This window comes from Mercenaria mercenaria, chromosome 14 (genome assembly GCF_021730395.1).
Source record: "Mercenaria mercenaria strain notata chromosome 14, MADL_Memer_1, whole genome shotgun sequence".
Lineage (NCBI taxonomy): Eukaryota > Metazoa > Mollusca > Bivalvia > Venerida > Veneridae > Mercenaria > Mercenaria mercenaria.
This window is the reverse complement of record NC_069374.1, coordinates 50,275,188-50,419,366: the sequence shown is the minus strand read 5'-3', so window position 1 is coordinate 50,419,366 and position 144,179 is coordinate 50,275,188. Positions and strand designations below refer to the sequence as shown.

The 144,179-nt window shown below is 32.7% G+C and overlaps 2 protein-coding genes across 3 annotated transcripts; both read left to right on the top strand.

Moving 5' to 3' along the window:
• The first annotated feature begins 50,312 nt into the window (after positions 1–50,312).
• Positions 50,313–56,231, top strand: LOC123526887 (probable ATP-dependent DNA helicase RecS). Its single transcript, XM_045306137.2, has 3 exons — positions 50,313–50,758; positions 51,550–51,666; positions 56,195–56,231. The coding sequence occupies exons 1-3, from the start codon at positions 50,313–50,315 to the stop codon at positions 56,229–56,231; spliced, it is 600 nt and encodes a 199-aa protein (XP_045162072.2).
• A 12,087-nt stretch (positions 56,232–68,318) lies between these two features.
• LOC123527609 (E3 ubiquitin-protein ligase DZIP3-like) lies at positions 68,319–121,174 on the top strand. 2 transcript variants are annotated; one of them, XM_053523460.1, is made up of 6 exons: positions 68,319–68,754; positions 69,098–69,245; positions 117,949–118,388; positions 118,617–118,688; positions 119,956–120,613; positions 120,948–121,174. In XM_053523460.1, the coding sequence occupies exons 3-6, from the start codon at positions 117,999–118,001 to the stop codon at positions 121,058–121,060; spliced, it is 1,233 nt and encodes a 410-aa protein (XP_053379435.1). In that variant the 5' UTR covers positions 68,319–68,754; positions 69,098–69,245; positions 117,949–117,998; the 3' UTR covers positions 121,061–121,174. The 2 variants fall into 2 exon arrangements, with proteins under 2 accessions (XP_053379435.1, XP_053379434.1); XM_053523459.1 differs by lacking the exon at positions 68,319–68,754 and having other exon boundaries at positions 68,953–69,245.
• The last annotated feature ends 23,005 nt before the right edge of the window (positions 121,175–144,179 follow it).

Below are 144,179 nucleotides of genomic sequence, written 5' to 3'. Positions count from 1 at the left end.
ATATTACACCTTTTACTTAAAAAAAGTAAAGCACACTTGAATTATTGGGTCAAAACGTGCATAGCCTAATTACATTAAATCTGGGACAACTGATACGTATTAGACCTTTCTGATTAAATACACTAAATATATCCGCAGATGGAACTACTTTTTATTTATAAAGTATTTGGAATAAAATTCTGCTCTTCTAATTAGTTAAAATAGAATTGCTTCACAAATGAGATTAAAATGCAAAAGACATATCAAATTTACAAAATACTATCTTATAATTATAAGTACGTGTCGAATAGCCAAAAATAGTGTCCTATAAATATATGAACTAATTATAGTAACCAGTTTTTGGAATAACCTACTAGCGCTTAGTCATCACTAAATCAGTGTGTGTGAGGCAATGTTATGTGTAAAGTGGGTCACAGCTCGTTGGATCTGAAGCCATGCTGTTTTAATAATCTTTGAGCGAGGGAGACGTGATCTTTTCTCTGCATGTCTCATTGCCGAATTCCCGTTATTTATGTCAATTATACCATAAGTTGAAATGCACATATCTAAATTATCTTGACATCAGTTGTAAATCATTTGAACTTACTTGGGTTCCCCCATAGATGACAAGACAGAAAGGCTGTTATCTTGCTTCAACCTTTAATGTACATTGTTGGCTGTAATATTTTCACTATTGGAAGCATAACTGTTCTCTGTAGAATATTTCCTCATGTTGTACATAATTATGTACCTGAGAGGAAATAAAGAATTTGTCTGTCTGTCTGTCTGATTATGTCGATTTGAATTTCAATTCAAAAGCTTCTACAAATAAAACACAACGTGCGCGTAAACTATAACAACTATTTATAATTTATGAAGCCTATGCATACCTTGCAAATTATTATCGAATGTATATTTAAATTGTTTCGAATCCTGTTCACTTTTGATTTGCCGATCGCCATTTCATTAGAGTTACTGCCTTTGTGTTTTTGAACTAAACGTTCCGATTGTCACAAAATCAAGCAAATGAACCATTTTTAAAACAAAGTCAAATTACGTTCTCAGTGTCCATGCCAGGTAAGAGAGGCTTTCGTATATTATTTATATTTGTTGTAACTTACACGCACGTGGTATTGTTTTATTTGAAAGAAAGTTTTTGTATATCTGTTTAGTCGTGATATTCGCACTGCCAAGATCGTTTCTGACGCCAAAGTATATCAATATCTCGGAAAATAATCAATGACATGTAAATGATCTACCCGGAAACTGAAAGGTATATTTAATGTGTGATGTTGATATGCAGATACATCGTCATTCTATCGATTAAAAAAAGGCGAAAGGGCAATTTGATCTGCAAAAAGTAGAAAAACGACAGGCGTCATGAAATGCCGAATTGAACAGCTTTATTTAATCAATATGTAGGTACTGGATTTATTTTTTTCGGTCCGGGGCTGTCTATTGATGCTTTTTATCATAGAAAACATAATTATTGACCAAACACATGTGCCGAATACCTATGACATCAACTAATATCCTAATTGCATGCTTGCTCTTGATGTATTAAATAAAATGATAAAATAAATATAGTATGTGAAGAAAATGAAAATGTGAATAGATGCAAGGGCCATTACACAACTCTAATCACCTGACAACTCGTTCGGTAGATTTTCATTAACACCTGTTCCTAAACTTAGCTCAATATACACATGTATGGAGACAAAATATGCAGACAGGTTTTGAGTTGGGCAGATATAATGTCTCATTTTCACATGAAGCATACACGAATTGCGTTGAAATAATATCAAATCAAAGTAAAGTAATTTATCATGGGAACTGAGCAAAGGATACCGGATTTGTATTAGATTAATTTGTTAAATACTTATGAAAAGGAAAATGAATACAAAATGCAATTCTTCTCAGATGACATTATATAAATATCATATATTATCAACACGAGGGCAGAATGTCACCAGTGGTGAAAGCCGAATGGTTACATTCTGTTTCGAGGGTTGACACACGTTGCAATATGATAATTATTTTATTATACCGAAGAAAATTAGATCCATAGAAATGTTAAAAATATGTTTTAATTTTTTTGTTTTTCTTTCTTACAGTTACTGTTGTCTGACTTGCCTGTGTACACATTGAATAGTGACGTCACCACTTTAGTATACAAGGGAGGCAATTATTTCATGATTTGGCTGAAACATTGAAGCAGTTATTTGCCTTTATATAACATTCAAAATATCAGCGCGGTCATATGACCTGACAGTCACTTCCGCTTGGTCACGTGTCAAAAACGTTGAAAATGTTTTGGATAGTCAAAATATTTCTGACTCGGATAATGGGATTTTATCGTTGTAGTCATAAGTGAGGTATAATAATCTTTATTTTGCTGACAAAACGAAGCACTGACATTGTGTACATCTGCAAAGTTTACAGAATATGCAATTTAAAAAAGCTGATGCAGAAACTTATCTGATGTGTCATATTTTGAATTTGATGACATGACCTCTGACGTGGAGACAACAAAATGGGATTACGAAGGTTCTAAGCAATCATATTTAGTATAAACAATCTAAACGTAATAACAATACAATTGTGTATTCATGTAGATCGATAAAGATTTAACATCTTCTTTTATAGCAAGGCATTTTTGAACTTTGCGTTTACGGATGCTACATGATTGACTCTTGCAGAACTTATATTTTAAATTTCACGTGAATACATTGTTTTATTAAATGGTTAAATCTTATCAAAATCATGTCCTGCAAACGATAAGATTTCATTAAGGGAACATCTAAAAGCTTTTGTAGTGATGACAATCTTATGACTTATATGAAATTAGGTGCTACCTAAAAGGCAGAACTCCCTTGAAATATCACCAGTGCCCCTTAAAGAATGAAGGAATGGTGTTATTGCAGTGGCTGCGAATATCTGGAATTATGGATCCGTTTTGGGAAGTATATGTTTTATTATATCTGTTACAATTATTTGTATTAATGATAATTCATGATTTCTGAATGCATGTCTTAGATTGCATTAAAATTAAATCTCGACATATGAAAACTCGACAAATATTTCAAAAGAAAGTTCGGTATAGATTTACGTCTGCACCAAGATGAAGAGAAAAAAATATTTGAAAAATTTCTGCTATTCATATTAAAACGTACTACATCAACAATTTTACGTAAATTATATTCATACCGGAAACCAGTCACAAATGATAATTGCTTCAAATTGAAAAGCTTGGACTGTGAAATTTTTAAACCTAACAGAATCTCATTAGGCCAATAGCCTAAGAAATTTTGCCTCTTTTCGTGCGAATGTTTGGAAATGAGGACTTAATATAAATAGTTCATGTTCCAATTCCAAAGTTTATAGAGCTCAGAATTTACGTTATCCTGGACAATGACTATTGTAATTCTTTTTAATGTCATTATTGTCAAATTACAGTTCTTTTTGGAAGGAAGAAATAGTCCAACTTTCAGACAAAAATACTGCTATGATATGTCTGGTATGGGTGAATGACAAACAATCGTTTACATGTACAAAGCGTGTTTTTATTAAAAAGACAAGCCATTTTCAAAAGTAAATGATCAGAATTTTACTCAGAGAAAAACAGTTTGCCGAAATTGCCGAAAACCCATGTTTAATTTACTGAACTACTAAGTTAACAGTCTATGGCTTTTTTAAGGTTAATCTTTTATCACCATAGGATAGGGATGGTAGTAGGAACCTCTTTGTTGTTTATTGATAATTTATAGCCAATAGTTTTTTCTTAGCGTTAAACTCTTGTCAGTGAGTTTTAAGATAGCGATAGTGGATGAAATATTTGTAAACGGGGAGAAGAGCATTATGTGCTTTTCAGAGTTTAATGCTTGAAAATTTTGACCCCAAAACATTTTAAAAAAAGTTATATCTACTGTACAGGCAATGCCTAAGAACCTGACGTCAAAACAAAACGCCTGTTCAGTTTTCACATGAATGACTTTAGTTACACTATTTTCAAATTCATAATAAATACAATAAATAAACTAGTGAAAAAAAAAGAAATTAAAAAAAAATCTGGTTCTGGTGGGGATCGTACTCCCGACCTCTGGATTGCTAAGCGGACACGCAAACAGCTAGACGACAGTGTCACTATGTCACACATTACAAACATAAGTACATGTATATCTAATAAATTTCAGTTATGGCAGCGTAACGAAAATCGTTTCACATTGAAAATATTGTATTTTGTTTTTTGTTGTTTATTTCGCAGAAAATGTATTTAACAATATTTTTTTTATCAGACGCTCCTTTACATTGTTATTCAATGTTCAAAACAGTAAGCGAGAGGCTTTTGTCATCCGTAAACAGCAAGCGTCTACTGACGTCTTACTGATCAATTACTATGCGCATAGTGTACTGGAAGAAACCCTAACAAAACCGATTCCAAAATTTTCAACTCGATAGTATACATAATATTCATTTTCTTTTTCACACGTCTAACCGAAATGCGACGCTGTCGGCGCTGCCTCGCGGCGCCGGTTTCTCTGCTTATAATTATTTTTACATGGTTATATCATTTGTTAGCCTTTAATTACATTTAACGTTAATCTGAGGGTTTAAAACTGTTCTTGACCCTATGTAAAAATGGTTTCATATGTCCATACTGTCAAATGAAACGATACTCACGCAAGTTTAAACTAGTGTGACATAACGGTGCGGAAGGTACGAATCTGATAAATGTGACATTGGTACAGAGACGGACAGACAGACGAATTGAAATATTGAAAGAAAGGGAAAAGATAGCTGAACAAATCTATTCAAAAACCAAAAGGAGAATGTATTATCGAAAGTATAATCCAACGATTTTTATATAAATTCAAGGGCCGTAACTCTCATTTATGCATTTTTTCATTTCCTAGAATTTAGACTGATCAATTACTTCCTCTGACATAATTTCGTATGTTATTGTGGGACATATGTATTACATAAATAAGTATATGGTAGGTTTTTTATATCAACACCTTTTATAAATGATTTCAAGGGACATAACTATGACCATTATGATTTGCATAAAGATGGTGGATATAGTTGGGTTCTACATCTACGCTGTGCACAGTTCGAGCCTATTTTCTGTCTAATAACCTCCAATTCATAATACTAGCAAGTGCAAGTACTTAAATTAAGAAATAATTTATAGCAAAAGGGTGTTTAACGAGTGTTTTGGCGGTTATACGTCGGGCGTAATAATTTCAAAATTGAAATTATCTGTACGACGTTTACCTCCCGAGCGTATAAACAGTGTTAAAACACTTTTTTGCTATAAATTATTTCGATTCTAATATGCCCTGAATCTAAAACAGTAGATGAAATAAAGTAGCGTTCTTTCCTGGTCGCAACAAAAACATTGACGTCACCGCACGTTAACGTTACGTCATTTTAGCGGAGCAGTGTTTTAAAAAAGAAAAGCATATTAGAATTACATTTCTGTGTCGAAATTCCATCAAAGCAAAGCTATATCTCTTAAATAAGACTAAGGACTTTAATTCATGTCGACATTAATTTGCAAGTAAGTGGCAATGTTTAAAGGTTTATGAATGACAAGTATTAATATTAATCTAGAATCTTAAATTGTAAGTTTAAAAATTTTACACATGTCAACAACTGTTTTATTTAGCTGTTGAATTATGCAGAAAAAAAAATAACAAAAAGTATTCAAAGAGTCAGATACAATTCAATTCATTTCAACACTTTATTGGATAACGCATGTAAATAAAATATCAATAGCTTACATTTAATACGGAGATGAGTACACTGAGTGTACATGAATATTTTCAGAAGAGACAATATACTTGTTATCATACCATACCATACTAACAGCTAATTAATGTTTATTTGCTACTTTCAGTAGAAGTAAACCTTGGTACCAAATCTTCTTTAAGATTAGATACATGCACGTTGTCATATTGATCGATGCAATTCCTTCGTAAACGCATACAGTTTTCTTATAAATGGTTGTTGCTCTGTTTTGAATTTGCGAAAAATATTGTATTGTTTTGGAGAAGTAATACATTCCTTCACGCCAGGTTGGTGCTGGCCTGGCCTAATACGGTGGGAGTAGTAAGTAGTACGGTGTCTAGTTGGTGGAATAGTTCAACTCTTTATTTATTGTAGTTATGATCGTGTTTACTGGAAAGAGTCGCAAAGCTTGTTGCTATGGCAGTTACTCCGTTACTGGAATCAAGGGTCGCAATGCTTGTTGCTATGGCACAAGGAAGTGGCAACTTTTTTGCATGCAAGTTGACTCCTTTTGGCGACATCCGACACTGTTGTCTTTGAATCTGTAAACACAGACGCCGCAATAATAGAAGACAAAATCCTTAGAAATAAGATGCCGACTCCTAAAAGTAATCCGAATACATACTTGTTACAACTAGAACCATCGCCGCATGAATCATGACCATTACACACAAGATCTTGAGCTATACATCGTGAGTTAGAGCATATGTATGCAGAGTTTGGACACAAATCTGAAAATTATAAGAATTTAGATTGCCGACAAAATGATAAAGCTGCATAGATCTACTAAATTGTTTGTATTCTTAGGAAATAAAGTTTGCATACAGGCGTAAAATCATACAATGTCAAAGGCGCAACTGAATAAAATATCTGTCTGCACATTGTTTTTGTGGGAAATTCGATCAATTTCTGAAATATCAGTAATATACTTTTGTCCAAAATTTTCAGATGCATATAATGCTATTCAGTATAAACGTAAAAAGTCAAACAAGAGATCTAACTACTTGTATATTGCAAAGGAGGTGTAAACACTGTTTGCCAATATATCAAATATAGTTGTATAGTACACTTATCCCAGGATCAGGAAACATCAAGGAAGTAGTATACCTTAAAATGTTAATGTGCGCATGTCCAACCGGAAGCGAAGTGTGGGTATTTACGACAGCATTTTGGGCAAACTAAATGTGTTTGTATATACACTTTTGGACAATTAAATAAAGCTGTTTCCGATTTGATGATATAATAGTGCGTGAAAAAATAAGTAAATAACCACAGACATGGTACTAAACATTGTTGCGTTGAAATGACGTCAAAGACGCCGTGACGTTACGTATCAGTAACCGCGAAAAGTAAATAGCTTTTATCTTGAAAGTACATTGGTCATTGTAAATAGAGGCTGGTTAATTTAGCACTGCTTGATCATTCATAATTCAGCTCCAATTTTCATGGCTTGAAGTAATCTGTGTAGCGCATGAATATCTTTCTGATGCAATAAAAAAGATTGTTAAAGGTGCACTGATTCTTAGATTTTTTGTAAAGAATAAACCTTCCCAAAAAAAGATCTGGAAGTTCTTTAACAGTCCACTGTCACCAAATGACATTTAAGTTTGAATGTATCATTATATACACAATAAACGTACATTTGATAAAGGTAATACTTGTGATGAGGAGTTTATACTTTTGACATAAATATTTAAAGATTAAGTATTTTAGTAAAAGATGTCCATTTGGTTTCTTTAAATATATATGTGTCACTACGTATCTATAAATAATCTATTCGTGAAATAATGTTTATTTTCATTTTTCTCAACTGTATTATTTTATTTTTTGGAAAAGCAATATGCAAAACCATTCAACTGATGATATATTTTAAAATTTGAAGGAAAAAGTGTTTCTAGATTAAACCATGCTAATAGCCTAATAACATCTAGAAAAATAAAATTTAGTTTGTAATTTGAAACTAAACTAGGATATGTCAATGAAGATACAAAGAAGTACTTACCTTCGGTATTATACATTGTTATGATAATAGAAAATACATCACTGATTGGCTGTTTTCTTTTAGCGATGTATTTTATAAGGAAATATCTTGAGTCCACTGCAAATACACCCTTTGGTTTATCATCTCCACAAATATCTCGCTCCAAACCTGAAATAGCATCAAGAATTGCTACTAATGCACTATCATATTTAGACGCCGAAAACGTCTACGAAAGCAATATAATTTATACATGATCGAAATATAAGCCGTCATGTTATGAAATCAAGATTAAAGGTAAAACATACAAAAGAAGAATTATAATTTTTAGAAATATTTAGAAATTACGTTGTATTTAAATGTAAAAATAGCATAGATTTAAATTATTGATATATATCCTTGTGTTCTTTTAAAAATGCTTATCTAAAAATGGAGGCAAAGCACCTGGCAAAATGATATGGATTCAAATTTTTGTAATCATTGAGCATTGGTTTAATGTTTCGTATCAACAAAGAGGATGGATAACGTCAGATTAAGCATTTTAGTCATCATTAATGAAATAGCAAAATTATTGGCATATTGGTATTTTTACATATAAAGCGCCTTCCTTCAACAAGAAAGTTATCTGGCTTACCCGATACTCTTGTGTCATCGGACAGGCCAATATAAAATTCAAGATGGCCTGCATCGCAGTCAAGGTTTAGAGCTTCGAAGTAGAACATGAGTTTAGTGTAGCTTGTACCCCAGGCTGCAACAGTGGTCGGACAGTATCCCGGGTGTATCCAAAAATGACTGTGAATGTTGTTGGCATTAAATCCAAGATTGTTCTGGGTGTCTTGCAAATAAATTTGGCGATAGCAGAAATTCTCCATGCTGTCTGAAGGAAATTCAAATAATATATATATATTATTTGAATTTCCTTCAGACAGCATGGAGAATTTCTGCTATCGCCAAATTTATTTGCAAGACACCCAGAACAATCTTGGATTTATATATATATATATATATATATATATATATATATATATATATATATATATATATATATATATATATAAAGAAAAATACTTTATTGACTGTTTTAAACCGAAATTAAACATGCGGAACATTTCACATGATACGGATTGATAAATAACATTATAACGTCATTAACTCCCCTGTTTGACGTCGAAATTACGTCCCTTGTTTCATTGACTTCAACGTCGAAACTATTGAATTAATTCCCTTTCTCTTATTGTTATATTATTTAGACATACTGATTAGCCATTCACGGCGAAACTAGTCATTTTATAATTTTACGATATATATATATATATGTTGGACATGTTCACATTTAGAATCAACAGAATAAAAGAAAAGAAAAAAAAAACAGGTACTATTTGATTGTTACCATACCATATAAATATATATTTTTTGTTCAAACATTTCAGTTTATACAAACTTGTATTACCTCGATTGTGATGGAGGCTTTAAGCTTATTATAGCCAGTACTGGTGTCATATGAGAAGTCATGGTCGTGACCCCAGAGGGGCTCGAACCCGCGACCCCTGGATTAAGCCACCTTATCCACTAGTCCACCGCTCCTCTTTTGATGATCAGAAGGAAAATACTCCTTCCTTTTCTGTAACCTTGACTCAATGGCATCTAAATTGTTCTTTTTCATTATAAAAAAGAAAGAGTCAGGCAGGGATTTGAACTGCTAACCATCAGTTCAACAATACAACAGATACAACTGCCCAACACAACACTTTAGCCCAACGCGCCACGATGTAGATTAATTCAGTTATCTCATTTCTAGAGGAATCCGTTTTTCTATTTTAAGTATCATAGTCCATGACATTGAACTTGACAATAATGACCTCGACTACATTCCTAACTTTTGTTTTTTACAAAAACTATCTACATACTTAGTTTGCTGACACTTAGTTTACTGTAAATAGGTTTGCCCTATCTAAAGATGTTTAGCGGAAACTATTTTATTTTGTATTTTTAGTAACAGTGATCCCAAATACAACCCAAAAGCCAGTTCTTCATGTAAACTTGCTATACACCAATTTTGGTGACAATAGTCAATCCAAGCTACAATTATAAGCCGGAAACCACCTTTTAAACAAAATTTTTCAGTAACCTTGACCCTATGGCATTTACAAAAAAGAAAGCCTCGGACCGGGGTTTGAACAGCTACCCGTCCGTTCACCATTAGAAAAAGTACAGTAGTCCAACGCTTTAGCCCATTGTACCTCTCTGGGATTTTTAAGTATGCAAATAAATTAATCAATGCTGACCTTGAACCTGACCCACAGTCTCAATATACAATCCTAATCTTAATATTTCTATATGCCTTTCGGCTAAATTAAATTTCAATCGAGCGTTAACCGTTTTGTTGTTTATTTTCTTTTTGTTTTATTATTTGTTTTTATTTTTAATACTGTCACATTAATCTTGATTCTGATGACCACATATGCAATTTAAACTCCGTTACTTATATATTAAATTTCATAGCAATAGGTTATTTCTAACTCAAGTTATTCAGCGGAAACCAAATATGGAAGCCGCCTTACGACATTCGCCAATCTGAAATAAATGCAGTGTATTGTGGAAATCTATATCAGATAACACAATGATTTTAAAGTAACATTCCAGTCACACAGAATCAATAAAACATTTAAGCATTCACTACTAGAATTGTGTCAATTGGACACGGATGCCCAAGCATACTGTGCCATCCTCTAAGTAGCAAAGATTTTAGTACAGACCATATTCAGGTGGATGTTCGACTAAAAATTTAAAGCAAATTGTATTCAGATAAGGTTGCGCATCTGCGCAACACTGAATCCATTCCTTCAAAATGTGTATGAGGAGTTGAACACACCAAGTGTCTTCACTATGATCTATTTTGTGAAATCAAGAAAGGGCCATAATTCTAGAACAAATAGCCACAGAAAAAAAGTCCATTATTTATAGTCATCTTTACATTGAGGTCTTCATCTGTGCAACTTTCAAGCATATCCTTTCAACAGTGGTTGAGGAGTTGGACACACAAGAATTTTCTCTATATTCTATATAGCAAAATTATCAAAGGGCCATATCTGCGGTAAAAATAGTCACAGAATAAAATCCTTCCTTTGTGGTCATCTGCGCATTAAGTTTGTTCATCTGTGAAAGTTTGAAGAAAATCAGGCTAATATTGTGGGAGGAGTTGGACACACAAGATTTCTGGACATACGGACGGACGTATTTACGGACGGACGGACGGACGTACGTATGGACAGCAGCAACGCCATTTGCCCCACATAAATGTATGTTGAGACATGAAAAATGATACTGCTCTCATTGTTATCCAAAACAAAAAACGAACTTTATAGAGAGCGATTTTAAAATCGGTTAATAAGCGAGAGGGCAGAGGTATTAGCTGTAGCTATTTTTGCATACTTGACCGTTACATCACTGACTCTCTTTAACGATTGGTTCGTATGGGAAAACGACAAAAACAAGACACGAAGAAAAAAAACATTGTTCACTAACGCAGTCGATTTTATTCATCTGACAATAAACACACTTACACCAATTAAACGCAAATTTATGTATATTACTGATTTGATGAGTTAATTATCTGACTTATTCGCCGAATTTAACTATACCCCGCTTTCGAAAAATTGCGAAGCGCTCACTTGTAATACCTGGTGATGAATTATAATAAGAACACTAGTTTAATAATTATTTAAGAAATAATATATCTCATTTTGTGATTTGTTGCTGAACAAAATCATTGTTTGTAGTTCAGATGCGAGGGAATTATATCACGAGGGTGCCATGTATTCATCGAGAAATAGCGCTTTCAAATTTGATCAATACCTTAAAACATGTTTAAAACGAAATGTCACATAGCACAACTGTCTTAATATACACAAACACTGGGTTCTTAATATACACAAACACTGGGTTGGTTATTTGCTGTGCAAAATAATTCGACATCATTTGCGCTTCAATTTAACTATTCCGCAAGAAGTATTACCATTTCCTGTCCAGGCTTGTATACACAAAGGAGCGTAGGTGACATACTTGCGAGAAGAAACAGTTCTATCATATTTGATCTAAATTTTGCAATAAAAGACATATTAGAATCGAAATAATTTATAGCAAAACCGCTCTCGTGAAATTATTACGCCCGATGTTAAGTAAATTATGGGGGCAAGGGACAGCAGATTTGAAAATTCCACAAATCTGCGCTGATACCAGTGCGAAAAAAATCACAAAAATATCCAATTTTGATAAATTCTAGGCGAATATTGAGCGGATGTGTTGCATATACTTAGCACTTCATTATGTGATATTTTCAGCCTGCCGATTCTGTTGCTTCTGTGATAAAAACGAGTAAAACGCCGGTTTCAGGACACTAAATTTTGACGCAAAAATGGCCCAAAATGCACACCTTGCTCGACCTGTACCGTATTATCTGCAAATGACTGACCTAAAACACATGTATGTTTTAAAGCATGTGACCGGACAAAAATAATGGTGGGAAGAAAAGTGTCTCATAACCGTTTACTTTTTCCGCAAATTTTAGCTGAATCTGGATGGATTGATGGATGACCGTTTCCATTTCGTCTGACTTCCGTTACCTCAGGTAAGATTTTAGTCCCGGCCGTCTACACGGAGTTAGGAAAATCGATTCAAGCACATATTTACTTTACACAATAATCACTCGTACGGAGGAATCCTTAGTTCTATAAACATTATAAATAACCAGTTGAATATATATGCCTGTAAAGTACATCTGTCTATTTTATTTAAAAAACGTACCCGGGCCAAATGCGTAATTTGCCCCTGCCACTTAAAATCCACCGTTAAAGGTCAAATGTTGTTATTGAAAACCGACTTTGGATTGGTTGAAAAAGTGTAGAGAATACCGTAAGATTCAATGAGACATCAGCTGATTGGTTAAAAATGTATTGCCTTGAATCATGAAAATATCTTTGAAATCTTGAAATGTAATGTTTTCTGTGCAATTTGAAGAATTTTATAGCTGCCATGCTATACATTTTATTCTGAAATGTGCAATTTAGTAAAGTAAGTACTAGTTGGAATTTCATCACTAAATTCCATGCACAATTGAGTAGTTGTCTTTGAACGGAAATAGAAAAAATATGTATCGGTTATGCCAATATATGGTATTTTCATGTGTCTGAGAGGTTCTCTGACAGGGGATATGACACCTCATTGGTAAACAAAAGATTTGAGGGGTCCTACAAAGTCATTTCTTACAATGAACACCTAAGGAAAAATCAATAGCAGACTTCCATAACGCTTTAAATTCTATGTTTAACTGTTCAAATAGATGTTATACATAGTTACATGTTAAGAAAAGCACTACTTTTATTACAGCACATGAACCTAAACACATAGAGACAGAAAAGGAGGGAAGCAACATTTCTGCTATGAGAATCACTATTTCGTCACCTCAGTGCAAAAAGTGGATAACTGCATTGATTTAAAGAAGGACTTATTGACTTTTTGCACCAAGGTGACGATTTAAACATTTAAACACTTGAAAAATATATTAAGAGAATGAAATAATAAAAAAAAGCAAGAAAAAAAAACCAACAACAAGAAATCAAGAAGAAATTAATATATGTTCACAACAAAACATATGGAAGTGACATTATAAATAAAGGCATTATCAGTCTTTAACAAATGCGAAATTTCACCCGCTTATGTTTCAAGCAAAACGTCTGACTGATACCAATGTGAAATATTTCCAAAAATATCACTTTGAAACTATGTTAAAATTTGAGAATGATTTAAATCAAGAAGTAAGGCATTATTGATTCAATTTTGAAACAAAAATGAAATACTAAGAATATTATTTTTTGAAAGTAAAATAAGAGCATCATTCGCTACGGCACACATTGACAAGTCCGTCCTGTACTAACATTTTTTGCCTGGACATTATACTTGCAAGTGTGTAGGTCGGCAGCCCTTATAAAAAAGTGCTCTTTAGCCATTGTAATCATGAATAATGCAACATCAAGCTGTATTGTAATGAATGAACATTCACGCAGAAAAATGCTATTCCAAATTACTAGTAAATGTAACCACGATGTTATCGTGTCCGTTTGTTAAAATTGAGTATGGATAATTATTTGAATGTTGAACACAACACTCATGTACGTGTACGAAAGATCATTACAGTCCGACATTCAGAAGGAGTTCCCACTCGCATTATCAGATAGATTCCCTTACCAAAAATTAATTACAAATTTACAAGATTTTTAAAGTTGATTCTATATCCTTGAACATATTTAAAGATGTATCATGGTTGAACCAAAATTTGTCCTAAATGATCTTAAAAGTGTTAGAACAGGGGAGTGAAGCAGGGATGCATATTGTCACCTGTACTCTTCTCCCTGGCAATCGATTGGATCATGAGGAACGTTACACAGGAAAGAAGACAGGGTCTACAATGGACACTGACCTCAGTCCTGGAGGACCTGGACTATGCAGATGACCTTGGACTATTAGCTAATAGACATCCAGACATCCAGCAGAAGACAGAGTGCCTCAGTGCTACAGCAAGCAAGATAGGACTGAAGGTAAATGCCAAAAAGACACAGGTCTTAAGGATAAACTCAAACAATAACAATCCAGTCACGATCAACGGAAGACCTTTAGAGGATGTTGAAGAGTTCAGTTACTTGGGTAGCAAAGTAACCACATCTGGGGACTGCGACAAAAAGTCAACACCAGGATCAGCAAAGCAAACCAAGCATTTGCAATGCTGAGGCCAGTTTGGAGATCCACAGGATTAAACATCCAAACCAAGATCAGGATTTTCAACAGCAACGTCCTCAGTGTCCTCCTGTATGGATCATAGTGCTGGAAGACCTCTTTTGCCATTGAACATAAACTCGAAGTCTTCCAAAACAAGTCTCTACGGCGTATTCTGAAGATCTTTTGGCCCAACACCATCTCAAACGAAGAACTGCGCAACAGAACAGAGATGCACACAGTTCTAGAGACCATCCAAACAAGACGCTGGCGATGGCTTGGACACGTCTATCGCATGCCTCCCAACTCGCTGCCCAGAGTAGCCCTTCGGTGGACACCTCAGGGTAGAAGGAATAGAGGCCGACCAAAAGAGACCTGGAGGCGAACCATCCAGAAAGACCTAAAAAATCGAGATCTGACAATGGAGACGGCGCCTCGAGTTGCTGCAGACAGAACCAGATGGAGGTCCCTTGCAGTCGCCTCAAGCACCAGACGGCGCTGAAGAGGATTGAGTGAGTGAGTGAGTGAGTGAGTGAGAGTTTTATTTTAGAGGTAGAAATTTTAAGACAGAGATACTTATGTATTTAAAGGTATCGATTTAAAAAAAAAACGCTAGTAGTGTACGTAAAAATATATAAGGAAACCGCATAGACAGCCTAGTGGTAGATCGTCCGCTTCGATTGCGGGAGGTCGTGGGTTCGATCCCGGGCCGCGACATACAAACGACGTGAAAAATGGTACCAATAGCTCCAGCATCAAAAAGGGGAACTAGCCTCTTCTCTCATACCATCGTGGCGATGGATTCCATGAGAAACGAGGTGTCGAGAATGATTAATAGAAGTTGTAGAACTTGTTTCACAATCGACCTTAAATAAATTAATATAAACTAAAACATATACGGAACGCTGAGTATTTAAGGTGCAATGGTAGCAATGACGTAACACGCACCTAGAATTTAAGATAAATTCTAATATGCTTTTCTCTGTTAAAACACTCTTACGCTAGAATGATGTCACGTTAACGTGCGGTGACGTCAATGTTTTTGTTGCGACCAAGAAAGAGCGCTACTTTATTTTATCTACTGTTTTAGAATCGAAATAATTTATAGCAAAACCGTATTTTAACACTATTTATACACTCGGGTGGTAATACGTCGTATAAATAATTTCACTCGGGCTGCGCCCCCGTGAAATTATTACGCCCGACGTATAACCGCCCATCGTGCATAAATAGTGTTAAAGCACTCTTTAGCTATAAATTATTTCTTTATTTGACAACCTACAGCCACATTCAATTTCCGATAATATGATAATACATGTGCATGTTTTAAAAACACTAAAACAACTAAATCTGAAATTAGATACCGTTATGACTGAGAAGATGATGCTTAGATTAATAATATTTGTCAATTAATCCCCGGTTAAATCTTGTCGACGGTTTTCCTGTAAATAATTAATACATGTAAATAAAATGATAATAAAAATGACAATGATAAAAAATAATAAAAAATAATCAAATAGAACTATCTTACATTCATAACATGCTCCATTAAAAGGGGACATCAATATTCCAATCATAATGAAGTGTGCCTTATTCCTCATTGGTTTAGTTCAGTATAAAGTATTACATATGATCAGTATTAAGTATTCCCGAAGACTTGTTTGTGAGATTAATAAAACTGGTAAGAAAGTCTATTGAAAGCAAAAAATGCAATCAAATCGCTTTCTACATTGCATTGGGTATTTTCTCTCTTAGGAACGCTGATCTGTTGCTTAATCAATATTAAAATTAACATATTGCAAAAGGGAAATAAAAGTGGCGCCAACCTCTGAGAGAACAAATTAGCATTTTCTAAACAGAATGCGTAATCTACTCTGAACTGCTTTGAAAACAAACACTTTTTGATGTTTGGCCAAAAATTCTTGTGAACATGTTACAAGTAATTTCTGAAATTTTGAAATAATTCATACGTGAAAATGGAAAAAGTAATTTGGGGCTTATATCAAGAGTTCAGGTCTGCGATTAATTGAATGTGTTACATGATATCATTAATTCTAAAATTAAAACATGTAGATCTACACATAGAAATGTCAATTTCACACAACGAGTAGTTTTACGACATAAATAGAATTTCGCAGAAGGACATTCTAAAAGGTTGATTTGAATGCATGTTCTAAAGTTTAGCGCGAGATTTTATTTCAGTTAGGCATTTGAATATATTAGAAACGCTAGGGTCAGTTTCGAAACCGATAATGAAACAGACTGCAGGGAGGCTCTTTGGTTTACACCTGAAATTCAATGTTAGTAAGATTGAGAAAAGGCTTTTGTGATCGTGGCAATGATTTTTTTAAAAAAAATAAACAATAATATCCGAAAAGTGACTTTTTTTGTCTTGATATTGAACATTGTTGTATTTTACTTTTAAATATATACTTAATTACTTCTTTCGGGAGGAAGCCCCAAAGGGGTCAAAGTACAAAGTATTAAAGTAACAAACCCAATGTGTTCCAGGACCAAAGGTCGTCCAAATTTATAATTCCACATTAAACCCTTTTTTCTTTAACTTTAATAAATTATTTCTACTAAACACACCCCTAAAGTTTTTAATTTTTAATTTGTTTTTAAAACCCATTTTTTCGATTTCAAGTTAGAAATTGGTTTGTTTATAAATTTTTTTTTTTTTTTTTACTAAATTTTATTTTTTTTTTACTATAGGAATTCGTCTGTAAGGTCTCCGTTGTGAATCAATCCGTAGTCCCTTACCACTAACAAAGATGTAATCAAAGGTATTCCTAGACTAGCAGCCAACATACCTAAAAAGCCCACCGTCTTGTTTTTGTTTTGTGTTAATCTAATCACTCCAGATCCTACAGTTCTTTCTTTGATTAGGTGTAAGATATGGTGAAAATCATATTTCTCTTATCATTACACTAAAAATCATACCATTTCCAAGTATTTTCAAACACCAGTAACTGGCCATCCAGAAGGGCCCAATGCCAAAAGGGGGCTAATATTTTTGGAGCTATTTTTGCTGCCTTTGGAAGAATTGTTTTTCCTAACAAACCAGCCAAAGCTCCCTAAAAATCCACCATTTTGACCTTGACTGGACATTTGGCTTTTTGAAATTGTAATTTCTAACCCCTTATTATTGCAACAGCTTTTTAATTTATTAATTTGTGTTTTTTTGTTAAAAGTAAAGAAATTTTCCACGTAATTGTTCATGTTTTAATCTAAAAGTATGTGGAATTTTGTTTTGTAGGCTCGGGCTAAATTTTTCTTTGTCCATCTGTAAGGTTAACTTTTATTCAATATAATTTGATGACATTATATATAATTTTATTTTTTTATTTAATTTATATTTATTTTTTTAAACAATGACAAGTTCATTTAAACAATAAAAAGTTCTTTCCAATATTTTTATTTCAACGGTTTCCCCCATATAATACAATTGCGTAAATACGAATATTAGCTGCTGGTGGAATATTAATTTAGCTTTTTAATGTAATATGCTTAGGTTTCTTCTGTAGTTACTTCCTTTTTATATTCCAAGTTAAAAGAATAAATCCAAACAATTTTTAAAATTAAATCTATTTAAGAGACTTCCAGTAGTTTTGTTATTTTGTTTATAATAATAATTAATTACATCGTCATAAAATTCTTGATATACTTGTGTATTCTGTTTCTGGATAAAAAACACCATTACCAACTTCAAGACGACAAGAAACTCAAAATGCAATTTTCATTTGCTGCATTAATTTTAAATGTATCTAACAAATGTGGATTATGTTCTTGTGAATACTTTTATCAGGTCGTTGTAAATAAACAAATACATGTTGTGGTTTTGTTACACCAGCGTTATTCTAAAGGTTATATTAGTTTGTTGTGTATCAGTTGATTGCGTTATCATTTCCCGAAGGTATGACCATCTTGTTTTTTTAAATCTTTCAGTAGTAAATTAGATCAAACCCAAATTCATTGAAAAATTAAACGGGGAACCCATAGAATTAATTTTGTTACAATTACCCTACCTGGATCAGCACATTACTCTAAAAATTAATTCACATCATCTGTCAGCTGTAGTGGGTTTTTTTGAATTGACTTGGAGGTATAATATTAGTTTCTAACCCTGAAAAAATGAATAATTTTTTAATGGTTTTTTAAAGCATTTACCTCTTTAACCACCTTCGATTAAATCCTTTCAAACACAGCAAACCCCAAATTTATATCCAGCTTGATCCTCTGCTCTCAGCATTATCATTTATATCTAAAAAATAAACCATTTGTTCCAGTGATTTTGCATAATCTTCAGATATTCAACTAAATCCTTTACATTTTACTACCTTATATAAATTATTACAATCATAAACAATTTTCCATTTTGTTTAACCACTAACTGATCAATTAATGAAGCTGCATTATTAATTAGAGCAATTTGATTAGCATCTCCATGGTCACCATAATTATTACCGTTACAAGCTTATTACTTTAAAACTTACTTCCCAAAATAACCTTTAAAAACCCAATCAAAATATGAACTTCTTCATTAATTGTAAAGTGATATCCGTTTTTTTTTGTTGCTTAACTATTTCCTAGACAGTTTTAAATGCTGTATCTAATTGAATAGAGTTAAATTCCAACTTTCACAATATTGTTTTTTTCTCAACATTTAATAATTATATTTTTTTTATTTTTTATTAAAGTTAAAACTTTATTTTTATAAATTAATCGTTAATACGTTTTTGTCGAGCTGAAGTTCCAGACCTGACAAATTCTATTTATTCTCATATCAATATCCGCCTCTTTATCATTATTATTTTTATTTTTTTACTTGGGTATTCTTTTCCTTGTAATTCCTTAGCAATTAAATTACCAAACTGCCGGAGCGGGTTTCTTTTTAAAATTTTTTTCAACAATTTTATCAGCAGCTAAATTTCCAACTTCTGTTCCAACCTTTTTTTTTCCACTTTCAAGTGCTCTTTCCGCTGTTTCCAAAGCTTTTTTCCAGCTGTGCTAATTAAGATGCGGCTGAACTTGAAAGCAATTCGTAAAGTGTCAAAGATACCTTTTCCATGTATGATTTCTTTTCCTGTGTGAGCATCAACAAAAATAAATATTCCTTTTTTTTTTGTCATAAACTTGTTTGTACATTATATAAACTAAAATTTATAATTTCATATTTCTTTAAAATTAGTGTAAAATTTGTTTCAACCTCATTAAAATTAATTATTCTCCCAAAATACATCTTAATATATATTCTAATTAAAATTTATAATATATTTATCAATTTCAGAATATCCAACTCTTTGTGGTTCTTTTGTAAATGGATAAGCCTTGTTAAATCTGCAGTACTTAAAGCATAGATAATTTCACTGAAATTACCATCAACAAGTAAATTTATCAATAAGATCACAATGAATGTAAATTGTATCCACAATTTTATTTTATATTTGGTGTTGTAGTTCCCCATTCGTATTTCTCAATGCTTTTTTCTCAATCCAAGCAATGTATGAAAATTTGACATTCTTAAACCCAAACATAAAATTATCTGTAATTGAAACAAAATCTTAAAACACTTAAAAAAAATTTCCCAAAACTTTTTGGGAGCAATTTCTGATTTATTAAATTCAAAATCATCATTACTTATTAATGTTTCCCTAATAAAATTTAAATTAATTCTGTGTAACGTAAGAACCATTTGTAAATATGATATCTTTCCATTCTTTACCATTATGATAACAAATTCTTTATTGTCATATTCATCACTAATATTATGCCAAGAGTAGGTCATAGTGTTAATACTATCCAAACCAACAACATAAGTTTTATTTTTATCTAAAATTAAAGAACGACTAAATCTGATTGTAAAATCACTCGGTTTATTTTATTATCTTTAACTGTTTCAGAACTTAATACTATTTTTTGTTCCATTTATATATAACTAAATTTAAATTCAAAAAAAAATAATTTTTAATAACATTCAGTTGTTTCTGGTAAAAGTGAATTCATTTTAATAGTTCATAAATTTAAATTCTAATACCTTCATTTTTTAGTTTTTCATTATTATTTCCAGCATCAATTGAACCACAAATAACTCCAATCTTTAAAACCAATTTTTTTGGATTACATGGCCCAAACGTCAAAACCCTTTGTCCTCTAATTACTTTTTTAAATTTCATAGATCTTTATTAATAGTAATCCTGACTTTCTGTAATTCTTTAAATATTTTTCTTGAATGAATTGAATGTTTTTTATTATTGTTATATCTTTTATTAATCAAATCAATCAAACATTATCTACTTATGTTAATGACTTCTTTCCAGTTATTCTATCCTTACAATTAATTGTTTTGACCATAAAGTTTATTTAAGTTAATAATTAAATTACCTTTTGGGTCCATTTGGTAAAACTTTATATGGTTATGATATCTTATTCCTTTTCCCGTATATTTTTTTTTTTTTTAGAATATCATTAATTACGTCCTCTATTTTTTTTATAATTTTCCGACTTAGCTATAATTGCTTCCTGTTGCTTCAGATCATGATCTGTTTTGTTTGTCTTTCTAGTTATTGCACCAGATTTGTTACCCAATTTTTTTATTTCATCCGATGCATGTTTTATAATACCCTCTACTTCTTCCCTAGTCATTTTTTCATCTGGATTTTTAGATTTGCTGTAAAAAAAATCAAACACTTCTTGTGGTGTGTTATATTTTTCTGTATCTAAAATTTAAATCAATATCTTATTAAAAATTTAAAACTGTAAATTCTTTTGGTCTTGCTCCCAATTCTTCTTCTGATTCTTCAGGAAATTTTTTAGTGTCTTCAAACTCATCACTTCATCACCAAACCCATATATCTTTCGCGTATTAATCGCATTGGTTCTTTGAATAGCTGGGGTAATGGTTGTAATAAGGGTTTTGTTGTAGTTCCGGAGGGCGTTCTTCCAAAAAACTCGCCAATTTTTGTTTTTGCATTTTATCAAAAAAACTTTTTGGAAGTAACGCTAATTGCTCCTTAATTCCAGGTAATGCTTTTAACTGACTTGATAATTGTTCTTTTTGACTTTCTATTTTTTCAGTAATTGGTTTATAAATTTCAGTGTACATATCCCATTTGTAGCTTTCTTAATTTTCTCTCTCATTATTTCTTCTCTAAACTCTCATCTTTGCCCGACTAATTTTTTTTCTTATTCATATTTCATTAATTTGGATTGCATTTATAAATAAGTAAGATAATGAAGATATTGTAAAATAATGTAAAATAATGTAAAATAATGTAATATTATATAAAGGAAATTCCAAAATTATGATACAAAAAGTGATAAATCCAATAACTTACACAATTTTATCCTTTATGCCAGATTCATGTTTTAGAATGTTAATATGTGGATCGTCGGGATCTGGAAAAACAAATACATTAATGCATATACTTCGAAAACCTCTTATAATTATGATAAATTATACTTGTAATCTAAAAACTTAGAATAAATCTAATATCAAGATTTAATTAAAAAACTTAATTCCAAATTGAAAAAAAAATTAAAGTAGATCCAAATGAAATACTTGAATTTCAGCTGATCCCAACCAAATTGGGAACCTTTGTGAAATCTGAATCAGAAAACAAAAAGTAGTAATATTTGGATTTTGTATGTGAAGATAAAAAAGTTCAAAATGAAATAAAAAATACTTTATTAAAGGACGTCACAAAAACTGTTGTGTTATTTTTTTTAAGTCAGTCTTAAACTATAAAACACCAAAAGATATTCGAATTAACGTTCACATTATATTTTATTTGAAAGTCCAGGTAAAATGGAAATGATGGGATTTGTAATGAACAAAATGTAGATCGTGATTCTTTTGCTAATGCAACAAAACAGAAGTATGATTTCTTATATATTGACAAACCAAGGAAGTTTTTAAGAAAAAATTTTACGGTAATATATAATGGGAGTTTTAATGATATAGAACAAATAAGTGAACCTGAAAGTATAAGTAAAGTTAAATTGATATTTATTTAAGTGATTTGCTACAAAAAACAATATAAAAGATTAGAAAGGACATGGAATCATATCTTCACAGAAATAAGGAACTTGATAACACAATGAACAAGCATTAGATATGGGGGGTAAAAAAATAAACAACCTAGGAAATCCAATAAATCCACCGATGTAGTTTCAGACGATTATTTAAAAAAGTTCAAAGTGTAATAGATAACTATAAACTGAAGATGTCAAAAGTATAAAACAAACACTAGAAGCAGAAGTAAAGAATATTGAAGATTAACAAAAGATTTTAAAAAGAATTCATTATTGATATTTTAATTACAAGGGAAAATTGAAGAAGAAATGAAAGCTCTGGTTGATTCCCATTAAAGAACTTGAAAAAAATCTGATTTGACAGTGACAATATAAAAAAGTATTTAGAACTAATTTGCAAAGTTATACACTCAAGTTCAAGAATTAAAAGATAGTATGATTAAACATGAAGAAATAAAGACAAGATTTTTGAAGCTGAAAAAAAATTACAAAATATGTTCATTAGAAATTGAAAAAGAAAAAAAATAAACTAAATACTGAAACTGAAAAAAAGCATAAAGATTTTATGAATTAATTTCAAATAAACTTTCAGAATATAAATCTGAATGGAAAAGGCAGCTTCACAAAGAGGTGATGATCATGATACGCATTAAGGGCTTTTAAAGAAGAAAATTAATTCTAAAATGATGATTTAAAAAACAAATTCGAAATTGGATTAGTATTGTTGACAACCGTCATAATTTAAAGTAAAGCAGACTTAAGTAATATTACAAAAAAATTACAAGCAGATATGACGCAGCTTAATGCTAAAGTTGAAGAACATAAAATGAACTGGACTCTGTAGTTTTAAAAATCAGTTTTAAAAAAGAGATTAATTACTGCTAATACTGAAGCAATTACTGCTAATACTGAAGCAATTAAAACAGTTTAAAAATCACTAGAAAAATTTTAAAAAAACAACTTGTAGATCTGATTAATAAGTTGATGCACGTCACAATATAAAGTACGAAGAGTTAAGTAAACTTAAAGGTTTATTACAAAAAGATATTAAAAGAATTTAATGATAAATTTTAAAAATAAAATTAAAAAAAAATAAATATTTGGACTCTGTAGTTTGAAATATCAGCTAAACAAGGAAATCAATCACTGCTAATACCCAAATAATTACTGCTAATACTAAAGCAATAACCGCTAATTCGAAGAAATTGCTACTAATGAAAAAAATTCTAATAATTGGAAAAAATTATAGAAGTAAAAGATGCTTTCTTAAAACAAGAAACACAATTAGCTAGAACAAAGAATACTGTTGACAATCTATCTGCTTCTTTAAGTTGCCACCCCAACAAAACGACTTGATGATTTAGCTAAATAATTCTTAAACTTAAAAAAAAAGACAAAAAAAAAAGAAAAAAGGCAGAGGAAGTGGACATGAAGTGTTTCTTTTGAATATAACAGTTTTTATACATATGTAAAAATGAAAAAGTATTTTTAACCGTCTTGGTGCTTGATACATTCAACATATAAGGTATGGATGATCTGAACTATTTAAATGGAAAGATTTTAAAATTTGGGAAATTTTTGTAATTATAAAATTTTAAACCATAAACCAACAATATAATGTAGCTGTACCAAATGTGGTTTTGAATGGTGTGTTTGGGGGCCAAAAAACTGGAATGTATATAATAGATATTAAATTTTTATTAACGGGGGGCCCGCCCCCTAGGTGAACCGGGTAAAAACCCATTAAAAGCCCAATACGCAGTTTATATTTAGGCGGTGGGATGATGATGAAAGACTAATTCTTGGTATATTTGGCAGTAATATAATAAATATAGTAGCTGGGCTTTGACACTGAAACGGGTTTAAAATCTATTTATAAGAAAAGAATAAGTTTATCTAACACAAGGGAAAAATGTTTGATATTCATCCTTATAACGATTCAGAATCTACAAATAAACATTTTTCGCTTTTGCCGGGTATTACATCAGATTATACAATCGGATGAACCTGCATCGAATACTGTATCGAACCTATACCGGATGAATCTGTAAACGGATGAATCTATACTGATGAACATGTATAACCTGTATCGAATGAACATGCATATTGAAAATAAGATCAAATATGTTTTTATAAACAACTGAAATCATTCGACGATGCATGTTTAACAAAATATGAAAGTGACATGCGTTTACATTGTAAACGTACTAAAAAATAGAAGTATAGACAAAAAAGAAATTCCACTAATGTTAAAAATAAACTTGAACGGGAATGACATGCGTTTACATTGTAAACGTTACTAAAAATAAAAACAAAAATTTTGCACGGTATTTCAAAAATAAAGATAAGCGTTTACATTGTAAACGTTACAAAAAAGGCGTTTACAATGTAAACGTTACTAAAAATAAATGTTACAAAAATAAGTTTACATTGTAAACGTTACTAAAAATAGGCGTTTACATTGTAAACGTTACTAAAATAATTTACTTTATTTTACTATAGTTTTAACAATAATTTGTTAAAATCTTTTTTTTTCTTTTTTTTAATTGTCTGGCATTGACCAGTCCTGAACAAGGGTCAAAAGGTCAAATGAGGTTAAACCAAAGGTTTTCATTCGGTTTAACTAAAGATTTAAAAAATTTTTAGGGTAGTAACAGTACCAAATTAGTATTCTAAGTTTAGGGCAAGGTTAAAGTGCACTTATAGAATAGGGACAAGGGGTCAGGGGGATCATATGAGGTCAAAACGCCAAAAACGCTATATTTAATACTACTCAAGTCTATTTGCAGTTTCAAGAATGTTTAATTTTACAAATTCGAGCGATTGAAATTGACTATGGACAAGTGGATTTTCAAGTGTCCGTGGACAAGTGAAAATATCACATTTAGAATTATCATAAATCTAACCAATTTTAAACAATAACAAATTTCCCCTTACCCCAAATCTCTTTCACTATAAGATATACAAATTTTAAAAAAAACGCAAATTCCTTCTGAAACATGTGAGAAAGAAGAGATGGAGGGAGAGAGGGTTGGGTTTTCGAACTTCGAACATCGGGGGTATTCAAATAATTTCTTATATAAGATATAAAATTTTTTACTTTTTTTATAAATATTTTCGAGGGGTTTATCCAATTTTTACAACATTTCTATTGTATAATATGAAAATTAGAAAAAAAATATTTGACTGTAGTGGGCATACATATAACATCTTGTAAAATTAATGATAAAGTTTGAAGACAATACTGCTTATAACGTAAATTAATGTGTACAATAATCAAACCATGTAAAGTCAGCTCATTCATTTCTATAGAATACTAGTCAGTTAGGTGTTTATCCTTCCTGCGAATTCGTGTCAGTTAGGTTTTTATCCATTCCTCATGTAAGCTGAGTTTGGTTTTTATCAACTCGAAGTTAGACTTTTATCCCTTTTCTCGCTGTCACTACATTTGAACATGTATTGTGTCAACAAGTAGTGTTTAAACAACATAGTGTAAACGAGCATATAAAACATTATATTTTTGCTTTCAAACAACAAAATAGTAGAGGCATCAAAAGCATATAAGTATTTTTTAAAGATATTTTGTAAAATGTTTCATTGAAAAGTTTTTCTTGTTCGTTGGTATTCCACCTGAAAACGCAAGGGTTGATATATTTAACATGATACATTTTGAAATAAATGAACACTTGATCAATGTTATTAATATACCCCTGAGATATTTCGAAATGAAGTACACACCTAAGCCATATCCTAAGAATGGTAACTTTACAACGATTAAAAAAAAATGTTCAAAATATAACTTCAAAAATAGTGTTAAAATGCAAACGTATCTGATCATTTGTGCCTGAAATAATGCTTTGAGGTGGGGTCTTCATTCATCATGAAAGCTGAAAAGTCGCCATATTACATGAAATTGTGTCGGTGTTACGTTAAACCTAATACAAGAGGGTCATGTTGACCCTGGATCGTTCACCTGAGTAATATGAGCTACATGTTTCAAATGTCATACTGATGCTAAATCATAAAGATAGTACAACTATGAAGGTTGTTATCTTGTTCTGGATCGTACATCTAGGGTAATTATTTTCCATTACTCAGAACAAAATATCTTATACCTTGTATATACATCCTTCATCAGCAAAGTGCCTGGTCAGTGTTGCATAGCGTCACATGACAATTGGTGATCACGTGACACTAGGAGAGTGTTGTAAACTGGAGGTAACTCCAGTCCCTCGTCCCGGTTAAGTGACCCCATGGTCATAATTTGAACAATCTAGGTACGGGGCAACCAGGCAATGCAACATACCAAATCTCAAAAGCCTAGGCCTTGCAGTTTCAGGCAAGAAGTTTTGTCCTATATAACTCTGTGTAAAACTTTGGGACCTCATTTCACCCAATGTAATAATTTTAACAAACTTGGTAGAGGACTACAAGGCAATGTTAAATACCAAATACCAAAGGCCTAGGTCTTGTGGTTTCAAACAAGAAGATTTTTAAAGTTTTTCTTTCTATATAAGTCTATGTAAAACTTGGGACCCCCGGGGCGGGGCCTCTTTTCCACCACGGACATAATTTGAACAATCTTCATAGAGGACTATAAGATGATGTGACATCCCAAATATCGAGGCTCTACGCTTTACGGTTTTAGACAAGAAGATTTTTTCCCTTTCGGTTGCTGTGGCAACCAGAGTTCAGTATGGGATTCAATTCGTTGAACAATTTTCAAAAACCATCCCTGTGAAGTTTTGTCAAAACTGGCTTAGTGGTATAGGAGGAGATGTTGTTTAAAGGAAAGTACGGACGGACGGACGGACGGACGCCGGACGGTGAGCGATCACAATAGCTCGCCTCGAACACTTTTGTGCTCAGATGAGCTAAAATCCAGCTAAAAACCTGACTAATTTTTCCCTCGAAATCGATATCTTGTATTCTTCGGCTGTATGATTGATTATGTAAGCATTATCACATTTAATCATAATGAAACGTTATGTCATCTAAATCAATGAAAACAAGAAATGTCTTAAAAAAGATAAACGGCGTATAGAGGTAATAATGTTTGGCGCATGAAAAATTCAGAATTAAACTGAATGTACAGTCAGAAAATATTTGGATATGCATATACGAAAACATTATTCATTTACAAATATTCCAACTAAGCAGCAAATTTAGATGATCAAGAGGTATCCTTTCAGTGATAGAAGGTCAAAATGATTTGACGTCCTGGGCTGATTGTGAAATAATTTCGTGTTGGGTCAGAATCCCCCATAAGTAACCCACTAGCACAATATGCCGACCAGCGTACCATGACGGGTTGCATGGATGTGCAGGCTGATCATGATCTACACAGGTCGCAAAAGCAGAAACCGTTGTGTGACGCTTGATAAGGTTACACGTTTTCAAAGATTTTTATCTACATCTTTGATGACGTTTACCAAATATTTCCTAGTTTGTCTTTTTTTCCTGGTGCGTTTTACGACGTTTGATATTCTGACGTAATAATTGTCACGTGCTAACGGCGCATAAAACACACAGTAAAAGTGAGGTATAAGGTTTTCTGGGGTTTTTAGTTGTTGTTGTTGTTGTTTTCTGTTGTTGTTTAAACAGAGATTTAAAACGGGTCGTGTTAGAACATTAATCTAAAGTTTCATTTCAGACATATTTTGATATAATTATTTATGGCAATTAATAAAAAAAAATACATGCATGAATTCTGCAGTGGAAATTTGGGTAACTTTGTGTGCCGCGGAAAAGAGATGATTTGTGCAATACAAAATCTAATTATTGTTTTATTAAATGCACTTATTACCTTAACAATTATTATATAAATGGAACAAACTTATTCTTTAGCCGAAGTAAAACTGACGCCGACACGTAACTGGCATGTATTTATATCGAATTATATGGCGGGAAGTCCACAATAAAATTATACATTTCTTGCAACCCCCGATTTTGCTGTATCTTAGCAGATTTATTGTCCGAAGAAGTAAGGACAATAACTGAGAAAACATACCCATAAGTAAACAGAAAAAAAATGCATGTTTTGTTCTTTCCTATGACAACTATTGAAAAAAACTTCATAAATTTGACATAAGGACGTTATATCATCTTACCGAGCTTACGCATCTCCCTACCGCGATGCACGATGGTACGATGACGAAAACGCGATGGCGCGATGGCACGATGATGAAACAACGATAGTACGATTGTGAAAACGCGATGGCACGATGATGAAATCGCGATGGTACGTACGATTTTGAAATATCGATGGAACACCGAAATCTCACTTATGCAAATCCGATTTTTTATCTTTTTATTTATTTGTCCATTTTATTTTTTGGTGCATATACCTGCATTTTGAAAATTATTCAGTAGCATTATGCATTCCCCAAATAAAATGACGTCATACGAAGAAAAGGAACTTACGTAAAATTATGAAAATATTTTAATGCGCAATACGTACTTGTGTGGTCGTGCTTTTACAGATTTTCGAGCAAATTAAATGAAAATCATCCTGATTTAACGAAAATGGAATCGAACTGATTAGTTTGGGAATTCCGCATTTATCTTACCGTAACACTATTCAAAGAAACAAAATATAAAATGATTGAATCGCAACAGATCGAATTCTAGAGAAATTACTTGTCACTAAATTTATAGTCATTGCACATGTCATGAACCAGGTTATACAGTGAAAAAGGATCCGATAATTATTAGACGAGATCTCATCTGGTTGTCAAGAGAATTTGGGAGATTTCATTCTTTTTCTCCCAATGACTTCAGAACTGTTTTATTTTACGTATCTTCGCACTATCATATGTTACTCGGAGTCTGTACTTGTGAGCACTGAAAACATTATCATATCATATCATATCATATCATATCATATCATATTATATTATATTATATAATTATAACTTTAACACATAATATAGACGAGATGAGATTATGCAGTTTCCAAGTCGAAAAGGGAGTTAACATAGCAGATTTTAGTATTACTTATTTTTCTTGAACTAGTGAACTAGTGAAGAAAAATTGAATTGCTAACAGGAAATAACCAGATGAAAAGAGATTGTCTTTTATTCTTCCAAATAAGTTACTTACTTCTGTTGCTTAAACTGGTATAATTTTATTCGAAGTTAACGAGGACTATCAAATCTATTCTTTTAGAACTAACCTGAAAGAAGTGGCATAAACAGAGCTTTAACTTACAAAGAATACTGACCATTTAGTTATCACACATATGAGCCTCGTCATGTGAAAACCAATATAGTGCATATGCGACCAGACCAGCCTGCTCACCTGCGCAGTCTGGTCAGGATCAATGCTGTTCGCTAACGGTTTCTCTTTTTGCAATAAGCTTTGAAAGCAAACAGCATGGATCCTGACCAGACTGCACGGGTTGGTCTGGATCCATGCTGGTCGCACATGCATTATGTTATTTTCTCATTGCGAGGCTCAATTATGTACATTGCATATGGTAATTGAATTTTCAATATACTAACAAAAGGTTGTGACCGCGTCAATTTAGTAAAGAACTACTAGTATTCATCGGAAGCCTATGAAACGAATGTGTAATTCCATTGAACCCACAACGTACCCTCAAGCAATGATAACCTACCAATACATATAGCAAAAATACCTTGACAGAGAATTAGGAAAATTGTCAAAGATTCAGAGAAGGATGTGATGTATATTCCCTTAGTTCAATCATCAAGAAGTATGACGTCATGAGTTCTACGACTGGGAGCGATTTATTAAAAAAATATAATGTTCTCCATAACGGAAGTAAAATGTTTTGATGCAAATATTATTCCTTACAGTTTACATATGATATTATCCTAATTAAAGTGGCATTTTCTTGGCTCTGTCATTTATAAGATTGAGTTACCGTCTTTACCTCCTCGTTTTTTTACAGGCGGTGAAAATACTCAGCGTAGTTATGAGTAGGAATATGTCCTCTTTTTCCTCGTTGAAGAGGCGCCGGTAGGTTGGTGGCTTTTTAAACACGAAAGTAACATTTATGCAATGCCGTTCCAGTTGTTTAAATCATAAGTAGCCACCGACATTCGACTTTTCATGTCTATTGAAAGCGAATTACGGTATCAAGGAACATGAATACTGATAAAGTTTACTTTTGAAAGAAAAAGGTTAACTAAAATCGTTTAAACACCATAAAATCTTTAGAAGAAAATATTGATAAACAGGAGTACGTTTGCATGTCGGTCTTTAAACATAATAAAATCTTTCGAAGACAATATTGATAAACTGTGTGTTACAGAAGTATGTTTGTATGTTGGTCTTACTTGAATTAATTGTATTTTGCCTTATTTATGTCTCTTCCTTTGTTCACAGTTGGCGTAATTAAAATTACAACATTAAAGTGAGGGACCTCTTTTGACAGTATGCAATTTCTGTTTGATGTCGTTTTCTCTGAAAACAATTTCGGCTTTAATGAGGCATACAGAGATAGTACGAAATCGAAAGGAAAATACCATTTTTAATTTGTTCCGTCACCTTTAGGCAATTCACCCGTAATGACAGTTGACAATTTCCATGCAACTACGTAACTTGCCTATATGATGGCACAAGATCACAGTTATTTGCCCTTGGTTGACAATACGGAATTAGCTACGCGGAAAATATTTCCTCTGTTTGAAGGTAAATATTGGTGAATTTTTGAGTGAGAGACCTGCAATAAATGGCATACATCAGAAGAGGAGATATGAAATAGAAGGTACATGTACAATTTGACAGAATGAGAATGTTATAATATGCATAACATGACTTTTTGATAGGGCCTGTTTTGCGGCCATGTAGAGAGTATTCTTCAAAATCATTTTGAGTATGAAGAATACTCTCTACATGGCCGCAAACAGGGTGGAAAAAAGTGCCGGTCAACCCCATATTTACTGTGGCTGGAATTTTTTCTCTTGAATAGTTCCGTTGAGTTCAGGTATTTTAGCGGGGTTGGAACGCATGCTAAATTGTAATAGTGTCCAGTGCCTATATAGAACATATAGTAAAAATAGTTTTTGTCTATGGCCTGACTTCAGGATTATTCGGTCAAAACAGAAAACTATTTTTCATACCAAGTGGAGAATGCCAAAATTTTATACGGGCAATACGTAAAGGAACGGAACTTGTTTATTGGCATTACCGGCTCATTACATTAATAAATAATAGTACAAACAATTCGCAACATATTTCCTAATCAAATGATTTTTTATTGTTCATCAAATGTTCTGATGGTATTTTATATACTACTCAAGTATGTACTTTTTTGATAATTAAATATATGAACGTAGACTTAGGTTGTTATGAACTTCAACGCAATACATTTTGTTAGTACGGTTTGAAATGGCTTCAATTTGACCATAATCTGGCCATGTCTAAAACATGGTTTGACTAGGTATCGCAAATGGAACATTGTCACATCATGGTTATAACAGACATGTCATACCTGTGATATAACTATGAAATGTCCACGATGTTGCTGAAATGATCTGGAACTGATTTGAACATGTCCAAATCATTGCCAGATCGCTCTCAGACGACCATGTTCCAACTTCCATGTGGTAATGTTTCATTTGCAATATCTGGTCAAACCATGTTTTAACCATGGTCATAGTGTATCTATATTATAGCTGATACCTGATCATTTATACAATGGTTTGTCCATGATTTTTTACCGCACGGTTAATAGCTCATTCCGATTCTACGAATCTTTTTTCTTTCTTTCTTTTCTTTTTTTTTGTTGCTGTACATATCTGAGCAACCGTTTCACATAATGAGGTTCCAGATTTCAAATTTAGAGGGCCTTGTCTTTTCATGTCAGTTAAGTGTTTTTAAAAGTGACGAAATAACCTAAAAATGCGAATTACAGAACCAATTTTTATTTATAATGTGATATCAAGATCGTAAAAACTGATGACAAGTGTGTCTTCACAAAACTACTGACATTTAATACTATCAAAATACAGATCAAAAAGCACCCACTACACTATATCATTCGTTTATACTGATTTCAATGAGAACACATAGGCACTGCAGCAACAAATAATTATGAACAACGATAAAAAGAAAGACTACAATTTTTGCGTTCAAGTTTTCAAGTTTCAAGTGCTCTGTGAAAATAACACATTGTGGAAATTTCAAACTTGGCTTTATTAAAGTTACTGAATTGTACAGAATGTTGTATTACCAGTGTATAACCAGAGTTTTATCTGTTTCTGAATTATTTGTAAATTAAAAATTAAAGTCATAAATTTGATGAAGGGACTTCCGGTTATTTAGAAATAGTGGCGCGATTTGAGATTTGTGAGAAAAAAATGTGAATAATGGAGTAATCCTCGTTTTCTTTGGGAGATACAATGATCAGGGACTAAGCTATGACTTTAAGCAATAAAATATAAGTGCAGTGTATGGATAAATTGTGGGTATGTGACTTTATAACACTTTTTGATACTGACACCACTCCCCACCCATCCACCGGTTATCATCACAATGCAGCCAGATGCCTACCAAACCTAAAAGTAAACGTAAGAGGTCCAAATCTTCTCCAAACCAGAAACATCCCCACAGCATTTTCTTAAAACGATATAAACCTACAGTACAGTCTGATACAGAGTCTGAATATCAGAGCGCACTTTCGGACAATTCTGACACTTCGGACACTGGATCCTATCCGAGGACGCTATCTACCGCCATGTGTTCAAAACAAGAACTAGAAGAGGTTGTCTCTAGAATGTTAGACAAACTTAAGGCTGACCTTGTACAGGAGCTTAAGAATGAACTTAAAAGTGAATTCGATAGAATTGTTGAAGTCAAGACAAAGGAATTGCGCACCGAGATATCAGACCTGCGCCTGGAAGTAGAGCACCTGCGTAACTGTGTCAAAACAGCAAACGAAAACAACGATGACATTGAACAGTATGGGAGGAGAATGATGTTAGACATTTCCAACATACCGGGTGACACAGGAGACGTGCATGAAGACATAGAAAGTAAGATCTTGAATTTTGCTAATAAAAAACTTAACATTGCACTCAGTTCTAGTGATATCGGCAAAACACATAAAATTGGCAGATTCAATAACGAGATCTCCAGGAATAGGAGTGTCATTGTTAAATTTACAAACTCCAAAGCACGCCAGCGTGTGTACAACGCAAGAAAATCCAGTGCGGATGGCATTTTCATTCAAGAGTCACTCACCAGAAAACGGGAGCAACTTGCCTATGACGCAAGAAAGCTAAAACGTGACAATAAACTGTTGAAAACATGGATTGCCGGAGTGTGGAAGCAATCCCGGAAATTAGAGACGGGATTAAACCCAAATATCTCCCGCCAGCATATCCATAAAATAGTGTATGACTGAAATGCAAATATGTGTTTGAATTGATTGCTCATAACGCAATGTCACTTTTCTTTGTTTATTTACATTATGGACACAATTATTTTATAGCTATGTATTTTGAGATACTTGATTTCCCAATCTAAGAATAGTAACATTCAGCTATATATAGTTATATATATTTAGAAGTCTGGTTTCCCAAACTATTATTAGTAACAAGTTCAAAATCATGTTCTAAATATAGAGATAGTAATTCGATGAAGTAAAATCCAATAGCATACTAGGCTCACATTTTAGTTTAGTAATCCGATTATTTTTCTCCCAACCTTAATGTTACAATAATGTTTGAACAAATGTTCATTTTGCACGACTTCAGCCTGACAAATTCAAGATTATAGTTCGAATAAAAAAAAATAACAGTTCGGTTTTTAGACATTTCATATATAGGCCTATATTAGAAAAAAAATGTAACAGGCTAGAAAACGTGATGCTTTTTTATTTTTAAATTATCACATGGCTACCTGAATGTTATCGTTTTCATCATAAAGATTATTAGATATAGCAGTACGGAATCCTGTTTCCGCCATCGACTTTTCGACCAGACAGATATGCGAAAACTTGAAATTAAGCATCTTATTTCAACTTTTCGCGCTATAAATGTACCGCGAAAAGTCGAAAACTTGAAGTTTTTAAAACGACAATTGTCGTGCAAACGTCAACTTCTCGATCTAGAATCAGGCGCGAAAAGTAGAAATTTAAAAGCCTTAACCTGAACGTCTCGCGCAAAGATGTCACGCGAAAAGTAAAAATCTTGAAGTTTTGACCCGAGAATTGTCTTGCAAACTTCAATTCGCCGACCCGTAATCTAGTGCGAAATGTTGAAATTAAGTGGCCTATCTTCTACTTTTCGTGCCAGCTCTTTGGTCGATAATTTCGCGAAATTATCGCTTAAATCTCGCCTTTTCGTTCTAGGACTAACAAACTAACCCTAACCCTAACCCTAACTATACTAAACTAAGTTACCCTAACCCTAACCCTAACCCTAGAACGAAAAGTCGAAATTTAAGCGACAATATCGCGAAATTATCGACGAAAGAACTGGCACGAAAAGTAGAAGTTAAGACTTAAATTTATACTTTTCGCCCTACAAATTCAGTTGATAAGTTGACATTTGCACGACAATTGTCGCGTTACAAACTTCAACTTTTCAATTTTTCGAGGAAATATCTTATCACGAGAAGTTGAAATTAGCTCTCTTATTTTTTACTTTTCGCGTTCGTGTTAATCTGACTTTTTTCCTGACGGAAATTGTATCATTTTTCTATTCTTTTGTATGTAATCTGTTGTTTCAACTTACCAACTTGGTAAGAAAAGCAACTTTGAATATGACATTTATAACTGGAATGATACTGTCTGTCAGGAAACCATTTAACAATGTTAACATTTTGTTTTGAGAACGAGTTTGGCGATTCAAACCGTTGTCAACCTCATTTAATGGACTTTCGGTAATGAATGTTATTTTGTAATTTTCAGTTAATATGTAAATAATGATAATGAACATGTTAGGAAGTTTTTATCTTAGATCAAATAACCCAAATTTACAAATATATAAGCAAATGTATTAGTCGATGGATACTGACCAAAGTGTTCACAGAAATTTCGAAGATAAAGCCCAAAATGTTATATGGATAATAGTCAACATTGTAAACTGACACGAAAAAGAAACGCAACAAGTATTGTAATAGTCAATATTTATAACCTACTAATGTTTATCCATACAAATTTATATGTGTAATCAAAGTAAACATGACAGAAAAAACATTTATCATCAAAAAATGAATATCGTCTGAGATCATATTTCTTTCCATGCTTCAACGTCAGTGCAGTCAATAACGCGTATGGCCGCCATTTCTCTGTATGACAGCCTATACAAGGGTGGACTTGAAGGTGGAATTTATTGTTGCCCATACTATGACTCTGCCACCATTGTACGGATAAACCTCACGCACACAGTTATTTGCGAAACGTTCGTTGCGGTGTCTGTATATTCTGACCTATCCGTCATCGTGATGGAGATTAAATCTTGATTCGTCGCTAAATACAACAGTTCCCCACTGACGTCGTCGATTATTTAGAGCCCAGCGTTGCTTTTCTTGACGATGACAAGAGCCTGACATCGAGTTGAACGACGGAAATGAATCCCGCGTTTACGCAAACAATTTATGACTGTGTCACGGTGAATTGGACGTCCGGGATTTCCAATTACAACATGTGACGTGGATTGCGACGTCACAAAGCTGTCACGTAAATGACGTTGACATATCATATTATCTTGACGTATGCTTGTCAGACGCGGTGCAACTGAACGTGGACGGTCATCAGCTGTTACTATAATGTTAACACGTTCAACTAACGTCGAAATTGTTAATATTGAAACATTGTATCTGTGAAATTCCACCGGTTAAAAGTCCCAAAATTCAATTTCTCTCTGCCATATTTAGCCTTGGTATTTGAATAAGGACTTTAATCGGTGTTGAGTATACTCCTTGTAAATGAGGCAATCTATAGATCAACTGTATGCATCGAGGCGTGTCTGCACTTTTAGGTCATAACAATACTGCTGTAAACACCGAAAACAAAGGTTAAGTCACGCCTAATTTGCGTTGAATTATACCACGGCTACTAAACGCTAGCGCCACCACCAAATTGTGGTGATAAGGAAAAGAGCTATCGACATTTCCGTGGTGCAACTATCGCCCGTTTCTACATGTAAACACGTAAGTAAAATTTATATTTTATCTTATATTTTTATTGATAGAACTTTTTTCGAAAATCGGAGAATGTAGTTCCGTGTAACAACACTTTTGCTACAGGTTGGCTGTAATTTCATTAAAATAATATGCAAATTGTGGTGTCAAGAGCTTTTCTCCTGAATCTGACAGTGGCACATTTTCATATCGGCCAGTATTCGAACAACATTCCGATGAATAGACACACTGTAAGAACATACCTGCGCATGCAAATGGTGTATAAATGATAAATAAATATATACGCACACACAATGAATAATAAAATCTCGGGTTAGAAGAAATATACCAGGATTTTTAAAAGTGGTGGCGCTATAACTCTAGTGATGGCGCTATACAGTAGTGGTGGCGCTGTTACGGCATTCAATAATACGAACTGCTGACCATCGGAACAAAACAAACACCAATATTCTCTAATAAATAATTTTCCTGCAAGGAATTATGTTATTAAAGAAAGAAAAACACGATCATAGTTTATTTACATTTACGAAACTTTCTCTATCCAAGAAAAAAAAAGAACAAAATACTCACAGACCCTTGGGACTCTTGTAGTCAAAGTAAATATTTTCCTTTGTTTAAAATGTTAATGTAGAATTATTTCTAACCTTTAAATATTCTACTTAAATACAAACGTAAGTTTACTTTAAAATTCAGGTCAAGAAAAATAGTAGCAATACTTTTATTTCAAACAAAGATTTGTGCCCAGGAAATAATTGAAGATAGTGTAGAATTTATTTGTTATATTAAGATTCTGAAAGTTACTTTCCTTTGTTTTTATACATCGTTTGCATGTCATTGTAAACAAAAGACCTTACTTTCACAATTCTTTCTGAAAAGCGAGTACAGTACATGTTCAGTTCCAATCGATTAAATATGATTAATCAATAAAGCTTAGATATACAATCTCAATCCATATACATGTAGATTATTTTACGATCATGTAGAGGTTACTACATGTATTTTGTTGAGTAACGTAATTTTGGTGTAGTGTGGGATAGGTTGATAACATCGATTATTGTAGAAATTTCCGTGGCTTGTAGACAGACATTTTCATATATTAAAATTGAATATATCAGCCACTAATCATATACAACAGCGCCGCCACTACTGTATAGCACCACCACTTGATTGATAGCGCCACCACTTTCAAAAGTAGTCGTGTTTTAACTTTTTACTGTGTTTTTCATAATTCTTTGATGTATGGGAATACGTGTAATTCATTTCTACACCATTTGCATGCGCAGGTATGTTCTTACAGTGTGTCTAATCATCGGAATAGTGTTCGAATGCTGGCCGATATGAAAATGTGCCACTGTTAGATTCGGGAGAAAAGCTCCTGGCACCACAATTTGCATAATATTTTAATGAAATTACAGCCAACCTGTAGTAAAAGTGTTATTACACGGAACTACATTCTCCGATTTTCGAAACAAGTTCTATCAATGAAAATATAAGATAAAATATAAATTTTACTCACGTGTTTACAAGTAGAAACGGGCGATAGCTGCACCACGGAAATGTCGATAGCTCTTTTCCTTATCACCACAATTTGGTGGTGGCGCTAGTGTTTAGTAGCCGTGTATACACAGCAAAGTTTGTATTGATTCGCCTCGTGGTAAAATAGCACGAGGTTCACGAGCATTTTGTGCAGCGCCATTTAGATGACCGGAAGCGAAATATGGAATTTAAGTATTGATGTATGCTCTTAAAACGAAATGGTGAGGAAATATAATTGTTGCGTTTATTTTCGTGTAAGTTTAGTTTGATATTTGCATATGCTGTTTTTAAGGTAGAATTTTGTATATTAGATAAGTATATGCATGAAATGTGGTAACTTATTGCTGTAGCATGCTCAATGCAATGTATTATACACGTGGTCAGTAAGAGAGGTCTTGGTGTACCAATATGTACACCTAGGTATTCAGAATGTGAACAGGGTTTGTGCTATTAGTGATTGTAGAAGGTAGTTGACAATCAAATACATGTATGTATTTTATATGGAATATGAAGACCGTGGGGTAAAAAGGGAAAGCGGGGGGAAATAATACATATGCACATGTGTACTTGATACCAGGAAGGTGGAAGTTGTACACTGTGCCTGTTACCAGCATAAAAATGTTAACAGGCTCATATCATCATGTTGCTACAAAGTAATTTATCAAAACATGTCCACGCACACAAAACTGGTCAATCTGTTATGGGATGTCAATGAAAAAAATCAATTATGGCTATTATCCACTTTCAAAGACAACGCATGTAGGGCATTATCCATGGTAATTTTTGGCTATTATCCATTTTTCATACACAGATCAATATAAATGGTTTTGACATTAAAACGGCAAAAGTAAACAACTTACTGTAAACTATGACAGTAATAGTGAAAGGGTAGAGTCGTATATACAGTGAATTACAAGCATGAAAAACAATTCTAAATATTTTTTTTATGATTTTTCAAACTAAACTTACATGGTTTTTGTAAACTATTTAACATATTGTGTATTGTATTCACAAAAATACAGTAAAATAGTTTGAGTTCCATGGAAACAAATCGCCATTCGTTCTTTTTGCAACATCTGGGGGTTAAAATCACTTATTAAGCCACAGCAACTTACCGAAAAACGTGAATTTTTCAAAATCGTTGATCGGCCATTTTATAGCATGTTGGAGTTATCACATCATTTTGTATTATCCGGGTAACAAAGGTGTGATTAGTCACGAAAACCGTTTATCAATACTTCACCAAAATATTCGTAGTATAAGAAATAAATTTGACTATATAAAAGATCAATATTTATATATGGATAATATAATTTACAAGTTCCCCAGAGTTGGTCAAATGAAGAAAAAAATTGAAAAGAAAAACATTAAGTTTAACGCTTCCTGCGCAGACTGAGGGTATTGTGTTTCTTCCAGCAAGCACGGACTGAGCCACCCTTGGAATTGTTGAACTTGTGACCCTTTCCAAGACCACGAGACGACTTTCCAGCGGATGTCAGACCACGTACTTCGTGGTGTAGTTTTTTTTTAACGTATTCCTTTTAGTCTGTCGACTACCTTTCAAGTGCGATGAATGATTTGCGATAGAATTTTCGTACATGTCGACATTGCTGGAAAAAGTCATTTTGCACGTGCAGCCCGTGCCTCAAATGGAGTTCATCGAATTTGACAAATCTTTACACCAGTGACGTCTCAGTTGCGTCAGAAATGTAGTCGTGTTATCCCTTTAACACAGTCCAATGCGATTTTTAAAACACCAGGGCCATTAGGGTGGTAACTTTTCAGTGACGCTGAGTATATATTGTACATCGTAAACAGCGTTTTGGATACACGAGGTTAGGTGAAGCAAGCCGGGCACTCAACAGCCACCTAAACTGCATTAAAACATAATGAGGGAGTAGGGTGAGAGTTTTGAAATAATATCGATATGAAATGTAGGCTTATGGCGCATTTTTAGTAAATATTTAGAGGTACGAGAGAGTGTACTCCCATCATTTTAGACGGAAGGGGGTGGGGAGGGGTGGGGGGTCAGGGTGTTCTGCTAGACAGTTTTGAAATATCAGTATGAAATAGTGGCTTCTAATGCATTTTCGTAAAAAAAGTACAGGTACAGAAGGGGTATTCCGATCATTTCAGGGGGTCAGGGTTCATCTCCATAAATATTTTGAAACATAGGTATACAATGGTTGCTTCTGGGACATTTTTGTCTGAATTATGAGGTACGGGAGGGGAACTCAATTCGTTTTAGGAGTCAGGTTGTTTCCCACTGCAAAGTTTTGAAATATAGGTTTAAAATGGTGGCCTCTGGCGCATTTTTTGGTCTGAATTTTCAGAAAATATTATTCCTTTGCCAAAATAGTTGGGTGCAAATTTGATGAGTATAGGTCATTTCTCAGCCAACTGGTGGGGGCACGGGCTGGCGCGGTCCTGGGTGCGGGCCTGTTATGGGCAAGCTAAACATTGAAACCGCAGCTCAAACACATTCATTACTTTGGACGACTTTTTAAAGCCTTCGGGTTAATCTCAGAAAATTTTGAAAAAATAGAGTAAGTATATGGAATCATTGATTATTTACATGTAGTTGTTAACTTCATAACTCAAGTTTTTCATGGTTTCTTTACATAATGTACATATTCATCGATTGCTTTTAAAAAACACAGTACTGTGAAGAAGACACGAAACTGCAACATTTATAAAAAAATACCGACAACTGAAACTGAAAGTACTTTTTGTCCGACTGCCCAGTTGTGTTCATTTGCTTGTTTTTCCTCGTTGTGAACTTGTAAATACTTTGCAATTCTGTACAAGAATGATGATACACACCTGTATGTAGGATTTCTTTTTTTACACAGCGTCTTAGAAACAAGATTACTCTTTTTATATCAAATAATTAAGTATACCATATTCATAAACAAAAAGTGTTTAGTATACAGCATCGTATGTGAATGATTGTGCTATTAATGATTGAAAAGACGAAATGGACAACAACGTTAAGTAATTCATAAGGATTGTTTTATTTTTTAGTGAAACAAATCCATGCATATCCACACAAATAAAAGTATCTATTTTCAATACACATTTATTCGTTGAAAGTTGTGCTACATAATTAACCAAACCCCAACACAGTGTCACTTCCCCTTAGCGGTACACTCGGAGGTTGCAAAGGGAACTAGAATGGTGTCGACAGACAGTACACGACACACCCCCATGAAAATGTTCCATTCAGTAATGCAGTATAGCGACGGCCCAATAATGTTTTTAAGTAAAAAGAAATAGCATAACTAAAACAACTGAACACAACACAAATGTTCATGTCTACTTGATGTTTCAAAATGGCAGAAAAAGGAACGTGCGCATGTGCAAATTTAAAACAGATCGTCTCACTGTACAATACAATAGGGTTATTTTAACAGTAGCTTGATCTGGGATGCAGTATTCGGCTCGAGTGGATTTTGCAAGATCGGATCTCACGAGTCGTGATTAAAACTAGGCCTAAATGTTCCGTAAAGTCGTGATTAAAACTACGAATGAATGTTAAAAGAGAGTTTTACAGAACGTCACACAGTACAAAATTAATACTATGAATATGTCAAATGAGAAATTAAATATAAAGCTACAATTACACATTCGTTACAGGGAATCGATCTCCCAAACATGATTTACTCATATTTTATAGCTGCTTGAAAATAAACATCTACTACGATTGATGACAGCAGTGTCTGGCACAAAATATAGACTGCTAGGGAAAGTATCAAAAAGCTTGTTGTACAGACTGCTATCAAATATTGTCTGGTACAAAATACTAACTGCTGGGGAAAGTATCAAATAGTGTCTGGCACAAAATACAGACTGCTACCGAAAGTGTCAAAAAGTATCTGGAACAAAAAAAAAAAGACTGCTAGGGAATAAATGTATCAAATACTGTCTGGCACAAAATACTGACTGCTAGGGAAAGTATCAAATAGTGTCTGGCACAAAGTACAGACTGCTATGGAAGGTGTCAAATATTGTCTGGCGCAAAATATAGACTGCTAGGGAAAGTGTCAAATATTGTCTGGCACAAAATACTAATTGATAGGAAAAGTGTCAAATATTGTCTGGCGCAAAATATAGACTGCTATGGAAAGTGTCAAATATTGTCTGGCACAAAATACTAATTGATAGGAAAGTATCAAATATTGTCTGGCATAAAATACTGATTGAAAGGAAAAGTGTCTAATATTGTCTGGCACAAAATACTAATTGATAGGAAAAGTGTCAAATATTGTCCGGCACAAAATACTAATTGATAGGAAAAGTGTCAAATATTGACTGGCACAAAATACTGACTGATAGGGAAAGTGTCAAATATTGTCTAGCACAAAATACTGACTGCTAGGGAATGAATGTATCAATATTGTCTGGCACAAAAAACAGACTGCAAGGGAAAGTGTCAAATAATGTCTGGGACAAAGTAAGGACTGCTACGTAGAGTATCAAGTAGTGTCAGGTACAAACTACTGACTACAGGATAAAGTATCAAAAAGCGTCTTGCATTAAAAACGGACTGCTAAATTAAGGGTAGAATAGTGTCTGACACAAAATAAAGGCTGATAGGTTAAGTGTCAGATAGGGTCAGGCACAAAGTACGGACTGCTAGGTGAAGTGTCAGATACGATCAGGCACAAAAACAATTGTTAGTTGAAGTATCAAATAGTGTCTTACACAAAATACAAACTGTTAGGTAAAGTGTCAAATTGTGTCTGACACATAATAGGAAATGCTTAAAGTTTCAAATAGTAATTCGCACAAAATACAGCCAGCTAAGTACAGTCAAATAGTCACTTGCACAAAATGCAGACTGCTAAGTAATGAGTCAAATAATGTCTATAAAAGTAAAGTGGTAATTATAAAAAGTGTTGACACAGAATACAGACAGCAAAGTATATTATGAAATAGTGTTTGGTACAAAATATTGTCTGCTAAGTTAAATCTCAAATGTGTTAAGCGCATGGAAACATACTGCTTGGTTTATTGTCAAAAAGTAAGCTGTTAGGTTATGGCTCAAATATTGTTTGACACAAAACAAACTATAAGGTAAATTGTCAAAAGGTGTCTGGCACAAAATGCAGAATGCTAGATTAACATGTTGGCATGTTCAGCCAACACAGAATATTTCGTCTTTGAGTCACAAATTAAGGAAAGAAATAGTTCTAGTGAAAGGTAAATATCTTACCATTTATATATAATAAAATTAATGTTTGCTGCGAAAGCATATCTTTGATACATGAACGTATGTTTGTGTTAACATTAATGAATTGAACTAATTTTCTTCTACATAAATGGAATTTCAATTCTTTATTTTTACATGAAACTCAACATTATTTAGTATGGTCTTAGGTAGCAGGGTACACTTTCGAATTTTGGCCCCCGTCAATATTTGTTATAGATAGAACTTCGTGATTTTGGATGTCTGTAAATTAAGGTGAGAGATAATGATTATTAATTCTTTAGAAAATTTATACAGCCGATACATCACGGTGCCTATACCACGTGACTTTTATGGCTATGTGTGGGTATAAAAAACATAAACAGCCGTCGATTCAGGTAACATTTTTCATGATAACTTTCTTAATCCTGCACCAATTTTATTCAAATAAAGACGAGGGCCCGGCCATAAGAAAGATACAATCAAGTCCCATCAGTTTGAGAAGAATAAATTCGTATTTTTGTCGAAAAGTGCAACCGTGCATTTTTCAGTCAGATAGTCGACGTGCTATGTGTGTGTGTATTCTGTTAAAATCGTTTATAAAACTCTTAAAAATGCGTTCAGCGACAGGGCAAATGGAACCGAGAATGTAATTTTACCTTGTTTGACAGTTGCAAAATGATCGTTAAGAAATATAGCGTATTCCTCTCGTTTTTTAAATAAATAAAAAATTGCTGTGTGTGGGTTCCGCTAAATTTATGCTATGTGTGGGAGTAAACTAAAAAAACTGAGATATTGAAGATTTTTCTAAATGATACCGTTGCTTCTAACTACTATTGCACGTGCCGGTAATGCGGAAATATATCTCAGTCAATCCACTTAAATTGTCTATTTTAAATTTTCAGAAATGTCTTCATTCATGTGTGATACTTGTGGAAAGGAGTTCAAAACTAACTACAGCCTGTCACGGCATCAAAAATTACATACAAATGCAAGGAAATTTTAATGCTGTGGACAGTCTTTCTATGTAAGTGTATAATCTCTTACTGTTAGCTCGACTATCATACGAATGTATAATAAGTAGAGTTATCCTACTCACCACGGCGTCGGCGTCACACCTTGGTTAAGTTTTTCGTTCCCGTCCACATTTTGATAAAAGCTTTTGAGATAAAGCTTTTAAACTTTTAAACACTTATTTACCATCACCATGTCTAATTTTAGGCAAGAGTACATAACTCTTATCAAGCATTTTAGCTGAGTTATACCCCCTTTTCACTTAGAATATGCTTATTATATGGTTCAGTTTTTCGTACCACCCCAAATATTTTCAAAGTCCATTGACATATTGCTTTGATATTTTGCATACTTGTTTACCAACATGACCCCAATCTATAAACAGGGGCAGGCAACTCTGTCAAGCATTTTAATTAATTGAGTAATGCCCCTTTTCGACTTAATTAAATTTTAGTTATTTTTTTTTTCACAAGTCAAATATCTAAAATACCATCAAAGGTAATGAGTTGAAACTTGAAATACTTCTTTACTATCAATATCTCCATCTGGGAAAGTAATCCTCATAATTCTGTTTTATTTTTGACAGATTTTTGCCCCTTTTCCAACCAAGAAATTTTGGTTGAAGTTTTATAAAGTCCAATATCCTGAAAACTATCAAAAGTATAGAGTTGAAAGTTAAAATACTTCTTTACTGTCTACATCTCCTCCAGGGAAAGCAATCCACATTACTCTGTTGCATTTTTACTGAGAAAAAGTTTTGTTTTATCGACAAACATTGATAATAGTCGAGCGCGCTGTCTTACGGACAGCTCTTGTTTTAAGAATATTGTTATTGTGGCAAGTTCGTACTGCTAAGCTCAGTCTTCTTACACCGTAATCATGTCTTAGAATGAATGTGAGAGTTAAGGCCCTTTACATAAGTATGTATGAAGTACAACGTGAAAAATTCCGGGTGAAGTGTATGAAATTGCTTTTCAGAGCTAAAAGGGTGATGAAAATGTAAAGTCAGGTTTTAAAGATATTAATTGAATTTTATTGTTACAAGTTATTGTATGGTTGCATTTCTCGTACAATAACCAGTTATAGTTAGCATGACAACGTACATAAAGTTAATTGTTGGATCTATGAATGCACTTTTAGTATACGGGAATGCTGTGGTCAATGCCGAGGAGAACGAGTAAGACATGGCTCACTGATCGCGGACATGTAAAGAACCGGATATTGATGTGGATGATCTGTGGTAACTAATTATTTTTATCTGTTTTCTTTATTTCAGGACCTCTACCATCTGAGAAGAAACCGTGCCAGTAGGCAAGATGGACCCAAAAATCATGTATGTACAAATTGTGGAAAAGTTTTCGCTGACAAGTATCTTTTATCCTCCCATGTGGCATGTGATATTTGCGAAGCGAAATGCAGAGACGAAATCGCTTTGAAGGAACACATGAATTCCCATACCACGGAGAAACGCAACATTTGCAGTGCGTGTGGGAAAAGCTACAAGCACCAGAGCAGTTTGTCCTGTCATAAGCGGGTGCATAAAGACAAAAAGTGAGCTTGTCATCAAATTCGTATTTTGATACGATGATATTACTAAGAATATTTTAAGACGTTCAAAAAAGATGCAGTAAATCATTTGTCGTGAGTGTACGGCTTGTAATGATCCATTTGCTTATGTTATGTTGGAGGAAAAAGTCAAAATGAACATTCCATTGAAATTCAAATTTTAATTACTGATATCTGTAAAATACCATAGGCAGCAGTATCAGTGCTTTGATTAAGAAAAATTAAGTAAATTAGATTTTTAACACAAGAAAAACATCTCCAAGTCCTCACTATACTATTTTACTACCAAGTTGTTAGTATGATAGTATAGTACGGACTTGGAGATATTTTTTCGTCTTAAAGATCTAATATACTTAACTTTTCTCAGTCAAAGCACTGATACTGCTGCCTTTGAAAATACCGGATTTAATTAATAAATGTTTTAGAATTGAAAGACTTAAAGTAGGGAAAAGCTGTTTTAAAGCTTCGTTGCTATTGATTTGTTTAAGCTAAATTTTCCTTTTTCTTTGTTTTGAACATACCGAAATCATTGCTGTTGCGGGGTTGGACATAATTTCTGTGATAATTACTTTATAATCAGAGTGCAATAATCTAAAATGTATGAATATTCTCAAATTGTCTGTGATTTTATCTGACTAGACAGTTATTTTGTTACATGTTGTTGTTAATATGTATACATGATGTGTATGTGTGCGTGCGTGTGTGTGTGCGTGTAAACGTTAACATTACTTTCGTTCGAGGGATTGAAGTTGGAAAGTGATTTGAACTACAACCCTGTAATAGTAGTAATTTGTGTTGTTTCAAACGTATAGCGCAAAGCTACAATAAATAGCATTTTTGCTACAACTAACCACGAACTAGTTGAGCAGTAGAATTTACAATGGAACAGCATCCAGTGCTACGATCTATGCTCTACACTATATTGTCACACATACTGCCCTTTAAAACTACCTCAGGGACAATGATTCAAATGCGTGTTTATGAAAACCGTTGTTTATGCATCAAGATAAAAAAAACAACACTTTAACACAACTGAAGGAGATTGGAAATAACGTTTTCATAAATTTTACTTCAAACATATATCAGAGTTTTAACGTTTAAAGATGTTTGATAACACGCGCTCGTAATCAATACCAACAATGAACCTGACGCGCTAACATCGACTTTCTAAATAAAACTAAAAAAGATCAGTTATGCTAGATGGATACTCATTTCTATGAATGTAACACGAGTAAGTTAGAACTCACTTAGTGCAAGTGTGATGCCGTCAATTCTGGGATGTCGGGTGTATGTAGAACGAACGTTTCTGTGCAATTTTACTATTTTTTATTCTATCCACAATAGTTCAAGTTAACAAAAGGTATACATTTATAACAAAATAAGCAGTCAGCTTTTGAACACTGGTTATCCAGTTAATATAATTAGATAAGAAATTTTATATCACTTTCAACGTCGGTTAACCGAACTAACAAGAAATTAAACATTAAAGTATAACACGCTTGTTCTGTGGATGTCCACTAACTAACTGTCTTTTCTCCTGGATGCTGCATTATTTCTTATCTTTTCAATTTAAGATCTTCAACCAATGAAATCACAGATTAATATCTTGACAATCAGTATATTCGAATTATGCAAATTATTCTTATACAGTCTTCTTTAGATCTTATCACATTTATGATAGTGATCGAAGGAAGTGGCAAACAATGGAACAAAGACCTTGTTAGAAATTATCTGCACTTCGCACTCTTGCATTGCATAACAAATAATCAGCTTAATTATCTACAAATATTACAGAACCTAGCAACTTAAAAGTTTACAGCAGGACACAAGTATCTCAAGCAACGGTATCATTTTTATGAGTTTACTCCCACACATAGCATAAATTTAGCGGAACCCACACATAGCATTTTTTTATTTATTTAAAAAACGAGAGGAATACGCTATATTTCTTAACGATCATTTTGCAACTGTCAAACAAGGTAAAATTACATTCTCGGTTCAATTTGCCCTGTCGCTGAACGCATTTTTAAGAGTTTTATAAACGATTTTAACAGAATACACACACACATAGCACGTCGACTATCTGACTGAAAAATGCGCGGTTGCACTTTTCGACAAAAAAACGAATTTATTCTTCTCAAACTGATGGGCCTTGATTGTATCTTTCTTATGGCCGGGCCCTCGTCTTGATTTGAATAAAATTGGTGCAGGATTCAGAAAGTTATCATGAAAAATGTTACCTGAATCGACGGCTGTTTATGTTTTTTATACCCACACATAGCCATAAAAGTCACGTGGTATAGGCACCGTGTACATGTAACATTCTGATGTCAGTTGGAAAACTAACTGCTGGTAGCTTTGTATGATCAATGAGACACCTTTTCGCGGAAAAATTCAAATCACGGAAGGGTTCTGTGCTTGTTGATTGATACTCAGGAACATTTTCGTTATTTTGTGAAAAAAAAACGAGCTGGATGGACCCCCATTCCGTTTATGTCCTGACATTCAATAAGGACTATTAAATTGAGAAATGCAATAAAATTGGACATTGTTCTTGCAGCGGGATCATTGTAGGCTATTCAAAAGGTGCAAAATTGATGATTTTGGCATGCTATTTTTCATGGATGGTGTAAATCTTTCGTTTTGATAACTTTCTTTATTCTTGTATGAGAATCCTGATCTTGCCATTAATTAAAAGCACAAAACATGCACGCAATTTATAAAATGGCCACCCTAATTTTGATAATAGGGGAATTGCAATATTGCGACTCGCTACATGTGAGGCCGTCCGTGCCCAAAATTTTCGCATCTAAGTGTACCCTGCTACCTTATAAGCAATAATATTATGTCTTTTAAAGGGCGAAAAATTGGTAATGATTATGGGAAAATGATTTCATTGTTATCTCCCTTCACACGTTATTATGCCATGTTATTGAACAAATGAAATTTTACTTCCTGTTTACCGATCAAACTAGTGTATTTGTATGGCTGTTGATAACGGCCAAATCTATCTTGTCGTGTTTTTTTTTTTTTGTTCAATCAACCACATTCTGTTAACATAAATGTAAAAACTCGTTTTTTGAGAAGGTTTTGATTTATCAGATCTAAATCATATTTGCATTGATTACAAAGAATAGTAAAATATAGCGTAAAGGTAACGGTATTGTTTATTATAATGTCACCCTTATTGAAAGGGCCAGCCAATATTATTGTGCGTACCAATTACCTCCCAAATCCTACTACTATGCAAAGCGCCATGTGATTCATTTAATTAGCTCGCGGCCCACAAACCGGCCTTTTTGGGACGATATCCATGACAAACACGCGTCCCCCCTACCCCGATGAACGCTCCCCATGGGGCTCGAATCTTCGACCTCCCGATCCCGAGGCGAACACCTTAACCACTAGGACAAAGTGCATTCATATAATTTTGTCTGATTTAAAATATAGCCTTTCCAACGACTGAATGTATTTGGGCGGATTCATCGTTACTATGCTTATTGCATACAAACGAGACTTGTATGGTATATTGTATATTATTAAACAAAATAAAAGGGTGGGTGAATTAAATTGTACGGTGAATCGACACAAAAAAATCATATAGCGCCTAAATTGAAGGAATGAATGCAAATACTTTTTTTTCAGTAATCATGTTTTAACATTTAATGATTTATTTACTGTAGATCTTGACTACATAGACTCTATTTTTGTATACATAGAAACTTAAAGTATAGTTGTTCACGGCGGAGATAATAATTAACTTAGGTGGGGTTATAAAAAATGCCTGCGTAGCTGTTGCTCGAAGCTTGATACCATTCCCCTGAGGCTACCTGGTTCACAGTCCTCGCCATTTGACTTTTTCACACTCAGGACAAAAAAAGGCTCAGTACTAGTGCGAGTTCACTGACGAGCAACCTTGTCTCTCCAACGGGTTCATTGAAAAATTTAATTCAGCAATTTAAGATCATTCATTGTTTTGGACAGAGTATTTTTATTTGATTGCTGATCTATAAATGTGTTAATGTCATCACTATTTACGTGCTGGAATCTGGAGGTATTAGCTTTGACAGTAGGCTGAGTAGTTGTCGTCTGCACGGTCACTTTGTCTGGCGCCGGACAGACTTTCAGGTTCTATTTCAAACTCGAATTCAGTCATCGTCGGATACCCACGGGTGATCCATTCCGTTACCTCCATTTATCACCCGTGGGTTAATTGACTGCCGTTCGGTAGTTTTCGCTATTTGGATATTAAACAATTATATTGGTTGCAGGATAAAATGTTCCTGCACCCGATAACCAATCACATCCTGCGTTCTATACTACTTCGGCTCACTTGCAAATATGGCGTCTTCCTCAGCAATCGATTACGAAATGATATGTGCGAAATTTAACATCGACGAATTGAAAGAGTTTCAGAAAGACACGATTTCAAATTTAGTGAAAGGAAGAGATGTGTTTTTGTCCGTAAAGACTGGAGGTGGGAAAAGTCTTTGTTATCAGACATTTGGTGTCATATGGCGTCAGCTTCATGATGAAAACTGTCAAGTGCTTGTGGTAACGCCTCTTATTTCGATTATGAAAGAACAGTGTCAATATCTCAGTTCGCTTGGATTTACAGCCACATATATTGGAAAGGATGAAGATGTTATATGTTTGGAAGAGAGGTTCGACTTCTTGTTTTCCTCTCCAGAAAACATATTAGGTGTCTCAGCTTATAGAGGTATGTTAAGCAGAAATGAGAGCATCAAGTTGTTGGTAGTGGATGAGGCCCACACTGTTTTACACTGGTAAACAACTTACAAACTCAATTTATAGTACAGCAGTGATGTAATATATATATATAATTGCTTCACAAAACATGATAAAATAAATAAATCATTTTGAAGTTATGACATCAGTGAGAATAAGGCATAGTACTTTTTTAGTAGTCCAATTCCGGAAAGGGACTGCATGAAGGGGCCACACTTCTCGCCAGTTCAGCGGCTTTAAAAACTCACCATTTTTTAAAAGCTGTTACAGGTCTTCGTTTTGATGCATTTGCAACATCGTGCGAGTGTTTAAACTTTACATAACTCGGCAAAACATCGTTTTTGACAATTGTTTACATTTTTTCTTTACAAATGACATTCTTATTTAAAGGGGGACAACTCATTTAGAATAGTTTAAGTATCCAACTCTGTGGGACAGAACAGTAAAACATGTATTGGACAGATAAGTTGTTTGTCATGGTGCTGTTCATTTACTTAAAAAATCTGTTGTTTTGTGATATACTGCTAAACCTTAAACATGACCGATGTTTAATACCATTTTTTACTGTATTAATATTACTTCAAAAAAATCCCACCATCTTACCAGCTTTACTCGGTAACTGAAAATTCGTTACCCCAATTTTCCCCATTGATTTTTCAAAATGGAAGTATCAGAGATCAACCTATCACTTTGAAATTTTATAGCTATTTTCCTGTTATTTGAGCACATGACCCTCGGATAACCACCAATAATCCTGTAGCCTGGCAGTTGTTTGTAAATGTGAATTGATTTCTGGTAAATTAAGCTTTTTTATTGTTTTTTTTTTCAGGGGAGAATCTGATGCAGGTGAAGCTCCATTTCGGGCTTGGTATGGTAAGCTTGGTGAAGCTCGTTCTTTGATCAGCTGTCCTCTACTTCTGATTACTGCTAAAAACATAAAACAAAGGTGCGTCTTATCTCAAACTGTGTTTTAACATTTTATGTATCACAATACGGTAACAAATTAAACTGTGTCAAAACTTTTTAATAAAAATGGCCATATTTAGACTGATTAATAAACACCTTCAAGTTTTTATAAATTTTTAAAAACAAACTGACCAACATGACTGATGTCGATACATTTAGTTTTGTTTTTCTCACTTGAAATATAATAACGAAAACGGCTAATTTAGCCTAACTATAACAATAAGGCCACAACATGATGTATACACCCACTTTCTTCGACAAAACTTTCAGTCTAATTTTATTTCAATTTAACTAATCAACATGTACTTTATAAAAATATGCTGAGTTACACTGGCATCAATTCTAAACATGCTATCGTTCGAGTTATCGTTCAGAATTTATACTAATTCCAGCATCTTTTTAACAATATAAAAAATGTTTCAACGGGTCATCAAGAAGATTTGAACATATGGATTTGATTAAACCCTGCTGACAGACAGAACTACATGGTTTATTCCCAGAAACCTAATTAACTTTTGATATTTAAAATGGCAACTGCTAACAATGTCTATTTGTCAAAATAACATACACGTTTAGACCATAAAATTCCAACTGCTATTCATTTTCACTGTAGCATCTCTGTATATACTAACATACCGAAAAAAAAAAAACAGCCTATTCCCTGCATCTGCATATTTTTTAACAATATCAAAATGTTTACAGTTCAGTCATTTAAAGACAAAGATGTTCTACGTGCATGATAAATAGTCTTTGACGTGTACGTTACCCTCTGGGGAAAAATGACGTGTACGTCACCCCCTGAAAAACGGCAACGTGTACGTTACCGCACCCTTTGTCTTATGATATCTTTAATATTCCTGAATAGTCATGTTAAATATTTGGTACAGGACTTTGGACAATGACAAGCTTTATTTTAAACCTAAATTTCAGCGAAAATTCTCTGCAGAATCTGTGCTAGGTGCGTAACTTGTGAACAGACGTGTTCGTTACCAAAATATTTTGCATCTTTCGAATCGGTTGGGCAAAGATTACGTAAAAACGGGAGGGAGTTTCATCAAGTTACATATATGCGCTGAAAGAGCTTTTTATTGCAGGGTTTATGCACGTTATTTCGTTTAAAACAATTGCGGATCAAAAAAGTTATAGTGAAAAAACATACCTGAAGCGGGCCTATTTTTAGCACTTTTGCGTGCACGTTATCCAAGTTAGTCACGTGGTTTCCCCATCGTGTTGTACCCGTCTATATTTCATATACAACAGTAGCGTTGTATATATATCGGGGTAAACTTGGGCAAAAAACTCGTGAATTTCGTGTCAGTTTACCATCTAACAATACAAGCTAACGCCGGAGTTAAATGACCTTGCAATACGCTCACCAGTTATCAATGAGATAAAAAATATTACAGACTTGGAGGTTAATTCAGTCGACAACCTCTACATATTAATATCGTAAAAATGACCCCATGTTATTGGATATCAATAAAATTGAATTACAATAAACTACATATTTGTAGTGTAGAACAAACTGGGTAAAAACGTAATTTACACATTCACTGAAACGTTTCCAACAGTTGTAACTTTTTATGTTCACTTGTTAGCACGATCCTTACATTTGCAAACAGCTGGATCCAGTTGTTCGAAACTTTATCAGGCGATTGAGTTAACGGTCGATTAACTTTTAAATTATCAGTAGATTTCGACAGTTTAGAAAATCAAATGTACTTGTTAAGGATTATAAACACTAAATCATCTTTACAGTAAAATTAAAACATCATACTAGTGTTTCCCACCCACCAAGACTAGTATCTTGAATAGAAATTTAACAGGCGGTTAGTTTAACAGCTTAATACAGTGGTCGTGGGTTCGAGCATCATTGGGGTCACGACCATGGCTTCTCATGTGACCCCAGTACTGGTTTTCATAGAAAACGGACTCGAGAATGGTAAAATAAGCTTCAAGCTTTCATCACAATCGAGCTAAAACAAATTAGTGTAAACTAAACAAAATTACAGCCTGTTAAAGTTTCGAACAACTTGGCCCAGTTAGAAAGTAGAACAAGAAGGACACGATATACTAAAAGTGTTCGTAGTCCTACGAGCATCTACGCACTAACGATATCCTGATAAACAAAACAAATAAATAAATAAATAAAAAATAACTTAATAACTATCTATCTAACTAACTAAATAAATAAAGAAACACCGTCACTGGTTTCTGTTTAAAAAAGAACAAAAAAAATGAATATAAATAAAATTATTCACGTTTTTCATCGTCTGCTAACTATTTTGTCTCCAGTTCCCGGTAGTTATTCTACCGCGTTTTCTGCTTGCAATTCACGATTTTCTCATGTTTTCAGTGCACTATATAAGTGATTGTTAATTGATATTCTTCACTCGAGGTTGAATATTTGACAGCATAACAAGTATTTTGATTATTTGTTTATTTTCGTAAGAAAACTTGACAAACCCTTCTGATATGAATATTCAGTTTTTGGACATCATTTGCATCTGGAAATGAACACTTTACGTAATACTCAGCGAAAAAGGTAGCAATTTCGGAAAGGTAAAGATTTATTACTTTTTTAAATGTTCCGTAGTGTTTTGTCAAAATGAATATTTTTAGTTTGAAAATTTGACACGTGTAACGGGAATGTCCTAGAATTTATCAACATACTGTTTCCACATAATGAGACATTTCATATTGCTTAAAGTTTTGATTTTGGCTAGAATATCTTTTACAAAGATTATTGACATGGTAAGGTTCATCAACGCTAAGGGATATATGCTAATACGGATTTACAAAATACATGTATCTTGTTTTAATTTCGGCCTACTGTGTACTTGAATTAGTGGTAATGTTGGCTGTAGAAATTTGAAACAGTTTATCTGTAAACATTTTGAATATTTTAAGCGGCGGATATGTTACCTATATAGCAAATTTGTAAGTGACGAACTTCATAATCCTTTGTTATTCGGTTTTAATACCGCAGAGAAGGTTTTTTTCGGGTCACGAAGTTTTCGTGCAAATTGTGCAACAAATTACTCCGTCTGGTCAGAATGTTCAAATAAAGAAAACGTGCATATTAAAATTTGTTATCTGTTTTGTATATTTTCAGTTAGTTTTATGGTACATGTGCACAAGGTTTGTATAACACATATAGATGCTTTATTTGTTTTTCTCTGTGACTTTGCAGATGTTTTCTTGCTTAATGTGTTATTTTATTGTTAATGTTATTTAATATAAATTCACGACGAAAAAACCTGCTATTGAAGGAAAGTAAATATTACATGTATATACTTCTGGGACGAGATTTATGAACTAGTACATAAAAGGTCTGCATATTGTATCAGTAAGTAGAAGCGAAGCGAAGCATACGTATTCGTACTTTAATTTATCGGGCGTAAATGATTCAGTAGTTACAGCTCGTCGTATTTAAAGCGTTTACAATTCGATTTAATATTAGATATGTTAATTATTCTTTCTTCAGATGATGCTATTGGCTTTTAGCATAATCAGAGAAAACAACAATAGAAAGTTGCTGATTGATTTTGAATCGTGTGATGTTGCGATTAGCACAGAAGCTTTGACTAGCTTAAATATAGACCACGTGGTGGATTTGTTTTCATAAATTAAATTGCAGTGAAAAGATAAGTATATGTTTAGATAAATTTGGTTTTTAAAGCTACTTGCCCATAGTTTAGGTGAAAAAAAAAAATTCAATGTTAATTTCCGCCATGTTTGGCATAGAATGTATATATGACACTGAAAAAATGACGAAGTGGGTGAAAATAAAGTTAGATATTGGAAAAAATGCAAGAATAATGTAAACTGGCTGCATTACTTCAATAGCGCTGAAAGCTTGTTCCTTCTGCACACTATATTTGGTTATTTTTAAAGAGGCACCATAAAATAACTGTATTCTTTTGTATTTCCATGATGGTAATTATACATGTTTTGCATGAAGAAAATGAGAAATAACGAGTATCTAGTTACAAATTGACAGGGACATATATATGGCCAAGATGTGTGTAATGTTTTAAGAATTTATTGAATTACTGTAGCAATATGTACATAAATCAGTGTATTTAGTTAAATTTCGATCACATTTTGTTTCAACAGTTTAAGACAGTTATTCATATATATTTGAAACTATGCTAAAAAGATATTTCCTGAATAAGTTTACAGATGAAGTTGTCAAAACACATTTATTCAGGAAAGGCCTAAATTGTCCACCTAAAATCTTGTGGTATAACTGTATTTTAAGAGTGATTTTCATGAAGATTTTGTTGGTGAAAAAGTAGGTCACTAGGTCGTGGTGGGTCTTTAAGAGTATCTTTCAAAAAATCTTATGCCACTAGTCACTTCAGAGTACCCTCTTGTTATGGAATTTTGAGAAAAATTATTAGAGATGATCAGCTTAACGTAGAGATCGTTTATTGATGTGCAATTCAGTATTCAGAATTGGTTAGCACTATGATAAAAATTTAGTATTTGTTCTTATATTTTAGTTGTAACATAAAGTCACCAAAACGTCAGTTATGTTGATTTTGAATCCTGTGATGTTGTGTTTAGAACAGAAGCTTTGATTTTGTTATTTGTAGACCACGTGGTGAATATGTTTTCAAGAATAAAATTGCAGTGAAAAGATAAGTATGTTTTAGATAAATTTGGTTTTTAAGACTACTCGGCCATAGTGTAGGTGAAAATTTTCAATATGTTCATTTCTGCCATGTTTTGCATATGAAACTGAAAAATGAAGTGGGTGAAAATAAAAGTTAGATATTGGGAAAAATGCAAGAATAATGTAAAATGTGTGCATTATTTCAAAAGCGTTCCAACTGTTTTATACTTTCTGCACAATATAGTTGGTTATTTATAAAACTATCTTGCAAAACTCTTATGCCTATAAGTTTGTTCCACTAGTCATATCAGAGTACTTTTATGTATTTTTGAGACAATTTATTACTGAGTTAGCTATGTTGCTTTTAGCCTTTCGTGCATTAGTACGTTTTCTGCCATTAAGTCATGCATTATTGTGTTGACTGTCTTAATGCAGTTGTGTGATAAATTCAACTACAAAAAGAAGTACATCTGTGAAAGATATTGATTTGGTATATTGAGCTGTTTTAAAGAACGACCGTGCTATGATGCATTTGTTTTTACATTTTTGCCGTACTTTGAGACCATCGTACTTTGAGACCATTGACCGTTTTATTTTTGTTATACTATGAGAGTTTTACATGCAGATCAATCTTCAATCTGTTGACTGTTCTTTTCAGATGTCGTGATTAGAAAAACGTTGATTGGTAGATGATATTTATTTTTGAAGTTGTAAGGCTAACAAAAAACTACAATGTACGAAAAACTGCAATGAAAATATGAAATATCTAATATATAATGTTCTTTTCAATGACGGATTATTACGTTTTGATATATTCAGTTGTTTTAAGACCGTGCTGTGATGGTGTTTGTTCTTGTAATTTTTCGAATATTAGGCTACTGTCAGTTTTACCTTGGCTTTTACACCAAACTATAATCATTAATCCATTAATTATTTTAGATGTAATAACCGTTACATTGTTTGGCTGACATAAATTTCAGACATTTTCAAACTGTAGTTATTAGCTTAACGAAGAGATTGTTTGATTGATATACTGTTTATATATTTTAATTAAAAATATGTGAAAACTGCGACGGAATATAAGTATTTGGCTATAATGCGGAAATAGTGACCGTTTTACTTTGGTCGTGCTGGGAAAGCATTTGCGTTTCTTGGTGAAAAAAGGAACCTTTTACTGTGGCCGTGCTGAGAAAGCGTTGGCTGTTTATTTTAACCGTACATTATTGCGTTGACTGCCTGTGTTGTGAAAACATTAGCTATGACACTTTTACTTTTGCCATATTTTGAAAGTTTGGGATGCTTTGTTCTAGTCGTGCATAATTGCGTTGACTTTCTTATCATTAGTGTTGTGAAAACGTTAGGTATTGTAATTTACGTCGGCTGTGCTATGGAAGTATTGGCTGTTTTATTTTTGTCGTGTATCATTTTGTTGACCGTTTAATTTCTGTGTTGTGAAGTCATTAGCTACAGCATTGGGTACTGCATTAATGAATGATTATTATATTTTGATAAATGAAGTTGTTTTAAAAACGACAGTGATTTTGTCTTTTCATTTTTGACATATTCAATTACGTTAATTGTGCTGTGATATATATATATATATATATATATATATATATATATATATATATATATATTTATTTTATCTAGATCAATCGTTAATCTTATTATGTTCTTTTCAGATGTAGTGATCAGTGTTACCTTGTTAGGTGGATATTTATTTCTGTTGAGCTAAGAACAATAATGAATAGATAAGTATACAACATTTGTAATATAGGGAGTCGCTTCAAACTTAATTTGAGTGTTACCTGTTTAAGCTCAATTTTCTAAGGAAGTTATGTCCGTTTTGCTTTAACTGTAATGTAAAAGGTTTTACTGTTTTGACTGGTTATAACGCAAAAGAGCTGACTAGCCAAACAAATGTTTATATTAAACTCTGCTGTAAGTGTTACTTTTAGATGGTGTGAATAGTTTAACGTATATCGTTTTAGCGAACTTTGATAATAAGACATGAAGTTGTTTTTTTATATTTCGAATCCGTGATGCGAAAACATTAGCCGTTTCATTTCTGCTAAACTTTGAAATGTTGTCTGTAATTTATTTTTGCCGAGTTCTTTCCAAATGAAATATTTAATATGTGAATTAATATTTTCAGATGGTGTGCAAGTTGTAACTTAATGTAGATAGTAAGATGGATATGTAATTCATATAAAACTTGGTGAGAACAGCAATGAAAGATAAGTATACTTTTTGAGTATCAAGCTATGTGTCTATTTACTTTAGCTGTTCTGTGAAAGCGGTGGATGTTTGGAAAAAATGATCGTTTTACTTTGGAAGTGCTGTTGAAGCATACGCTGTGTCGAAAAAGTGACCGTTTGGTCGTGTTATGAAAGCGTTTGCTGTAAAAAATGATATTTTGCTTTGGCTGTGCTGAGAAAGCATGGGCTGTAAATTTTAGTCGTGCATTATTGCGTTGACTGTCTTTTGAATGCTTTGTCTATGATACATTAATATTAGGCCGTGCTGCGTTTACTTTAGCTAGCGTTCTGAAAACTTTGGATATTTCTAAAAGAATCTTTTGAATTTATTACACTACAATTACCTTCTTTGTTTAGCTCGATTGGAATGCTGTCAAATACTAAGACCTGTATCCTATATTTTTGTTTGTTGTTTTTGTAGTTAGGAACATGAAATTAGTGAATAATTGATTTACTCACGACATAGAGTGAGTAAATAAAATTATTCACGTTTTTCATCGTCTGCTAACTATTTTGTCTCCAGTTCCCGGTAGTTATTTTACCGCGTTTTCTGCTTGCAATTCACGATTTTCTCATGTTTTCAGTGCACTATATAAGTGATTGTTAATTGATATTCTTCACTCGAGGTTGCATATTTGACAGCATAACAAGTATTTTGATTATTTGTTTATTCCCTCCCACCCACCCTTACAGACATTTCAAGTTTCTTAATAATTATTGCTGATGGCTTGTAGCAGTATTCGAATATTAAAGGCATATTTGACTTTTTGACTGTGATTTAAACAAGAGTAATCATTTAGTTGTAGAGAGATTCCCCAGGCCAGACTTACGTCTCCTTTATGTTCTGATAGAAAATAAGGTTCACAGTTACGTACCTTATATTTCAAGGGTCTTTAGACATGAACAGTTCCTTGATAATTATTACTGTTGAGTATTCATATATTACTAGAACTTTAAAGGCAGATATACATTTAACATTATATGAGAAATTTGAATTCTTCATGCCAGACTCGGTATCTACATTTAGAAAAGTAACATTCACAAGTACGCATTTAATTCTATATCAATATAGTTTATGCTGTTTTTCCCCATGCAATGTTATTCTTTCGTTATCAAATGGAAATTGCCGTTATCCTCTTTTGAGCTAGTTTTCATTTTATTTTTGATTTTACTTTGAATGAATGTTATGTTTTACACACTGCACATTTTTTTCTTATTTTGTGGTTATTCAACGAAGCTGAGAGAGACCAGAATTGCCATCTTATATGCTGTTTAACTATTCTAGATAAGATGAGTTCAAGTTATTACATTTGGTTCATTCGGGACCTAATAGAAAGCACATTTTTACAGTTTAGATTTTCATGTACATCTGGTTGTATGTTTGCCTTAAATTTTGATAGTATGTTTTCAGGCTGAGTGGTGTACAAAGATAAAGATAACCACATTTACCCCACTTCTAATGGTCGATCATCAACACATCGCACAACATAGTACCGTCTGACATTTGCAAGACAAATATATTTCGTATTTTTTGTACATTGGAATGCTGTCAAATACTAAGACCTGTATCCTATATTTTTGTTTGTTGTTTTTGTAGTTAGGAACATGAAATTAGTGAATAATTGATTTACTCACGACATAGTGTGAGTAAACATAATTATTTTGTCACTTTACACCGATTGTAAAAAAGTGATTTCTGATAGAATCTGATAATATGTATGGGATAAAGTATTTCACCAGTAAGCAGTAGTTCATACTTAAAATACCAGATTATTTCAAACAGCAATATTTTTTTATCCAACATGTTTACCTCCGATTTGCTGTCAGCCTTTTTTGTAGTTTCGGAACCTGGCTATCTTCTTGAATCAAAGTATCTGTCATCGTGTTTCGCCAACATGCAAACTCCTCACAAAAACTAATTGTTCAGCATGCAGTTCAATTTTGAGTATTTTTGAGAAATCCATATTTAACTGTTTAGCATTTGTGATTGCAAATGACTCAAAGTGTTAATGAACGTTAAATCTTAGTAAATACGGTATTTGAGAAAAACTGAATTGATACAAATATCCTGCATTCTTTCATATGCCCTACTGACAAATAAGCGCTAACGGTACAAAGATGATAACACTCTTATAAAACACGTTAATCCTAATTTCTATAGAACGCGTGGGAGAGTTTTCAATAATTGCAATTTTTATGTCACGTGGTCGGATAGACAACTCGTGCCGAATTAAGAAACTTTAAACCGCCCTACATTTTGCTAATTAAATCCGTGGTATTGTGCTGTGTAAACAAGTATCAAGTTATCAAGTCCTTCATCTACACAATGAGACGTAGGCCGTAGACTTTAGGCCTAAAAAAATCTTTGTTTCCGGTAACATGCTAAATAAATTAGGGTAGGTAGGTCGGAAAAATTATTTTTATTTGGATTTTTTTTTTATTAAGGGAGACTTTTCAAAAATTATTTTTGTGTCCAAACATGAGTACAAACAAGGGGGTTATGGCTTTAGAGCATCAGTTAGTTGATTTTTAACATCAATGAGTATGTGTAAAGCATAAAAAGTGCAGTTTTGCAACTTTTTGTTAAAAAGTTGAAAAAAAATATTCTCCATGGCCATAAAAACATTTAGGGTCGGGCCAAAAAAAATAAATAAAAATAGGGTAGGTCGGGATACCGGAAACAAACATCTTTACGCCTTATTTATTCGTTTATCTGCATTTTTAAATAGCATTAATTAAATAAATGCAAATCAGCTTCTTATCATCAATATTGTTATGTATGGAAAAATATTGAAAGCAAAATATGGATTCTAATACGACCAGCAAGTAAACTATATATACAAACACATAGAAGAAAATCAATCCACGATTTTTTTGCTATAACCCATGCGCGTGCAAAAGTGTTATGGCTGTTCCGTAAACAGCAAAACCCCCGCGTGCATGTCTTTTTATGAATGAAAGTAACGTAATGTTGGTAAAAGTAGCGTAAAACCGTGGTATCCACGCACAACAGCAACAACGAAGTTCGACTGCAAAATGGCACAAACAACTAATCTGTTGCGTACGGGGACAATCTGCGAGATTCGCCTTGGTTTTGGGGACTGGAGGTTAATTGATGAAACGTTTGATGTCCATGTTACACAATATTTTATTGGAAGAATACACGGAGAAGTTTTAACACTCAAATCCAGGTGCGTAGCACCAAATTTGGTTCATTTCGTGGAAAATAGTTACCATTTTTTCAAATATTTTATTTCGAGTATATCGTGTAAGAATCGAAATAACAAGTTCCAAAGTGTGATTTATCGTAGAATAACCCGAGTTTTTCATTCTTATGCGATATGTGTACGCATAAGAGCTCAAAACACGGGCTATTTTACGATAAATTACACTTGGGAACTAATTTTTACTTAAAAGGCAAGATTACCCGGTTTACTAATGTTTTTTTTCCAATTATATTAAGAATGAAGGTAGTATGTTAAGGAGACGAACTTATTTTATATTGAGCACACGATTCAATACGTCAAACTATCGAGATAAGACGTCTAGCGCTCTAAAAATGTTATCTTTAGCTTAAGATATCATTGCCTGAGATAAGATATCAAGTACTCGAAATTATGTTTGAGGTAAGATGTCAAGCAAATGAGTTTAGACTTTGTGCGTTGGAGATAATGCGTCTTTCGCTTCAGATAGTAAGTCATGCGCTCGAAATGGTATATCGAGCTCTTGAGATAATTCTTTCTCCGTTTAAGCCGGTGCTAGTGGGCGTGAGAGGTGTTGCACATTTCATTACCTCTCATGAACAGACTCAGTCAAACCGAGTCTGCTATTATTCTTCTTGGCTGCATTCTTTGCTTCCAAAGGATCTTTTCACAGATTTTATTAACTATCACAACAGCAATCTTTAAGTGCCGTGTGGCGGCTGTAAAATGTCTTCCCGTACTTGGATTCAGTGTTGTTATATTTTCTGGTCCTTTGGGATCATGGAGTCCTTTCAACATATGTGTAATAGAGTTCCGCTTAGGTCGGTGCTAGGGGGCGTGAGAGTCGTTGCACATTTCATAACCTCTCATGAACAGACTCAATCAAACCGAGTCTTCTATTATTCTTCTTGGCTGCATTCTTTGCTTTCAAAGGATCTTCACACAGATTTTATTTTCAAGCAAGAGGGTCATCGATAAGCTGAATTTCACAGCTAAGAGAGATATATAAAATATACAGGTTAATGAAAATAACAATTATAACTTCTCTAAACAAAGTTTTAATGAACTGGATCGATGGTGTCTGCAAGAGCATTATTTTAAGAAAGTTCTTCCCAAAACAAGTAGGATTGTCATGGGTAAGAGATATGACTCTCCTGTGTTCTAATCGGACCTTTATTCTGAAATCAATAACTTAAATTCGGTTGGAAATAACATGGTCAATAGTGTGTGTCCATCTTTGCATATGTTTTCCATACTTCTTTTAGCTTGAAAACCTAGGTGAAGGATCAAATACAGCATGTCTATCTTAATTTATACTTATCACCATGAGTGCACGATATTTTTTTTGGACCGAACAATGTTTTATCCGGATAACCCGAACATTTCTCTCAATTACACGACATCTTATATAAAAAGGCATGGCATATTATGCAGAGCTCCAAAGATAATTGTCTTTAAAAGTTTAACATAGCCCCGTAGCTTAGCACGAAAAACAAATAATATTTACCTTGTACAACCGAAATTATCACCGTCAACATTGAAGAGTCACAAAGTGTAATGGTTTTATACCATGTTGCATTCGCGTGGTGCGTGATATGAATGTACGGCAAAATACCGTGAATTCGTCTTCCATGTAACAAAAAATGTCTTTAAAACTGTTTCGTTGAAATCGGTCACTTGAAATTCTATTTATATATGTTACATAGTGATAATGACATCTCATGTCTATTTTTAACATAAGGGGTATTGAAAATCATCAACCATAACTACATAATAACAGTAATTGTTAAAATACCAACCAGTTTTTAAAAGTATTTTAGGTATGTGTATATTTCTTGTGAAGCAAGCATATTTTAATATCAGTCGTCTGTTTTGAAAACCGAACTTTGCCAGTTATAAAATTAAGATAGGGCTAAACTGAATACTGTCAGGTACCATACTTACAAGGTTAGGACCGGGGTAAAGGTTATACTCAGATTGATTGAACATAAAATGATAAAACATATCCGAACAAATACTTACTATACATTCAAAAACGTTTTCTACTACCATACGGTTATTTTTGACGAACTCCTTGAATTTTTAATAAAAGTAGATATTGAAAATTTTGCACGTTTCTATCAAGTAAAGACCCACCTTTTCAAACAAGTGGTTAAGATTAAATTGGTACTATTTTGACAGTATGACTGGGACACAGGACTAAACTGAGATATAAAGCAAGCTTCTTCCTGAAGTTACGGATATGCCAAAACCGTGACACGGACACTACAGCTTTTCGGTGGTCTTGTACAACCAAGTAAAAAATAAAATAAAATTAAATTAAAAAACACTTTTTTCATTTAGTATATGCATAGATAAATTTAAAGACCTTATATAAACAGGGATGAATCTAGACAGATATATTATATTAAATATATATGTTACGTATATACTATGTATGGTAAAAGTGGAAAACGTATATATAACCAACCACAGACTTCACTAAAATTGTTGTTGTTCCACCAATTGTTATCCGATTTTTTATAAAACAGCAGCAAAATAATTTAAATGAAAATAATTTGAAGTATTCTATGTGAGGTTACAGTGGCTCCTTATTTTGTGCCAACACATGTGAAATAATAAATTTTCAAGTACATTAACATAACGAAGAAAATATCCTCATATTGGACCCATTCTTTGGTTGTGTGAAATTATTAATAGGCATGTCATATACCATTTGCAAGAACACATCCCAGTGTTATCTAAAGCATAATTTCTGACACCTATCTCATAAAGTAACATGATTGTAATTGCATATAACATGCTAAAACTAAAAATGTGCACTTTATTGTAAAAATGGCGATAATCATTTTGTGTTGAATTTATATCTCGTGTTGCAATGTTTACAAAATCATCCTAAAAAACAAACATACAAACAAACAAAAACAAAAGAAGGTTAACAGGATAATTAAAATTACAGGGCATGTATATCGAAAAATGGAAAACAGTCAATTTCTACAAACATGCGAGTAAGCTAGTTTTTCCCCTCATATGACGATATGAAACTGACACGCAATTCGACCGCTATTGATCTAGTTTCATGTCCTAAAATAGCAATAAATATTTAACAGGCGACTACTTCCTGAACCAGTGTCTCTTTATTTAATAAAGTTTAAAAACGTAAAATAATGTTATTATCATAAATATCAAGTTACACGCTCCTAAAACTTTATGCGCGTTCAGTAAGTATAATAAAGTATTATGTTAAACAAGAAGAAAGAAATGACATTTTATCAGCATTTTTCTAATTGATTTGCTCACTTGTTTTCATCACGACTGCTGTACATGTACAAATGCGTTGAGGACTCTTAACTTAATAAGTATGTTACTCATGCACAACAAAATAAAAGTGGTTGACTTAAAGGAGTTTTGTAGTATATACTGAATTAGGCGTAAAAAGATGCTTGTTTCCGGTATCCCGATCTACCCTAAATTTTTGGCCCAACCCTAAATGTTTGAAAAGCCTTTTCGAACAAAAAGTTTCAAAACTGCACTTTTAATGCTTTAAACATGGCCGTCGATGGCCAGTGATGTTAGAAATCAACTTACTGATGCTCTAAAGGCATAACCCCTTATTTGTTTTCATCTTCTGACAGAAAAATAATTTCTGAAAAGTCTCCTTGAATAATAATAATAATGATAATAATAGTTTTCGACCTACTTACCCTATTTTTGAGCATGTTACCGGAAACAAAAAAAATCTTTTTAGGCCTTATATATCATATACAACTGACCGCTCTATATAGTATTAGGTATTTAAAACTAACCGAGATAATCTTAGAGCTATACTGAACAGTATTCAATTTACTAGCTGACATAGAGTTAGTGCGCTATGGTTTATAACATTTACAAGAAAGGAAACAAATTGGACCATTCAGTTTATACCACTGACTAAGATAGACATTGGGCTATACAATATCTGCTGACTAAGGGTTATACAGTATATAACATTGAATAAGAACGATCTGGTGCTACAGGGTATATACGACAGACCGAAATTGACTATGGGAGAGTATTGCATGCTTAACGCCATGTAGCATTTACCACTGACCCAGAAAAGGTCTTTAACACCTGTAATAAATTGGAGCATTTTGTCCTCTATCCAAACAGAGCGACAACTATAACAATACATATTACGAGAAGTTATACATGACAACTTTCTTTGAAACCATTCATGATTAAGGTCTCTTTCATATAATTGTTTAGCTTTTTTTAGCTTAATAATATGATTATTTTGTCAATATTGACCGCCCCCCCCCCCCCCCCCCCCCCCCCCCCCCCCCCCCCCCCCCCCCCCCCCCCCCCCCCCCCCCCCCCCCCCCCCCCCCCCCCCCCCCCCCCCCCCCCCCCCCCCCCCCCGGTATAGAAGTGATAAAGTAAGACATTTCAGCAAACTATAGATCAGTCAAATACTACGGGTATATTTTGATATTTAAAAGAACCCTAGTTTGTCCGTTGCAGGATTACTAAAGGTGTAATTTTTAATCTTAATATTCTAGTTTTAGAATATAAGAGATCAGTGGGTTCTTCCATGATTTAAAGCAGAATAGATTGATTTTGATAGATTGATTTAATTGTTATTTTTGGAGATGTTATGATGTTCGATTGTCTTTGTTGGATTTTGGCCAAATTTTATACCAGGGTAGAGCCCAAAATATTCCAAATCATAAGTTTCTGCATGTTTTATGAATGCAAAATTTAAAAAAGTTCAAAATTTGCAATTTACTGTGAAACACCGTGCTTCTAAATGTAAACATAGGCCAGATAATCCACACTAGCGGAAACCTTTTAAAACTAGTTACTGGACATGTTTCTACACGAAAGAACGGGAGATATAACTAAGCATGTTTCGTTGTGTGATTCTTTATAATGTTTAGCTTAGTATGATAACTGAAAGGCACGGGTGAATTGGTAGAAAAATGAAATAAACTGAAATCATTTCGTCTGTTGTCCATTATGTGACTAACATATTCATGTGTCATTATTCTCCTTATGTCTAAAAAATGTCAAGTGACCATTTTCAAAAATTGGCAGACTGATAAAATCACTGACATCGAATAACTTGCGAAGCCTTTGACTGTGTCGGTATCGGAGGAAGATATCAGGGTCTTCATCGGCGATTTCATCCTGTGGCCAGCTCATTTACGTACGGTTGATTTAAATCGTCAGTCACCAAATTAGCTTGAAATATTTACAATACGACACGCAATGTGTCCTTGCGACTTTAGACACAAAGACATGATAAAACGCCAAATTAAAGGCAGGAGGTATAAAAGGTTACGCTAGAAAATAGATAATGTCTTTGCGAATGTTTGGCACATCTTCACTGTCCTTGCTGGTTACTTTACTTGCAGAAACATCATTCTCCGAATTTTCGTAAAAATGAGGCACACGATTAAGCATGTCGTTCTTCTGAACACTTTAAAAGATTTACAACAAACTTAATATGTCACGCCCCTGACTTCACTCAAGCTTGTTTAGATGTGTCTATTACACTGAAGACAATGCCTTAAAAACAAAATATACTGAACGAAACCTATGAAATGGTTACTTCTAAGAAACCACGTGATTTTGTTTTGAAAAATAGTGCGATAGGGTTTTAATGTCTTCCTTTGTGCCACTTTTATCATCTATACATACCTATGCCTGAAAGTCACCTGATCTATTTTCACTGTTTTAAACTGTTTTCACTTTATTTATATGTTACCGCCTCGGAAGCCTGGTGGTGGAGCGCCCACTTAAAGTGCGGGAGGTCATGGGTTTTCGCTCGGCGCTCATCATTAAGAGAAATGTGCTAGGACTGGTTCCATGATTTTTTTAAAATTCTTTTCTGGATGGCAAAAATTGATTTGAGGAACTATTACCTTGATTTCGTGAACAACTAAGCTATATTCTCACGGAGAAAAGAAATATTTACGGAGCCTATTTTTTTTTTTTTTTTTTTTTTTTTTTTTTAAAAAACTCTGTACCGATATATGATTATTTTATTTACACTGCATATTTCAAATTGAACCGCTATAGAAAAATTGCTCTTTGTATATATTGTTAACAAATATTTAACAAAGGTGTTTACTTCATATGATTCTTTTGTAAATGACGATCTCCGATATTGAAAGACAGGTTTGACATTGCCTGTAAAATATAGGGTATATTTATATCGACTTTGGGATTGTTGATTTACCTTGAACGACAATATCAGATTTCATAGTAGACGGTCTATTTTGTGACACAGTGTAGCGCTTTCATACTGTCGCACCTGTGTACTTTTGCTCGGGGGATTATGGGTAAGTACTATTTTCAACATGGAATGTGTGACGTCATGCTCTATGTATAGAATGTCACATGTCCTTATATGGTAATCAAACTAATTCAACAAAACTGTTCAACAGGTATATAGATCTTGACATTTAAATAGATAAAGGAGATTTTGTATTTCTGGCTTTAAGAGTTGTACTTTTTAATTAAAGTTTGCAATGTTTGCAGTTATTTTAGTCTTTATAAAGTGTGTACTTTTAACTTATCCACAGCTTGTACCTCAGTCGAATTACAAATGCATAGCGATGTATTTATTTCAAAACATATTATTTACGTTATTATGTATTTGTATGGAAAAACAGATCGCGTGTGCATTTTTTAAATTTTCAAAGTTAAACAGATGATTCAAATTTGCAAATCCATTACTGTTTTAAGATATACTACTTGTCTTACTATTACTAAGGTTCATGAATTGGCTCTCATATGGGAAATTTCTTACAATTCAATATAAGAATGAAAACACCAGTCGGGAAATGCGACATAATGACCTTGAACGTCTATAGAATCTCCTTCCAATACATTAACAACAACATTTAGAAGGGCGCACCTGTTAAAATTGATCATTTGAATTTTTTCTACTATATCACTAATGGTGCGGAGTAGTTAGGGATTAAGTTTCAAATATTAAATATGTAAGTATATTCACAAACAACAATGCCGTGTAGTATTTCTATTTGTACAAACTAAATTAAAGGTAAAGCCGTAATTTTTATTGTTTTTTTTTTTTGTTATGCTTTCTTTGGTACTACTTTCTTTAAATGATAGAGACATTTTACTCAAGTAACTATGTATTCTCATAAAATCATTACGCTAAAAAGTATAAAAAATTATTTAAATAGAATACGCACACGGTAAACTATCAATGATAGTTAACATACGTGATTTAACAAATCAGTGTAAACATGACTCAAGCTTTAATGCATGTTTTGCAAATGTTGGATATATTTATATTCTTATATGCTTATATTATTTAAGCACTTGTGTGAGAATTAAATATTCACCTATAAACATGAGGAAGATTTTAAACTTCTTGAAATACGTAAATACACAATTAATCAACAAAAACATGGGATGTTTGGAACTGCAAGACGCACAATGAATGGAAAAGAGAAGAATTGCTCAGGTAACTTTTCGTTGCACACATCAGTTATTTACTTGTTTTATGTAGTGCCTCCAAGTGTAAAAATGGTTACAAAAGTGAAAGAACAGTCACACATTTGAAATGATTTAACAACACATGAGCCGTGCCATGAGAAAACCAACATAGTGGGTTTGCGACAAGCATGGATCCAGACCAGCCTATGCATCCGTGCAGTCTGGTCAGGGTCCATGCTGTTCGCTAACGGTTTCTCTAATTGCAATATGCATTGAAAGCGAACAACATGGATCCTGACCAGACTGCGCGGATGCGCAGTCACAAACGCACTATGTTGTTTTTCTGATGGCGCGGCTCATATGTAAAATCTTTCACAAACGTTCAAAATGTAAAAAATGACGCTGGTCACTTCGGTCATAAAACCAGTCATAAATGTAATTAACGTTGTTTTTTTGTTCCAAATGTAAAAAGGTATTCCTGCAAATGTAAAACCGACTTTGAAACTCGAAGCTTGATGGTAAAATACAGGAAGGTACATGCTAATGGGCGAACACTTGCTTCGAACACGTGTGCGTTACTGAGATAAACAGAAAATAAGAAAGAAACCGATTTGTAATAACGCGGCCTAATACATGTAACGTGGTAAATAACGCATTGCTGAAAAACAACCCTTTACATCAACATCGGTAAACGTTTGCATAATAGAATATATTTGCAAAGGGAAAGCATACATTGAAGAAATTGAGGGATTTCAGTTTCGTTTGTTTTATTTTTTTGTTTGGTTTGGTTTAACGTCATCTTAACCTTATTTCAGTCATATCTGTTATCAAATCGTCACGGAGAACATACGGCCCGCCCGAGTATCGAAAAGCGCTTTCCTTATCTTAAGCGGATGTTTGTGCAAACATAAAAGATGTAAAAAAAACTATATTAATGTCGTTATATTCAAGCAGGTAGGTGATTTACTGGAAGTTGCATAATTATGTCTTGTTATTTCATAGCTTAAGTCTGTACAGTTTAGCATTGTAGACGTCAATTTTTTTATTCTTTTGTTACAAGCAGTCTGTTTAAATTTTATATGTTGCTTTTTCTATCGTGATGACAAAACCATTATACATTAACGGAATATCACTATGGAAGTGACCTACTTTCTCTCCCGAAATTAAAAGCCCTTGCAGAGTAATTGTATTTTCTCAACTTAATCTACTTATCCTTTCTAGTTATTTTATCAAGAAAGTCTAATCATATCAGTTGCTCCCGTTTATATTCTGTGAATTTTTTAAGTTTAACAAGAGCTGTCGGATGACAGCGCACTCGACTATTCGAATAACTGATTGAAGAATGGGGTCAAAATATTTCTACAGATATTCAGTCAAAAGAAAAAAATACATTCGACAAATTATGTTCCTGTATCTGTGGATTCCGATAAGTCTTGCACTAAATGGCAATGTGTGAACCAATCTCAAAGTCCAAAAAGAGCTATTATTCAGCCAAAAATGTTGTCATGTACTCTTGCATACAGATGGAAATCATGATGATAAACAAGTGTTCAAAGTTTAAAAGCCATATGTCAAATAGTTTTGACAAAACGTGGACTTGTATGAAATCAGAACCAATCTCCAAGTCCAAAAAGGGCAATAATTCAGCCAAAATATAAGACAGAGTTATGTACTCTTTCCTACAGATAGAGACTATCATACTGAACAAGTGGTAAAAGTTTCAAAGTCATATGTCAAACACTTTATACAAAGTATGAACTGGTACGAAAAACTTATCCAAGATTTCTAAGTCGGAAGGGACCATAATTCAGCCAAAATCCTTGATGGTTTTATGTACTCTTAACTATAACTGGACATAGTGATGGTAAACAGGTGTTGAAAGTTTCAAAGCTTTATCTCAAAAGACTTTGTCAAAATATGAACTGGTACGAAAACCTTAACCATGATTTTGAAGTCAAAAGGGGCCATAATTCAGCCAAAATCCCTGATGGAATTATGTGCTCTTGCCTATAACTGGCCACGGTGATGGTAAACAAGTGTTGAAAGTTTCAAAGCTTTATCTCAAAAGACTTTGCCAAAATATGGACTGGTACGAAAATCTTAATTAAGTTGTGACGCCGACGCCAACGCCGACACCGACGCTGGCGCCATGATGAGTAGGATAGCTATACTTATTCTTCGGATAGTCGAACTAAAAAGCAAAGTATAATAAATATTTTAGATTTTAGAGAAACAGAATAATGCGTGTGCTTACTACTTACACAAAGGACTGTACATACTGCTACACCAAAACCTAAGACCTGGCCTCTTACAGGCATTTTCGGGAGTTATTACTGCGCAACCTTTTGCGCAGTTCCCGGTCAATAACTTGCTGATTCTCTTTTGGTTGAGTAGTTGCAGTCGGAATCGGACAAATCGCATTATTCAAAACAAACTTAATGTTAATAAATGCTTTAAGTCAATAGCAAACTGATTGGTTTAAAACTAAGACTAAAGGAAAAACAAACGCGATTGAAACGGAGATGCCTATTTACAAGTTTGAAAACGGAAAGTAAAGATAGTACTACATTTAGTTTTTACTGTTTACCATGTGCAAGATTTATACACGCTTTAATAAAATCTTATCTTATACTGTTGTTATATATGTACGCAATTATGGTTTGAATGTCTGAACTGAAAGTAAAATATTTGTGAGAGATAAACTGAAGCTAATTCATTACGATTTCCGTATATTAAAACAGTCTTACAAAAAGGAAAGAACAACAACTTTTCGGAAATTTCATCCAGTTTTCAGCTGAATAAGTGTCCTATTTTTTACCCAGAGTTAATCATGTGAACTTCTACTAAATAATCTAAGCCAACTTGATTGTACAAATAGAAGGATGTCTCTCAATATGCACGCCACTTTTCTTAGTAGTCCACTTAATATCTTGTTAACTCTTGTTTATTAGAGGGGTTTCTCTATAAATATTGATGTGTTACATTATGCTTTGTTTATTAGAGGGGTTTCTCTATAAGTATTGACGTGTTACATTATGCTTTGTTTATTAGAGGGGTATCTCTAAAAATATTGATGTGCTACATTATGCTTTGTTTATTAGAGGGGTATCTCTATAAATATTGACGTGTTACATTATGCTTTGTTTATTAGAGGGGTTTCTCTATAAATATTGACGTGTTACATTATGCTTTGTTTATTAGAGGGGTTTCTCTATAAATATTGACGTGCTACATTATGCTTTGTTTATTATAGGGGTATCTCTATAAATATTGACGTGCTACATTATGCATTGTTTATTAGAGGGGTTCCTCTATAAATGTTGATGTGTTACATTATGCATTGTTTATTAGAGGGGTTTCTCTATAAATCTTGATGTGCTACATTATGTTTTGCTTATTAGAGGGGTTTCTCTATAAATCTTGATGTGCTACATTATGTTTTGCTTATTAGAGGGGTTTCTCTATAAAATATTGATGTGCTACATTATGCTTTGTTTATTAGAGGGGTTTCTCTATAAAATATTGATGTGCTACATTACGCTTTGTTTATTAGAGGGGTTTCTCTATAAATATTGATGTGCTACATTATGCTTTGTTTATTAGAGTGGTTTCTCTATACAATATTGATCTGTTACATTATGCTTTGTTTATTAGAGGGGTTCTCTATAAATATTGATGTGCTACATTATGCTTTGTTTATAAGAGGGGTTTCTCTATAAAATATTGATGTGCTACATTATGCTTTGTTTATTAGAGGGGTATCTCTATAAATATTGATGTGCTACATAATGCTTTGTTTATTAGAGAGATATCTCTATAAATATTGATGTTTTACATTATGCTTTGTGCTACAACGCATTTTGCCGAGGCAGTAAGTCCGCAGTTTAAATGGCTTAGTGCAGCGATATTGCATAACAAAAGCTCAGGGACGTTTTACGCAGTATCGCATATAATTGGCTTAAGGTATTGGACCCCTAATAGTAAAGTTTTAAAAATTGCATTTTCTTTGTATATTCTTATGGTTGACCATGTTTCGCACTTTGTTGCAAATTTTAAACAACTTTAACAGGGCCGTTTTTTTTGTAAATTTTGTATAATTTATGGTATTTCCTCAAGCTCAAGTGGAGACAAATTTCAATGTGATGGCCACTGTTAAAACGTTTGCAGAGTATTCATTATAGCATTAATTTTGATAAATGAAACATCAAATTATTGTTAAACAATGATAAAACAAAAAATAAAACTGTAAATATTATTTTAATGAGACAGAATCCTAACTCGAACATTGAAAAATTAAGGTCGAATCCTCCGGGTCTGTTTTGAATTTTGCTCACTTCATTCAAAAATTACCTTGGGGCAGAAGTAAAACCTACCAGCATTTTTTCCTAAAATGTAATCTAAAGAATGAAGGCAAAATAGAGAACTGTTACCGCATGTAACTCAGTATTTTAGCCCACCATCATCAGATGGTGGGCTATTAAAATCACTCTGCGTCCGTGGTCCGTCAGTCCGTCATTCCGTCCGTCCGTCCGTTAACAATTTCTCGTTATCGCATCTCCTCAGAAACTACTGGGGGGATTTTGACCAAACTTTGTCAGAATGATGTATTGGTACCCTAGTTGTGTCTCGTCTCCCTGAAAATCAGACTGGTTCAACAATTTATGACCAACCTTGCTAAACATGTATACATAAAAGTAAATTGGAAACAATGAATAATAAGAAGCTATTTTTACAAACAGGTGATACTATTGTAACATTTTACACACTTTATTTTATCTTTGTTACTATGGTTGATATTGAATGTTTTGATATTGTATGTGCATACCAGACATTGCCTAACATTTACACATTAAATGGAACTGATATCATTGACTTATATCGACACAATGTTATCAACAAAGAGAAAAGGCAAAGAGCTATCTTTTTTTATTTATTATTTTACTTGAAAATGAACTTTGACCCTTATTATCACATTTAAATTTGACCAATTCGAGACTTAAGACCTAAATTGCTGACCTTGCTAGACATATATACACATTCTAACAGTGAATTGTAACAACAAGCTATTTTTGAACATAGTAATGTGTAAGATTACTACTACTGTGATCTTTTATATGAAAATGAATCCCTGACCTTTAAACCAGGTTTGACTTTGACTTATTTTCTCTTTCATGACACCGTCTGACAAATATACAGTAAAATGAATATAGATCTGTGATCTGTTGCTAACATGACAAGACAAAAACTTTTGAACAAAAAATAATTATTAAAATCAAGTGATATTTTGCAACATTTACTCACTCTTTGACCTTTGATATTATGGTTAACCTTGAATGTTTCGAAATATTATGTGTATAACAGACATTGCCAAACAGTTATACATTAAATTGAACAGATGTCATTTACTAATATTGACAAGTTATTATCAACAAAGAGAAAAGATAAAGAGTTATTTTTTCATCCCTTACTTGAAAATGACCTTTGACCCTTAACATCACATTTGAACTTGACTCATTCCACACTATATTTTTACTGACATTGTGGGACATATATATATCAAACTAAATCACAAGCAATTACTAATGATGTAAACAGGTATGTTATTTTTCAAAAAGGAAGCTATTGTTGCATTTTTTTTCACACAAATTTGACCTTTACCTCTCATATTAGCTTTATCCTTGGTGGTTTTGCTGTTACATTTGCACCGCTGACTTTGCCTGACATAAAACATTAAAATGAATTAACTTCAGCGACTGATAATATACAGACATATTGAACAGATAAGAAAAGGCAATGGTAACAGTTTTAACATTTGGGCATGAAATCGACATTTGACCTTCAGTTATTATGGCTGACCTTGACATTTTGCAATGATATTTGTATTTTTGAGTTTTACTGATATATATACACATTACATAGTTAAAAATGAGTGGTTTATGAAAAACTAACCAATTTATGAGAATAAAAATAAGTTTCAAATATGTCAAATTTTGTGATTTTCACATGAATTTGAACTTTGACCTTAAATATCAAGTTTGCCCTTCATTCCATTTTGATGAATTCCTTATTGCTGTCATTGTTTGACATATAAACATTTACTTATGATCCAGCTGTTACTGTAATTAAACAGTAAAGAAACTGGCAGACTTAAACTTTACCCTACCCTCTTTTATTTTACAAGTGAATTTTACCTCCTCTATCACAAACACAAGTGAATAAAATATAGATAGGCACGGCTTTGACATTTACGAAATGGGTTTTCATGGAGGATATGAAATATTGTTTCCAAAAATGTATACACTTCTATTGGCCTCAATTGTTGCAATAAAAGTCCTTGAGCTCTCGGACCAATTGTTATCACGTATGTTTGAAGAAGTCCCCATTACGGAGGAAAGATTTAAAATCGCGACAAAATATAGATGATCTGGTAACAATAATATCTGAAATATTTACTTATTAGATAATAACAAGGAAGTTATCTTAATAAAGTTATATCAGTTTGTGTCAATTTTGACACATCTATACGTTGTTTTTTTTTTTCAAAATACTTTGTAAATTTACTAGTTAATGTTACGGTAGGTTGGAACAGTTTCGTGCGACAGTAAAATGTATGACAGGGACGAAGCCATTTTATACAAAATGTCCTTCCGCATTTACAATGAACACTCTTTCAAAATACTGCATGTAGTTTTGGTGCACAGGTATACTCCTGTGCTATCAACAGAGTTATTATTTGGTTCTGTATACTTGGCGACATAGCAAAAATGAGCAGAAAGCATATATTTCAATCCTACTGCACATAGAAAGTAGAAAAATAGATCGAGTGAAGGTACAAAAATACGAATCCTATGCCTTCGCTAATGTAAAAACCTCTATTCAATGTAATTTATTCATCACGTGTTTGTAACAGATGAACAATAATGCAGGCGACAGTAAATTTCTAAAGAAGGTCAAATTTTGGGTATTGACTAAAGCACGCCCCGCCAGGTCAAATAAAATGCACTATAGTTTATGAGAGAACTAGTGCACATTACTCGGTGTAAGGCTAATGTTTATTTTGTTTCATATTCATTCATAATATACATTTATATTGTTTGGTTGAGTAAAATTTAACAATAGCCACGACTATGTATCTTTGAATTCCGAGACAACCGTCGATCCAATATCACACCTGATAGGAAATTAGCACGTACAGTCAAACTTTTCTATATAGACCACCCTTAGATGAGCCAAAATGTAGTCTTTATTGGGAGGTTAAAATACACTGTAAATGTTAAAATGGGGGAAAAAACACTAGATGGTACATGAAAAATTGAGTACATGATTTTAATTAATTGTGTATCGCAGGCATTAAGAGTTTATACTGATTACATGAGAATAATTCTATAAAATATTTGTTGCATATGATGTCCGTTTTCGATAAAGTTAGTTTGATTAAAGTTTTGCAAACAATTTACTGCCAATATTTATGTCAATAGCAACGATATATTTTGGATTGAAAGTTTACACATCAATCCCTAGATACATTTCACATAGAAGCGGATTTCATTGTAAAAGTAAGGTCAGAGAAGAAAGCGGAAATCTTTTAAACCCAATAAGATACAAGACAACAAACTACACAGAAGTTCTGACAAAACGGAAGGACAACGCCGTGAAACGGGTAGTAATCATACAGTAACGTTTGTATTAACCTTGTGAAGTCCAGTCTTACACTAACTTCATTCAGTAAACTCGTTAAACGAATTGTGGTTTGAACGATGACTGTACCGATGTAAAGAAAGTTTATTCATTGTTACAGAAAAAATTTCAAGCCAAACGACTTATAATAAAAAAAACATTTCTAATCGTAGACACTTTCGTAGATAGCATGCTCCTACAGCATATCGACAACTCAGAACTTCAGTGTGCCGTTAGATCCAACCTGTATCATGACGTCAGTGAGGATATATGACCTGTATAATGATCTCAGTGACAATATCTGACCTGTATCATGATCTCAGTGACGATATCTGACCTGTAGCATGTTCTCAGGAACGATATATGACCTGTATCATGATCTCATTGACAATATCTGACCTGTATCATGATCTCAGTGACGATATATGACCTGTATCGTGATCTAAGTGACGATTTATGACCTGTATCGTGATCTCAGTGACGATATATGACCTGTATTCTGATCTCAGTGACGATATCTGACCTGTATCATGATCTCAGTGACGATATATGACCTGTATCATGATCTCAGTGACAATATCTCACCTGTGCAATGATCCCATCTGAGTTATAAAGCAAGCTTCTTCTGAAATTCAACATCCTCATTTTACGGATATGCTAAAAAACCGTGACAAGGACACTACAGCTTTTCAGTGGTCTTGCAAAATCAAGTAAAAAGGTAAAATTAAAGAAGTCTTGAGTTTTATGGTTTTTTTTATTTAGTATATACATAGATAAATTTAAAGACCTTATATAAACAGGGATGCTTCTAGGCAGATACATTCTATTAAATACAGTATTACGTATATGGTAAAAGTGGAAAACGCATAACGAGCCAAAAATTTCGCTGAAAGTGTTGTTGTTCCACCAATTGTTATCCGGGTTTTTTTTAAAAATAAGCGGCAAAATAATTTAAATGAGATATAATTTGAAATACTCTATGGGAAGGTTACAGTGCTTCCTTATTTATTCCGCACACAATGTCGAAAACATAAATTTTCAAGTGCATCAACATTGTGAAAGAAAATACCATATTTTAGGACCCATTCTTTGGTTGAGTAAACCTATTACCGATGTAGGCATGTCATATACCAGAACAAATCACAGTGTTACCAAAAATATAATTTCTTGATATATATCATATAGTAACATCATAAAAATTGCATATTACATGCAAAAACTAGAAATATGCACTTTATTGTGAAAATAGCGATAATCACATAGTGTTGAATTTATATCTCGTGTTGCAATGTTTACAAAATCATTCTAAGAAAAAATACATTCAAACAAAAACAAAAAAAATGTGAACATAGTTCATAAAATTACAGGACATGTATATAACACATTGTACCCATAGATAATAGAAAACAGTGAACTTCAAAAAAACAAGTATTTGCCCGCATGTACATGTAATGATATGAAACCATAACGCAATTTGACCGCTTTCGATCTAGTTTCATGTCCTAGTAGACATTTGCGATTTAAGTCTACGTGGAATGTGGACACCTAAGACGATAGATTTTTCAAGGGGACCGTCTCAACATAGTTTGATTATATTATGCGCGATAGGAAAAAGAGTTTATAACGGCAATAGGGTTTGGGTTATTATATCATCACTATGCGGTAGGTGATATAAATTTGGATGTGTCTGTTCTTAGCTCGAAAAAGTAGAGCTATTGCACTCGCTCCGGCGTCAGCGCCGGCGTCGGAGTCGCAGTTGGTTAAAGTTTTTGATAAAGTCAAATATACAATCTAAGCTATTTACTTCAAGTTTATAATAGTTATTTACTATCAAAGTCTGCACCAGGAGAAATAATCCCCATAACTTTGATTCGAATTTTTAAAGAATTATGCCTCTTTTTTAACTTAGAATTTTTTGTTAAAGTTTTTGATAAAGTCAAATATCTCTGTTATTGTCAAAGCTATTGACTTGAAACTTGAAATAGTTATTTACTATCGAGGTCTACACCAGGAAAAACAATCCCCATAACTGTGATTTGATTTTTTACAGAATTATATCCCTTTCTAATTAAGACTTTTTGTTAAAGTTTTTGATATCGTCAAATATCTCTGTTACTATCAAAGCTATTGACTTGAAACTTAAAATACTAATGTGACCGTTGACCCCCTAAGTGTGACCTTGACCTTGAAGAGAGTCTTGCGCTTTGCACGTCGTCTCAATGTGGTGAATATCTGAGCCAAGATTCTTTAAAATCCTTTAAGCAGTTCAAGATACACGTCGCACTCGAAACACAGTTATATGACCTTTGACCCATAAGTGTGACATTGACCTTGTAGCTGGCATCCAAATCATGTGCTCTGCACCTCGTCTTAATGTGGTGGACATTTGTGCAAAGTTTCTTTAGAATCCTTCAAACAGATCAAAAGTTACAGAGCGGACACGAAACAAAGTCAGATGACCTTGACCTTAAAGCGAGTCACCTGATACAGGCGCTCTGCACGTCGTCTTTATGTGGTAAAAACTTTTATCAAGTTTGTTTAAAATCCTTCAAGGGGTTCATGAGTTACAGAGCATTCCGCTCTGTAACTCATGAACTCCGGCACGAACGGACAGACGGACACACAGACAGACATACGGCCAAATGAACACATGTGTCATACAAAAATACGTCCCTTCGGGCGTATAATAATAACAGAGGCATGGAGACGCAAGATATTACGTTTACTACAGTTTTCACAATGTTTTACCTGCTGACCTACATTTTTATCACTGCTGACCATGTTTAGATTTTTTCCTGTAGGACGAACGACGACGGCCATGGAATACGGATCGGATACATTGCGATCAGACTAGCTCATCTTTTCAACTTTGTCGCAGATGCGCAACTTATAAAGTGTTATGACACTAGATCAAATACTTTATATTGCGATATGTTTAACAAAACATTTCTCTGGCGAACAGAAGGACGGAAAGACAAGTCCAGATATTATCCTCTGCGGTGACATAATAAGCCAGACCTTACCATCATTATAGAATGTTTTCTACAAAAATATCGCTTAAGTCTGAAACTTTGTCATATGCGGTCAATAGGTAGGTAGGTACCCTTAAGCATAGAAAATATCTTAACACTCTGATTGCCACATAAAAACAAGAGCACCGCAATGCAAAGCAATATACACACGGAACAAAGCCATGTGACTTTTGACCCTAAGTGTAATCTTGACCTTAAAGCGAGCCATCTTAAATATGCGCTCTGCACATCGTCTCTATGTGGTGAACATTTATACCAGGTTTCTTTAAAATCCTTCAAGCAGTTCAAGAGTTACATAGCGGACTCGAAACAAAGTCATGTGACATTTGACCCCTAAGTGTGACCTTGACCTTGAAGCCAGCATCCAAAGCATGTGTTCTGCACTTTGTCTCGATGTGATGAAAATTTGTGCAATGTTTCTTTAAAATCCTTCAAACAGTTCAAAAGTTACGGAGCGGACACGAAACAAAGTCCTATGACCTTGACTCCTAAATGTGACCTTGACTTAGAAGTGAGCCATCCGAAACAGGCGCCCTGCACGTCATATTGATGTGGTGAACATTTATGACCAGTTTCTTCGGAAAACTTTAAGGGGTTCAAGAATTACAGAGCAGACACGAACTTTTTAATTGATAGGCGAAGAGACAGACTGACGGTCAGATGGAACCCGGGGTTATGACAAATACGTCCATTCGGGCATATAATAACGACAAAGGGATGGAAATGCAAGATGTTACGTTTTCTACAGTTTTGACAATGTTTTAACCTGCTGACCTACAATTTTATCCCAGCTGACCCAGTTAAGATTTTTTTCATGTCGGACGACGACGACGGATGCATTGCGATCAGACTAGTTGATATTTACTGATTGACTAAGAACCATTTGTTGCTACAGAGTATAAACCACTGGGCGAGAGTATTGCCCGCTGAACGCCATGTAGTATTTACCACTGACTGAGATAGATTTGAATGCCTGCAATAAATTGGACCATTTTGTCCTCTATCCAAACAGAGCGACAGCTATAATAATTCATCCCATGAAAAGTTATGCATGAAAACTTTCTTTGAAACCATCTTGATTTAGGAACCCTAGTTTGTCCGTTGCAGGTTTACTGAAGGTATAATTATTAATCTTAATATTCTTGTTTTAGAATACAACAGATCAGTGGGTACTTCTATGATCTAAAGCCGAATAGATTGATTTTCATTTAATTATTTTTTGAGTTGTTATGATGTTCGATTGTCTTTTTTGCTTTTGTGCCAAATTTTAAACCAGGACAGAGCCCAAAATGGTCTAACGACTAAGTATCTGCATGTGTTTGAAATGCATAACTTTGAGTTATTTAAACATGTTTAAAGTTTGCAATTTATTTTAAAACACCGTGCTTCTAAATGGGCCAGATAATCCACACTAGCGGAAACCTTTTAAAACTCGATACTGGACATGTTTCTATACGACAAAACGGGAGATGTAACTAAGCACGTTTCGTTGTGTGTTAGCCTATGATAACTGAAAGGCACGGGCGAATTGGTAGTAAAATGAAACAAATTGAAATTATTTCGTCCGTTGTCGAATGTGACTAACATATTCATGTGTCATTATTCTCCTTATGTCTAAAAATTTTAAAGTGACCTTTTTCTCTAAAATTGGCAGACGGGTAAAATCACTGACATCGAATAACTTGCGAGGCCTATAATTGTGTCGGTATCGGAGGAAGATATCAGGGTCTTCAGAAGGTCGGCGATTTCATCCAGTCCGGTTGATTTAAATCGTCAGTCACCAGATTAACTTGAAATATTTACAATACGATCCGCAAAGTGTCCTTGCGACTTTAGACACAAAGATATAATAAAACGCCAAATTACAGTCAGGAGGTATGACGGGTTACGTTAGAAAATAGATAATGGCTTTAGGAATGTTTGGCGCATCTTTACTATCCTTGCTGGTTACTTTACTTGCAGAAACATCATTCTCCGAATTTTCGTGAAAATGAGGCACACGATTAAGCACGTCGTTCTTCTGAACACTTTAAAAGATTTTCAACAAACATAATATGTCGTGTCCCTACCCTGACTTCACTCAAGCTTGTTTAGATGTGTCTATTACAGTGAAGACAAGGTCTTAAAAACAAAATATACTGAACACAACCTATGAACGGTTACTTCTAAGAAACCACGTGATTTTGTTTTGACAAATACGTGCGATAGGGTTTTAATGTCTTCCTTTGTGCCACTTTTATAATCTATACTACCTATGCCTGAAAGCATCCTGGTCCATTTTCACTGTTTTAAACTGTTTTCACTTCATTTATATGTTACTGTCTCGGAGGCCTAGTGGAGCGCCCACTTAAAGTGCGGGAGGTCATGGGTTTTCGCTCGGCGCTCAGCATTAAGAGAAATGTGCTAGGACTGGTTCCATGATTTTTTAACAATTCTTTTCTGGATGGCAAATTTTTGCTTTGAGGAACTATTACCATGATTTCGTAAACAACTAAGCTTAATTTTCATGGAGAAAAGAAATATTTACGGAGCCTTTTTCTTTAAAAAAAAAACAACTCTGTACGATATATGATTATTTTTTTTACACAGCATATTTCAAATTGAACAGCTACAGAAAGAAATGCTCTTTATATATGTTTTTACAAATATTTAACAAAGGTGTTTACTTCAAATATTTAACGCATATGATTCTTTTGTAAATGACGATCCTCGATATTGAAAGATAGATTTGACATTGGCTGTAAAATTTAGGGTATATTTTATATCGACTTTGGAATTGCTGATTTACCTTGAACGACAATATCAGATTTCATAGTAGACGGTCTATTTTGTGATACACATGTCAAACAAATTATCTCCTTATATGGTAATCAAACTATTTCAACAAAACTGTTAAACAGGTATTTAAGACCTTGACATTTTAATAGACAAAGGAGATTTTGTATTTCTGGCTTTAAGAGTTGTACTTTTTAATTAAAGTTTGCAACGTTTGCAATTATTCGAGTCTTTATAAAGTGTGCACTTTTAACTTATCCACAGCTTTTACCTCAGTCGAATTATAAATGCATAGCGATATATGTATTTCAAAACATATTATTTACGTTATTATGTATTTGTATAGAAATAAAAAAACACGTGTGCATTGTTTGAATTTTCAAAGTTAAAACAGATGTTTCAGAATTGCAAATCTATCGCTTTTTAAGATATACTACTTGTCCGACTATTACTAAGGTTCATGAATTGGTTTTCATATGGGAAATTCCTTATAATACAATATAAGAATGAAAACACCAGTCGAGAATTGCGACATACTGACACTGAACGCCTATAGAATCTCCTTCCAATACATAAACAACAACATTTAGAAGAGCGCACCTGTCCAACTTTTGACTTTTTTTCTTCTATATCACTAATGGTGCGGAGTAAGTGGGGATTAAGCTTCAAATATCAAATCTGTAAGTATATTCACTAAACATCAATGTCGTGTAGTTTTTCTATTTGTACAATTTGGACCAAATTGAAGGTAAAGCTGTAATTTTTACTTGTTTTCGATGCTTTCTTTGGTATTACTTTCTTCAAATGATAGAAACATTTTACTCAAGTAACTATGAATTTTCTTAAACCATTACGTCAAAAAGTATATTTAAATAGAATACGCACACGGTAAGCTATCAATAATAGTTAACATACGTGATTGAACAAATCAGTGTAAACATGACTCACGCTTTAATATATATATATAATGAATGTTTGCAAATGTTGGACATATTTATATTCTTATATGCTTATATTTTTTAAGCACTAGTGTTAGAATTAAATATTCTCCTATAAACATGAGGGAGATTTCAAACTTCTTGGAATACGTAAATACACAAATAATAAACAAAAGCATGGGATGTTTGGAACTGTAAGACGCACAATGAATGGAAAAAAGAAGAATAGCTCAACTAATTTTTCCTTTGCACACATCAGTCATTTACATGTCTATGCGCTTATCATGCCATGTAGTGCCTCCAAGTGTCACAAAGGTGAAAGAATTGTCACACACTTTAAATGATTTAACAACATGAGCCGTGCCATCAGAAAACCAACATAGTGCGCTTGCGACAAGCATGGATCCAGACCAGTCTGCGCATCCGCGCAGTCTGGTCAGGGTCCATGCTGTTTGCTAACGGTTTCTCTAATTGCAATAGGCATTGAAAGCAAACAACATGGATCCTGAACAGACTGCGCACTATGTTGTTTTTCTTAACATAAAACGATGTCAAAAAACTATATTAATGTGGTTATATTCAAGCAGGTTAGTGATTTACTGGAAGTTGCATTATGTCTCGTTATTTTATAGATTAAGTCTGTACAGTTTAGCATTGTAAACGTCACTTTTTATTCTTTAAGCCGTTTATTTAAATTTTATATGTAGCTTTTTCTATCGTTGTGACAAAGCCATTATACGTTAAATGAATATCCCCATGGAGGTGACCTACTTTCTCCCCCGAAATTAAAAGCTCTGAGTAATTGTATTTTCTTGCTTAGTCTGTTTATCCTTTCCGGTTATTTTTATCAGGAAGGTCTAATCATATCAGTTGCTCCAGCTTGTATTCAGTGAAGTTTGGCGGTTTAAAATTATAATAAATATTTCACATTGTAGAAAAACAGAATAATGCGTATGCTTACTACTTACACAAAGGACTGTATAATTATACTGCTGCACCAATACCTAAGACTTGGCTCTTACCGGCATTTCCGGGAGTTATTTCTGCACAACCTTTTGCGCAGTTCCCGGTCAGTAACTGGTTCTCTTTTGGTTGAGTAGTTGCAATCGAGTTAATCAAAACAAACTAAATGTTAATAAAGCTTTCAGTCGATTTAAAGCAAAATGGTTGGTTTAAGCCTAAAAGAAAAACAAACGCGATTGAAACCGGGAGATGCCTGTTTACAAGTTTGAAGACGGAAAGTAAAGATAGCACTACATTTAGTTTTTACTGTTTATCATATGCAAGATTTATACATGCTTTAATAAAAGCCGTTTATTTATATTGTTGTTATATATGTACGCAGTCTGAACTGAAAGTAAATTTTTTGAGGTAAACTGGAGCTAAATTACGACTTCTGTATATTAAAACAACTTTAGAAAAAGAAAAGAAAAAGAACTTTTCGGAAATTTCATCCAGTTTTCAACTGAAGGAGTATCCCATTCTTTATCCAGAATTAATCATGTGAACTTCTACTGAATATCCTAAGCCAACTTGATTGTTAAAAAGAACACAAGGACATCTCTCAGTATGCATGCAGCTTTTCTAAGTACAATGTAGTCATCTTATATTTCTAACTCTTGTTTATTAGAGGGGTTTCACTATAAATAGTGTTGTGTTGCAATATGCATTGTTACAACGCACTGGGCTGTGTGAGGCAGTAAGTCATACGTACGACCGCAGTTTAAGTGGCTCAGTGCAGCAATATGGCTTAGTGCTCAGGGAACTAGTGTTCACCTACATTTTTCCTCCCGCATGAACTTCGAGGAAATCATTCTGATAATACTGATATAATACAGCCATTGTACAAGATGACAGGTGGACACTTTCGGCCCTCTCTGATTAAATGTGTTTTCACAACTTCATCTGCAAAGTTATTCAGTCAGTCTCTTTTTCAGTATAGTTATATAAACATGGAGTAATAATTATCTGACACTGATGAAACAAAGTGAATAAACTCAGCTTAATACAACAAGTACTATGCATACTTCTGTATTAATTCAAAGAACAAGGTAATTACAAGGCTAACTCCACTTTCATTGAACGTTTCGACAATATTATTTTGTCTTCATCAGGAAGTCAACAAATATGATATGAAATAAACAACGTCATGAATATATGACGTCATGGAATATGACGTTACGTTACAAACATTTTGGCGTAAAAATTACAATGTGCAATAGACTACATAATGATTACACAAATGTATCTCTAATGTACTTAAGTATATTGTGACAAAAATTAAGAGTGGTTTTACTAAATACGGAGTAAGATTATAAACATTATTTAAAATAACAATTTTAATAATGATAATAACGGTAAGTACAGGATCACAAAGGTACAATATCACTAGGTAAATTGTGCTATAGACAATAAAAGAAAATAACAGCAAAAACTGTACTAACTGACATTAAGAAAACCACAATTGGTGTTACATAACTGAAAACACTGTGAAGTGGAGTGAAGAGACTTAGGAAAAAATATACATTACTTTTAAATTTGAATTCAAATCGTTTGGAAAAATAGTATTAAGTTCACGTATTTAGTAAGTTTCTTTAAGAAGCCTCCTCATATGATCATGGATAACATCAATAGGCGTAAAGCTAAAGTCATTTAAGCTATGACCATCTTGAAATGAGTTGCTACATGACTAGAAAATACAGGATTCATAAAACTTATTTCAGTAAATAATATATTTGGACATTAAACGCTTTGTCTTGTCTTTGATATGTCACTGTCAGTTTGCAACTAGATACATGTAACTTATAAATTTCTTCATGCAAAACATGTACAAATACCATCGTGGAATATGGGGCGCCATTTTACTATTTTCTAGGCATTTTTTGATATCAAAAAATAATTTCTTCATATCAAAAATTCGATTTCTTGATAACAAGAAATATTTTTTGATAATTTTTGATATCAAGAAATGATTCTTGCTATCAAGAAATCGAGTTACTGATAACAAGAAATCAAAAAATTGACATTTTCGATATCAGGAATTCATTTTTGATAGCAAGAAATGCTGTCTATTTCATGATATCAAAAATCGAATTTTTGATATCAGAAAATGGATTTTTGATATCAAAAAATCGATTTCTTGATATCAGGAATTTGATTTCTTGATATCAGAAAATCATTATTTTCTTGATATCAAAAAAATAGTTATATTTTTGATATCAGGAAATTGAATCCTTGATATCAAGAAATCATTTCTTCATATCTAGAAATACGGACTTTTTTGATATCAAGAATTCGATTTCTGGATATCAAGAGATCATTTTTGATATCAAGAATTTGATTTCTTAATATCAAAAATTCGATTTCTTGACATCAAGAAATAGCCAGTATTTCTTGATATAAAAAATTCTCGCTATTCTAAAAATAGACATGCAATTAGGGATAACTCCTAATTAATTCATTCAGTGCCGGATATAGAACGCATAGACTGTCTTGACATAATGATTATCGGTTTGTCATGTGTTTTTCCCAATAGATTCGGTACAAATCAAAATTTTTCTTGTAAATAAAGCAGTTCGTTATGTAGATTTACTAGTTTGTCCGGTATATTTCTTAGTTTATGTTGTGCTCTCACTAGTTTGTGCTGTACAAATAATAGTTCATCGTGTGCATTTTCCAATATATTTGGTAGAAATTATAATTTGTCTTGTAGACAAAACTGTGTATTATGTACAGTAACTAGTTTGTCCGGTATATTTCGTAATTTGTGTTGTGCATTCGCCAGTTTGCGCTGTCCAATTTATTGCTTAAAAATATCCGATTTCATGTTAAATTACACCACGTGTACCCTTACAACTTTTGTCTTTACAAGTGGATTCTCATGCATACAACAAATATACTACTGATGTTAAAAAAGTTCTTTTCGGCAATTATCTATTTTCGGAAACTTTTGAAAAGGTAAGTAATACATATCTGTTTATTAAAATATAACAAACTGCTTTATCTACAAGACAAGTTATGATTTGTACCGAAAATATTGGGCAAAGCACATAACGAACTACTAATTGGACAGCACAAACTGGTGAATGCACAACGTAGTATTAAATATAGCGTTTTTGAAAACATCTAAACCCCACTTACCTTTGACCACTTCTAAAAAACCGACCATACCGGCAATTTAAAATCCACAGGTTTTAAACCAGAAAAAAACTCTGATTTAACTAAAGATGATTTAATTAAAGATGTTTTAAAATGAAGAAAACATATGTCTTTATTTAAAATAGTTTCCACTTAAAAACTTTAAACACTACACCGAGAGACAAAATGTAGAATAATTTGGGGCCCTTTAATATAAATACAGGAAGTAAATATAATGTGGTTGAATTTAGACCACATTTATTTCTGTTTAAATTACTCTTTTACTTCCTTGTTTTAATCCTTCTACATAGATAAAACAACTGTTAAAGACATTAGAAATGAAAAAAATGTACACAATACCAATAAATACATTAATAATTATCCATGAAACAAGAAAATTCAAACTAAAAATAACACAGACCGGGAAACCAAATGCAAAATTTATAACAAATATAACAAGGTCAGGTTTTTATAAATCTATCCCCTTTTTAATAATTGAAATTAAAAAAAAAACAAGAAATATCCCCCTTTGATAATTGAATTCTTACAAATTATTTTAATTAATATTGGAGAATAAAATTACTTTAGGAGTTGTTATTATTTAAAACAAAAAGTAATTGAATAAATTTTAACACATGAAAATAAAATTATGATAATTTCAAAACCATAACACTATTATAAAAAAGAATATACACTATATATAACCGGTTTCAACTTCATATCATTGAGTCGTGTTGTGTTACGCTTAGTTCCGGAAGTCGATCTGACGCTTCCTTGTCTGTTTAAAGGTAGCTTGCAGTATGGTTTGTGTACGGGGGTCCCCTTGTCTTTTAAACGGTTACAGCCTGCTGTTATGACATTGACTGGTTGTGCACATAAAGATTTTTTCCGTCAATGTTGTAATAGCATGAATTGCCTACTTCGTTCTTGTCTTAGTTTCGAAGGTTTCGGGAGGCAACGAACAATGGGGTTGAAGGTGATTCTGGCTGCAAAACCGGGCGGTTTGATGATTTAGGAAAAACAGCTGTATGGTGACCCTACAGATGAGGTCTCTTAGGAAAGACTAATGGTTCACCCCGGCGTCGGGTGTGCACGTAATAAATTCTACCTGGCGTCGGGGTTAAAAAATGTACAGAACACGGCTTTTGCATTTTTTAAAAACTATTAAACAAGTATTACAAGATTTAAGTACAAAACATCACTCACCGTTTGAGTATGCTATAGGTATACACATGTTGAATATCATAATACTTTTATGTTATGAAATCACTCAATCGTTTGAGTATACCATAGGCATTTACATGATTGAACATACGTTTTTGAGAGTAGTATGGAATATTCCCATTATATTAATTATTCCAGTTAAATAAAAACACAATAATTAATAAATAAAAAACTAAAGTTTAAACTTAAAAGTTTGTTTACAAATTCAGGTTCTTTTAATATATGTTCATCCGATATGAAAGAATCTGAGGGTAACTATCTTCAAAAGCGTAAATGTTACTTCTGTAGATGTTGAATCGTTATAAGGATGAATGGTCAAACATTGTCCCTTGTGTTAAATAAATTTTAATTTTTTTCTTATACATAGATATTAACTGATCAGTGTAATAGTCCTCAGCTCCCTACATTTACACTGTTAATGGGAAATAATTAAAATGGATCATCATCATTATCATCCCACCACCTAAATATAAATGTGATATTGGGCTTTTAGTCGGTTTTTTCGGTTCGCCTATAGGGCTCGAACCGTTAATAAAATCTTAATATTTATTATAAAAATTTCCCGGTTTTTTCGACCACAAACAACCTCCCCAAAAGCACATCTGGTACAGCTATTTTATGTTTTTGGTTTTTTGTATAAATTTTTTTATAATCTACAAAATTCCAGGTTTAATTCAAATATATTTTTTATAGTTCGGGCCCGATCAGATTTTCATATGTTGAATATACCCAGGCACCATGGAGGTTTTAAAATACTTTTTCATTTTTATGTAATCAATAAAACTGTTATTATAGTATTCGAAGAGAAACACTTCATGTCCACTTCCTTTTAACCTTTCTTCTATTTTCCCTGTCTTTCTTTTTAAGTTGAAAAATTATTCAGCAAAATCATCAAGTCGTTTTGTTGTAGCAACTTCAAAAGCAGATAGATTGTTAACAGTATTCTTTTTTCTAGCTAATTGTGTTTCTTTTTAAAAAAGCATTTTTACTTTTGTAATTTCTTGGGTATTAATAGAAATTACTTGGGTTTTAGCAGTGATTGATTTCCTTGTTTAAAGCTGATTATTTCAACTACAGAGTCCAGTCATTTATTTTTTTTTTAAATTTCATCATTAATTTTATCTTTAAAATTTATCTTTAAATTCATTAATATCTTTTTGTAATAAAACCTGTAAGTTTACTTAAGTCTGCTATTTTTTATTGTGAGTGTGTCAACAGTACTAATCAAGTTCTGAATTGTTTCTTAAAATTTTCTAGCTGATCATTAATTGTGTTAATTGCTTTAGATTAGCAGTGATTGATTCTCTTGTTTAACTGATTTTTCAACTACAAAGTCCAGTTCACTTTTATGTTTTTCAACTTTAGCATTAAATTCATTAATATCTTCTTGTAATTTTTTTGTAATATTACTTAAGTCTGCATACTTTAAATTATGACGGTTGTCAACAATATAATCCAATTTCGAATTTGTTTTTTAAAGTCATCTATTTTAGAATTTAAATTTTCTTTTTTAAGGTTATCAAATTTGCTGTGTCATGATCATCACCTCTTTTTGAAGCTGCCTTTTCCAGTTCAGTTTAATTCTGCAAGTTTATTTGAAATTAATTCTAATAATCTTTATGTTATTTTCAGTTTCAGTATTTAGTTTATTTATTTCTGTTCTGATTTCTAACTGATACATATTTTGTAACTTTTTTCAGCCTCAATAATCTTGTCTTTTAGTTCTTCATGTTTAATCAAAATATCTTTTAATTTTTAAATTTTGAGTGAATAAAATGTTTAAATTAACTCGAAATACTTCTTTATGTTGTCATCTGTCAAATCAGATTTCTTTCAAGTTCTTTAATAGAATCAACCATAGCTTTCTTTTCTTTTTCAATTTTATCTTGTAATTCAACTATTAATATGAATTCTTTTTAAAATCTTTTTTTAAAATTCTTCAATATTCTTTACTTCTTCTTCTAATGTCTGTTTTATAGATTTGATGTCTTCAAGATTTAGTCATCTATTACACTTTGAACTTTTTTAAACATAAATCGTCTTGAAACTGCATCTTTGGGGTTTTTATCTGGATCTCCTAGGTTTATAAGGTTATTACCCCCCATATCTAATGCTCTGTTCATTGTGTTATCAAGTTCCTTATTTCTGTGAAGATACGAGACCGTTTCCTTTTAAGTTTTTTGAATTGTTTTTTAGTAGCATAATCACTTAAATCAATATCAATTTAACTTTACTTATACTGTCAGGTTCACTTATTTGTTCTATTTTATTAAAAACTCCCATTATATAATTATTATATATTACCAGTAAAGTTTTTTCTAAAAAATTTCCCTTGGTTTGTCAATAAAATAAGAATCATATTTTTGATTGTTGCATTAGCAAAAGATTTAGGGTTAATATTTTGTTCATTACAAATCATATCATTTTCTGTTTACCTGGATTTCAAATAAAATATAATGTGAACAGTTAATTCGGATTCTTTTGGGTTTTATAGTAAGACTGGTTTAAAAAATAACACAACAGTTTTTGTGACGTCCTTGAAAAAAGTATTTGTTATTTCATTTTGAAACTTTTATCTTCAATACAAAATCATCAATATTACTACTTTTTGTTTTTTCTGATTCAAGATTCTCACAAGGTTCAATTTGGTTAGGATCAGCTGAATATTCAAGTATTTCATTTGGATCTACTTTAATTTTTTTTGAAATTTTGATTTAAAATTGGTTAATTAAATCTTGATATTTAGATTGTTCTAGGTTTTTAGCATATAAGTATAATTTATCATAATTATAAAAAGAGGTTTCGGAGTATAGCTTTTAATGTATTTGTTTTTCCAGATCCAAAAGATCCACATATTAACATTCAAAAACATGAATCGGCAAAAGGATAACGTTGTTTAAAGTTTTTGGGATTTATCACTTTTTGTATATAATTTGGAATTTCCATTTATATATAATAATACATTATCTTACATTATCTTAATTATCTTACGTTATCTTACATTATTTTACATATCTTACTTATTTTACATTATCTTACATTATTATTACATGCAATCAAAACTTAATGAAATAAGAATAAAAAAAAAATTAGTCGGGCAAAAGATGAGGGGATCTTAGGAAGAAATAATGAGAGAAAAAATTAAAAAAGCTACAAATCGGGACATGTATACTGAATTTAAAAGCCAATTACTGAAAAAATAGAAAGTCAAAAAGAACAATTATCAAGTCAGTTAAAAGCATTCCCTGGAATTAAGGAAAACAATTAGCGCTATTCCAAAAGTATATCAGAAGATCTGACACGAGGTATTGCTGAATTAACTAAAGGAATACAAGATGAATCTAAAAAACACAAGATGAATCTGTCGGATGGGTTCTCAAGATAAACTTAAAAGATTAAAAAGATTATGGAAGAGAAAAGATGGGAATAACTGAAAAATCAGAAGAATCAGAAGAATTAGAAGAATTGAAGAAGAATTGGGAGCAAGACCAAAAGAATTTGATCCGGAGGTATTTAAATAAAGAAATTGATTTGTTTCTTTTAGATGAAAAACAATATTATACACCACAAAAAGTGTTTGTTTTTTTTCACACTGAATCTGAAAACCCTAATGAAAAATTTGACTAGGGAAGAAGTGAGGATATCATAAAAATGTATAGAGGATATAAAAAAATTGGGTAATGAATCTGGTGCAATAACCAGAAGGGAAAAATCCCACAGATCTGATTTAAAGCAACAGGAAGCAATTATAGCTAAGTCGGATAATTATAAAAAATTAGGGAAGAAATCATGTATTCTAAAACAGGAAAAAAATTAGGAAAAGGAATAAGATATCATAATCAAAAACAAAGTTTTCTTAAAAAACCCAAAAGGTTTTCTGAATCCATATAAAGTTTCACCAAAGGGGACAATATGGTAATTTAATTATTAACTTAAAAAATTTTATGGTCAAAACAAATTAATTGCTAAGGATCAAAGAACTGGAAAGAAGTAATTAATACTGAAGTAGATAATGTTTTTGATTGATTTGATTAAAAAAAGATATAACAATAATAAAAAACATTCAATTCATTCTAGAAAAAATTTAAAGAATTAACAGAAAAGTCAGGATTACCTATCAATAAGATCTATGAAATTTAAAAAAGTAATTAGAGGAAAAGGTTATGACGTTTGCCCATGTAATCCAGAAGAATTGGTTAATGAGTTGGAGTTAATTTGTGGTTCAATTAATGCTGGAAATAATAATGAAGAACTAAAAAATGAAGGTATTAGAATAATTGAGGAAACTATTAAAAATGAATTCACTCTTACCAAAAGAACATGAAATGTTATATAAAAAATATTTTTCTTGAATATATAATGGAACAAAAAATAGTATTAATTTCTGAAACAGTTAAAGATATAAAAAATACTCCGAGTGATTTTACAATCAGATTTAGTCGTTCTTTAATTTTAGATAAAAATAAAACTTATTTTGTTGGTTTGGATAGTATTAACACTATGACCTATTCTTGGCATAAATAAGTGATGAATATGATAAAAAAAGAATTCGTTATAATAATGGTAAGGATTGGAAAGATATTATATTTACAATGGTTCTTACAGTTACACAGATATTAATAATTATATCAGGGAAACTTAATAAGTAATGGTGATTATGAATTTGATAAATCAGACATTGCTCCAAAATTTTGGGAAATTTTTGATTTAAAGTAGTTTTAAGATTTTGATTTCAATTACAGATAATTTTATGTTGGTTTAAGAATGTCAAATTTTCATACATTGCTTGGTTTTGAGAACAAAAATTGGAAAATACTGAATGGGGAAACTACAACCCCAAAATTTATAACTAACTCTGTGGATAAAATTTTTACATTCATTGTGATTTATTGATAATTCACTTGTTGATGGTAATTTCAGTGATTTTATCTATGCTTTAAGTACTGCAGATTTAACAAGAGCTTATCCATTTACAAAAGAACCCCCAAAGAGTTGGATATTCTGAAATTAATAATATATTATAAATTCAATTAGAAATATATATTACAGATGTATTTGGTAGAATAATTAATTTTAATGAGGTTAAAAACAAGTTTTACACTAATATTAAAGAAATTAATTAAAACTAAATTTTTAAAAATTTTTTTAAAAAACTAAAGTTTTAAAAAACTTTTATTATGAAATTATAAATTTTAGTTTTATATAATGTACAAGAAAGTTTATGACAAAAATAAAGGAATATTATTTATGTTGATGCTCACACAGGAAAAGAAATCATACACGGAACAGGTATTTTTGACATTTTAACGAATTGTTTTCAAGCGGAGTTGCATCTTCAATTAGCACAGCTGGAAAAAAAAGCTTTGGAAACAGCAGGAAAAGCAGCACTTGAAAGTGGAACAAAAAGGTTGGAACAGAAGTTGGAAATTTAGCTGCAGCAAAAAATTGTTGAAAAATTTAAAAAAAAACCCTGCTCCAGCAGTTGGTAATTTAATTGCTAAGGAATTACAAGAAAAAAATAAACAATAAAAATAATAAGTAGGAGGATATTTTCATATGAGAAAAAATAGAATATTGTCAGGATCTGGAACTCAGCTAAACAAAAACGTATTAACAGATTATTTATAAAAACTAAAAACTAAATAAAACTAAAGTTTTAACTTTAATAAAAACTAAAAAAAAAAAAAATAATATAAAATTATACATGTTTAGAAAAAACAATTTTGGGTTGAAAGTATGAATTAACTCCTATTCATTAGATACAGCCTTAATATCTGTCTTGGGAAATAATGTTAAAACAAAAAAAACGGATATCATTTTACAATTAATGATAGAAGCTCATATTTTGAGGGTTTTAAATTTGGTTATTTTGAAGAAAGTTTTAAAGTAAATAGCTTGCTAATGGAAATAATTATGGTGATGATGGAGATGTTTAATCAAATTGCTTTAATTAATAATGCAGCTTATTAATTGATTCAGTTAGTGGTTAAACAAAATGGAAAAATTGTTTATGATTGTAATAATTTTATAAGGTAGTAAATGAAAAGGGTTTTGGTTGAACTATCTGGAGATTATACAAATCAACTGGAACAAATGAATTTATCTCTTTAGATACTACTCCCTTTTTGCCGAGAGTAGGAATGATCAGCTGGATATAATAAAGGTTTTGCTACTAGGAAGTTATTAATCCAAGATGGTGCTGAGGTAATATAAAATTCCACTAAATAATTATTCATTTTTTCAGGGTTTAGAAACTAATATTATCCCTCCAAGTCAAATTCAAAAAACACTACAGTTGACAGATGATGATAAATTTAATTTTTAGAGCTAATGCTGCTGTGCTGGTAGAGTAATTGTAACAAAATTAATTCTATGGGTTCCACGTTTAATTTTCAATGAGTTTGGACTTAATTAATTTCTGAAAGATTTACAAAAGGCAAGATGGTCATACCTTAGGGAAATGGTGACACAATCAACTGATACACAACAAACTAATAAAACCCTTTAGAATAACGGCTGGTGTAAAAAACCACAACATGTATTTGTTTATTTACAGCGACCTGACAAAGTAATTCACAACAACATAACCCACATTTATTAGTACATTTAAGGTAAAATGCTAAAAATTTTTAATTGCACTTTGAGCTCCTGTCGTCTTGAAGTCGGAAATGGTGTTTTTTATCGAAACAGAATCACAAGTAATCAAGAATATATGACGATGTAATTAATTATTATTATAAACAAAATAAAAAAAATACTGGAAGTCTCTTAAATAGATTTAATTTTTCAAATTTTGTTTGGATTTATTCATTTTAACTTGGAATATAAAAAAAAAGTAATAACAGAAGATCCTAAGCATATTACATTAACAGCTAAATTAAATATTCCACCAGCAGCTAATATTCGTGTTTACGCAATTGTTTATATGAGGAAACATGTTGAAATAAATTCTATTGGGAATGAAATTGTTATTGTTTCAATAAATTAATATAATTATATTTAATGGTATCCCAATTATTTGAATATAAGTTAACGTAACGTGGACAAAGAAAATTTAGCACAGCTTATAATAATAAATTTCCCATACTTTTTAGTTAAACATGAACAAATTTCATGGAAACTTCCCTTTTTATACAAAAACACAAATTAATCAATTAAAAAGCTGTTGTAAATAAAAAGGGGTTAGAAATTAAAATTTCAAAAAAACAAATGTCCAGTCAAGGTCAAAATGGTGGATTTTTAGGAGCTTTGGCTGGTTTGTTAGGAAAAAACAATTCTTCCAATGGCAGCAAAAAAGCTCCAAAAATTTAGCCCCTCTAGGCATTGGAGCCCTTTCTGGACTGGCCAGTATGGTGTTAGTAAGTTACTTGGGAATGGTATTATTTCAGTAGTAATGATAAGAGAAATATGATATCACCATATCTTACACCTAATCAAAGAAAGCAACTAGTAGGATCTGGAGTGATTAAATTAACACAAAAAAAGAAACAAGACGGTGGGGTTTTTAGGTATGTTGGTGCTAGTTAGGGATACCTTTGATTACATCTTTGTTAAGTGGTAAGGGACTACAGATTGATTTTCAGAAAAGACCTTTCAGACGAATTCCTATAGTAAAAAAAAAATTAAAATTTATAAACAAACCAAATTTTTAACTTTGAAATTGAACAATGGGTAAAACAATTAAAAATTAAAAACTTTAGGGGTGTATTTAGTAGAAAAAAATTTATTAAATTTATTAAAATCAAAAAGCAAAGGACGAGTGCGGAATAATCCCAAATTTAGATGACTCTGCTGGAACTGGAACACATTGGGTTTGTTACTTAAATACTTTGTATTTTGATAAAAACCCGAGGTTTTCTGAGAAATGCTTTGTATTTTTATCCATTTGGGGCTTCCTCCGCCGAAAGAAGTAATTAAGTATATACCAAATGTAAATACAACAATGTTCAATATCAAGACAAACAAATATGCTTTGCGGATATTATTGTTTATTTTTCATAAAAATGTTTCAAGATGGTATAAACATTTATGATTTATTGTATAAAATACTAAAAATTAATAATGTAAAACAAAATGAACAAACTATTATAAAAATTTTTTAACCAATAAGGACATTTATTTAACTGGAATAATTAATATAATGGGAATATTTAATAATATAATGAAAAAGTAAATAAAATGAAAGTGGACGTCAGTCCTTGAGAGCTGGGAAACTCGCACAATTAATAAGAAAACCTCCATTTTCTTAACATGTTATACCGAAGATACCGATAGTGGATTATTTCAATGGAAAACTGTAAATGCTAGTCCCGGTTTAGTTCAAAATGGTAATAATGTAAGAATTAGTTTTAATTGGGATTTTAATTTTTCTTGTTGATGCAATTAAAATAGATTTAAAGGAGAAGCTAAATTACAACTAAAAAATAAAGAAAATGTAATTCTTCAAAGTTACAATGTAAAAAATAACAGAAAAAATGAATCTATTTCTATTAATTATGTTAATAATTTAAAATAATGATGTTATTTCTATTAATTTTTTAAATGTTTAAAAATATTCAGTTAACAATTTATGGTTCTATAATTTTTAAAAGTTAATTTAAGAGTTAATTTAAGAATTAATTTAAGAATAAGCTAATGTATCAATACCATTATCAAGAATATATCTTTTATCGTCATAACATGTAAAGAGTTTTATTTATAACATAACTGGAAAGATTGGTTTATCAGAACGAATAACTTTAAAGGTGTGATTGTTTGGGTTGAATTAAACAAAGTATCTTTGTAATTTATGAACTATTGTTTTCTTAACAACAAATTTTTTAATTCTTTTCCATTTTTTAATAAATTTAAATTCGTTTTATAAATATGAATACATTTTACTTCTTAATCCGACAAATTCAACAATGGGAATGCCGGCAGCTTCGTCTTTAAATTTTCCAATTATGTTTTATTATTGTCGAAATAAAATTTTGAGTTGTTATCGTAATCACTATTATCAAATAAATCTTTGTCCTTATAAAATCCTCATATGCATCTTTGGTTTTAATTTCATAACATAATGAATCAGTGTCAGGAATAGTAATTTACAATTACCCTCGTACTTTTCCTTAATGTAATTATAATGAAAAAACATACATTAAATATTTTTATAAATCTAAAATGCCATTCCACATAACAAGGTCTGTTTAATAACAACTTTTTTTATTCTATGAATACCAAACAAAAATTTTTGTTAAACATCGTTGAACTAACAATGAAGATTGGCTATATATTTTAATAAAAGGTTTTCATCATGAGGGTTTAAATTTTTTTATTAATCCTCTTGCGTAAATTCTCATGTCTACCGAATACAGAAATTTTTCATTAACTTAAAAAAGTCTTTTTTTAAATGAATTTTTTGCTTTAGATTTTTTTGAGTATTAAAATCAATATACTTTTTTAACCCAAGGACTTTCGTCAAAAGTTAATATTTTGTGTATTTTTGTTACTTTTAACCCTAATTGTGTATATAGTTCAAAATTTTTATAATGAACTACATAATTTTGTTTTTTCATTAAAGTTGGAACTAATTTTTTTACATTACTTTTTCCATTTCAAATTTTGTTTTTTTATTTTTACTATAGTCAGAAAGCCATTCGTCTGGTATTTTAATTTTTTCAGGAGCTAAAGGATAATCGTTTTGGGTTTTATGTAATTCTTTTGGGTATTCAAGATCACATTCAACTATTAAGTTAGTTTTACCTTTTGCAATTAATTTCTTGAATTGTTTTTCGGATATAAATTTAAAGTTTCCAGAGGGTAAAGGTTGACACATGCCCCAAACCCTAAAGGTTATTAGCGTCGAGGTACATAATGTATTTGCTGTCAAGTTTAGGATCCTAATATTTCATATATTTATTGTTTGCTTTCTGTATCTGTTTGAAATATAACTTATTTCCTCTCCCGTCCCTTTTCAATAAAAAGATACATATCAATATCAGTTATTAAATCTAACTTAATTTTCCCGTCATTTTTTTAAAATTGCATCCCAAGCTAACCCAGGACTACTAAAAAAATGACAAGGATCTAATTTGTAGTACTCCAAACATAATTTTCTAAATTTTCGAATACATCAGCTAAAAGTAATACGTCAGTTTTTAAATATAGTCATGGTAATCTCCCATTGTTTTTATTTTAATTTTTTCCAGTATTTTTAGCATGCTCATTTTTCGTTGTCAGATATGTGGTTTCATTTAAAATTGAATAAAAATCTTCTTTAGAAGGTAATTTTTTTTCTTTTAATTTTTCAAATTTAATCATGTAATCATATGGATAAACACCTTTTGTCTTTAATAATTCTATGTAATCAAATTCTTGAGATAAGTATTTGAATTTTGGAATTTTTTTACTAAGTTATCCAATGATTGAGACATAAACTGGAATGAATCAATAAAGACCAAGTCAGAAATCATAAATGCCATATATTTTTTCCATATTGTTAGGGAAAAACATTAATCTCTTTTTTAAATTTTCCTATTTGTTGATAATAAAAGGGCCCTCATAACCTCTTAAATTATGAAAAAAAAACAGGATTTTTTTGTGTTAGTCTAAAATTAATATTACATTTTGAGTGAGCACTTCCTCTGAATTTCCTGTTATATGACAATGATCCCGGACCTTTGGTCCCTTTGGAAAACTTTGTTTTCATCACGTACTGGCCCCTTCACCTTCTATATATTCTTTTTCACAGATATGACAAAACTTTTGTTTTTTTAAATTCACTTTCATCTTTTTTAGACATTCTTAGTCTTTGTTGAAATGTTCTTTAAATATTTTTTTACAATATTCCTCTTCTTCAGCATTTTTTCAATAACTTATAAACTGCATTAGGACCTCTATAAATCTGGGTTGGTTTAGTATATTTATCGTCATAGCAAAAAAACAACTTTATAGCCGTAACCACATCTATATGATTTTTGATATGGTTCAGTAAATGAAGATTCAGGGTTGATGGTATAAGCAGTTAAAACTTTTTTAGTTTATGATTCAAAATCAGCATAAATTACAAAAGGTACTGCTAAACCTTTATGATAAATTTTTAAATTTTTACTTACTTCCTCTTTTGGCATTTTTACAACCTGGGGTACCATTATAGCTAAACAAATTTGGAATATTTTCATTTTAAATATTCTTTCTTGAGAAAAATGTTGCAGACAGCTTTTACAGAAGTGTTTTTTATGTTGATATTTTGTTTTTTGAAACATTAATCTATTAAAGTCTTTTATCCAACATAATGTTGGACTACAGTTCTTGGGGGCTTACAGTATCATCAGTTATTTTATTATTTATTTTTATTAGTAATTAGCAACATGGGCACGTGTTCTTCGTATTGATATTTTGATATGTACAATGGTAAAATACTATTTTCTTCATTTTCCAAATATATTAAATGATATATCATTTAAAACTTCAATTTTAGGTATTTGATTTAATGTAACAGGAAATTTAATTCCAGTATAATCAAGATCGTTTATATGTTTTTTATATTTTTAAACTTTATGAGGGTTTTCTTAACAGGAAATTTGTAAGCTAAATGACACCATCTAAACATTCGTTTTTCATCATTCTTTATATTTATTAATCATTTCATTGGATGTTGTAAAGGTTTTGGTAATTCTAAATAACTTGAAGCAGCCAACGGATTATTTCTATATCTTATTTATATAATGAGCATCAACTGACTTTTATTCTCCCGCCACTTCCTTCTGAAATCCAATTACCAATTCTATTTATTATTTCATCAAAAGCTTGATGTAAAGTTTTTTTTATTTCGTTTGTGTTAATAATTTCTAAAGCCTTTGATTGAAATAAGCTGATTTATATATTGTATCAGTTTTATCCATTTTTGCAAAAGTTATTTTAAAACAACGTTTATTTTTATACCTTTTTTAAAGTTTTAAGTTTAGATTTAAGTATTTCATAAGAGTCGTTTTTAGTTAAATATAATTGATTCTTTGGATTTGTCATATGTAATTTTAATTTCAAATTTCTTATAATATTGTTTTGCGGATCTCTCGATTTCCATCTATATATTATATTTAGAAAAAATTCGTTAAGCAAAAAAGGGTTAAAAAAATAATTTAAAAAAAAAATTAAAAAAATAATAAAATAAATAAAGTTTTAAAATTTTCTTTAAGAAGAATTTAAATATTTAAAAATTATATCTTTTTCCATTAGTTTTTGATATTCCACTTTTACTCGGTTTTCTCCTTTGCAGCACATTGTTATTAACCCAGAAATTTAAAACCAAGGTCTTTAGACGCTGCATAATTGCTTTTTTATGTTTTTTCTTCATTAGTATCACAGTCGGTTACAATAACTTTTTTAGGGTTGTTTCTAATTTTTATTTGGTTGGGACAATCACTAATTTTTTCAGCATTTTCTTCTTCAGTTAATAGACAACCCCCAGTTCCATTCAAATAAATTATTTTTTAAAAAATAAGGATCTATAACATTTTGTAATTTATTTAATAACGTGATTTTTATATTCATCACTAACTATTTGATTAAGTTTTGATTTAATAACATTTCTTCTTTTAAGAACTTTCTTATATGAATTTTTGTTGGATTCATTATTTCTCCTAAAGTGCTAGATAATTTTGGCATAATCATTTTATCTACCTTTCTATTAACCATCTATAATAATATATTATAGAAAAAAATCTTTAAAAACGCACCTAATGAAAATTTTATTGATTGAGAAATTTGTTTTATTATCTATATCTTTTGAATAAGATTTTAAAGTTTATTTTTTCTAAATTGTTATCAACTGTTAAAATTTTAATACCTTCTTGAGACATTCGGTTTAACCCTTCTTCGTGTAATTTTGTAGTTTTTCTAAAATAAACTAAACCAACTTTTTTTTCTTCCGTTCTGTTTCTTTTTTGAAGTCTTTTTAAAACATATTTTTGGATCGGTTTTAACTAAACAAATCCATCATTGGGTTTTTTCCGTATGGTTTTATAATTAATCAGTTAAAAAAAGTTGTATAATGCCCACTCGGGGTCATTTATAACACCGTTGTCGTGATGTTGTTTTGTAAAAACGTTACTGTTAGTTAAATAACAACGTTCAAGAACAGAAACACCATCAAACTGTTTAGCAGAAGATAACATTTTTATATGACTATTTAAGTTGTTAGCTGAAAGGAAATAAATATTTGGAAGGTTCTTTAGCAGCAAGTTCAAAAAGGTTTTATGAATTATAATCAGAGTCCATAACATTTTGCCATTCGTGAATTGGTTCTGGAATTATATTAAAATTAGGATTAATTCTTATAATAATATCTAAAAACGTTCTTTTTCCTGATGCAATATTACCTTCAACTGATATAATTTTTCTCATTTATATAAAATATTATAGAAAAATCTTTAATAAATCTTTAATAAATCTTTAATAATCTTTTTAAAACTTTTAATACAACTCTTCTTCTTTTTTGCTTTTATATCCGTTAAGTTTAAATTCCTTCATATGCATTTCAAGAGGTGTTGAATAATTTTTTTCTTTCTGCATTTCTAATAGTATTGTAAAAATAAACCTGAATAACTTTATTTGGATCTTCTTATTTACTTTTCCAATCTGTGCTTTTGTTATAAGTTGTTTTATTTTGTGATGATGTGTTTTTAAAATACATTTCTTGTCGTCAAGTTTTAGTCTGTTAGTAAATATGGTAATTACTGATGGAACAGCACCAGCAACTGCTACAAATACAGGAATAGCTGGAACAAGTGCTAATGCAGCTGAACAAAACCCAAAGACACCTGCTGTAATAATAACCCAGTACTTACTCTCCCACAAAATTTATAACTTTTTCTGTAAGCAAGCAGCTAGTTTTTGTTAAGTGATAATTAATTGATCTATTGTTTCTATTCCATTTATATTAGAAATTAGATTTTTATTGCTCATTTATATAATTAAACTTTTTTATTTTCAAAATTAAATTTCTTTCAATTCACTAAATGGTACCCAACTATTAAATTTTTCACTATAAACCCTTTTCCCTTTTACTAAAGCTTGTTTTTCTTATAGTCTCGTCTAATAACTTTTTCAATTCTAAAAACTTCTTTTGTAGTAGGTAAAAGTTCTTTTCCGTTAAAAAGAACCCTTTAACTATTTCATTATTTAAATCTTTAATAGAGTATGTTCTGGGGTTTGTATTATTAATTTTATAAATTATAAATATTTCCTCTGTCAGTTTGGTGTATATCCTTTTTGAAATGTCTTTTAAGTTGGGTTAAACGGACTCGATCACCAATTTTAAATTTTGGGTTTTTCTCTTGGTATCTTTAAATTTACCATATAAATTAAAGTAAACAGTACCTTTTTTTAAGTTTTTACTAGCTTCAGTTGGGTGTCATTTTTATACTAGAATGTTTGTTTTGTTATATTTATCAACCATATCCGCAACTTATTCTAAATAAGTATAAGTATTATTTGCTGTAAAATATTTCCACATTATTCTTTTTAAAGTTTATTAAAACTTTCAATTACTACAGCTTGCCTTTATTAAAGGTATGTACATATTAATCTTATTTTTTTTCAAAAAATGATTCAAAATTTTTATTATAAATTCTTTTTCCTTCATCCACCTTAAATTTTTTGGTAATCGCCTTTTAAAATTATTTTTTCAAATGCTTCTGTAAAGATTCTCCGGTTTTATTCTTTAATTTGGGAAAAACCCAAGCATATTTACTAAATTTATCAATAACGGTTAACAAGTACTTTACTCCTTTATTATATTTTGAAAAAGCTTGAATTTTCAACTAAATCAGTTGACCCGTCTCATCAATATCATTAACTATCACTCTTTGTTTCCTAAATTTCCTTTTAATTGGTTTGTGTAATTCTTCTGCTAATTCATCACTCCAATTTATTTCGGGGGTAGTAAAAGTTTGCTCTACCCCTTTTCCCGTTTTTTGATTTTTGTTTTGGGGTGTTAAACCCATAGGGAACTGTTGTTCCGGGCCGAGACCAAGTTTGTATTCGTTTTGATAGCTGGTTTTACAACTAAATGTTTTGCAATCTTTTCTCCAAATGTTTTTGACTTAGTGTTCTTTAAATTGGAAAGCATCTGTTTATCACATTCACTTTTACTTAGTCCTGAGTCGTAGCAAAGTCATGATTTTATACATACTGCATCTAGTTCGTTGACAGGAAGGGCCGTTATCTAAAGGATTTCTGGTCACAATAGTTATATCCTGGAAGTGTTAAACCTTTTTTAGGTAATAAAAGGGAACATTTCTTTATGAATATCTAAATTACCTGCTTTGTAGTAAATTTTAACAAATTTTGCTTTCATTTTCCCACAAGACGAACAGGTAGCTTTTATCATTTTTCTCCCATTTTTTTTTTATAACATAATGGGGGTTTATATTTCAGTAAATCTTTTCTTTCAAAAAAATATATTTTATTTTGTAAAACTCATCTAATTTATATGTATTTAAAAACTTCTTAGTTGGTTTTAACTGGGTTTAAAACCTGTGGATTTTAAATTGTCCGGTATTGGTCGGTTTTTTAGAAGTGGTCAAAAGGTTAAGTGGGGTCAGATGTTTTAAAAACGCTATATTTAATACTACTCACAACACAAACTAAGAAATGTATCGGACAAACTAGTAAATGTACAAAACAAATTGTTTAATCTACAAGACAAATTATAATTTGTACCGAAAATATTGGAAAATGCACATGACGAACTATCAATTGTACAGCACAAACTGGTGAATGCACACATGTACCGGACAAACTTGTAAATGTACATAACAAACAATTTTATCTACAAGAAAGATTATAATTTGTACCAAATATATTGGGAAGTGCATCATCAGGTCAATACAGTCTAGGCGTTCCATAGCGGGGATTATACAATTCTATATGATCCTGTTTAATCCATTTATATTTAGATAGGGAAGTGCCGAAATTTTGATATCTAAAAGTAGAATTGCTTTCTTGATATCAAAAAAATTTATTTCTTGATTATCAAGAAGTCGATTTTTTATTTTAGAAAATCATTAATCGGTATCAGAATTCGATTCTGATATCAAGAAAAAACACTTTGATATCAAAAATTTATTTCTATTCAAAATTTCTTTTGATATCAAAAAATGAACAGCATTTCTTGATATCAGAAAATGAATTCCTGAATTCTTGATATCATGAGATCGATTTTCTGATATCAAAAAATGTGACTGATTTTTGAAATAAAAAATGCCTATAAAATAGTAAAACGGCGCCCTATAGTAGAAAAATAAAGGAATACAGTTATTTAGAAACGCGTCTTTAAAGAGACACCACAAAATAACTGTATTCTTTTGTGTTTCCAGGATGGTAATACATGTTTTTCACGAAGAAAATGAGAAATGACAAGTTGTTAGTTTCAACTTGGCCGTGACATTCATTAGGCCAAGACAATGTGTGTAATGTCTTTACATTTTATTGAATTACTGTAGCAATATATAAAGAAATCAATGTATTTGGTTTATTTCAACAACATTTTATTTCCACAGCGTAAGATACTTATTCACCTATATTTTTGAAACTATTTTGAAATGAGATTGACAGAATAAGTTTGTAGATGAAGATATCAAACACATATTTATCCAGGAAATGCCTAAATTGTCCTACCGAAAACTTATAGTATAGCTGTATATTACCTGTATTTTGAGAATGATTCATTAAGTTTTCGTGGGAGAAAAAATGTATGTCACTAGGTCGTGGTGGGTCTTTAAAGCCCTGCTCCCGTCCTACCTTGTAACCTTGAATTGTCACTGAAAAAGCATGAAGATCCTGACTATGAGCAGTGACGCCTGTCACAATAGAGTCTATTTTATATAAAATTCTATACGAAATACCTGAGGTTTTGCGTGCTAAAGTATGGCACGTGGCCGTTTACTGCTACCCATTGTAATTATGGGATGCATACACACAAAAGAATTTGAATAGCCGCGGAGCAGGGCTTTAAAGTACACTATATTTGTTGCTGAAACCTTATTTATAAATGACAGATGTTTTTGGGACATACGCAGATTCCTAAATCTGGATGCAGTTTTTAGAGACATGCAGCTTTGAGAAAATGCAGATCTTGTGTTATGCTTTATTTGATATCTGGATGTTTATTAGTTAAAAGGTATTCCTATAGTGATCTTTATTTACTTGTTTAGAATGAATGTGTTTTACATGCTACTGTTGAGTAAAAGTATACATTATATGCGGATGTGTTTTTTTTTGTTTTTTTTTGTTTTTTTATGTTGAATGAATGTGTATTTTACATTGTTTTGGCGATTCTTTTATGTTGGGCGAAATTATGTTTGACATGTAAATGCAGATTTTGCTTCGGCGATTATGTTTTTGTTGTGTGGTCCTCTATACGTGAAACGTGTTTTCCAGTAAGGCATATTACAAATTTTATCAGTGTTTGCAAAACTGAAGTATATTACAATTGTACATACTGATGGTATTCATTTCGTCTTCAAGAGATATACTGAGTGCATTTGGGTCAGGTTTTCTCTATATTAAAAATAACTTCTACGAGAACTGTATTCCGCACTGATCGAGATAGTTTTCCACATTTTTGCGTAGCTATTTTCAATATGTTGTTTCCAGAAATCTTCGCTAGAGCAGGGTCGTTCATATGTTTTCATAATATCTACAATATACCATAGTAATATTTTACAAAACAACATGTTATGTTTTAGAATATGCCATAGTTTTCATTTAAAACTTTATAAAATTGTCCAAGCCTTATCCCATTTGATATTGTCTGACTATATTTATATTATTGTAATTACAATTTATGTGGTCATAACTCATTAATTTGCCAAAGTACATGGCATATCCTTGCATACTGCGCAAGGTCATATAATAGTTAAGCAGTTCTGTTCTAAGGCAGGTTTGAGTAACTTTATATCCTGAAATTAGAGTTAAGTCTGTATCGTTGGGTTTGCTGCTTCAACCTTTAGCCTTGTGACGTGGCGCTTTGTTAATATCACAAGGGATCCGTCTGGGCCTGGCTTTTGGCTAAATTGTACTCTTAATGGTATGGAAGGGAACTCATAATCGAGACATTTAACATTTAACAATTTTATTAACTGTAAAACTGTAACCAAACATTCTATGTATGTTAGAGTATATAACGCCCTATAATAAGAATGTATGTAAAGTCAGTTTATAGCATCAGATATTTAGATAGATATGCTTGGTAAGTCTATGTTGGTAGTTAAACAATGATTTTTTATTGAGATAATGTCAGTAAAGTTCTTGAACTGCTACAGTTTCAATTTCAGTAATAATTCTGATGTTTTGATGTTATGGTAAAATTATTTCTAAAGTCTTATGAGTCTCTCACACTTTAAAATATCATACAATCTGTCAAGCTCATGAAATTGTCTATTACTATTTATAACACTTTTACGGTTGACTCCGGTATTACTGAGTAAAAACGTCAATAAAGTCTTCAACGGAAGTTATAGTTTCAGGAACACAGGTGTGTTTATACCATTGATGATTTTGGTTGCTATGCAAATTCGTTTCACAAGTTATCAGGTTGTTCGGTTGTTTATTGTTGGTAACGTCTTTGGCTCAAATTAAGCTTTATCATCATCCAATGTGCTGACGAGAGTTCCAGTGGGTTATAGACATCAATGAAAATGAAAAGAGACTAATATACAGTTTTGCAACACTGACGTTACTGTCACTATAAATTTAGATGGTACAACGCTTTGAGAAAGTTGGATAGTCCCTGACGGTTATAACCTACTGCTCAATAGCACTGAAAATACTGAAGTATCGACTGTATGGCAGAAATGGCACAGTTCATTGAAATTTGGTGGAATGTCACTGACGGTATTGAAGTACTGACTATATGGTAATAAACATCGGCCCATTATGCTATGCTGACGGTTTTGAAGAACTGACAATACGATAGGATAGCACAGCTCTTTGGAAGCTGGTATAATCACTGATGGTGTTGTAGTAATGATGATACATTGGAATAGCATGAACCCTTTATACTATACTGACGGTTTTGTAGAACTGATTAAAGGTAAGATGATACAGCTCCCTGGAAGTAGATGTAATCACTGACGGTGATGCAGATTGACATTACTATTTTCTAGGAATTTTTTATATCAAGAAATGATTCTTGAAATGAAGAAATCGAATTTTCGATATCAAGAAATCATTTCTTGATATCAAAAAATGAATTTCTTGATATCAACACAAACTTAGCAATGTGCCGGACAAACTAGTTAATGTACATAACAAACTGTTTAATCTACACAACAAATTATGATTAGTACCAAAAATATTAAGAAAATCACATGACGAATCTATTGGACAACACAAACTAGTGAATGTACAACACAAACTAAGAAACGTACCGGACAAACTAGTAAATGTACATAACAAATTGTTTAATCTACAAGACAAATTATAATTTGTACCGAATATATTGGAAAATGCACATGACGAACTATCAATTGTACAGCACAGACTGGTGAATGTACAACACAAACTAAGAAATGTACTGGACAAACTAGTAAATGTACCTAACAAACTGTCTAGAATCTAATTTGTACCGAATATACTGGGAAATGCACATGATGAAGTAATAATCATCATGTCAAGACAGTCTAGGCCTTCCATAGCGGAAATTATACAATTCTATATGATCCTGTTCAATCCATCTATATTTAGATCGGGAAGTGCCGATTTTTTTATATAAAAACAGGCTTGATTTCTTGAAACCAAAAAATTGATTTTTTGATATCAAGAAGTCGATTTTTTGATATCAGAAAATCATTTATTGATATCAAGAATTCGATTTCTTGATATCAAGAAATAACACGATTATTTGTTACAAAAATTCGTTTCCTGATATCAAAAATTTATTTTTTTATATCAAGAAATCGATTTTCTGATATCAAAAAATGTGACAGATTTTTTGATATCAAGAAATGGTTTTCTGGTATCAGGAAATGGAATTCTTGATATCAAGAAATTGGAATTTTGATATCAAGAAATGATTGTTTGATATCAAAAATGCCTATAAAATTGTTAAATGGTGCCCCATATATCAGTTGGTAAATGATTAAGGTTTTATAGCACTGACGGTTTCATAGACTAGCACAACTCTCTTACACTGAAGGTATTTAAAGACTAGAATTATATTGATGGGCATTAGCACCTACGGTTCCTAGATACACAAGCCCTTCATTTCTTATATAAGCGGTTGTTATGCACAGACGGTAGAATGCCACAGCTGATTTTATTTCATTGATGGAAAATACTTACAAATTTTTATAGCACTAACAGTTTTGTAGAATTGCACCGCTCTTTATCACTGAATGACACCAATACTCTAAAGCCTGTCGAACTTGAAGCAGTGACGGTCTAGTACAAAAACAAAGACTATTATGATGGTTTGGTACCCTGACGGAGATATAGGATATCACAACTCTTTTTAAACAAGTGTAATCACTTACGGTAATTAATCACTGACGGCACTGGTTCTGTAGAATGACACATATCAGAATTTATGATATTACTGACGATACTGTAGAAACATAAACACAGCACACTGGAATATGTTATCAACACTGACGGTAAGGTAGCACGCACTGACGGTGTTTAACAATGACGGCTAATGAGCAAAACACAAACACTTGTTATTTAACACTGACGGTTCTGTACACTGACGGTTCCCGTAGAATGACACGTGAAAACTTATTATATTACTGACGGTTACTGTAGAAGCACGAACACAGCACATTTATACTGACGGTTTTGTACACTGAGGGTTTCGTAGAATGACACATGTGAAAAACTTGTAATATTACTGACAGTACTGTAGATGTATGAACACAGCACACTAGAAAAATAACACTGACGGTAACGAAGCACTGACGGTTCCGTAGAATGACACAGCCCTTTGAAAAGTACTGTATGCCCTAACGGTATTTAGCACTGACAGCAGAATAGAAAAACACTCAGACACTGTTTGGATATACGGACGGTACTGTAGAATATCACACTGGCGGTTTTATTGATGAACACAACCACCTTTTGACATAACTGACGGTAACTCCCTTGAGGATTTTATAGCACTGACGGTTCTTTAGAAATTTTATGTATAAACTAAACATCTTGGCCGTTAGAGGTCGTAGTCACTTTCTCCTATATATAAAAATACATTTGTTGAAATAATCTCACACGTATTATTTTGGGTATTACTCTATCAAGAGTATGCATTTGTCCGATTCGTTATAAGTGGCTGCTTGAAACTGTGATTTTGAATTACTTTCACAAAAATATTTCTAAAGTCTTTACCAAAATTGTTGCAATTTTAACAATTCGTCAAAAACATATCGACCAGACCTGAACATTAAAGAAATTGAAACAGTATAGCTTAGTTAACCGTTGATCATGACTTGATCCTAACTTAACATTTCATAGCCCAAAGCGTCTGACCCAGTTTTGAAATAATTTCATAGTAATGGTCATTGGGTCAACAATTGTTCAAGTCCGAAATTGAAGTTACTAGATTAACGCTAATTCGGTTTGTAACATTAGCATGCTATTCCTTTAAGTGGCAGGCACATAATTAATATAGGTATTTGAATTTGGCCACTTGTACAGCATGATACTATTATGTTTCATCACTGTAAAACCAGTATCGCCATTGTTATGAATAAAGACTTGCCATTCAAAAAAGCACTGTAGAGTAATTCAAAAGTCTGAAACTGTAAATAGTTCCTGCAATTGATCTCTGTTTGCTTTGATTTGTTTACTGATTTTATTGATTACCTCTCTAATTGCATCATGACCTTCGACCATTATTCAGAATGAACTCAAATGCCACATTTGTCAAAGTACTCATATCACATATCAATTGTCGAGTTATATGCATGTTATACGTTTTATCATTACCGTTGTCTTAGTCCCTACTTGCTGGGTACCATATATGGATGTGTAGATTACTTCTTTTTTCACATTAGTCAATAAAATTATGTCCTAGCTCAGGTGTTTAGGAGAAGTATATACATATCCATTAAGAGTTAACAGAACATCGACAGATAAGCATACATTTTTCTTTTTAAGATGATGAGGCACTATACGAAATTGAAATTTTTAACTCTAAATTTCGATATACATCTCGAACTAAAACACAATAAATCATCACTACAGCATATCCGGTTTACATCAAATGCAAATTGGTATACCTCGTCAAAGTGAAGTGGTCATGCACTTGTTCTCGGGACTATGTCCGATTTTTAGCTCAGTTATATGAAGTATGGCGAGCTTTCCTACTCGACCTGGCGTCCTTCCACCTCCGCACCTTTAAAGGTTAATGTTTTGCTGCACTTTCACTAAGTCTCTGTAATTACTAGATGGATTTGTTTCAAATTTAGAATAGGTATTCTTCATCATAAGCAACATCATATGGCACAGGGCCATTTATAACTGTGTTGGAAGCAAAATTGTTAATACCTGAAACTGTTCATCTTCCATAGATATTCTTAAAATATGAGCGGCTGATACAAATCTAAACTGAAACGTTCCTTTTTTCACAAGTTGTCTATAATACATACTCATATTTTAAGTATCTCATATAGAAATATGAAACGATAACTAAATCATCAAAATAGTCATTGTAAAATATCACATATAGTAATACGACATGGTAAATAAATCATCAAAATAGTCATTATAATATATCACATATAGAAATACGACACGGTTATTAAATCATTAAAATAGTCATTGTAAGATATCACATATAGAAATATCGGACGGTTGTCAAATCATCAAATAGTCATTGTAATATATCACATATAGAAATATGAAACAGTTATTAAATCTTCAAAATCGTCATTGTAATATATCACATATAGAAATATGAAACAGTTATCAAATCATCAAAATCGTCATTGTAATATATCACATATAGAAATATGAAACAGTTATTAAATCATCAAAATCGAAATTGTAATATATCACATATAGAAATATGAAACAGTTATTAAATCATCAAAATCGTCATTGTAATATATCACATAAAGTAATACGACACGGTAAATAAATCATCAAAATAGTCATTGTAATATATCACATATAGAAATACGACACGGTTATTAAATCATTAAAATAGTCATTGTAATATATCACATATAGAAATATGAAACGGTTGTTAAATCGTCAAGTAGTTCTTGTAATTTATCATGCAACTACTATGCAAAGTGTCTGATATCACTTGCCTGATATTTTATTTTGTTATCAGGTCATTGACCTGATATCAAAATTAAGCTCCTCCCATATTGACGGACTAGTTTTTACATCAGTTTCCTTCCAGATTGAATTTTATTACTGAGTCCAGTTTCGATGTTGCACAACATTTTTTCTAAATAGATTCTGTAATCTCAACAAATTTCTTTGAATATGGTTGTCTCTAATTTTATCATTCAGACAATAGCACTGAATGACGTCATTGTGAAACGTTCATCATGACATCACAATGTTTACATGGATCGATTTCTCGGAAAGGTTTACAATACATTTATTTATTTGATATACTTATTCTTGATTTATGCCTTATTTAAGGCATGCACATTTTATTAAGTATTAGCAAAAGTGTTTGTGTTAATTATTATTCTTGAATCAGTTAATTATACTTCTTGGATCAGTGTAAATTTAGTGATTTTAAAAACTTTAAAGTCAGGAACTGGAAGTGAATTTTTCAGCGCTTTGGACATGTAGACTTGTAGTTGTCTGAGTCAAATGTTGTATAATATGGAAATAAAGCATGTTCTGGTTTATTCAAGAGGATGATTTTTGATTTTTACGCAGGTAAGAAATTATTTCATTCTTATTTTTTTTTACAAGAATATCAGAAAGTCAAAAACATTGTCGGAGTTGAATTCAATATGGCTGCCGTATTGTTTCGTTCAGATGTTTCAGGGGCGGATGAATTTTCAAATCCGTAAAATATAAATTTTATTTTTTGCTTCAGAAGACATTTTTTACGAAATAAGAGATGAAGACATATGTTTTTCTAGGCAGTTTGTATGTGTTTCATGATAAATAGAATAACAAGCTACTGTCTTTTGATATCAATGTTATCAGGTCTCGGCTGATATGGGCGGAAGGGATTCGGTTCCCTCACCCCTTCCAGCCCATATCAGCCTCGACCTGATAACATTGATATCAAAAGACAATAGCGGGTTATTCTCTATTTAGCATGCAACTACTATGCAAAGTGCCTGATATCACTTGCCTGATATTTAATTTTGTTATCAGGTCATTGACCTGATATCAAAATTAAGCTCCTCCCATATTGACGGACTAGTTTTTACATCAATTTCCTTCCATACTGAATTTTATTACTGAGTCCAGTTTCAATGTTGCACAATTTTTTTTCTAAATAGATTCTGTAATCTCAACAAATTTCCTTTAATATGGTTGTCTCTAATTTTATCACACAGACAATAGCACTGAATGACGTCATTGTGAAACGTTCATAATGACATCACAATGTTTACATGGATCGATTCTTGGAAAGGTTTACAATACACTTGACAATGTATGATACACTTATTCTTCATTTATGCCTTATTTAAGGCGAGCACGTTTTTTATTAAGTGTTAGCAACAGTGTTTGTGTTACTTATTATTCTTGAATCAGCTAATTATAATTCTTGGATCAGTGTAAATTTAGTGATTTTAAAAACTTTAAAGTCTGAAACTGGAAGTGAAATTTTCAGCGCTTTGGACATGTAGTAGAATCTATGTTGTATAATATGGAAATAAAGCATGTTCTGGTTTATTCAAGATGATGATATTTTTGAATTGTACGCAGGTAAGAAATTATTTCATTGCTATTTTTTTACAAGAATATCAAAAAGTCAAAAACATTGTCGGAGTAGAATTCAATATGACAGCCGTATTGTTTCGTTCAGAGTTTCAGGGGCCGGTTAATTTTCAAATCCGTAAAATATAAATTTAATTTTTTGCTTCAGAAGACATTTTTTACGAAATAAGAGATGAAGACATATGTTTTTCTGGGCAGTTTGTATGAGTTTCATGATAAATAGAATAACAAGCTACTGTCTTTGGATATCAATGTTATCAGGTCTCGGCTGATATGGGCGGAAGGGGTTCGGTTCCCTCACCCCTTCCAGCCCATATCAGCCTCGACCTGATAACAATGATATCAAAAGACAGTAGCCTGTTATTCTCTATATATCACATATACAAATATGAAACGGTTGCCAAGTCATCAAAATAGTCATTGTAATACATCACATATAGAAATACGAAACGGTTGTTAAATCATGAATTAGTTATTGCAATATATCACATATACAAATACGAAACGGTTATCAAATTATCAAATAGTCATTGTAATATATTACATATAGAAATATGGAACGGTTATTAAATCATCAAAATAGTCATTGTAATATATCACATACAGAAATATGAAACAGTTATTAAATCATCAAAATAGTCATTGTAATATATCACATACAGAAATATTAAATGGATGTCAAATCATCAAACAGTCATTGTAATTTATCACATATAGAAATATGAAACGGTTATCAAATCATCAAAATAGTCATTGTAATATATCACATACAGAAATATGAAATGGATGTCAAATCATCAAATAGTCATTGTAATATTCACATATAGAAATATGAAACGGTTGTTAAATCATCGAAATAGTCATCGTTATATATCATGAATTAAAGAATCAAACGGTTATTAAATCATTAAAATAATCATTGTAATATATCACATATTGAAATATGAAACGGTTGTCAAATCATCAATTAGTTAGTAATATATCACATACAGTATAGAAATACGAAACGGTTATTAAATCATAAAATAGTCATTGTAATATATCACATATTGTAATATTGAACGGTTATCAAATCATAAAACAGTCATTGTAATACATCACATATAGCAATATGAAACGGTTATCAAATCATCAAAATAGCCATTGTAATATATCACATACAGAAATAAGAAACCGTTGTTAAATCATCAAATAGTCATTGTAATATATCACATAACGAAATATGAAAACAGTCAGTGAATTAAGACATTGTGGGGTCGTTTTGTTTATCACCAGGGTCATACTTTTCTTTCCATAGAAGTTTAGGAGGTATTTTATTTCTAATGTTAGTTGAGGAGAATGGTATTGAAATCACACAAGTTCCTTTCATTCTATTCATGTTCAATCGTTTGTACGATAAAAATGAGTAAACTATCAGTTTCATGATACTTGTGAGCAAGTGTTACGTTTCCTGCAGACCTAAAAAAGAACTGTCGTTACTAGATGTCTATGTTTGGTAATATAACAGATATAGAAATATGAAACTGTTATTTAATCATTAAAATAGTCATTGCAAAATATCACATATAGAAACATGAAAGGGTTATTAAATCATTAAAATAGTCATTGTAATATATCAAATATAGAAATATGAAACGGTTATTAAATATTAAAATAGTCATTGCAAAATATCACATAGAAATATGAAAGGGTTATTAAATCATTAAAATAGTCATTATAATTATATGAAATATAGAAATATGAAACGGTTATTAAATTATTAAAATAGTCATTGCAAAATATCACATAGAAATATGAAAGGGTTATTAAATCATTAAAATAGTCATTATAATATATCAAATATAGAAATATGAAACGGTTATTAAATCATTAAAATAGTCATTGAAATATATCACATATAGACACATATAGAACGGTTATGAAATCATTAAAATAGTCATTGTAATATATAAAATATAGAAATATGAAACGGTTGTTAAATAATCAAATAGTCATTTTAATATATCTCATATAGAAATATGAAACGGTTGTCAAATCATCAAAATAGTCATTGTAATATATCGCATATAGAAATATGAAACGGTTTTCAAATTATCAAATGGTCCTTGTAATATATATCATATATAGAAAATGAAACGATAGCTAAATCATCAAATAGACATTGCAATATATCAAGTATAGAAATATGAAACAGTTGTCAAATCATCAAATAGTCATTGTAATATATTACTTATAGAAAAAGGAAACGGCTATTAAATCATCAAAATAGTCAATGTAATATATCACATATAGAAATATAAAATGGTTGTCAAATCATCAAAATAGTCATTGTAATATATCACATATAAAAATACGAAACGGTTATTAAATCATTAAAATAGTCTTTGTAATATATCACATATAGAAATAGATATGAAACGGTTGTTAAATCATCAAAATAGTCATTGTTATATATCATGAATAAAAGAATCAAACGGTTATTAAATCATTAAATAGTCATTATAATATACCACATATACAATATGAAACGGTTGTCAAGTCATCAAATAGTAATTTTAATATATCACATATAGAAATATGAAACGGTTGTTAAATCGTCAAATAGTCCTTGTAATATATCACATATACAAATATGAAACGGTTGCCAAGTCATCAAAATAGTAATTGTAATATATCACATATAGAAATACGAAACGGTTGTTAAATCAAGAATTAGTTATTGCAATATTTCACATATAGAAATACGAAACGGTTATCAAATTATCAAATAGTCATTGTAATATATTACATATAGAAATATGGAACGGCTATTAAATCATCAAAATAGTCATTGTAATATATCACATATAGAAATATGAAGGGATATCTAAGCCCTAAAGAGTAATTGTTATGTATCACATATAGAAATATGAAACGGTTGTTAAATCATCAAATAGTCATTGTAAGATATCACATATAGAAATATGAAACGGTTGTCAAATCATTAAATAGTCGTTGTAATATTTCACATATAGAAATATGAAACGGTTGTCAAATCATCAAGTAGTCATTTAATATATCATATATAGAAATATATATATGAAAAGGTTGTTAAATCATCAAAATAGTCATTGCAATATATCACATATAGAAATATGCCGGGTTATTAATGTCCTAAATAGTAATTGTAATTTATCACATATAGAAGTATGAAACGGTTGTTACATCATCAAAAAGTCATTGTAATATATCACATAATGACATATAGAAATACGAAACGGTTATCAAATAATCAAATAGTCATTGTAATATATCACATATAGAAATACGAAACGGTTGTTAAATCATCAAATAGGTATTGTAATATATCACATATAGAAATATGAAACGGTTATTAAATCATCAAAATAGTCATTGTAATATATCACATATAAAAATATGAAACGATTGTCAAATCATCTAAACAGTCATTGTAATATATCACGGATAAGAATATCAAACGGAAGTTAAATCTTTAAATAGTCATTGTAATATATCACATATATAATATGAAACGGTTATGAAATTATTCAATAGTCATTGTAATATATCACGTATAGAAATATTAAGTTTGTTTGTTTGTTTTGGGTTTAACGCCGTTTTATATCAGTATTTCAGTCATTTAACTGCGGACAGTTAACCTAGCCAGTGTTCCTGGATTCTGTACCAGTAAAAACCTGTTCTCCGCAAGTAACTGCCAACTTCCCCACATGAATCAGAGGTGGACGACTAATGACGTCAGACACAGTGTCGTTTATAAAATAGTCACGGAGAACATACGCCCCGTCCAAGGATCGAACTCACGACCCTGCGATCTGTAGACCGACGCTCCACCTACTGAGCTAAGCGGGCGGGCAGAAATATTAAGGGTTATTAATGTCAAAATAGTCATTGTAATATATCACATATAGGAATATGAAACGGTTGTATCAAAGCTAAACAGCCTTGAAGTTCATTTATTATTATTAAAAGTACAGTAATTGCTGATTCACTTGCAAACCAAACAATACAAAATTACCCTTTTTCTTTACAGATATGTGGACTTGATATTGGTTCATCTAATATGAAATAAGTGGAGGGAAAATGGCAACTGCAAATGCTAAAAATCGTGTTTACCTTTTCCGTCTACAAATGCTTGTAATAGATGGAGGACTTCTAGTATTACGAAACCTACTAGACCAGAAGCTCAACGTTCAGAACATCTCTCTGAGCACATGCCTGAGTCAAGAAAATTCGACAATTACACGCCTGAGAGGACAGAATATAATCACTCAAGTCCAATATGATCTACTGTATCCTCTAGGTGGACATCTTCCATCGACAGCAGACTTTGACATTACGCTTATAATATGCCTTCTTAGGAGTCTGAAATGTTGTGGTTTCAATCGAAAATTCAACTGGAATGTTATTCCAAATGCATCGGACCTATCAGTGGAGGCTGATATCTACAGGCTGAAATTGTACAGGAATGAGGTGTTTAATACTTTTTTCCTAGGAATTCTAATTCTGACTGTTTAGTTTGTACTCTAGCTCTTAATCATCAGCAAAAAAAAATGAAGATATCGTTAACAACCTTTTGTGAAAGCATTCAAGCGCGATGCAGATGATTTTAAAGTCTTTCAAATAAACCAATTTAAAATCTATAGGTTTGTTCAACACTGAGTAAATGGCTCTAGAAATGTTTTTCTCCGTTACTTTCAGATCAGTCATATCTCGACAACAACAGGGATCCAGTTGAAATACTATAGTTTTAAGTGGACTGAGATAGAACAGGTAAAATAAGCTTAAACATCCAAATAAAGTTATATCGCCCAGTTTCTCACTGAGTTATATTTATCGATGACTAAGGGGTTATATTCCTTTGTAATATGAGGATGTTAAAAGCTTCATACATTTCATTACCTTTAATTAAGGTATTCAATCCACAAATAGTTAACATATCGATGCCTGGTAATCACTTGGGTTGTTTTTTTTTCCTTCTTGGTATCTTTCAAATAGGTGTATCTGCAGAACAAGGTATGGTATATAAGATTACAGAAGATAATAAAGATAATATGCAGAGAACAGGAGAATTACAAGGCTAACGGGCGTGAGTGGTTTAATTACCTCTTAAAACTGGACTTAATAAAACCGAGTCTGCAATTTTTTCCCTTTGTTGCATTATACGCTTCCAAGATATTGTTTTATTCGAAAATTTATTAACAGATAAGCTGGCATCATTTCAAAGTAAATGAATATTCCGGCTAAAGATTTTAAAACGAAGGACTTCTTACTAAAAAGATAATATGCACAAATCACTACAGTCATGTTTTGACTGCGAAATGATAAATATTATAAGTGTAATAACTGGATACCTGTTGAAGTATGTATCAGCTATAAAATAAAAAAAAATATTAAAAAAACATTCATGTAAATATATTTCGTTTTTTGCAGTAGATGATACACTTTAAAAAGATACCAAAATTATATGTGGTAACAAGGCATCTATATTTGATATAATTACATTACACTGTTATATACAGCTTGCTTATTTGTGGACCGAATACCTAAACAGACTTTGTCAAACAGGGTTTGTAATGCTTTGTTTCCATATAATCATTTTCAACTCTCTTACGAGGTCATATGAATTCTTCGAGTACTAGGACTTAGAATTGTTGTAATGTCTGGTCCTTTTTGATCACAAAGTCATTGTTTATGTATTACCAAAATCCACTAAAGTCGTTGCTAGCGGGCGTGAGTGGTTTAATTACCTCTTAAAACCGGACTCAATAAAACCGAGTCTGCAATTTTTACCCTTTGTTGCATTATACGCTTCCAAGACGTTGTTTTATTCGAAAATTTATTAACAGATAAGCTGGCATCATTTCAAAGTAAATGAATACTCCGGCTAAAGATTTTAAAACGAAGGACTCCTAACTAAAAATCCCGAATTCTGATTGTCTAATGATCGTTCGTTTCTTTTGTCAAGGAATGAAACTGCTCACTTATCGAAAAGGCAGTAGAAAATAAAAGAACTTTATATTCCATTTCTTTCTCGCAGATTCTTTTGAGGCTAAACACTTCGGTGATAAATCCGGTTCCAAATTTACAGCAGACAATTGGTGTTATAAAACAAAGTCCACTTGATCCAGAAGCAGAGAAAAGGATACAAAAAGAAGTGGATGAGTGGAAAAAACTTGAAAAGGGTGTAGAGGTGGATTTAAGACAAGTGAAAGTAGATACTCAAGTCATAAAGGAGGAGGTGAAGCAACAACACACTAGTATACAGAAGGTAACGGGAAAAGTGGACAAAATAGAGGAGCGCACTTCAGAACATTCAGAACTTATTTGGGGCGCACAAAACAAGATAACTGATCTTGAGGTCGATTTAAGACAAGTAAAAGTAGATGATCAATCCAGACAGAAGGAGTTGAAGCTACAACAGGGAAAAATGGAAGACATATACAAGCGCACATCAGAAAATACAGAACTTATTAGGGGCGCACAGAACAAGGTAACTGATCTTGAGGTCGATTTAAGGCAGGTAAAAGTGGATGATCAATCCATAATGAAAGAGGTGAAGTTACAACAGGGAAAAATGGAAGAAATATACAAGCGCACATCAGAAAATACAGAACTTGTTAAAGGCACACAAAACAGGGTAGATGATCTTGAAAAACAAATAACCAAAAACAATGAATCAGCACAAAAACAGAAAGGTAAAATCGGCCTCTTACTTATATATTAGTCTATTATAATTAAGTATATCTGCTTGTTCAATTGAGATTGTGAAAATTTGGCAACTGAATTGCCCTATTATAAATGTAATGCATAACGAAATCCTACTTTAGTTGTAAGTTACATGTTTATGAAATTCTTAAATATAGATAATGAAAATAAGGATTTGGTGTACCTATAATTAGTTTTCCATTGTACTTTGATGGTCGCCCTTAGATGAACGAGACTATCTTTAATTCATGTATATTACAAAAGCACGTGCACATAAATCATATCTGAGAAAATTTGTAAATAGTTTTTCCGATCTTGTTACAGAACAAAAAGAGATCAATACACAAGAAGCAATAGCAACAAGTAAGTGTTCAGTACATAAGTATCATTTCAAAAATTGTAATTCTTGTTGTCGTGTCGTGTCATGCCTACTTTAGAAGGTTACTACTGTAGCTATGATACACTGAGTTCATTTAGTAACAGTTCTCCAGTATATAATATATTTTCGCCATAACATACGCATTTGCACATTTGATACTTAACAATGTAGACGTTTTCTTGTCCCAGCAATTTCAGTGAAAAACTGAGAAAATAGCAGGGCATACAAGTATCTTCTAAAACTGTAGTTGTAATTAATTGCCTACCTAGTGCGTATATACAGTAGTAATCTACATATGTAGATATCTAATTCTGTTATTCAATGCATTTGTTGTATAGATCGTAACATAAGTGATGTTGTTTTATTCTGAATCAACTTTAAACATAACATATATTGTAACATCGTGCCAAAAATGTGGATACAGAATAGAATCGTAAATGGCAAACATTTTTGCATGACGTAATATTTGGTGACTCAAAGTCTACAGTGATGCTGACGAAAAACATGTACTTTGTAACACGAAAAATCATAACTCGAATTACGACCTGGTACAGATAAGTAATAGAAAGAACATTGAAACTCGAGGATAAATGGTTTGTACGAGGGGGCGTAGCCCCCGAGTATAAATCGTTTACCCGAGAGTTTTAATGTTCTTTCTGTTTTGTATCATAGCCATCCAAATATGGTACTTGTAGGCGTTCCACATTGCCATATACTGCAGTTCAGTGAGTACTTAAAATCCTTGCTTTACAAATGTGTAAATCCCAGGTAAAATAAACCAATGCGAGAGCAGAAAATCAATAAAGTACACTTCACTGTCTACTATTCCAGACACGCTGGCATACATGTACTTTCCTATCCAACAGTGCGGTAACTAGAGTGCGGGTATTAAATATCTGCACACTTTTAGTTACCGCACCCTGTGTATATGATTTACCTGCACCAAATTTGTTAAGAAAAAACACCGAGCTATGATACAAGTGGGTAAAACATGCTCAAACCCATGTATGTTTTGGAATAAACTAAACGTCTGAATTTGCTATGGTGGCATATTTCTTTCGAAACTAGATATGATTCTTGTTGATACTTATCTTAAAAGCGAATGGTCAAGAGTATCTTGATTCTTCAAAAACTGCTACATTTGTAACATAAACCGTTTCGTGTTTGCCATTTAATTGTACTAAAACTCTAATTTGGACAATCTTTTTAATGTTTGAAGAATGTGGTGGCAGTTCTTAGAGCAATTAATCATGTTCTGACACTTATCTTAACAGAAATAAACTCGCAAAAATTAACCGTATAATTGTCTTGAAATTTGTTAAACTTACGTGATTTAATATTTTAACATACGTTCAAGATATTCCGCCATAAGTTTTGACTGAAACTACTGTATCTTTGAAACAACATTTGAAAGATGTTCAAGCTGACCTCCAGCTGGCAGCATTTAACCTTATGTATTTTATGAATGATTTATTGCCGTGTGTAGTTTTGACTATGCTAATTATCTTTGGTGCATTGGAATAATTTTGAAAACAGATATTTGCACCTGATTTGCAAATCCGGAACTTCCGCAAACTTAACTACCTTCTGATTTTGACTTTTCCGTTATGTATTTATACCTACCAATAGTTCCTTAAAGACAGATTTTGGTATTTCATATTACACACAAAAAAGTCAAAGTCGGTATTCACGTAATGTTTTGTTCACCATTGAGTATCTTCCTCACATTACAGGTGTGACTGAAGCTTCTCATAGATCATATAAATCTTTGGACTGTCAGAAATAAAGTAAAGTAAATTGGGTTCTTTGTTATTGTTTGTTCTTTATGAATTGTTGTAGGAATTCCGAATGCAGTATCCTGCAAGACAATAGAAAAAAGCAAAAGCTATAGCAACATAAAATAAGCTAAAAGCAAATAAAAACAAACTCAAGCAGTTAAATAGCACAAAAAACTAGCTACGTGCGGAAAATTTAGTTATCTGGAATCATTTTCTAACAAGAACAATTGACAGACTAGAAAAGAAAACAGCTAAAAAATCATCATTTATGAAATTTAACCAAACAAGTCATTATCCAACCTCCGCGAAAGAATATTATTATAAGGATCTTACATGGCTGCCTCCTGGTAAATCACGTGATGACGGTTCAACCATGTGATCCTAAAATGGCGACACGCTTGGCAATGCCTAAAAATTCAAATGATTGCCATAATTGCATTCGTGTAAAAGCCTTTTAGAACAAAATGATAATTAATGTATATAAAATACTTTGCAGTATGCGATTGTAGCATAGTCTAGAGGCGAGTACTTGAAGGTTTCTTTAAAACACAGCACAATTATCATGACAGTTATGACATTTTTATTTCCTACGAAGAGCAGTGCACATTTACTTGTAATGTTCAGTTGAATTTCAAAAATATAATCAATGTTCAGTTAGGCTTTTAAAACAATTCTGTTTACAATTCTATAACACAATTTCTTAATTTAAAATGTACTTCAGACTAGCTTTGATCAATGCTTATTAAGTTTCATCTCATGAGAGCGGCGGGACCAAGTCCCTTAGCCAGTCACCTGGACAGCTCCCTGATCACAGATTATACTGAGTTTATAAAGGATTATACCGGAAAACACAGCATACGCATTATCTAATTTCCTGACAACTTAAGGAAACGTAAAAAAAGAATTCTGTGATGTTTTGACTGACTGTTAATTCTTTAAATGTAAAGTTTTGAATATTTTTTAAATATTAAATCTCTGAAAAAAATATTTAAAATATAATACAAAACACCTAACGATTACACAACACGATTCATCAAAATTCTCTAATTGTACCCAAAATACCGTCAAATGATTTCGTTGTTTACATTTTCAGCAGGAGTGCGTGAGAACACAAGAAAAGTGAAGTAATTTTAGTACTACTGCATTAGTTATTAGTTTTTTGCTCGTTTAACAAACAAAAATATATATTTAACTTCTGAGATAAATACTTTGTACAACAAAATTAAAATGATGAAAATTATAACTGGTGGTAGTGTCTACTGTCCCGATAAGTGGAAGTAACACTGTGTTGGAGTTTGGTCAGGGACAAGCCAATAGAAAACGTGGGATTTACCTAAGCTGTTATGAGAGGCGAAAGAAAAATTGTCAAGTGATGTTTTTTTTTTTTTTTTTTGTTTCTTTTTTATTAAGTTACCGTCAAAACACGATTATGTGAGATTTAGTGTCAAGCCGAGCAAAACTAGTTTAACTTTCTCTCTTGCATCAGTGATTTTAGGTATGACAACACCAAATTTCCCTCACTACAACACCCTCCCCCACCCCATCCCATGATACACAGTTATATAAGTATCAACTATTAGCATGATTAGAATATCTTCCAATTCCAACTTGAAGTACAATAAGCCAAACAAAACTCTGCCGAAAAGGTAAAAGTATATTTTGGTTTCTGCAGCTGAAAAGGCAGTGTTAAAAATTGTAAAGTCACCAGATACTGTTTATATTCATATAACAATTATCACCAGTCTGCACTGTGTACATGTACAAATTTACAGTATACAGATTAACACTAATCTAAACGAATGTAGATTTTATGTCATACTGTAGACGTATGCATTGCCTGGCCGATTTCATTACGAATACCATTCAGCCACCAACTGGCTGTTTTAGCGCTGGTGATACTGCGCTATAACCAGTACGCGCTAATAAGTCGAAACTGCTCAGTTCAATGCGTTTGCGCTAAAATTTAGCTGCGCTAATATAAGTACACTTACAGTAGTTGATGCTTCATTTGATAGCATGTAGGCAGTGAGCATCCAAGAGTAAGGGCAAATATAAATATTATTATTGAGTTTTTCAGCGCATTTGCTTACTCGTGAATATTAATTATCATGTATCAAATATGCAGTTAAAACGTTCATTTAGTACACCTATGTTTGTTCTTAAAGGCCTAGATTCACTACTATATAAGTGTCCCCCCCCCCCCCCCAAATCCAATCTACAACTCCCATCTTATCTGCTGCTTATCAGCGATTATGTAACCGTAACTGATTAGAGGGCAGTTAGCACAGCAGGGACCCCAACTAGACCATGAAGATGTGTGCAGTGGAGTTGAAAGAAATTATTTTTTCTTCAGTAAATATGGAATGATAATAATAATAATTATTATTTTGATATTATGTAGATGATAATAACTATTACTTTAATGTTATAATAATGATAATAATAATAATAATAAAATAATCATAATTATTATTATTATTAACATTATTATTATTATTATATTATCATTAGGATATTGTTATCATTATTATTATTATTATATTACATATAGGATGATAAAAGATAACAGTAATAATATTGAAAATTATAATGATAATAAAACACAAGTATAGTGAAAAGTTCCTGAGTTCTTGGTGCTGACAAACAATATTTTTCGATTTGGAAATTGATTTTCATGTATTCATGTTATCAACATTATTTGAATATAAAGTTATTGTGTTCCATCTATATTCAATTTTCATTTTCAGTATGGTTGCAAAAAGGGACCTTTTTCATGCTTTGCTTTGTAACTTTGAAATTCACATTCTGTTTTCAATTTAGACAAATGTTATTTACATTATTCTGCAAGCTTTAGATGAGTGAAAGTCAAATTTTTCAGAAATATCACAATTCTCCAGACATTATATAAAATTAAATAGAAACTTGCATGTTTCTTTAAGTTTCTGATTATCTCATTATTGTGAAAATAAGTTTCTGATTATTTTATTATTGTGTTTGATCAACAAATATTTTTCTTTACATAGAAATGTCAAATTTTTTTTAATAACTTTAAAAGTTATCAATTATTATAGAATTACTTTGTTTCCCCTTCTCACTAATAGATACACTTGTCAGGTAGACTGACTCTCCAATAAACAATGACCCTTGTTTATTGGAGCCATACTGTGATGGTCATTAGCCCCCAACTGTGCCGGTGAAGACAAAAATCCCTTGGCCAACTGCCAAAATCTAGGCCTTTAACCATTGATAAGAATCTTAGTTTTATAAATGTCCAACTAAAGCTTGCAAATATTCCAAACATTATGAATTTAATTAGTATATGTAAAATTATTATAAACAGTTCAATCTTGCTCATATTATTTTTTCTATACAGAAGACATTGTTTTAAAAATGTTTCAACTTTATTTCTTTGTTGCAATTTGCATTTCTACAGTTGGCATATAAATAGCCCCGCATGCACATTCAAACCTGATTGGATCGGTAGCATTCCCACCTTAAACTGCCACATTTTGTCTTGCAATCCACATTAGTATATGATATGTTACTTTGGGTATTCCTATAATATTATATATAATTCCTATTATAGGAATACTTTCATACCTGTCATCCATGATATCCTTTGTATAATGCAAACTTAGATCCCTTACTTTACGCTATCGATGCAAAGTTGTGAATAGTAATTAGAATATGTCCAAACTGGCATACATGTATAGCTAGGATGGCCTGTCTGTATACACAGGATACACAAGTGGTCAGTCTGTGTAACCCTGATACCCGAAATGGCCTGCGTTTATACCTAATGTACTCATAGTTGCCTCTTTGTATGCCACCGACATTCAAAGAACGTCTGTTTGTATAGCTAACTTGACCTGTATGTATATCCATGATACCCAGAATGACCTTATATCTTGGATCATTGGCGGCCTTTCTGTATACCAAAGATATCCGTATTGGCATACATATATAACCCTGATAGCCTGTATGTATACAGTGGATACCACATGAGGTCTGTTTGTATTAATACCCAGTATAGCCAGAGTGGTCTTTATGTATAGCAACTTTACAAATAGAGGTACCCAGGATCCAATAGTGGCCTGTATTTATAGCCAAGACCACCTGACAGTATACCAAGATACCCAGATAGACCTGCCTCTATACCTAGGGTACACCGGTGGCATGTATTTATATCCAGGCTATTCATAGTGGTGACATTAAGTAAACGGTCAGGATGGCCTGTTTGTATACCCAGGGTACTCAAAGTGACTTATCTATATACCAAACATACTCAACGCATATACTGGCCTAGTGTATAGCAACGGTGGTCAGCCTGTATACCCATGTTTTTGACACAGAAAGGCTTATATGTAAACCTGGGCTATCCATAATGGCCAGAGTGGCCTGGCTCTATACCTTGGATACATAGGTAACCTGTCTGTATACCAATGCCACCCAAAGTGACTTGAATGTATATCCATAATGACATGTCTATATATCCAAGATACCTACGATTGTGTAAAATGTAAATCGAAGATACCCTTTGTAGACTAAATATACAACTGTATAGTCAGGATGACATGCCTGTATACCCAGAATATCCAGAGTTATCTGTCTCTTAAGCAAGTAAACTTGGTTGGCCTGCTGTATGTACAGAATATAATTGCATGTCTGTATATTCAGTATGCCAATATTTGACAGTATGACCGGTTTGTATGCACAGGATACCCAGATAGGCCTTTCCGTTTACCCATGATACAATGTACCCATAGTGACCTGTATATATAGCCAGGGTACTCATTGTGGATTGGACTTTCAGTGTGCACAAAACATGCTAAGTGAATGACTGTATAACTAAAAATCCACCACTTGAAAGTACATGTATGTATAACAAGGAAAATGGTCCTGTATAATCAGGATACCCATGTCATCCGTTTCTATATCCAGGCTATTGTTGTCTATTTGTATAGCCAGGTTTTCCCTAGATGTTTATATGTGTAGCAAGAAATGCCAGTCTGTATACACAAGAGTGGCATGTCTGTATACCCTAGATACCGACAGTTGCATGAATATTTAGCTCGGAAGGGCTGTCTGTATACAAATGATACAAAAATGGCCTGCCTAGATATCACAGATATACAGTTCGGAAGTTACACTGTATATCGTACTTTACTGATAACAAAATAAAAAATGTAATAATGCGAACTGGAAATAACTTCCTTTTATCAATGTCAGATAGGGCCTATCAGTTGGGATCTCATGAAAGCCATCTTTTGCACCCTGAAAAAAAACCCAGATATTTTCTAAACAAACAACACACAATATCAATAAAAATTGACATATAATACAACACACAAGAAGTCCACAATACTGTCAAGTAGTGCTCACTATACTACTAATGTACAATGTAACTGTGTTGCAATTCAGTGGACACTGATACTAATAATGCATAAAACTGTTTTTTTGCTGTCTTATAGAAGTATATTTTTTAATTGTAACAGGGCTTGGTTTGTTGTCGTAAAACCAACGCTGTCGAATTTAACTCACATTTATTCTGTCTGTATCAACAAAGTCAGGCTCACCTCTAAAAATATCTAAACAGAGATTGTATGTCTGTATAGAAGCTTCTAATCAAAATAGCATACGTTAGCAAGTACTACAAAGTACGTCTTAATTTTAAAGAACAAAGAAGTGGAGTGTCCATGGAATAGAAAGGTAGGCGGGAAGAGAATCTTTCGCGGCATTATTATACATGCACGTGCAAAACTGTTGAACACTTTCATACGATCTTTTCATCGACCCATACACTTGGTACGCACTGTATAATATATTACTATATTTAGGTAATTGAATAAATACAGTAGAAGCTCCGAAAACCGGACCCTCCAAAAAACCGGAATCCGTTGAAAATCCGACGATTTTCAAAGTCCCAAGTTTTTCTCTTAAAAATGCAATTTAAAAAGCACTCTGAATACCGGAAAATCTGAATTCTGAAAACCGGACGCTTTTTCATGGCCAAAAAGGTATATTATTCATAAACAAATTCTCTAAAAACCGGACAGAAAGTGTCAAAACTTATGTGTATTGTCACTTTGAATTGATTTTAAAAACACAATCTCAAGCAGGTGACAATTTTTGTCTACCAACTAACAAGCACATATGTTACTTAAGTAGGTGTGAAAGTCATCTTTTTGTGTTTGTATTTTGTATTTTAACTTTAAAAGATAAGCTTATAAAAAGTGCAAAACATTTTAATCTAGTAGGGAGAAGTTAATTGATCTATTGGATAAACAAGTGATTTTTCATTAAATTACATTTTCTTTTGAGGGGGGAATATGAAAAAGATTCTGATTCTTATTAATTATTATTTGTATTAGTATTAATTATTAATTATTATTAGTATTAGTATTAATTATTAATTATAAATATAATCACATGATGCATTTCCATGATTTATAGGAGCTAGACTATTTATATCGCCACGATAAGCAAAACATTCTTTCATTATAAAGTATCATTTTAATGATGTTTTTCTGTAAAACAATAACTCAGTTTTAATACATTACAGAGACATACAATGCAGATTTTGGAAAAGAAAAAAAACTAAAAGACAATGAGCATAGTACAGTCAGATAAAATAAATAAGAATATGCATATATAAATCCTATCCAGAAATTTGTGCAAAATCCTCTGAAAACCGGAATCCCCTGAAAACCGGACTTTTGACTTGATCCGGACAAGGTCCGGTTTTCGGAGTTTCTACTGTACTAAAGTTAGGAAAGAGGCGCAATGCGCACATTAATATTAAAAAAAACACACAATCAGCGAACAGTAAAATGTTGCCATAGTTACATATTTCCCTTCTTTAAAAAAATGACTCCTGATATTTCCACATAATGAATTCTGCAAAATATAAATTCAGTTTATCAAACATTTGATCTAAAATCATTTCACTATACGAAATAATCTTGAGCATACGATTATTGTAATCTGAAAACAGAAAAATGATAAACGCATAACTCCGCTTGTACTCTTGTAGGGGGAGATAATAAATCATTTCTACAGCAATATATTGTAAGAGTTTTCTTTCTTATATTTAACAGCAACACTGTAATTCATAATTTCAAGATAACTTTTATAGGGGCTAAAAATAACCAAAAAAAGAAAATCTAAAGTATTAGTAAACATTCCCATCCAGGTTCTGTTTCCTATAAAACAGAAAAACAGTCATTTGTCACTATTTCAGAAAACAACGCATGATCCTGAAAATAGATACTTGTAATGATGGTAATCTAACAAATGAATCCCTGCAAAGAAATAAATTCAGAATTATCAGCTACAATTATGGTCATATATCTGTAAACCTTAAAACGTGTACAGAGGTTCCGTGAGTTATCTTTCGGGGCGAGGGCTTCGAGCTGAATGTACAAAGACTTGTTTATGAAACTATGGTGTCCTGTGTGGTCAAAGCTTATTTAAGGTTCCTCCGTTCTAGACTGAGACTGATTTGTCACTGATCTCGTATGATGTGACGAGCTATCACTCGTCCTCAGTACTGAATGTCTAGACTGATTACTCTGGTCTGATTCCAGAACCTGTGAAGTTCCTGAAAATTGAGTAGGGAGTCTGACAGATGATTCAGTTTCAATTTAAAGAGGAGAAGGGTATACTGTTTTCTCTGTTTGTGTTTTTTCTCAGTGGAGGAAGAATATATATTCCGGCTCTGTCGATGTCGCCATTCAACTCGAAATCCCTAGAGAACTTGCTCTGTCTGCTACGGGTAAAAAATATAGCCTCTATAGCATACACAAAGTTTTGTTTGACTTGACCTAGCAAATCTAGGCCGAGTTTGAAAATGGGTCATCTTAGTTCAAAATAGGTCACTAGGTAAAAAAGAAATAAAACATTGTGTATGCGATAGAGGCTATATTTTTCAATTGACCTTCCTGAAATTAAGCCAGAATTATTGCCTTGATGCGATCTAGGTCAGTTTTGAATATGGGCCATCTTGGGTCAAAAAGTAGGTCACTAGGTCAAATCAAAGAAAAACCTTGTGTATGCAATAGAGGCCGATTTTTCAGTTGATCTTCATGAAATTTGGTCAGAATGACTGCCTTGATAAAATCTAGGTTGAGTTTATTATGGGTCATTTGGAGTAAAAAAAATAGGTCACTAGGTCAAATCAAAGAAAAATCTTGTGTATGCGATAGAGGCTATATTTTTCAATTGACCTTCCTGAAATTAAATCCTAATGATTGCCTTGTTGATATCTAGATCAAGTTTGAATATTGGTCATCTGGGGTCAAAAAGTAGGTCACTAAGTCAAATCGTCAAATCAAAGGAAAAATTGTGTATGCGATAGAGGCTGTATTTTTTAATTGATCTTCCTGAAATTAAGTCAGAATAATTTCCTTGATGAAATCTAGGCATATCTGAATATGGGTCATCTAGGGTAAAAAAGTAGGACACTAGATCAAATAAAAAAATATCCTCGTGTTTGCGATAGAGGCTGTGTTTTTCAATTGATCTTCATGAAATTTTGTCAGAATGATAGCCTTGATAAAATCTAGATCAGATTCGAATATGGGTTATCTGGGTTCAAAAACTAGGTCACTAGTTCAAATCAAGGCAAAATCTTGTGTATGCAATAGGGGCTGCATTTTACATTAGATTTTCATGAAAATTGTTATGAATAGTTTCATTGAGGAAATATAAATCATATACGAATATTGGTAGTCTTGGGTCAAAACCTAGATCAATAGGTCAAATCATAGAAAAATCTTGTGGATGCGATAGATGCTATATTTTTTAATTGATCTTCATGAAATTTGTCAGAGTGATAGGCTGGATGAAATCTAGGTCAAGTTCGAATATAGGTCATCTGGGATCAAAAACTAGGTCACCAGTTTAAATCAAAGAAAATACTTGTTTATACTCAAGATTGTTGCTCCAATTTAAATGATAATTGGTCAATATATTTTTTCCATAAAATCACTAGGTCAAACATGTTTACAGTTATTGTGTGTTATGGTGTGTTTCTCAAGTGAGCGACCTAGGGCCATCTTGGCCCTCTTGTTTGTAGTTCTCTTATGAGGACTGCTTCCGGAAATGGACAGGCTTTCCTTTAAAGAGTTTAAGGTAAAAGCATATTCTGGTGTAAAGTCTTGACGAGTGCGGGAGGTCGTGAGTTCAATCCCCGGCCGCGTCATACCAAAGACGTGAAAAATGGTACTTTAGTTAATTCCTCGCTTGGCGCTCAGCATTAAGAGGGTAGTGCTAGGACTGGTCAGCCTGGTGTCAGTATAATGTGTCTTTGTGGCGTATCATGTCACGTGTCTACGGCGTAATCTTCCAGTGAGGCAGCACTATAAAAATGATATGACTGAATAGTTAATGAAAAAAGACGTTAAGCCCGGACACACACACAAGATCCTTCTTATTTTCCTGTTGTACCTTGTGTACCGGAATATTTTGATTGGACATGGAAAGGACTATATATGGCTCTTGTTCCCAACTATTAGCAAATTTGTTGTTTCCCTGCAAGCCAACTTTAGGGACTAGAACCTTATCTCCGACCTCAAGCCGAGTGTTCCTCACTTTATTGTCATATTGTTGTTCGTCTTGGTTGAAATCTTGGCAGCTTCAGTTACAGTTTGGCGATAGGCAAACAAAAGGCGCTGACGTAGTTTGAATACATAAGAGGTGTGACTTCCGGTGTGCTTCTTAGAGGGATCAGTGCATGCCTAGGTAAGGTAGTCGTGGGTGTTAACCAAACATGAGAAAATGAGGGACATAACCGGTAACTTCATTCTTGGCTGCAGTATAAGCCTGAAACAGATGAGTGAGATAAGACTTCCATTCGGACTTCTGGTATGTTTCCAGAGTACCCAACATGTTCAGAAGTGTCTGGTTCCAGCGCCTGGGCTGCTCCGTTTCCCATCGGGTGATATGGAGTAGTCCTTGACTTCTTTATGCCTGCAATCCTGCATAACTTCTGGATAGTGCGATTCTGGAAGTTGCGACCTTGGTCACTATGCAGTTGCTCTGGGACCCGTAGTACCGAAAATACCTAGAATACCTGGCGGCAGTCCGATTTCGACAAGGATCAAATCTAACCAAAAGATTTTCGATACTACCTTTACTGTGCTCAAGCTTCAAGCAGTCAATAGAGACTAACTCCATATGTCTTGTAGAATGGATGGGAACTAGTTCAGCAACGGGTTTCTTTCATTCCTCCTTATACATCGGTTGATACCATTTTCAATCCATGGCCAGTAAAACATCTGTTTGTCAAGCCATAGGGTATTTTCCTTCCCCTGGTACCCTGCATCATTTTGTATGCCTTGTATCGAATTTTTTCGGTGCGTCTCGGGAAGGATTAACTGTTTCACATGTTAGCCGTCCATTTGGTTCTGTACAGACTACCTTTCCTGTATGAAAAGTTTGGGTGCTTGCCAAAGGTACTTTTGTACAGTAGATGGTTTGGATGTGGCATTTCTCCCCTCTGATAGAAAACCGCTGCCAAACAGATCAACAACTCGTGAAACAGCAGTATCGTTACCCTGCTCTTTGGTCCAGTATACTCTGGATAGGGGTTGAGATATTCTCGCCTCCTTACAGGCCATATGAGTACCCGAAGTACTGTTTACAAAAGGAGCAGAAGTAACAGCCATCTGGTAAATTGCCTTCACTTCTTTATTTAAAATGTAACATCTTGAAAGTCCGTCGGCATCGATGTTTTGTGTGCCACTACGGTATTCTATAGTTAAGTTGTAGTTTGTGAGCTCAGCAAGCCATTTGTGATGGGCGGCGTCTAATTTCGCAGTGGTTCTTACATGGTCAAAAGATTGCTATCTATTTTACTACTAATTCATTTCCGCACCAATAGTCATGAAATTGTTAATAACTCTCCATTAACGGGCTAAAATTTCTCATTTGCGGGCCGGGTAATGGCGTTCGTTGGGCCTGAGATTACGGCTAGCGTAAGCAGTGACGTACTGTTTGTAGTCTTGTACTTGAATGAAGACAGAACCTTAACCAACTGTGCTAAGCATCCGAGTTAAGGATAAAAGGCAAAGAGTAATCGGCATAGCTTAAGATTAGAGGGGATACAAATTTCAAATGTAGTCTGCTGTGCATCTCCCCAAATACACTTACCTGGAGATTTTGTCCTTTTTCTTAGATTTTGGTGATCTTTTGGTCAGACAGTGACAGTAAGAGATTATTCAAGAGCTAGACAATTTTTGAATACTTAGGGACAAATTTCCTGTAGTACACTGTTGATAAAGGAATTGTCTAAGGGACTTTATATTAGTAGGGGCAGGCCACTCTTTAACTGCAGAAAGTTTGGCGGGGTCTGTGGCAATACCCTGGTCTGAACCAATATGCCCTGCGTAGGTAACAGCAATTTTAACAAATCACATTTGGATGGTTTGACACGCATATTTTGATCACTGACTCTCTGAAAAACCGATACTTATATGGAAACATTTTCGTCGAAAGTAGACGGAACATAAGAATGTCATTTAAAAAGATCAAGCGTTTCCTCAAATGCATGTTGTCCATACATTTATTCATGTGACGTTGAAAATCTGCTGAAATGATTGTAAGCCCGAACTCCATACGGTTCCACTCTTCAAAACTTAAATTTCCGACAGAAAATGCTGTTTTGGGTTCGTCTGACTCTTCTATCTCAATCTGCCAATAAGCTGAATGTAGGGCAATCTTTGAAAAGAGTTTAGAAACTGTCAAAACATCAATAGCATCGTCAAACCTGGGTAGAATGCACGCGTTCTTGCATTTTGTTGTTTAATTTACGCCAGTCAATACAAAAATGAAGGACATCGTTCAGTTACGAACGAAACAGGGCGAGTCTAAATCCCTAATGATATTGGCGTCTAACATTTCTTTGACGATATGGTTCCTTAGTTTCGTCTTCCAAGACAATTTCATTGTGGCTAAACCAGTTTTGCCAATATCCTTGTTAGATGTACAGAAAATACCTTGCCACTTTCCAAGGCGTTATAAACGGAGTGTCTGTTCAGGAGACAAATTGGATGTGTCCACCGAAATATCCTTATTTGATAGCTCAGAGGGAAACTCCTGAAAACTGTAAGATGAAATTATCATATATGAACTTGGCCTCAAAATTTCAGATTTGGTTTGAACGTCAAAGTTTTCGCAGTCATGTTACAAATTCTGACTGGGATTTTAACAGAGGATGTATTTTGAACCTTCACAACACGTGGACAGGCAGTGTATAGTGGCACGTATACCCGCCTGTCGCGCGGGAGACCGGGTTTCGGTTCCCCGTAGGAGAGCCATTTGTAACCGGGCCTTGGTTTGTTGTCTTGAAACAAATACAGTCAAATTTAACATTTATTCTGTCTATATCGACAAAGCCTGATCACTTCGAAAAATATCTAAACAGAGATTGTATGTCTGCGTTAGACAGTACTGAAAAGTACGTCTTACTTGTACAGAACAAAGAAGTGGAGTGTCCAAAGAATAGAAAATTGGCGGGAAGAGAATGTTTCGCAGCATTAATAAACATGAACGTGCAAAACTGGTGAACACTTTCATACGACCTTTTCATCGACCCATATATATATATATATATATATACTCTCGCTACGTCACTGTACAATATATTACAATAGTAAGGTAATTAAATAGATGCTAAAATGAGGAATAAAACACAATAAGGAACAGTAAAATGTTGTCACGGTTGCATAATATTCCAATGATTTCAATATGCGTATCTTTGTACTTTTGAAGTTGACTTACTGACAATAATTTTAACTTTTTTATGTAGTTAAGTCGCCCTATTACCTATAATTGTGCCGGTGCGACGTTAAACCCAACAACATGAATAAATATATGTTTTATATAATTAGTGTTACAAAACTAGACAATAAATACTGAAAAAGAACTATTTGACTAATCTGAAAATACAACATACTACTCCTAGTAAAAATTCACAGACCACTTTTTATCTTACACTATGTATAGTGTAATCACTTCAAGTAGAAATGCTTGTATTCTGTTTCAAGATCAGCTTTAATTGTACACAAATCTGAATTTAAAATGACCTATTTCACTGACTATTTCTGGTGCTTGTACTTTACACAAGATTTGATCTAATGGTTCCTGTGAACAATCTTGTTTATCGGGCCAGATGTACACATCACCTAAATTTTTCATGTATGTTAATTTGATTTCTGTGGCAAAGACTACTATAACTTCTGCCATGTAAATATAAAGAGGTCCCTTCTTGGGTTTTAGCCCAACAGCTACAAAAATCGCCAGGATTGTATTTTGGAGTTTCTGTAGATTTTCCTATCTCAGTTGGTACTTGATCGTAAACTTTTCTCTTCCTTGACGTAGTTTTTCCCTTTCTGTATACTTTCTTTTTTTATGAAGTTTTTCTAGGGTTGTTTCCCGTTCCTATTGTTCGATAATAGACTGACATATTTTCTTGTTTGAATGTCACCGACAACTTTTAACTTTCGCACCTCCAAGTCATGAACATGGTCCTTGAAGTTACATGTTCCGCTACCTTCCTTGCATTGCTCACAGTAGCAGCTTAGGTTTCCTGTGCACAGTTCATATTCCTTACCGACAGATTTTACAGCATGCAGTAGTCTTGTATCTACTAACTACTGTACGTTTGTTTCTTCTCTATTCGTTTTAGTTCCAGTAACAAGGAGTAATTCTCTTCTTGAGACTGTGCTTTTTTTCTTCATCTGTATTGTTCATTTTCAGTTTCTGTGTACAAATTTCATACACATCCTCGGCACAACCAATTACCTTCCTTTAGCTGACTACAAAATAGTTTCTTGTTTCTGTTCGCTCTTTCCTCAGACTGATATCTGCAAAGACTTTCTTGCCCTTTATTGCACTGCGCATCCATCTGTACATCCGTGAATCTTATCTAGTTTTACACCTCTCTCCTCAAGAACTTCTATGGCTTTGTTTTTCAAAATGATTGCTAAGTCAGCATCATGCTTAGTTTCCTCACCTATGTCAGTGATGGCATGTTTGATCGTAAATTCTCTTTCTTCTTGTTTCTCATTGTAATAACACAACATGGGATGTATTGTTACCTGGTTCCTGTCAAAGAATCCTGATATTTCTTCACTTTGAAACACAGCCCCATAGTTTCACTACAGTCCATGACCATAGCAACAAAACATCTCTCTGATTTTGTCAACACATATTCCCATTTGCTGTTATTGCCATGTCGCCTTGAAGATGTGCTCTGGATGTTCTTGCATATAGTTGTCTAAACATTTCATGAATTTTTCGATGGCTGCTTCTTTGGGCACACAGGAGACCACATAGACCCTACTAAGACAAAAAAATAACCTCAGAGGACATTCACGTTAAGAGGAGGGTCAAGAAAGCCATCGAAATAAAGAAGAGGCGGCCGTCACTTAACTGGGACGAGGGACTGGAGTTACCTCCAGTTTACAACACTCTCCTAGTGACACGTGATCACCAATTGTCGCGTGACGCTATGCAACACTGGCCAGTCACTTTGCTGATGAAGGCTGTGTGATACGGCCGAAATATGCAAGGTATAATCTATTTTGTTCTGAGTAATTGAAAATAATCATCATAGATACCGGAGATTTGTTCTTTTCTTTTTCTCATATCTTTGGGATGCATCATGGTAAAAAGCACAGTAAATGAAGGGATACATTCTTCTCTGCCAATAAAGGTAGATTTCATTGTTATTTATTTAATTCTCTATTGAAGCGATGCCACAAGTATGATGCAATATTTCACCACAGGAGCTGTTGCATCATTTTGCATTTACCTAGAATTGTTCAACATATGATGCAACATTGCATCCTGAATACTTGGACTGACTTACTCATGAATATCACAAATCATTCGTAAAAAAACAAGGAACATTTTTCTTTCAATTCTATGCCTTTGCGTAATGTCAGTAACTTTCTTTAATTCATAATCTTCAATGTTGTTAATTGTTAGGACTATGATACTAGTATTTGGCATACTTAGACATTACATGACTATTTATAAGCAAATGTAAGATTTTTAATTTTGCAATGAGAAACAATGTGTCATAAACCTGTCAAGGTAACGGACTCTACCAAATTTTGGATTTCTTTATTTATCAAAGACTGTTTTTTCGCGCTGCATATTGGGTTAGCCCTGAAATATTAATGACGTTTTACTAACCCTAATTATCAACCAAATAATTAACCTCAATTTTAGTTTAATAGCTTTATTTTGTGGCAATTTATGATATATAACATCAAGTATATGTTTCTTTTTTTACTGGTAAAGCAAATTTCATGACCATATTATTTTTATCAAGGTCTGGAAAAGGGTGCCATAAATCATCATCAGATGTGACGAAATGCTTTTTTTTTCTTGCCATAACTACTTCTCGTGTACAGTCTTTTGTATCGGGATTCGAGAAGGGACAATATATCATCATCAGTTATGATAATATCAACTTCTTTTGCCATCAGTATTTCTGGTGTACAGTTTCATGTACCGTGGTTCGAGAAGGACCTCATAAATGGTGTAATGATAACAACCTTCTTTTCCACTTCACGTTTACAGTAGATCGAGACTAGATGAAGCCCCATTATTCATCATCAAATGTTATGATATCAGCTTTCCTTGCCATCTATACCTTACGTGTAAGATTTTCAGATCTTAAAGTGTGATGAGATCAACTTTCTTTGCCATAAATACTTCGTTAGTACAGTTTTATGTACCTGGCTTGAGGAGGGTCACATATATCATTATCAGATGTAATGGTATAAACTTCCCTTGTTATCAATTTTTCATGTCTATATTTTCAAGTACCAAGGTTGAAAACAAAACCAAATACATCTCCATCAGATATCATGATATTACTTTTCATTTCAATCAATAATTTTGCGTGTTCAGTTTCATGTAATAGGGCCAGAGAAGGTTCCAATATTTCATTATAAATATGATTATATCAATGACTTTTTTGTTATAATTATTCAATATGAACTGTTTTTTTCGGGACTGGACTAGGAACCCGTATATCATCATTAAATTAAATGCAATGATATCATATTTCATTGTCATCATTACTTCACGTCTACAGTTTCGGGTACCGTGGCTGAAGGATCATAATCAGCTGTGATGATATTCAAATTTTCTTGCGATCAGTGTTTCACGTGTACATTTTCAAGTACTGAAGGTCATTCATATGTTCATTAGTTGTAATTAAATCAAAGTTCGTCAGCATCAATAATTCATATCTCATTTTCTTCTGTATGCCCCTGTTTCTGTGCACTTCTCGTGCTTGTAGCTCAGGAGAGTAGGGTATCCTTATATGTCTTTTTACGTGTGGTAATCTGTACTTCAAAGTAGAAAAAATTCAGTTGAAAACTGATCATTAGCACACTATACCAGACGCATTATGACAAAGCGCCTAGCAGTATAAACGAGCGTGCACATTCCCCAGCAAGTCAACAAACCCAATAAAATAAGTAAAGATTATTTTATCATGAAAATAGTCCTATGTACAGTCAATATGACGAAGACAGAGTCGGCGCATAATTTAGTAACTTTCACATTTATTTGACACTCGATGTGTCTGAATTAGGACTTAACCCAGCGCTGAGAATATCTTTGGACGGATTCTAATTGTTTCTTTTTTTTCCTTTTTTATGCATATTTCAGTGTTACGGTCGGACAGAAGTTTGGTTAGCCATGGACTTGAAGGTTCATGATTAACTTTAAAATATCTCAGAATGAATCAACGAGATTTGTTTACCTTCTTCATTGACCTATTTATTTCATTTGTGGAATCCTCGCCCAGGTAACTGGTTGAAGTGACCGATTCAAGAATTGTACCATGAAAGGTGTATGTCGGTGGTGTAGGATGTTTCCTATTTGAGGCGTAGATAACTTGACATTTGGAAATTTGGATGGGATAAATTCTAGGCACTTATCCATCTAATCCATCTCCCATTTTTCTAGGATATTCCAGTCATTGAACCGCCACCCCCCCCCCCCCCCCGACAGCAAAGCTGTTGGGGGTATACTGGTTTCTGGTTGTCTGTCTGTCCCTCTGTCTGTCCTTAGACACAATCTTGTGCACACCATCTCTCCTCATCCCCTTGACACAGTTTAATGAAACTTCACCCAAGTGATCAGTAACAACAGTAGTTGTGCATGGGGCATGTTAGGTTCTTTCAGAAAAAAGTGCAGAGTTACGGGACTTTGGTCCTTGTTAACATACTATGTACATACAGTCTGTATATGCAATCTTGTGTACGCCTAATCTTCCGAACCCTTGCACACAATTTAATGAAACTTCACACAAGTGATCAGTACCAACCCTAACCCTAGTTGTACATGGTGCATGTAACGGTCTTTTAGATAAATATTTTGCATAGTTATGGGACTTTGTTCTTGTTCCTATACTGTATACATACAGTCTATATACACACGGGGGTGCATTCATCACCTTTAGTGATAGCTCTAGTTTTGAAGGGATTTTGATTGATGAATAGATGTAAGGGTCAGAGAGATGATAGTGCCATCTGCAAATGGAAGAACTTTGATTGGAAGTCTTGTAGGAGGTTTTCTTTGCAGACCAGAAAGAGGAAAGGACTGAGCACAGACCCCAAGGAACTCCGGAGGAAATCGGTAATGAATTGGGACTAACGCCATCTTACACTGCTGACTAAACCATATTGTCTTGGAAGCTAATAATTCATTTTAGTGTATGACTTCGTTTGCAATAATCATGGACATTAAGAAGAACTTTTCCATGGCTCACCTTACCAAAGGCTTTACTTAAGTCAGTTTGTTTCTTGTTGAAGCTAGATAAGAGAAGATCATTTACTACATGTTTGCTCACAGTAGATCTTTTTGATAAGAACCGTATTTAAGGCGAAAGAGAATGCCTAGGTTGGTAAATGATTTAATGATTGATGAAGAGACGATGTGTGCATGGGTTTTGCAGAGAATTCACATCTGAGAAATAGGTCTATAATTTGCTGAATTTGACCTGTCGCCCTTCTTGTAAATTGTCATTACATTTAAAGCATTTTACTGCTGCAGTATGAAACCCCATCATTCGACTTCTAAAAGAAAGTGTTTTTATATAGGCCAGAGTCCAAGCGCTAAATTAATTGATTATGCTCTTATCAGGACAACTCGCCTTATGGATATTGTGGACCAGGAGTTTCTCTATGTGGTTTGGACCGATGGTAATGGTAGGCATCCTATTAAAGATTTGTCTGTTTTCAAGGGGAAACATTTTATCAGAGATGACCATATCCTAGAGAAGGAGGCACATTTTGCAGTGACATTTTGTGAAACACAAGGGTAGATTTAAATTGTTTTTATTTTCTAACTCTTACTTTTAATACATGTCCTGATGAAATCTATTTTGTGATTTCAGTGGTGTGAGTGATGCTGAATTTTCTTTAGAATGCTTATATCTTTACCACACCAATAACGTAATAAAACGTATTAGCGTTTCATGGCCTATTTACGCTTCCGTAGAATCAACATCTATTACATGAAATAAAATAAATCTGAAATGTCTGGATCTGCATCTCTCAAATACGGAAACATCTTACATCCGAGGCTTATACTGACACTCAGACAGCATAAAAAGGACCTTTTGAGCGATTTGACGCAGTTCCAAAAATCTTTATGTACCCTTGCTCCGTTACAGATCCCTGTGGGATTTGTGTTTATTCCGAGTTCAAATATGTTTTCGTAGATGAAACACTGACACGTCATGTTGAGACCCAGGTATTTTCAAATCGGTAGAAAATGCTGAAAATTGACTCCACATTAGCAAAATATGTCCACGCATATACATTTGATTCGGTGACACCTATGCGTGGTCCCTGACTATCGGCCAATGCAAAGGCGACTTTCGTTTTCTTAGCTTAGGTCGAATGGCGTCCTTTTCTGTGTTATCAAAAACATACATTTGCCTGAAGAGTTTGCTTAAAATTATGGAAGCGTCCTGGTGCCAGCAGAGAGATTTAAATTTGTCTTACGTACGACTTACTATCTCCTACGTAGGAGTTAGTATCTCCTACGTAGGACATAGTATCTCCTACGTAGGACTTAGTATCTCCTACGTAGGACATAGTATCTCCTACGTAGGACTTAGTATCTCCTACGTAGTACTTAATATCTCCTACGTAGGACATAGTATCTCCTACGTAGGACTAAGTATCTCCTACGTAGTACTTAATATCTCCTACGTAGGACATAGTATCTCCTACGTAGGACATATTAAGTACTACGTAGGAGTTAGTATCTCCTACGTAGGACTTAGTATCTCCTACGTAGGACTTAGTATCTCCTACGTAGTACTTAATATCTCCTACGTAGGACATAGTATCTCCTACGTAGGACATATTAAGTACTACGTAGGACTTAGTATCTCCTACGTAGGAGTTAGTATCTCCTACATAGGACATATTATCTCCTACGTAGGACTTAGTATCTCCTACGTAGGACTTAGTATCTCCTACGTAGGAGTTAGTAACTCGTACGTATGTCACTGATTAAAAGACCCTCAAGCATGCGCAGTGGAACAATATACTCGTGTGTACTATTATTTTGTAAGGAAACGTGTGTAATTTAAAACTACACGGCATGGATGACTTTATAAAAACATATTTTGCATTTGGTATAAATACCGTGAAATATCAAGTTGTCTTGAAAAAATAAATGGGTTTAAAGTTTCTTTACGAAGCCTTAAACGGATATTGTCACGTATGAAGTTGTTTAGACGCATAGATAAATGTGATGAACTTAGTGTTGCTCTCTATGTCATGGAAAATGTAATGACAACCAGCAAACAACTTGGATACAAGATGATGCATCAGAAACTCCTTCAAGAGGGATATGTTGTTACACAGGAAACAATTCGCCTGATGATGCATATTTGTGACAAAGAAGGTATTGAACAGAGAAGGAGAACTCGTCTTCAACGTCGGATGTACCTGAATCTTGGACCTAATTATTTATGGCATATCGACGGGTATGATAAATTGAAACCGTACGGGCTGTGTATCAACGGAGCTATCGATGGATTTTCTCGTCTCATAATGTGGCTGAAGGTGCACAAAACAAACAGCGATCCTAAGATAATTGCTGGTTATTTTATGAATGCTGTGAAACGTTTGCAAGGCTGTCCAACGCGTGCTAAATAATTAAACATCTCCCTTCTTTCAATGTCTAACACAAACTTCCGAAGTATGGATTAAAGACACATTTGACCAAGTTCTGAATTTGACAGATGAAGTAGTCAATAAATTTGTTTTAATAGATATTTTTGAACATTTTATTATTTTTATTTTTTTATTATTTTTTTTATTATTTTTTAATTTTTTTTTTTTTTTGTATTTTTTGGGGGACTATGTAGTTTGGGTATAGTCACACTGCGAGACCCCCAAGGTGCACTTCTAGGCATTGCTCCAGGCATGGGCAGACATCAGGTTACAACCGCCGACATTCCATAAGCCAACCGGGCGGTTTATGAGCATGAAGAATTGAAACATGTCATGTGAGGTTTCGAACCTTAACCATTCGGCTATGGAGGCCTCTCTTGAAATTATGTAGAGAGTTCAAAAGTATGATTAAAGTATATCATGAAAGTTACTAAATATAATGACCGCCTGTTATTGTTTTGGCCGATTGTGTGATTTGATTAATAAACTTTATCTTAATAAAGGCACTGACCTACAAATTTTGGCTAAAAATGGTCGTTCTTTAAAATTGAAGTTCGGTCATACTATGGACATTAAAATTCGAGTTTTTGTTTCTAAACTATCCTTAATCTACTCAATCAAGAAAAAAAGATGCCAGAGCCGGGAATTGAACCCGGGCCGCCACGGCAATGGAAATGTTCCTGCTGTCTTCGTGGGGGAACAAATTTCGTGGATTTCATGGTTGAGTCAATCCACGAAATTTTATCCCAACGAACAAGTATTATTCCCATAAATATTATGTTCAAAAGTTGAAATCCACGAATTCATATCCCCACAAAATTGCCGTTTAGACCAAATCCACGTAATTTTATGCCCGTGAAATTAAATGATTCTACAGTATACACCACGGAGAATATGTATACAATGACTCTTGAATGTAGATATTTAATAATTAGGCAGTGTACGGCAGTAAAACGTTACAAACGCTTTTCAATTTCCAGTGTAAAAGTTAGTTAAGACAACTATAGTTCTCATGTGTTTCAATAACATATAATATGTCAGTAATTAATTCAAAGCTTTCTTAAGCGGTATTAGCATTAAATTCTTGATACTGGTACCTAAAATTTCTCTTTTTTCTGTTGTCGTATGATCTCAAGGACAGTGCCTTTAATAATCAATATCTATTAGGTGTTATCAT

Bases quoted from the DNA above. Each gene is read 5' to 3' on its own strand.
- LOC123527609 (XM_053523460.1), top strand. From the start codon at position 117,999: ATGGCAACTGCAAATGCTAAAAATCGTGTTTACCTTTTCCGTCTACAA. The intron at 118,389-118,616 runs GTGTTTAATACT...CGTTACTTTCAG, and splicing joins TGAAATTGTACAGGAATGAG to ATCAGTCATATCTCGACAAC. The intron at 120,614-120,947 runs GTAAAATCGGCC...ATCTTGTTACAG, and splicing joins ATCAGCACAAAAACAGAAAG to AACAAAAAGAGATCAATACA.
- LOC123526887 (XM_045306137.2), top strand. From the start codon at position 50,313: ATGGCGTCTTCCTCAGCAATCGATTACGAAATGATATGTGCGAAATTT. The intron at 50,759-51,549 runs GTAAACAACTTA...TTTTTTTTTCAG, and splicing joins GCCCACACTGTTTTACACTG to GGGAGAATCTGATGCAGGTG. The intron at 51,667-56,194 runs GTGCGTCTTATC...CTTATATTTTAG, and splicing joins GCTAAAAACATAAAACAAAG to TTGTAACATAAAGTCACCAA.